The sequence below is a fragment of the Pangasianodon hypophthalmus genome, chromosome 16 (assembly GCF_027358585.1).
Source record: "Pangasianodon hypophthalmus isolate fPanHyp1 chromosome 16, fPanHyp1.pri, whole genome shotgun sequence".
Taxonomy (NCBI): domain Eukaryota; kingdom Metazoa; phylum Chordata; class Actinopteri; order Siluriformes; family Pangasiidae; genus Pangasianodon; species Pangasianodon hypophthalmus.
This window is the reverse complement of record NC_069725.1, coordinates 3,721,629-3,831,899: the sequence shown is the minus strand read 5'-3', so window position 1 is coordinate 3,831,899 and position 110,271 is coordinate 3,721,629. Positions and strand designations below refer to the sequence as shown.

Below are 110,271 nucleotides of genomic sequence, written 5' to 3'. Positions count from 1 at the left end.
ATGACAGTTTTCGTTTATGTTGCATGGTCACATATTTTATACGTATCCTATCTAGGACCACATGTGAAAGTGGCTCAGGTCCGATTTGAAAAGATCAGATTTTTGTGTCCACACAGTTTTGAAAAAATCAGATCGAATTTGTGTCAGTTCAACCTGGTAATGTGAATTCAGCCTTCGAATCATACTATACTGAGGATATTTTAAATAGCACTTATATACCAATGTATGGTCATTTTTGAAGACAATGTCATGATGACTACCGTTTTACACACTTACCCCTGCAATACAGAGGACAACAACAGGCAAAATGAAATATCTTTATGTTCATCTGTCATGGAAGCAGTAAAAAAATCATATGTAAATAAATCTGTAAAAAAAACTGTAAGTAAATGTATTCATTGACTTCTCTTCATTTTCATCTTGCTGAATTCCAGTGGCCACCATCTTAAGGGCTGGCCCACGTCTTTTATCAGCTTGAATTGTATACTCATTAGCTGCGTCCCAGTTTGCCCACTATCCCTCCTAAATAGTACCCGAGATTAGAATTATTGTGTCCCAAATTGTAGGATGTTGAAATGAGTATCCCAAAGGTACCCGGATGGTCTACTATTTCTGGTAGATTTTCGAGGAGTGGATCTGTGGACACTTTTTTAGCTAATGTTGCTCACAACTCCTTGCGCGAGGGAGGAGTTTTGTGACGGTTTGCGTTGCTGAATTCAATCTGCAAACATGGTGGACGAGTGTAACGTCGGTGATGTTTATAAATACAATAAAATACTCTGTGTTCTTAAACTCTAACATTTAATTGTCTGTGTTTAGAAAGAGTTTTAGGTAGCCAAATTCTCCATCTGTCCTTAGCAGCTAATGGAACTTCCTCACTTTATTTTGAAATCAATTTAGAATATAATGGAAATCATTCTGCCCATTTATTCACACAAAAAGAAAACAAAAAACAAAAAGCAGTGTGTTTTCTGCATTGTTCTCCCCTATCCCTTATTAGCATGACAGGATTTTTAAACTTACATTTATTTCTTTGGCGCACACTTTATGCAAAGTGACAAAGCAATGGTGGCTCTTTGTCTGTCCTTAGACTTGAACTTACAGTAACTAAGTGTTAAAAATGACCTCTAGAAAGATATCAAACCTGTGAGTGACATGAAAATCAAAGACACAGCACTTAAGTAGTCAGCTTTTGCATGGTTTCATTTCCTTGCTCATCTTGAATGCTGGTGTCATTCAGTAACTGTGATCCAGGCAGGTCTGGTGTCAGTGTAAGAGTGATCCTGTACAGCTTTGGAGAACCCCCTCTGGAAACTCCCTCTCTCTTTCTCTAAATGTGTGTTATATAAGACACATTACCAATAAGAACCGTCTTATCTTTCGTTGTAACATGAACATCCACTCTTTTTCCCCTCCATCAGAACTTCGCCTACTCTATCAGTCCATTCTTTCTGGCTGTCCATCCAAAACGCTCTGGCTTGCCCTCAGAGACATGCTGATACACTCTTGAGACACATCAACACATTGGGCCTGGAAAGCCAAGTATAATGGTGTATTCACTGCTGCACTGCTTGCCTTGCAATCTTTAGATTTTATAGGTGATTCCACCATTGGGGTGCCATTTAACCATTGTAACTCTAAAAAAAATGTAACTTTTCGAAAATCATTTTTCAACACTGAATCTAAGAAAACATGCATTTCACTATTAAAACTGTGCTAACCCATCTCAGACAACAATCTCATTTTTACAAGGTTTCATTGCTCACAGGCTGCAGTTTGCTCTTGAATGACTAGCAGAGTTGAAAGTAACAGGCTTGAGTTTTTTTTAGCTTAGAATTCATTTAGCAATCTTTTAGTAAAGTTGTACGTAAATGTTCGCGTAAGCCAAACTGTATGTTGATCACCTTTAAAGTGCAATGCACATTCCCGACACAGCTCATTTGCATTTACTGACACCTACAAAACTCCATAAAAAGTCAAGTGCACAGCCAGCTGGGAGCACCAAATGAATGATCAGGGTAAAGACAGAAAGATAGAAGTGGAAGATATTTTGACTTGAAATGAGTGCTCAGGGTAAAGACTGAAATGTAGAAATGGAAATTATTCCACTCATGTCCTTACAAATAAATATATTTAATAATATATCAAAGTCTGAATAATCTGACTCAGAACATGCGCTCTGCTATAGTATTTCTGGCTTCCAACTGTTAGAACTTGATTGAAATCAAGCATGTCCTGCTGTTACACCAGCTACAGCATGTGCACCGTGAAACCCCTATGCATTATTGATGCTGCTGAGAGCGATCCAGCCTCTCCAGCGCAATTCCTCCACCAAAAATAACACTCAAAGATTCACACAGATACGGAACTTTCCATCGAAGTGTCCTTGTTAAAGATAGGTTCATGCAACTTTAATAGTTCAACAAAAAACTTCCATGCCTCCTAAGCTGTATAGCATGCTAACAGGAATGAGAAGGTATGCTAAGCAAGACATTTTAAACGTTGTTCTTTCAGCTGGTCCCGTTAGGGGTGGCCTTAGTGGATCATTGGTCCGTGTGTTTTGATTTGGCACGGGTTTTATTCTGGATGTCTTTCCTGGCTCAACTCTCATTTTTTTTATCCGGGCTTGGGAGCGGCGCTGAGAGAACACTCCCAATGGCTGGGTTGGTTCCCTCCCTGGGAATCGAACCCTGGCTGTGGGATCGCGGGATCCTTAGCCACTAGACCACCAGAGACCCAAGCAAGACATTTTAAATATATACTGTATATTCGAAAGCAAAGTAACCGTTGTTGATGCAAAGTTGATTATTTTCCTATAACAGCACACCCAGAAGTTTTATTCCTTGTATATGACAAAAATTTGTCAACAATGGCATTTTTTTTATTATTTACTAGAGAACAGCATGTCATACTTTTTACCTGTTATGTCTAATGTTGTGGAATGTCTGTGAAACAAGTAAGCTCCTGTTATCACTTACTTTTTCTTTGTTGAATAGCAAAAACATTTAAAAAATTATTATTATTGGATTTAGTTCATGTGGAGTGTCTGCAATACAAGTCCATGTGAATGAGCTGTTACTATAGAATCGATAACACGTTAGAACAAGCACATTAATATAAACCTGTGATTTGTGTCATAACAGACACTACTGTCATATTAGTGTTTGATAACTGATATCTTATGTGCTGAATTATATCTCATTACAAAAAAAGTTTAAAGATTACTCCTGTTTGGGTAAAAATTACACAGTTTGAACTTTTCTAGAACAACATGAAAAATGATCTTATATTACAACATTATGGTTATAGTTTCTCTGACAAATATATATGAAGTTCAGGTCATACTGTGCTGAGAGGAAAATGGTGAAGAGACCATATACCATGAAGTGTTTAAATATAAAAATCTAAAAATGGGTCTTTTATGTTTTATTGCTATAAAAGCTGTTATACACTACCTCGAGAGTTTAAGCCCGAGTGACGAGAACAGAAAGAAAAAACCTCTCATATATTCTTAACCAGCAGCTCAGCTCGAAACCCATCACTCACAGCAACATTACGTTTTATTGTTATTATTTTTTAATATCAGTTATAGTGGATTCACATCGTGAAAATACGGATTCAAATTACAGATTAATTTCCTAAATGCTCCTGGTCACAATCTGTTCCGTGTCAGAAAATCTGGCTATTCAATTGTATTGCAGATAAAGCATAAGAATAATATATCAGTACTTAAAAGATGACATTAAACGAATGAATGATAAATAACAGGACAAAAAAATAAAATAAAATCTCCTCCTTCCTGTATATATTGCATGGAAATGTTCCTAGCCACTTTCAATGTTCTATTGTTAATGTTGTACTTTTAACTGTACACACATTACATTCAAATACATACATAAATACATAAGAATCACACTTGTATCAGAAATGTTCAGTGTGTGTGCTCTCCGAATTATGGAATCAACTCTTCTTCCCTGAACAGAATTGTTCAAATCTAAAAGTTAGTCTTAACCCGCTTTCTTAATAATTAACCCACAGGAGTTGAGTTCAACCCTGAATTATTCACCTGGGTGACCTGAAGGTAACATGGTGCTTCCTAAGCTGTATCCCCTTATCCCCGAAAGACACAGGATCTTTTCGATAAGGCCCATTTTTTACTGTCTCACGGTCACTTAAGGTAGTTTAGGACGAATCTGTCCTCAGTGGTGGATTGTGTAAGTTAAGATTGAGTTTCACCAGGCAGATTGAGTTCTTCTGTGACAGACGTCTCCTGTTATCAAATTGTCAAAGAGGTTCGATGTTATCACTGTTGGTCAGAACTGGAAAAATCGTTTGTTTGAATTTGTTCTGGACTTTAAATTTAGGGATTTATTTTATTATAAAAATGTTGGAAGCAAGGCTATTTGTGTCCTACTTACATGGCTTTGTACTTGTTCACAATTAGATTATAGAATAGTACTCTGAAAGGTTTAGCACCCAAACCTACATGCTACCTACTTAGCTAATCTTACAGATGAACACAATAATGTTTGATTGTTTTGGTATATCTGTATAACTTGACTGAAAATGGAAACTCTGATACTGAAAGCCTGAAACTAATGTTAGCTAGTTTACTAGCAGTTAGCTAGATTGTTATTTGAAATGGCTGATGAACACAGTGAAATTGCATCAAATGCTCAAAAACTGACGAGTATCAAATTAGAAATTGTGGTGAGAAAATCCTGATATTCTGAGCCGCGGAGCCTGCTAAAGCCAACATGGCTGTCTCCTGCTGCCAATGTTGCTGCGTGTTTTGACCAAATTTGAAGAATGTGTTGGTGATTATCACTTACGGGATAATCACATGTGACTATAGGTTTTTTCCACATCGGATTATGTAATATGTAAATTAAAAAAAATAAAAGTGAAGGTGCAGTTCATGAAGGATGCCCAGAAATTGCTAAGTAAACATCAGGTGAATAATATGTGATCACATATGAAAATTATATCCTTCATGCGAAAAAATGTCTAAAAATGACGTAAAATTTGAATGTAAAAATTATGTGAGGGATTTGACTTGTGATATTTTTATATTTGAAATGATATTTTAGATGTTTTGATGTAGAAAAGTAAAGCAAGTTCATATATTAATTTAGGGCATATTTTTATGATAAATATATTGTTGTGTAAAACACAACAACAACAACAACAACAACAACACAATTCAGCCTAATTTCTGGCACTGTATTCAGCTGAAATTCTGTAGCTTTCTGATGGCCGTCATTATTATAAATGATTATAAAAATAAATCAGTATTTAAAAGTATGCTCACTTAAATTATTTTAATATCACCATTGCTATAGGCCTATTAAACAAATCTTATGATACACCATAAGGAAAAATGTAAAATGGACATGTTCATGAGTACTTTTTAAAACATTTTTTGTTCCTGGTTTGAACACTGGGTGTCACTAAAGTTAAATCCGAATGTGAAATTCAGTGTTCAGTGTTAATGAGATCACTGAGGTGAATGAGGTTCATCCAACAGGCTGATATGAATGTTACAGAGCTGTTGAGTTGACATGGAAGTCACAAGCAAATAAAGAACTCAGCACAAAGACAAAAAAAGTGTTTGTAATATAATATAATAATATGTTAATATAATATAACCTCTTCTCATCTTCTTATGGGTTTGTGAAGCGTACCAAGGGAATGTGTGATTTTTTTTTGTTTGTTTGTTTGTTTTCTTTTTTCTTTCTTTCTTTTGTTTTTTCTTTTTTTTTTTTTTTTAATTTTGTTAAAGCAGTGGAAATCACAATCCACCATTATGAAAGTTATTTATATTATATATGAGTTCTTATATTATATATATATATATATATAAATTATTAGCCCATAGTCACTTGAATTGAATGAGTTTAACCCAAACATCGATCCAAACTACAAAAGAAGTAGCCTATAAATAACGTCAACTTGGACATAATGTGTTCTATCACAGGAAAGTCAGGAATAAAAAATAAAAAGCCGGAATATTAATAGCCAGAATATTAATATACACATTTGAGTAATGAGTGTAATATTCAAGTAGTCTGATTATGTTGACAAAATAATTGTGAATTGTGAATGTGTTTATGAAATTTCTTTTAGAAATAAAGGGGTCCCTGGCTGTGAAAAGAGAAACCCTACTTTAAAGGATGCACAATGTTCATTTTCAAATCTGGTTTATTCTAATTTTAAAAATATACAGTGAGAATATATGGTGCGAACCCGTACTTATAGCGAAATATACAGTGAGTATACGGTATGTCATTATTATCATTATTATTATTATTATTATTATTGTTGTTGTTGTTGTTGTCATCATCTTTTATTACCACTGGAAACATAAACTAGTAGGAAACTGATACTTATCTTGTTCCATAAATCATGCCTTTTATTATTAAACATTTCCAGGACATGAGAATGTGGCCCACAGAAACTATATCTGCACAGGGTCTAGACCAGAAACATGTGGACTTTTATCACACACAATATAGCACAGCATGAATATTTGTGAGTTTGGCCTGCCTCCATGTGGTCATTTTAACAGAGAAGGTTACAAATGTGTATTTCTTCTATTTACAAATACACACCATTATCAACGTACTCAAATGTTATAGGGCAGAGAAGTCAAACATACGGCCAACGGATTGATGAAGGTTCTAATCAGGCCAAATCAAATGAATTAAGAATCCTAAATTAAAATAATCTGAATTGAATTTGAATTGAAAAATTAGAAAGATAAGTTAAATTGTCATTGCACAGTCAAAAGAATTTAGTTAAGCAGCAATCCGGCCAACACGCAGTTACATGACATGATGCCACACATAATACAAAACAAGACACTATACTGTATAATACAGAAGAAGAAGAAAATGTGTACATGTGTGTAAACACAGCTTTAGTGCAACCCAATCAGTGTGATGAGGGAGTAGAGCAAAACAGAAAAGAGTGTTAGTTACTTTTATTCTACTATAGGAGAAAAAAGAGCAATAAACTCAGCTACTGCCCTAATGTGCTAATGATAATTAATAGCTAAAAAGCTGACATATGATCCCAATTAAGTCCATTTCAGTTCAGTTGAATGTGGAAAAGTCAATCTGTTCATATGTTTTCTGTTATTTTCGATCCATTTGTGTGTTTAGAGTGCATCTTTGATATAAATGCTGAAAAATTAACAAGAGTTGTTTTTATTGGTCTACTAAACAGATTTTTTTGTCCAGCCAACTTGAAATTGGACTAAAAGTAATGTGGCCAGTTACCTAAAATGAGTCTGACACCCATATTTGAGTGTTGAATATGCATTATGACTGGTAAAGAGGTTTTAAATGGTTGTAACATCCATAATTTCCTACTTTGCATTAAGACCCACTGCTGTCACTAGACTGTCCTGACCGGGAAATGTAATCCGTGTGTCAGTGAGCTCAGTGGTGAAGTGAGAGTGTGTATAGGAAATGCAAGCCCTGTTCCAGGTGTATTTCATTGCTGTATGTGCACACACAGCATAAACACCGTCGTCTCTCATTCACGCACACACAGCGGCCACTAGCTTGACTGTTCCAGAGGAGACTGTGCTAAAGTAATGTGATGCTGAAACAATAGACCTGGTTGTACGGCCTTTTGGTCTTTGTGTTGTCTACGGCAAGGGTAAGTCACAAACAGTCAAGTAGCTCCTGACATGCAGCATAAATGTTTAAAAGCACTGTTGTCTGCTCTTAAGACATCACACAATATGAAGATTAGGATAAAGTGGTGTGGTGATTTTTTAATGAGCGTGTTTTGGATGAATTTGCTCAAGTTTGGAATCAAACTTAAATACTAACCATACTAAATATAAAGAGTTATATGGAATCAGGGCCATTTCTGTTCATTCCTGGTGCTTCTGTATTGTGTAGTGATGATATTTGCTTTTAATATAAGGGTTTTTATATGGTTAATTTGGTGTGATGGTTAATTAGGAGATTGTTTTTGTGGCACGTTTGTTGCAAACTCGACAGATCGCCTCCTACAGGTTGTTTCGATCCACCTTTTCATTTGGATTTTTTTCATTTCAGATTAAAACGAAGCAGTTGCTAGCAAAAGGGCATCGATTGAGTTTATCATAGTTTGTGCACATGTTCTGAGGGAACAATCAATGATTCACCTCTGTACTTCTAGGTTGATAACGCACATCTGGTCAATGACAGGAGTAGCTTCTTTTGAATAACTGTACAGACTGAATGGCAATAATTTAAAATAAAAGCTTTAATTTACAATACATGGCCTGGACATGGCACAAATCGGCATTGTGGATGTGAAGGCCAGGATGATCTCACTGTTATCCATCCCAAACATACTTGCTGTCAGGGTAGCATTCTTGGTTTTGATCACAGATTTTCTATCATTAGTTGCTCAGTAGATGGGGCTGGCAGATTCCACTGTCTGGGCAGCTGTGAAAGACAATAACGCAACACATCCTAGTAAAGCTCCCATGGTGTTTGGAAGATGCTCCACAACATGACAACCACAAACATAGTTCGCAGAGAGATTCCGGCATTTTGGCAGAGTTTGGTCTTACATAGAGCCTAGTTTCAGTAAAAGATGTTTAACAAACACAGAAAATATATGATTGTGGGTTGATATAAGTGGAGAAGTTATTCTGGCTGTGCTTCAAATCATATCATTTAGGGTGGTGTCTTTCCCTTGATCTTGAGGATACAACCAGCACATTCTCTAACTGGGTTTATTGGAGAGGTTTTGCACTCTGGTAAGAGACAAGGGCAAACTACACATGCAGCCACCTCATTATCATAAGCCACACCCACTAGACCAGATATATAAAGATTTCACTGAATTTACTAAACTAATAATAGATAGGACCATCATATGGGCTTCATGGAACACTTAATGACTTACTGAAACATAATGAAATTGTCAAATCTGTTGTTTATGTTCTGATGCTGTTTACCTTGTAAAGATGAAACTAACCATGATGGAGTGTGCTAGATCTGCTGTGCTGGGATTTAAGCTCCTGCTGAGACCTTGCAGCACAGGTGGGAGGAAGCTCACTGTAGAGGTCACAAACAGGGTGTTAATCACTCCCTAGAACCTTGGGGAAGGTCTGAGACAAGAGCCAATCACTGTCCTTGCAGGGCATCACCTGATCCAGGTGAGTGAGCACACAGAAACCCTGGGCTTGAGTGGTGTGTCTTCATAAGAGAAGTCAGTCAGCTCTGTAAAGTAGTGCTGCTGATGGATATGACATCACTAGCTTGGAAATGCTCATGGCTGGCAACAGAGTTCAATGTGTGAGCTGGAGCTGATTTCCAGAACCCAATTCAGACTACTCTCCTCCCACTCTTTTAGTCTGCACTTCTTTCAATTGATTTGGATACCCCAAGCAGCTCTGTAAAGAGTTCTTTGTTCATAGTCAGTGATGTAACACAATGCCACTATATGTATCAGTATCTGTATCTGTTTAGTGCTTGAAATCTCTCTGTCTGTATCTGTATTGAGATTTGAAGTGGAAGTTAAATTCAGTAATGCCCCCAGAAACACTAAAACCACCCTGGGAAAAGAAAGCCATTTTCATCCACAAAATATAACCACAAATAGCAATTTGTAGTACATTTATTTAACTAATGAACTTTGTACTATTCCTCAGTTCGTGACTGGTCTCAACCTGATGCCCTGTGGAACTTTCCAGCAAGCTTTCTGTCTAAGTTGAAAGAGCTAGCTTACTAGCTAACAACATCTTTCCCAAATCAGGGAGCTATTGATAACAGCTGACAAAAACAGCCACCTAATAAAATTTTAATAGATTTACTTTAGTTTTGGGTTTTTTACCTTCCATAAAGATCAGAAAAGTTAGCTGGACACGCTATCAGAATGTACTACGAAGCTGAGACACTGTGCTGCTTGGTAAAATGGGGTCTTTTAAGCAGAATTTCATTATATTTTCATTAAGATTTTCTTTTTGATAATGATAGAGAATGTTTATTTAAGAACAATGAAAAACACACACAATGAATGTAAAAGTTAATATTTTAAATGAATTAAATGATTAATTTTTGGGCACCCCAGCAGAGATATGATCGCGTGATCGGCTTGGGCTATGTGGAGCAGCGGCTCTATAAGTAGAAGAATATTTTCTTTGTGAATTTCAGGCCAGTTTGTATAGAAATATGGTAGGAATATGATTTTATTTGTAGCTCAGTAGGATAGAGTTTAGGCCGGTTACTGGAGCAAATCACTAAAGAATCTGTTTAGGACAAATTATCTGTTCAAACCAAATGATGTATTCGTATACGGTCATACCCCTAACAAGAACTGAAAGGTTGCCCTGCCTGGACTTCAAAACCCAACAAATGCTGATTTTCCGAGCAAGGCATCATCCCAATCGATCTGTAGATATGCCTTTAATAGGATTTTACTTAGCATTTCTTCTGTGTCACCTGTCAGTTATGCTGCCATGATGGACATATGGAATGGGAGCGCCTCATAATCCCTTTACCTGCATTTACACTTTTCTACCACTAGGTCAGGTCAGGAGTAGTTCTAAATATACACACATCCTCATGCACAAGAATAACCTTATATTTTTGTACATTCTTGCTAGACTTCAAAACCAATCATTTTTCTAGAGAATGTAACCAGGATGTTCCCCAGCTAGGCTCACTGCATACATTTTTTGCTCTCCAGTCAGAGATAGGAGCAAATGACACATGCAGCCAGCTCATTACCATAAACCACACCCACTAGAGCAGACGTATAAAGATTTCATTGGATTTGCTAAACACATATCAAATATGTGACCATCATATGGGCTTCATAAAGCTCAGAATGTAATGAAATTGTCAAATCTGTTGTTTATGTTCTGATGCTGTTTACCTTGTAAAGATGAAACTAACCACGATTGAGTGTGCTAGATCTGCTGTGCTGGGATTTAAGCTCCTGCTGAGACCTTGCAGCACAGGTGGGAGGAAGCTCACTGTAGAGGTCACAAACTGGGTGTTAATCACTCCCTAGAACCTTGGGGAAGGTCTGAGACAAGAGCCAATCACTGTCCTTGCAGGGCATCACCTGATCCAGGTGAGTGAGCACACAGAAACACTGGGCTTGAGTGGTGTGTCTTCATAAGAGAAGTCAGTCAGCTCTGTAAAGTAGTGCTGCTGATGGATATGACATCACTAGCTTGGAAATGCTCATGGCTGGCGACAGAGTTCAATGTGTGAGCTGGAATTGATTTCCAGAACCCAATTCAGACTACTCTCCTCCCACTCTTTTAGTCTCCATCCTTTTGAAATAAACAGCACATTGATTTTTACTTCCCCAAGCACAACACTGAGATATACTAGAGATCATGATCACAGTGTTTATACCATAGGTTTTATTTAGTTTGTGATCCGCTTGATCCAGTGGTCACAAATCAAGTGCAAAGCTTTAAAAATGTCTCTGTAATGTCTCTTACACAGGCTGCTATAATCTCTGAAATATGATCATGTATGGAAATACAGAAAGTGTTTTTTTTCTCAAAATTTAATACTAATCCATGTATTTTAGAAATCTTTTATTTTTGCAAGTCTTTTTTTTTTTTACTGTACAATCAAAAATAAATTATTTCAAATATTTCCACACCTTTATTATTTATAATTATTCCATGTAAGAAGTATTAATAATTACAGTAATTACATTATTAAAGAAAACAGAATTAAAATGGAACCAGAGCCAAAAGATCATAATATGTAAATTGCATTCTATCAAGAAAACTATGTATATGGTTTCAGACTTAATGAAAAAAAAAATGAAGATGAGATGATGAGAACTGGGATGATGGAATTGGGGTGATGGGGTGATGGGTAAACTCTGTTATTTATAGATGGAAATTGAAGGTAATAAAGTTGAGCCCAGGTCTTTCAGGTTGCAATTCAGATTGCAAAAAAAGTAGAAATGTAGAGATTAGGCCAGTAAGGTTGCCATAAAGACATTTGGGAGCATTTAAAGTGGAAATTGGGAAAAGTGGGGATGGTGCAAAACCAGTGCAAAATGGAGATATTTTATGATGAAGACTGGGGTATTTTAGTGGTCATGGCAGTGGGGACACACTGAGTATGCGAAGAGATTCAGGACTGGAGGGGTCTGGGGTTGAGGAGGGCGACACTTCCAGAGTCCCCTCTTTGTAAGCAGGAGAGGCGGGGCTATCAGGAGACTCAGGGGGGTCAGAACGATCAGACCTGCTCTGAATGATCTCCTCAGGAGTTTTCAGAAATCTACCAAACAGAAAGAAAATGAAGAAAAAAGAAAGGTTGAATGACCATGAGATCAAAGAGATCTTGGCCATCAATGTCCAATTTATATACAAATAATATTAATATCTAATTTCTGAAATGAAAACCTTTACAATTTAAATTTATAAACACTTCATTAGCTGTTCATTTTTTACTATCAAAGAAATTCCTGCTCATATATATATAGTGAGGGTAAACAGTCTGAGAACACTTGCGAAAATGTTTTTTCTAAATTAATTTTCTAAAATTTTCTACAAAGTTTTTCATTACAAATTATAATACCAGCAACAACTTGAGTTAAAAGTAGAATCTTACAAATATTTACATGAATTTCAGAATTTAATGACATTGTGCACTTTATCCGGCATGGACTTCAAAGGTTTGTATAAAATCTAGTGATCCATGTTAGATCAGATTTGTCCGAATGTCACCAGAACACATTCTTCAACAGAAGACTCAAGGAAAATCTGAGACAAAATGTTTGACATCACAATTTTGCTTAAATTTAAACCTAAAAATAGTGCAGAATTTTGAATATTGAGTATTCAAGATAGTGAACATTGCCTTAAATGAAAAAAATAAATAAATCATGTGATCTCAGTGAAATAAGTGATCTCAGTCTTTTCAATTGTGAAGTATATACTGTGTATATATTAATTTTAGAAACTGACAGAAAGTTTTCACCCACCTGAAGAGGAGTTTCTGCCCTGACTCTTTTTTGATGATGTTGAGTTTATAATAATGGCGCAGTGCTCGAGACATTTTCTCATAGGTCATGTTGGCCCGGTTCTGAAATACACACAAAAAAAAGTTCTTACTTGAAGTTTGAATAAAATGTAGACCCTCTCTGTGACCACTGGACTGTGGACTGGTGTCTTACTGTATGTTGTAATGATGCTATTTCTCATGTTTAGTGCATATGTACAACAACTCTAAGCTGTGGAGCCAGGATCTGCGTTTCATGAGTTCTGCATGCCCTGGGTAAAGGAATGCTGCAGCCCAGAGACTATAGTGGGCGGGAACATAAGTGGGAAGTCTGTCAATCATTTAATTTCCTTTTTAAAATTTAATTGCGATCTCAATATTGTTAATTGATTTGCCATGCTCCAAAATAATAGATGTTTGGATATCGATAATGTACCATTTATAGCACTTTTTGAACTTTGCAACTAATGCATAATATAATAATCTGATTGGTTGATGTGGTTTGTGATTGGCAATTAATATATGTTATTTGATTGGCTAATGCGCACCCTTACCCAAACCATAACCCTATATGATTGGCTGATGCATTTAATGAATGATTGTGTTTTAAGTTGAAGATTCTCCACAAGGTGGAGCACTGGATGTCCAGGCACTGGATAATGTTGGAATCCAGGTTTTTTCCCATCATGCTTTGAGTGACAAGAATGTGTCTACCATCACTGAGGGTGCTAGTTAATATAGTGGTCTTCAGGCTTTCTGTAGCAAACAGTTGTGTTAAAATTATGTTCTTGTCACATATAGCAATTGAACTATATAGGTAAGTGTGGTGTTTTTCTTTCATGAAAAAGAAAAAATGTCTTCTGGTTGTATCAGAATACTGTAACTGTGTGCAGTATAAAAATATATACTTATTCTCTTGCATTATGTGCATCTTATTGTCATAGCTGTATTTACACCAGTAATACAAGCACATTATAGTAACTCAGTGACAGAAGTATTTACGAAAATTGCAGTTTTTAATACTGATTTGTTTAGATGTATGTTGTTTTGTAATATTAAAATAGGTCTGAATTATGATAATCATGATGTTGGATTGTATAGGTTCAGGGAGGGAAATATTTTGAGCTTTGGTATTAGGCTGGTTTTGTTTCTGGTGTGTTGCACCAGTGACATCTTTTGATCCAAGATATTTTTGAACGTTGTGGTGTTTACTTATGTGGGACTTGTATATTCTTGTTTCCCAACTTTTGGGCTGAGCTGCATTGAGGCATTGTTTTTGAACAGCTAGTTTTTGTGAATAATGTGTCATCACTTGCCTGAGAGCTTGTCCACCCTGCTTCTTTTGACTATTTCTTATGGAAGAGCCTAATAACAGGGGATCTGTATGTACTATTAAATAGTTTGGAATTGCTTCTCAAAGGTTCTTTAGTTATATAAACTTCCAAAATTAGTGGACTTACCAATCTTGGAAACTTGGGCCAGTGTGAAATCACTGTGAAACTGCTTCCTAAAGCGAATCTCTCTATCATATACCATGTGCTTCTCAATTGTAGTGAACAGGCTGCTTTGTATCTACACCTCAGGAAAAATCATTGATTCATTCATCATTGGAAAGTGCTTTATCCTGGTCAGTGAGCCTATTCTCAGAACAATGGGCATGAGATGGAAATACACCCTACCAGTCTGTTGCTGGTCACCACACACATTTCCACCTAGGGGCAATTTAGCATAGCCAATCCACCTACTGACATGATTTTGGGAGATGGGAGGAAACCAGAGAACCCAGAGGAAACTCATATGGACACGGGGCGACCATACAAAACTCTGCACATTCAGTAACCCAAGCTCAGGATTGTTACATTATTTATCATTTGAAAACGTATTTTTTTTTTTTTTTGCCCAAAACAAAAAGTGAAGCTCTAAAGTGTACTAGGTCACTTGTGCACTCACCTTATGGTTTCCCCAGAGGCGAGCGAGTCCATTCGGGTCCACCACTCTGAAGATCATAGAGTCCCGATCCTCCCACCTAATGTAGGCTTCGTATCTGGGGTCCAACAGTAGTTGGTACACGTAATTCCATAATAATCTGCAATCTGGAGTGGTGGACAATGGGGAGACATGACCCATGTATAATTTAAACTAATATTCAAACAATAGTACAATACTGTGCTTTGGCTGTAAGATAATAGCTCAGCAATTATGTTAAAGCAATATGGCACAAGGTGTGCATGTGTGTTACAGTTTACATTAAACATTTCCTCCGCACAGTGTAGTCTGTTGACAGCGAGCTTTGGTTGCTAAGCAGCATAATGTTTATATCAAGAGTTTTACAATGACTTTGAACACGACTCAGTCAATCAGATTTTAGATCCGAAATCTATTTCAGAATTTATGGTTAGGGTCATTTTCACTTGAACGTGAATAGGTTCATTTAATTTTTTTTTTTAATTAGGGGAATAGCATGCCATGCTATGTGACACAAATAAAAGAAAAGGGATTAACACTGTTTTATTTCTTTAATATCACCTCTGTTAGGTTGCACTAAAAACTGTCAGTTGTACTAGCCTTTGCTTTTCTCTTTTATGGCTTGATGTACTGTTTAGTATAAAATACTACCTTTACCTTAGTAAACATGGCTACTGGCTATGTAGTTTACCAAACATTAGCTAGGTTGTCAGCTTCATTAGAGGAATAACTTATGTAATTTTAGCTAATTTATTGGCCCTGGGTTTTAATCACACAATATACTAGTTTAGCTAGCATGAACTAGCTTATAACAAACATAGCTACTAATTCGCAGATAGCTACTACTAGAGAGGTTTGATAAGCTAAAAGGTAAGTGACTAGCTTAATTAAATGTTGTTGGGTATTATATTGTGTAATTATTATCAGTATTTTTTGCTAGGCAGTATGTCAAAACTAAGAAGTACAAAGAAAGGCTGGCGGATCCAATTTAAATTAGGCTTCCCTTAATGAAATCTTGACATGCACTATGAAACATCTGGCACATAGTTTTAACTCCTAGGCTTTAGATAACAGGGCTATTAAAGAGTGCTGGACGGAAGTGTTTTCATACAGCTACCTGCAATTTTTCCGTTGGCTTCAGTGGTTGATGTCTTGACCCTGGATTTGTCCGTTCTATAGGACAGATTGAGCGGTTCGTCTGTACTGCAGAAGACCTGAGGATGGGCAGCCATGACTGGAGACAGCTGTGATTTACTTTCTTCAGAAACACATGGCGTCTCTAAATGATTCAGAAAAAAAAAAAAACTTGTGATTTAATGCACTAGAGTACAAAACTTGTTCAGATTCGATGACATTTATTAGCTCTTTCAGTAAAGCACTGTGTATGTTCTTATTTTTGTAACTGCATCATTGCTTCTTCGTTAAAGTTTTCACTGGAGCTCCAGTGTTACTCGAGCAGTTTAAAATATTTTAGCTTCAAGCTAACATAACATTCATAGTGAAAAAAAAAAACAGTAATATCAGACATATTTATGATGTAGACGCTGAAATCTGTTTAATGTTTTGGGTTCTGACCTGTGTGTGTTTGTGGAAGGCTAGAGTGCTGAACTTCTGAGTTTTGTCTCATTTCTGGACCCGATGTTTTTAAGGTTCGAGAGTGTGGATTCACTGGACAAACAGGTACAGATCTGTTAGTGGAGCTGCAGAGACCTGCAATGCGGAAACACGAGAGAGAATTAGTAACTGTTAATAACCACAAAGGTCTAAAAGCCCACTGAGTCCACTGCTGAAAATAACTAACACAATTCCATCAATCTTCACTGAGTCCTAAACAGCGTGTTACTGACTGAAAGCAGTAGTTACAGTAATACAGTAATACTGTTAATCAGGTCAATATCAGGCATTAGCCATTAAAAGAGAACAATTAAGTTGTGTTACCGTGTGAATGAGATATAGCAGGATACAGCATCATATCACTTCAGATCACATCAAGCAAACCAAATATTCACAGCCAAAAAAATAGCCAAAAAAATTGGCATGTGTTATATATGTTTTACTGTTTACTTATTTACTTACTATTTGTTTGTTACTGAATATATTTTTAATGAAATAACAGTACATTTTCCTTGGTTGTTTTATCCAGATAGTATAACTCGAAATACCATTTATTTATTTATTCTTTGTTTATATGAATTCATTAAAAAAAGAAAGAATAATACTTTTCCTATGTTCTTTTGTCCAAGTAGTATAGTTAAAAAGTAGCTTATTTATATATTTTTTAATTTATTTGTTTGTTTGCTTCCTTACATTTTGTTTGTGTGTTTACACAAAATGAGTGATAAAATACCAAACAGTATTTTCATAGTTATTTTATTCAAATAGTAACTAAAAATGCACATTACATGATTAATTATTTGTCTGTTTACTTCCTTTTTTCTTTATTTTTTTTGAATCACATTTTTAAAATTGAAATAATAGAACTTTTTTCTCAAGTTATTTTATCCAATTACTATTTTTTTCTTTAGTTATATGAACTTACATCTATCTATCTATGAAATGACATGAGCTGAATTACTGTTAATTGCAGTTTGACATTATTCAGGAAATAAGATAAAAAGAAGATATCAAAAACATCTCAGTGTTTAGTATAAAGACCTTTTTATACTAAATTATGATTTTAATGAATTCTTGTCTGTCTAACTGACTGACTAACTGACTGTCAGTCTGTCTGTCTGTCTGTCTGTCAGTTTAAAACCCTCTGACTTTTGAACTTGACTGTGCCTGACACAATCTTTTATGAGTATTATTCAGTTAAACGTTTTAGTGTGTTGGCTCAGGTGCTGCTGCAGAGTCTCGTGTGATTTACTGCAGAGTGGAAAAAGCCATTCGGGTTTATTTTCAGCACAACACAACTCTGTTTTGTTGGAAGTAACCACACCTTCTGATACAGTGAAACTATCCGACTCTACCTGTATCTAAAAATGTCAAATAAAAGCAGCCATTTAATCAGATTACACTTCTTTTGTTTACTTGCACAGAAGGAAGAGGCAGAGAATTTTATTTCCTTTCTGTAGAACGAGTGCTGCAGGTCGGTGCAGGTTTTCATCTCCATTCTGGCATCGGTACAACCAGGAAATAAAAAAAAAAGCAACCCAAAACAAACAGTAGCAGTCTCAAACTGCGTGAGACTCTCAAAGAGTGAAGCTTTATGTAAGTAGAATATGAAAATGTGCCGCTGTCTGAATGAAAGAAACTGTTTGTGTGTAGATTTCAGTCATATAAAAGGTTATATGAGGTGAAATACACTGCTGAACATGCTGTTATTGGAAAATGATCAGCTTTGGGATGGAAACAGTAACACTGCCTGGGGTCAGGATGCATCACAACACGCCGTTGTTGATTACTTTGCTATAACAGCACACCATTTTGAATGTAAAAACTAATATTGTGAGAAAATAATGCATTTTAAATAAAGTTTAATATGCAAACGAGTTGCATTGCTGCATTCTCCATATATCTTTCCTATTTTTTTTGTTACTACATCACATTTAGATATCTTAGAAAAAAACCAGACTTGTTGCATATGTTGGAGAACCAGTACATAAAATGTTCATTGTTAAGTAAGGAATAACACACTCCAGACTGTGCTGTTATGCAAAAATAATGCACCCTGTGGGGTTGGGGGGAGGGTTGTGTGATGCAGCATGACACACAAGTGGAGTGCCGCTAAACATTAATATTAACCTGTCATTCATGTTACAGCCGGAACTACCTGTGCTGTTATACGAAAAATAATGCACACCTTCTGACCAATCATATTCAAGCATTCAACCGCTATGGTTTAATTTCCAATTACTGCACAGATGATTGAATGGAAAAAATAGTGATATTTTTTTTTTCCTTACAGATTGTTGTCCAATAATGTCTCTCCTTCCAACATGAAAAAAATAATCAGTCTAATTTTCAGTCTAATTCATGAAATACCCAGAATAAATCCCCGAGCCATCCCTTCACTGCAAAACATGACATCATAACCAATAAAAATATCTTGAATGTAGTCAAATTTATGTAGTATTTCCTGGTATAAGATTACAATAACCCAGATAGGAGTTTATTAAATTTATTTTTTAGATATTACTAGTAATTTCAAGCTTTAAATTTTGTTTTTCTCTTGAGAGATAATTCTGGTTTTTCAAAACTATATGCCAGTATAACAAAACTATTTCAGCTTTAAATCAGTAAAAATGTCTAGAAATAGGTTTAATAATCTTATATTTGGTTTAATGTAATCTTATAAATAGGGAATACTACATAAATGTGAGTATATTCCAGATAATTTTACATGCTAAGATGTAGGTTTTTTTCTCTCAGTGTGAGGATTACAGGCCTTTCTGTAATACCTAATGCTAACGTTAACATTGTTATCATGGACTTGTTTTTTATCTGATTTGGGAAACTGTGCAGATTCTTGATCTAGGCATGACTCACTGCTGTGGACTTCGTCATCTGATCTTTCTTCTCCAGACTTCTTGTTTCAAATCGATTACAGAAAAGCTTCATTTTGTGAATATTACTAGCACCGACCGACACTGAATCTGATTTCTTTGTGGTTTCTTTGTGACTCTGCTTGAGGAAACACCCGGGCTGGTGGTAAATATTGTTCTGTGTTGCACACACTGACTAGTGTTGTAGTCATGTACAGTGCCTGGGACAACCCTTCACCTGGTAATACACAGAAAAAAGGTACTATATGTAATTCTAAAAACTGTAGATTTTCCTGAACTGAAATGTTTTTCTTTTGCATGGATCTCAACAACAAGTTCTAGCATTTTAAAACTGGTTACCTCAAAAAAATGGGAGAAAAAAGGGAGAATAAAGATTCAATTCCAATTCCACTCAAAGACACCAAAAAACCAATTGTATAAAAGCAACTGCTATTTATTGATTTCATCTGCATTTAATTTAAAATGTAATAAATAAGATCTAAAAATAATAAATATGCCCATTAAAAGTTGCTCGTGTCACTCAGATTAGCAAAGCAAGCTAACTGTACTAGCTACGTACTTTGACCACTGATCTGTGCTACTTCCTTCCAATCTGTATTTTACTTCATAATGAGATGTTTATGATGGTATAAAATGAAACCACAGTTATTCATTTTTCTGCTATTTCTGAGCGTCAAACAGTAAATGGGAACTAAATGTAGGTAGGAACTACATTTGTGAGTGGGGAACTGAAGAAATATCCAACCACTCACACTACAGGATTGGTCTGAGCAATCATTCGAGCCAGTCATTTGGGTTTGTCACTTTACCAAGGCATATCTAATTTGCAAGGAAGTGAGAAAATCTCAATTGTTGCTTTCCACCGTCGCTGAAATTGAGGCTCTAAGAAAATGAACGCTCACCTGCCATTTTGTTACTTGATAGTGTAAACACAGGGTTATTCATAGCCGAGAGCCATCTTTGCTCTGTGACATGGTACATTATCATGCTGGAAATAACCATTAGAAGATGGGATGCACATGGTCAGCAACAATACTCAAATAGGCTGTGGCATTCAAGCGAAGATTGATTAGTATTTACGGGCTTAAAGTGTGCCAAGAAAACATTCCCCACACCATTACACCACCTCCACCAGCCTGGACTGTTGACTCAGGGCAGGTTGCCTCCATGGATTCATGCTGTTGGCGCCAAATTCTGACCCTACCATCTGTGTGCATCAGCAGAAATCAAGATTCATCAGACCAGGCTATGTTTTTCCAGTCTTCAACTGTCCAGTTTTGCTGATCCTGTGCCTGTATAATAGTTTCTAAAAGTACATGTCATAGTATATTGTTGGCACAAAAACCATGTTCTTTTTGGCTGTTTCCAAGAATTCAGCTGCAGCCCATCACATATATACAAACACACAGTGGGCCTCATTTATCAATCTTTTAGTAAAGTTGTGTGTAAATGCTTGCATAAGTCAAACCAAACAAATCATTTTCGCCAGATTTCTGAAAGTTTCGGAAACGCTAATTTTCTTTGTACTCGTGTGTGTATGTTGATCACTTAGAAAGTGCAAAGCGTGTTCCCAACACATCTCATTTGCGCTTAGTGATGCCCACAAAACTCCATAAAAGATAAAGTGCACAGGCAGCTGCGAGCATGAAATGAACGATCAGGGTAAAGGCTGAAAAGCAGAAGTGGAAGTTATTTTGACTCAGTTCTATGCCAATAACAATATTTAATAATACAAGCTATTCTGTAAGCTATTTGCAGACAGACTGGCCCGTCCTTCGTTTATACAGTGCCATTTCTTTTGTTACAACTGAAAGATTGGTTTTATTTGTCTTAATTTATAGGTTTGTTTTGGCTCGCAATTAATGCATTTAATATAAAACGACTGGTTTTCAGGTAATATTCGATGGTATTCTTAGTCCCTAACCTAGTAAACTAGCATGAAGTGTTTTTGCTAGAGACATTAAAGCTCTTCTATAAGTCTCTCTGGATAAGGACGTCTGCTAAACGCTGTAAATGTAATAAAAATAAGCAATTTAAATTAAAGTATATTGCATACTGCAGTAATTCATGCAATAATGTGATTTGAAGTTGATCAAATCAGTCGAACTTTATATTAGTTAGTCTTCTTGTGTGTAAATTTACACATGCTCAGGAGCACGAGTAGGATATGAATATTTATGGGATTTTAACGAATACCAAATTTTTTGTGTACACACTCGTACTAATTCGTATCCAGTTTCATAAATGTTATTGATCTATAAAGAGTTAGCATAAAAATATTACAGCTATTCAGAAAGGATTCAGGGCTACAGCCCACCAGGTCTGGTGGCCCCGCCCACTCTTTACTGGTTCACCGTAAACATTGTAAACCATCTCATCTCCACCATCTTGTGTCCTGCCATTTTGTTTGAACACACACCAACAAACACTTTGCTTTTTCCTATTCCTCTTTGCTACAGCCTACAAAAATGCCAAGATCACCCTACTGTTCTGGAAACAAAAACAGCCCAGGCTTTCAGAACAAACACTTGTCCAAGCATTGAGTGTGTATTCTCACCTGCAGTCCCGAGAGCGCTGGGTGTTGCTTGTGTGTGAGCGCGTCTCTGCTGCTTCACATGCTGTAGGAGTTCGTACAGGACGTCACCTGGAAGTCACAATTAAAATCAGAGCAATTTATTTTCCCTGAGCCATGTCTTTATAGCATAACATTAATATTCAAAAAAGCTAAACGTTGGCCAACGACTTCCTGACTTTTTTTTGTTGCAATCATGAACACGATGTGATCAACTTTTCCCCTACACTGGAATTTAGATACTAGTTTGTATCTGTATTAATGCACTTAACTAGCTATCTAACTCGCCATACTTCATTAGATTGTTTTAGCTTCTCAATCAGGTCTCCGGGCAACCAAAAACATGAGACTGGGCAACACTGGAGGTTTTACTTGCCTGTTTGGCTTCCTAATGAATTAATGGTTTGCCCACCTGAAATAGAATGTAAAATTAACTATATGCAACATACACTCACTGACCACTTTATTAGGAACACCTATACACCTGCTCATTGATGCAATTATTGCAGCTTGGTCCTTTTCCCAATCTTCAACTGTCCAGTTTGGGTGAGTCTGTGCCCGCTGTAGCCTCAGGCTCCTGTTCATGGCTGACAGGAGTGGAACCTGATGTGATCATCTGCTATTGTAACCCATCCACCTCAAGGTTCGACGACTTCTTCTGTATTATGAGATGCTTTTCTGATCACCATGGTGGTAAAGAGTGGTTGTTGGAGTTACTATATCCTTCCTGTCAGCTCAGAAAAGTCTGGCCATTCTCCTCTGACCTCAACTCAATTCTGCCTGCAGAACTGCCAATCACTGGATTTTTTTTTTTATATACCATTCAGTGTAAACTCTAGAGTGAAAAAATCCCCAGAGATCAGCAGTTTCTGAAATATTCAAACCAGCCCATCGGGCAACTAACAACCAGGCCACGGTCAAAATCACAGAGATCACATTTGTTCCACATTCTGGTGTTTGTTGTGACGTGAAGCTCCTGACCTGCTTCTGCATTTTATCTGTATGTTGCTGCAGCATTATAGGCTGATTGAAGTAAAGTACAGTAGCGTGCAGGTGTTCCTAATAAAATGGTCAATGAGAGTAGAACAAGCTGTCTTGTCTTCGACAGCAAATTAGCCAATAGCTACAGGTTTTCATAAGGTTAAAACCTTAATAAGAACGTTTTCCATTCTGGGTCGCCTTCAGATCTACAAGCACTGATTGTTTTCCCCTTTTGTTATTTCACCTGAACTGGGACAGCGTAGGCGGAAATCCTCCTTGGTGAGGAGACACAGCGCTTTGCCATTCATCTCGAACTTCTCGTGATCGGCGCGGCGCAGGGCGTATTCCCTCTGAGCCCACCGCAGCCACAAATTAACATCGTCCTTATCCCAAAGAGACGGATTAATACCTGATAAACAACACACATGTACACATCACAGCTTTTATACACGCTAAATTACATAAGGAGGCAATGTTTGTCTGTTTAAACTCCCACATTTTGAATAATAACACAAAAATAGCCTAAATCTTTTATACACACTAGGACATGATGAGGCATTAATTATTTGTTTAATGTCTGTTTTTCTCTTTTAACATTATTTTACATAACAACACAAATACATAGTCTGTATTTTTAAGTAATAAGGCGTAATTTAACTCTCTTAATGCACGCTATTAGTTTTTTACTTCTGTAATATGTTGTATACCACACTGATATCATAAATGTAAAATGTTTTATACATAGTAAACCCCACAATCTGACATTTCTGACATGCATCAGTCAAGTTTTAGTTATATATGATAATATATAACATGATAATGCATTTCTGATATTAATATTTTTTCAGCATTATTTAATGTTATTAGATTTTTTTTTTGTTCTGTAAACATTATTATTATTTAAATTAAAATTTCTTTTAGATATTAAATTAGTTTCTATAAAATAGATAATCCAGGACAATAATAACGTACAATAAAATACTGTCTGAAAGTAAAATAATTTATACGTACAAATACCATAAATACATATAAACACCTATTTTTAATTAGGCTACTAAAGAGTATTTTTTATTTCATTAACATTAACGTATGTTACTGTTATTAATTCTGTTCTGTAATTTTCTATAACTCTCGTACATACAGATGACTACACATGAAAAAAATACTGCTTTAAAATTTCATTTATAACTAATACATTTTATAATAATTTATTGAATTCATCCATTTTGTAATTCATCCAGTAAATATTTCTAAAAAAGTTTTACATGTACGCACGGGAATTATTTACCTGCAAACAAATACATAAAGCATGAGACATTTTAGCTTTTAAAACAGTCAGTACGTATTAAATTTAAATAATAATCAGGAATGATGTGTGAATTTAGGACTTACGTAATCTTCCAGGAAGTTTGCAGAGTTCGTCTGGTGTTTCAGGAAACATGGAGGTCGAGGGGTTTGTGGTGTGGAGTTCCGGTTCACCATCGCCTGTGTCCTAAATAAATAAACATCATAACATCATAAAACTTTTTATTTATTTATTTGAATTATACAAATTGTTATAAATATCATTATTATTTTTTTAATTGTTAATTTTTTATAACAATTATTGTAGTTCTCGGCTTAGATTATATATAATATATTTGTATTGTAAACATGGAGTTTGGGTTATTTTGAGTGTTTTTTATTTTTTAAGTAATTAAAAATTAAAAAAAAAATTTAAAAATATTTTTTAATAAGAATTATTTTTCAAACATGGCACTTTAAATGCCTGACTCAGATCAAAAAAAAAAAATCATATGTCTGTCTATCTATCTGTTTTTTTTTTTTTTTTAATGTCAGGCCTTTTTAACATATTTCTAACATTTTCTTGCTGTGTTTCAAAATGTCTATCATTAATAACCCTACATATGCTAAAAATAATAATAATAATAATAATAATAATAATAAAGTTGTTAAATAAATATATTAATAAGTAAATTTGTATTCCTTTATTTCCTAGTATTTAATTCTGCATCTATGCTTTTTTTTATTGTACTGTTTGTAGAAGTAGACTGATGTATGATGTAGTTTTCCAGAAAAGAGCCCAGGCTTCCTGTAAGCAGTCTGACTTACTGCCTGCTTTGTGAACTGAAAGAATGGCTCAGGGCAAAAGTGAAAGTAAACTGTGGAACTGAGTGCGTTGTGCACTGCAGTGAATTTGTGCTTTTCCATTCTGCATTGTTGTTGAAAGCAGTTATTCCTCCATAATTGCTGTTATTTAAGGATTTGAGCTCTTAAATAACATGTTGTAGTGATTGAAGCAGATATGAAGTTTGATGGCTTGGGTAGAGACTGATTAATGAGAACAGTGCATTAGGATCCTCAGGGTTGTAAAATGGAGGCTGGATTTCCTGTATGCTGTTATATAATGGTGTATAGCTGTGTGTGTGTGAGTACTCAAATAACTAACCCTTAGTGTGTATAAAGACATAAAAGGTGCGTGTGTGTGTGTGTGTGTGTGTGTGTGTGTGTGTGTGTCAGCTCTTACCGTGATGAGTGTAGGTGCTGTGGAGCTGTTGGTCATTTTGTTCTTCTCAAACTGCACATCACATTATTTTCAGAACTAGTTACAGAAGTGCTCAGCGATGGAGCTTTAAGAAGGATGATATCTCTGTGGAGGGAGATGAAGTGAAGTGTTTTCCCAGATGCAGTCGGTGCTGAAAGAGACTCAGGCTGCTGTTAGAGGAGAAACCTTCCGGGAAATGAAAGTGAAAGAGGATCTGCATGTGAAATTTGCAGAAACAACACGACCAAGAGGCTGAAAACTCCCAGAACCCCCAGAATCAGTGCTGCTCATCTTCCAGTGTGCTGGCAGACATGAAGAGAGCTGAATCAAGGGGCTTACAGAGGAACTGAGTCTTTAATTCATTCATTTATTAATTCATATTCATCTATGAAATGATACTACTACTACTACTACTACCAACACCACCAATAATAATAATAATAATAATAATAATAATAATAATAATTATTATTATTATTATTATTATTATTAATAATAATAATAATAATAACAACGACACACCTTTGGTGCTTGGCCCCCTAACAGTAGCACTGAAAGCTCGCTGCTGCCCTCTAGTGGTCCTTTATCCTTATTTCATTTGTTTAGATTTTATTTGTTTAGGAAGGAAACTTTGCTCGACTATATTCATAAACTTCTGACTTTAGGTTAATCTTAATCTGTTCATAAAATTAATTTTTTAAAAAAAAGTTGGAAATTTGAGTCTGACTATGACTTTAAACAGCTTTACATAAATAAATAGATAAATAAATAAATAAATAAACTTTTTATTTGAAGCAATCCCAGACACAAACACCTGTTACACACTCACTGAAGTCTAACTCACTATCTCACTCATCTCCTCGACATTTCCTTCTTTCCTCAGATCTTGGATAATTGTAGCCCGCCGAATGATTTCCTTTCATTGGCTGCTTAAATTAGGGTGTATTTCATGTAAATGAGATGTCTATGATGAAATAAGGGACTAGTGGGCGGAGCTTGTTTCCACACAGCCGAAGTGGACTCATGAACTGTGCTCAGATCAGCGCTCATTTTGATGTTACACAACTAGGAGTGGGCGATTTGACAAAAATATCATGATTCTCAAAGACATTTCTACAATACACGATACGTATTGATATACACTCACCATCCGCTTTCTTAGGAGCACCTGTACACCTGCACATTCACACAGTTATCTAATCAGCCAATCATGTTGCAGCAGTGAAATGCATAAAATCATGCAGATACAGGTCTCAGTTAATGTTCACATCAAACATCAGAATGGGGAAAAAGTGTGATCTTTGGCATGGTTGTTGGTACCAGATGTTCTGGTTTGAGTATTTCAGAAACTGCTGAGCTCCTGGGATTTTCACACACAGCAGTCTCTAGAGTTTACACAGAATGGTGTGAAAAATAAAAAACACTGAGTGAGCGACAGTTCTGTAGGAGGAAGCACCTTGTTGATAAGAGAGGTCAGAGGAAAATGGCCAGATTGGTTCCAGCTGCCAGGAAGGATATAGTGACTCAGATAATCACTCTTTACCACTGTGGTGAACAGAAAAGCATCTCAGAACACTCAACACATCAAACCGTGAGGTGGATGAGCGACAACAGCAGATGACCACATCCGGTTCCACTCCTGTCAGCCAAGAACAAGAATCTGAGGCTCTCGTGGGCACAGACTCACCCAAACTGGACAGTTAAAGATTAGAAAAAAAAATCACCTGGTCTTTTTTGAGTCTTCAACTGTCCAGTTTCTGAGTGTGTTCCTAATAAAGTGGATGGAGAGTGTATGTATGTATATATGGTTGCATTAAAAAAGTTTGCTATTTCATTTAATGTCTACAAAAATAATTTTATTTGTATTTTTCTATTCTAAAAAATAAAATTTTTATTTATAAAGCAAATTTAAAAATTAATGTAGTTTGTTAAATGGAAAAGACAAGAAAAAAAATTATCCACTAATTATTGAAGAAAAATCTGTAAAAATGTTAACGTTTTAATTGTAAAGACATTTTTAAACATTAAATCAGCTGCTTGCAGTCAGTTTGTAATTATTTTAAAAAAAAAATGTAATAAAACCATATGACGATATTCACAATATCTCAAAAAAGACTAATCATTTATCATGATATCAATATATCATTATTTCCCCCAGGCCTTTATACTACAGTTTCATAAATCAGACCCAGATCCATTCGTACCTCATTCTGTGCACTCACATCCCTTTTTTATGTTTGTATGAGTAATGTGTAGGGAGAATGTGAAAAAGAGAAATGTAAGAGAATTTGAAACATAAAAGAAAAGTAAAAGAATTACTCTGAGTTCGAGTATACATGTAATCTGTTATAAAATCAGAAACGGTCTGTTCTGTCTCTACATGCAGCACATACCTCGCTGTCAACTCCGGTAATATCTCACTGCTTGAGCTGATAAACATGCCTGCCAAAAGAACAACTGTAAATATACTGTACATCTGCTTATTCATGTAATTATCCAATCAGCCAATCATGTGGCAGCAGTCCAATGCACAAAATCATGCAAATACAGGTCAAGAGTTTTAGGTAATGTTTACGTCAAACATTAGAATGGGAGAAAATATGATCTCTGGGTTTTTGACCATGGCATGGTTGTTGGTGAAAGATGGGCTGGTTTGCGTAATTCAGAATCTTATGAGCTCCTGGGGTTTTCAAGCCCGACGGTCCATCCAAAAACATCCAGCGAGCAGCAGTTCTGTGGGTGGAAATGTCTTGTTAATGAAAGAGGTCAGAGACTAGAATGGCCAGACTGGTTTGACAGGAAGGCTATGATAAGTCAAATCACTCTTTACAACCGTGGTGAGCAGAAAAGCATCTCAGAATCCATAACACATCGAACTTTGAGATGGATGGGCTACAAGAGCAAAAAAAAAACACACTGGGTTCCACTCAAGAAATTTTCCTTCAAATATAGGAGGCAAACTGCAGAAAAAATTTGCCCAGCATGCCTATCATACAGATATATTACAGTTAGGCTAATGTAAAAATGCTAACATATATACTGCTTAAGTGTAATAAAAACAAATGTGTTTGATAAGTGTGTTTAAAATGCATGTCAATAAGCGCAAAGAAACCCTAAGCTAGCATACAGTTTCGTGATTAGGGCTGATGCGTATACCAAGTTGGTCGCAAACTGATCCTAAACTGAAGTATCCCAGAACAGATTTTACCCAAATCAGGATATGTATGAAACTAATAAACTTTATTAAATCATTTTTCATCATATGTATACAGAAATATGAAAATATGTACATCCAAAATAGCATGTCTGGATTGCAAACTAAACGGCTTCAAATGTCGATATAAAAATTATTTATTTTTCATATACATTTTATATAAAAAAAGAATAGAAACAAAACACACTCTGGGTAAAAAAATAAGGAAATGAGCATGCTAGTTCAGAGGTAGTTATATTTATATTTTATACATAATAGCTAGCTACTTTACAACTGTGAAAAGCAGAACCCCCGCGCTGTAGTACAGTCTAATCCACGGCTGTTTCTCGGATTACATTTACACGTGTTAAAAACAACAAAACCCACTGAACGCATGTCTAAGTCCAATGTGAGACTGTTGCACCTTAAACATTTCTATTCCAGTTTAATCTTTGAATTTTTAAAACAGTTTTTATCTTTTTTTTTTTTTTTTTTTTTTTTTGCGAGTTGTCCTCACTTATGTTAAGTGAAGACGTGCCATTGCTTAATGAACTACAATTTGTATTAACAGAGTATGTGGTGGATTTATCATTTTAAATAAGTGTTTTATTTAAAACACTCCTAATAACCAGGTATGCTAGAGTAACCATTTTCACATTGTAATATTAAAGGAACAGTTCAGGCAACAATGAAATGGACACAATGTCTGTTCTAACTCCGAGGAATTTTATCAGTGGGGTATGGAAGCTTGTTTTTGCCTCGTATTATAACGCAAATTTACCTCACAGTTGCAAGTTTTTATCTCGTGGTTGTGAATTATTAGATTATCTCCCACTTGCGGTTATAAGGCTATTACCTACCCCTAACTACCCTACACCAACACCGCAGACACAGTGTCCTATTCAGCCTAAGATAGTCTCCTGGACTGGGCAGTTCCTGCTGAAAAGAATACATCAGCTACATTATATTGCTTGTTTACACACTGCTGGATATTGTTGTGGTTTGGTTATTGGAAACGGCACAATTGCGTGATATTAACAAGTAACTGCGAGAATCAAAGTCACGATTGTGAAATATTAAATTGCAATTGTGGGAGGAAAAAAATCTCCTAGTTGCGTGAAAATAACTCACAATTATGGGAGATAAAAAGTTGCAATTGCATCGCAGTGTTGCAATGGCATGATGTTATGTCGCGATGGAGAGAAAAGAGTCACAATAGTGTGATATGTTGCAATTATGAGACGTTATGTTGCAATTGCGAGATAAAAAGTAGCAATTTAGTGATAATATGTGACAATGGTGTGATGTTCTGTTGCACTGCCAAGATATAAAATCATAATTGAGGGATATTGTGTGTCACAATAGCAAGATAAAAAGTCGCAATTGTGTGATGTTATGTCACAATTGTGAGATTAAAAAGTCGCAATTGCTTAAAATTCTGTCCCAATTCCATGATATTATGTCACAATGGCAAGATAAAAAGTTATCGTTATGTTGCAATTGCTAGATAAATCTGAGTAATATGCGGCATTATTATAAATCTGAGTAATATGTGGTGTAAACAAGCTTCGATAGTGCAGACATGCTTCGTTTTTTTCTCATTTGCACTGGAGCTAGGAGGATAATGTAGCTAAGAAATAATACAAACCCAACTGAAGCTTCCAGTTTAGCCAACATCAGACAGCAAATGCATCTCAGCTGATCGACGATATTTGGGGTAGCATTTGGATGACATTGTGTGCATTTCATTTTTCACCAAATTGTAAGGTAGGATTTGAAATATTACATCTGCGTATTGTATAAACCTATTGGGTCCTACAGTTTGAGTCCATATTTATTTACTCTGTTATCAAACAGTAATATAATTTTGTCCATGATAAATGTCTTTCTCCTAATTGGAAGGGTTCTGATATCTGAGCAATGTCCGTAAGGATTTATGAATGGCACACGGGATGTGACTGATAAACTCCAGAGATGAGAGAGCTTCCTCTCTGATTGTCCATCCTTTTGCTCCAAACGTTTTCCTCCTTTTTGTCATTTTCTTTATTCGTCATCTGCAGCTGGCATGGCACGAGTGGCACTGAGCCCTCGAGCGTCGCCTCTGCCTCGGAGCAAAAAGGCACGAGTGCCTGGGTGGAGTCGCACGAGCTCTTCTCCATCTCCACAGAGACGAAGGAGTCGAGAACGCGGTCCTGCACCAGGCGAGCTCGGTTCAGGAGGAGCTTTGCGTCCTCGCGGAAATGCGGGTTGAAGAGGATGTAAAGCAGCGGGTTGACGCATGCTGGCAGTGGGAGGAGCAGCAGCAGGACGGATTTGATCACATCCTCACTGACGGGGATGAGGGAGAGCAGGGAGGCGAACGTGAGGAACGCAACAGGGCAATAAAGCAGGCAGTTGGTGAAAATGAGCCAGGCGACGTGTTTGATCATGGCGCAGTCCCACACGCTGTCGAAGTTCCCCTTCATCAGATCCCAGTAGAGCTTAATATAGGTGCTTGTGATGAGCAGGAAACAGAGAGAGTTCATCATAATCAGAGCTACCATGAAGCCCAGTGTGGTGGGCGGGGCATCTGGGAGAGGGGAGGGGATACAAAGGGGTGTGGTTCCAAATTTCCCAACCCCCAGCAGCGGCAGGCTTGCAGAGACCAGCGAAAGGGTCACGCATACTGCAGCGGCGCATCGGACACTTCCATGAGACGGTGACTTCCCAAACGAGACGGAAACGCTGCACTGAACCGCCGCGAGCACCAGGAACAGGATGGACGATTCTGATGCTGCCACAGAGATGAACCCTGTTGCTCGGCAACCGGCGCCCGTTTCCCAGCGTGCACCGTATGAAGCGAACTCTCCAAAGGTCAGAGCGTCGATTAGCGCCAACACACACACACAGAGCCCAGTGAGCAGGTTAGCAGCGCCGATGGAGCCGATGATGAACTTAACAGGCGAGAGGTAGCTGGGCGAGGCGAAGACGGAGAGAACAAGGAGAACGTTCGCCAGCAGAGACACGAGAGAAACGATCCACATCCCCAATCGCACCAACCAGCTGTCGAACAGCGCGTCACATGGCTTAAACGGACCTGCAGGACAGCGAGATCAAACCAACAATTTTTTACTCTGTGTGTACAAGTATATCATCAAACAACACTGAAGAAGCACCACCTGCAGAAATGTCCTAATATCACAGAATAATGAATGAAGCGAAGGTTAAGAACACCACAACAAAACAAGAGCTAGGCTGTTATTCCACTAGGGGGCAAAATAGAGCAATAAACTCAGAGCCATAAGCTCAGCTACTGACAAAATGTGATAGTGAAAAGTAACGCAAGCAAAACAATACACATATAATCCCAGTTAAGTCTACTGAAGCTCCAGGATTGCATGATTTTTCATCATGTTTGATTCTGCATCACTTGTATTTCACTTTGGCCAATAAAAACTCACTTTCTTTAAATCTCTGTTGTTAATAATTAAGTGTCCGGTTACAGCAATAATTCTTTTATTAAACTTGTAATCACCTGGGACAGGGGTGCACTGGACGCTAGTTTGGAGTTTGGACTCTTCAATGGCTGCCTGGAATTCCTCCAGATCAGGATCATCTGCAAACAAAATCATCTTTAAATATTACACCTAATCATAACTTTCATCTAACACCACTGTCATAATCATAACTGATGCTCTTGATCTGCGTTAATATTTCAACACTGTCAGATCTCCTGAAGACAGATTGATGGTGCTGTAAATCTAACACACAATTCGAAAACTCGCTCGCTAATCACTCTTTGTTTTCCTTCTCTTTCACACGGATGAATAGAGCTTTTAGATCTTTTCTCGTCAATCTTTCAGTGCAATTATGGCACCGCTTTAAAGTCAGTAAGATGAGATCACTGACAGAGGAATGCAGAAAGAAGCACTTTGCTGTGGTTACTGTATGGCACCGACATGTTTTTACTGTTCTAATTAAAGACGAGTAGACACGCAGATAAAAATAGACAATGGAGCTGCACTTTTATTATAGGAGCAATCAGTGCAGAACTTTTTTGATTAAATCTGGATGTAACGTAAAACTCTATGAAGTTCTGGAAAATCCAGAGAAATCGTGTTATTCATTTTATCATTGTATCAAGATCTCAACTTGTGATCAGAGGCAGCTTGACCTCAACGTAGATGTATAAATTAAAATGTGGATTATTCCACAACTAAAGGATTAGTGAGCAAAAGCATTGGATTTTTTTTTTACAGGTAGAAAACACTCAGAAAAGTGTTGTTTTCCTCGTGTACCACAGCCACTTGTAAACGATTACTTTTTTTTAAATTAAAGAACGACACGTCATATTTTTATCCATTTATAGTTACATGTAATGTTGTAGAATGTTCATGAAACAAGTTCCTGTTATCACGTACATTATAGCAGCTATAAACATTCATTCCGTCACCAGCCTCTAATTTTCTCTCTCTCCTTAAATTAATAAGACAAAAAAACTCAGCTTGTCACGTTACAGAGAAACCGCGAAACATAAACTCGTCTCTGAAAACTTACCTACAGCTTTACGTTTAACTGTTACAAAGCGCTGACACTGGAGACTCCTTCCATCAATACTAAATAAACGTCTCCTTACAGAAAACTTCACCATATCAACGATTACATGTTGTTACTATAGAAATGATAATGTATTACAATGACGGCATTTATATAAACTGAGGTTTGTCTTGCAGCTGGAACTACTGTCAGAGCTGCTGTTAGAGAAAATTAATCAACACATTTTGACCAATCGGAACTGAGAATTCAACATCACCGTGGTATAGCTGGGACCCTGACAGTTCCTGCATTTAGTTAAATGCTGTCATGTCTTCAAGCCTGATTATTGTGTTAATTATCTCAAGAAAAAATACTTGCTATATGTTTACCATGAAAATACAAAGTCCTAAAGGATAAAAGGATAGAAAGAAAAATGCAAAGCCTCTCTGAAAAGCCTACTGTGGATTTTTATTAAAAAAAAAATCAATGCTACAGTTGTATTACTATACAATCTAAGCACACAGCGGAGGGTTATATGGTAATAAATCTGATGTTCTTACAGTCAGAGTGAATTGGGACGAGGCCGAGTGCTCTTTTCTGAAGCTCCTCCTCCTCTGTGCCTGCCGTTTCCTCCCACTGAGCAGCGGATCTGTATCCGCTGCATGCTCCAAACACGCAGCACTGATAGGCATAGGGCATCTCGATTACCCTGAAGGGGGAAAAATAAACATTCACATCACACATGGACAGATTTTAGGGAGAATTTCACATCAATTTTGTTACAAATGTAATTTTCATGATGATGCTAAACTGGTGGCTAAAGGCTTCCCTTACTTGTTAGCAACATTAGCCTTGTGTGTATCTATATATATATATATATATATATATATATATATATATATATATATATATATATATATATATATATTCAGTGCAAACACCAAATATCTGTTGGCTAATGTTTTACAATCACTGAATTGAACAAATCAGTATCACTAATAGTTAGCTTGATGTTGTAGTCTAATTGGGCACGTCATTGTGCTCTGGATATTCTGAGATAACGTTTGTTAGTTGTGTTTACTTAACATTCAGAGATCAGTATTTCCTACTCAGTGTATGACATCACACCAAGATGGCTGCCCATGCTGTAAAGCACCACCTCTCTTTTTTTGAGATTATAATAGTATTTGCTTCATAGTTGGGCAAATATATAACATTGACCATACAGGTAAATGTATTCTAAACTTTAAAGATTGCTCATACGGCTAACGTCAGCTGACTAGCTTGTTGCTGCTTTAATGGAGGAGTTAGTGTTTTTTAGCTGGCTATTTTGTAGCTAGAACACACCAAGTTTGAAAATGACACAGTTCTGATGAATTCCAAGTTCTCACTTCTGTGTTAAGTTGAATGCAGCAGTAATGATTATTCAGATATTTAGATGATTATGAGATGGTTGTGAATAATTTAAGGATTTTTTGAAATGTTGGTACAAGATGAAAGAATTATCGAGAAATGCTTTTACTCTATAAACTATCAATGTGTTAAATATAAATGTGTTAAAGCCATGCATCTTCAGATCTTGTTCCTACAGCAGATATACATTATATGCAACTACATTCACTGCATATGCTCACTACATAGGCTATAACATAATGCTATTGTAGTCACTATGTAGTGAACTAAATGTATCAGAGTGTGATTTATATTCAAAAGATGTAACAAACAAACAAATTAAAACAAACAAACAAACAAAAAAATACCTATGCCACAAATGCCATGTGGTTTTCTACATCAACTGACACAATTAGTCATATGTTAGTTGTTAGGGGTTAAGTGTCATAGCATGTTAGGTGACAAAAAAAGTAGACCTCAGGATTTTAAACATATCACTATTGTGAAATTTAAGTTTAAATTCATTCTGACAGCACTAATGTGCATCATCTCATCCGGGTTGATGAACATTTCTGAGGCAGGAACAGAGGACTATGGGATACCTGATGTTGGGCAACTCTTCCTCTCTGAAGGAGTGAGACAGGTGTGTGTTTCCTTTCAGTTTGAGGTGAGTAAGACTGCTCAGGCCAGACAGGGGGACTCGGGACAGCCGGTTATCACTCAGATCACTGCAGAGAGAGAGAGAGAGAGAGAGAGAGAGAGAGAGGGAGAATATAATAAACACTCACAATGCAGCTTATATTAGTGTGTATTTGTTACCTGAGAAGGTGCATGTAGTGCACTTTTAATAGATTTCGAGTAAACCAGTGGTCTTCTAGGTCCAATTATGTATGTTAATGGTACATTATATTCACATTTCCAGGTAAATGATACATACTGAGTGAGCCCATGATGATAACACATCAGTGACAAGGAAAAGTACAGTTTGGTGCCTTTATTTCACAGTTAACACTCCAAATTAAGCCGGTGTTTAAATAGGCTAGCAAGGTCATATGCCTGTAAGTCTGCCCCTTAAAATAGTCATGCTGTATGTCATTAAATTAACGTCCAACACACACACACACACACACACACACACATTCCACCACATGGTATTTATTACTATTTATTCTTTTTTCTCATGGACTCATTCTAATGACAGTCACTTATGATCAACACCTGCACTATAACCACTTTACTTACTTTTGTCGCTACTTAGCATCTTATTTTATTCTTACTTAATTATTTTAACTGGTATGGCTACTGTAATTTGTGGTCTCTGTGCATAGATGTGTCCTTGTAATTTCTGTTGTTTATTGTATTGCTGCAACAAAACAATTTCCCTCAGAGATCAATAAAGTACTCTCTCTCTCTCTCTCTCTCTCTCTCTCTCTCTCTCTCTCTATCTATCTATCTATCTAGATCCCAGATTCAACGTTGGTCACTTATCGATCAAAGGCTATTAAATTGAATCAAATTAAATCATACTGTATCAAATTGTTGCTTTACGAATCAAAATTGGATCGTATCATATCTCGTGGAAGCCCAAGTTCCTAGTTCATATGTATTATGCTATGTTGTGTGTGTGTGTGTGTGTGTGTGTGTGCACTCACAGTTTGAGCAGGGAGTGGAGAGATGTGAAGGCGTCAGGGTGGATCATCTCAATCTGATTCCAACTCAGATCACTGTGTATAACAACAAACTAATTATTAGTTTTCATCTTGTAAAAAAATATAATGTCTTCATTTTTACAATGCACTGCAGTAAGACAGTGTCCAAGCCACACACTTCTGCCCACAAAAAATATACTGCATGCACTTTGTTCTTTATTTTGTTCTTTATGCACCATGTTCTTTCTTTCCTTCCAGTCATAAAGATTTTAATGTATAAATGCTGCAGTGTGAACTACCTTAAATTGCACAATAACTCACGCAAGATAGCTTATGTAAATATGAGCAGGTTACATTCACTGTATAGATTTTCTTATCACCACTGTTTCTCTCTGATAGTTTTGCTGCATCATAATTTTATAACTTTTCTCACACACACACACACACACACACATTACACAATTTTTAAACATTGCTTTTATTTTCTTATTTTTCCTTTATTGCAGCATCCATGAGAACGAACAAACTAAGAATTTAACTGTACAAAGAGACTATAAGCTTTTCGAAAAATGTCCTTTAAATTGTTCTTCTATCAACATTAATGTTTCTTTAATTCCTCCATCAATTTCAGCTCATTCCAAGTTCACAAAAAGTGCAATTTGCATGTGGGAGCCACTAGGGGTCAGTGCTGCTCAACTCAATATATCATTACACCCATGGATATGAACACAATGTGTGGATATACAGTTTAAATATAATATGAAGCTGTATTGGAAATGACCCCTTGTGTTCTGTTCCTTCAGCAATGTTCTATCAGAAAATATAGCAATAACATTTTATAATTTATTTTAAATGTAAATTGTTTTGTACCTACTTTGTCTCCATCTCAGAGATCAATACGTTGCTGATCACACGTTAAATGATGTATTTCTTAGAAGCTTCACGAGTCCATTGTGATGAATTTTTATAGCCAGTTTTAAGGTAACTGACATTAAATAAGCTACACCTTATTTTAGTAGGTTAATTGCCTAAAAGGTTACGTAAACTAATATACAAGAGAAAAACAAATTCTTATTATTGACCTGAATAACATCTCTGTGATCTGATTTCTAACAGTTCCTCTTTTAGTAAAAGTATAAAATAGTGAGGAAACTCACAGTGATCGAAGGGATACAAGCTGTTGAAACGTGTTCAGCTCAATCCTCCTGATCCTATTGTGCTGCAGTCCACTACACACACACACACACACACACACACACAAAATAACATAAGCTCAGGAAATACACAGTGATACTCAAGTGTGGCTGAGATCTAAATGATAAAAAAAGATAGCTCACATCTCTTGCAGTGAAGTACAGCGGTAAAAACTTGGCAAATCCTCGACTGCATTATGAGACAACTCACTGTAAAACACACAAATAAATGTTATTATTTATTAAGGATTTAACAGCATCACTATAAAGACACGCCATTTTGACATTAAAAATTAAAAAAAAAAATTTTGATAATTAAAAATTACGTGTATATATATATATATATATGCACACATATAGGACTTGCATTAAGTCCTAAATGCAAGGGTACCAATAATTGTGACACTTGTGGTTTTGTTTAAAATCTAATTTTTCATGTGTTTTATTATTATTATTTTCTTTTTTTCAGTGTGAGACAATTATTTACAAAAACATTTTTGTCCATAACCTTTTTTACCAAACTTTACCAAGGGTGCCAATATTTCTGGACTGTGTCATCACACTCCTAGTTCTAATAGTTTCCTCTTAAATGCAGGAGACAGAAGAAACAGTGCTTTGATATATAATGCCTACAGAGAAATTACCCATCAGACCTTTGTGCTTTTTCAGAGTGAACTTGATCAGAAGGGGCAAAGGTGAGTGTGTGAGCAGTGCATTAGGGGTGTGTGTGTGTGTGTGTGTGTGTGTGTGTGTGTGTGTGTGTGTGTGTGTGTGTATGTGTGTACTCACAGCACTCTGAGATTGGGCAGCTGTTGGCAGAGATCAGGTGGCAGACTGGTGAGACCTGCTCGGGTCAGAGTGCTGAAACGCAGGGAACGAGTGAGAGAGAGGATGAGTGTGTGAGTGTGTATGAGAATAAACACTAAATCATTTTGAACTCAGACTATTCTTTGAGAATTGTAGACATCATAGTTCTTGTCTAGGTTTGTTCATACTTGATTGTTGGCCATGTTAGGGCTCCGTCCCAAATGTTCTAATTCATTTCTGTTTAGTAGCTGTGTGTCACATGGTGTGTGTTGAATAATTTTAGTACTTTAGTGTTTCCACACTGGGAATGTCAGCAAGATGTAATGCAATTTTTGCACTTTAACAACGGCTATAGTATTAGACACTGGCATGTCAAATTTTTTTCCGATGACCCAATTAGATATTTACAGGACTTTGAACTCAAACAAACACACAAGAACGAACGAGGAAGGAACGAGACTTCAGTCTCACTCTAAATAAATGATAACTTTCGTTACACACTTTGGTTGTTGGATTCTCTCTGCACATTGTGTTTTAGTGAAAGCCTATTTTCTGTAAAGCAAATCCAGCATTAAAATTTGCAAGAAGATGAAAGTGTGTGAAGGTTATTAAGTGGGTGGATCTGAGCAGGGGGATTTGAGCACTTATATTTGAGTAGATGGATTTGAGTGGGTGAATTTGAATGCTTTGATTTGAGCCCTTAAATTTAAACGGGTAGAAGCGAGTGGGTGAATTGAGTGAGTGGGTTTGAATGGATGAATTTGAGTGGGTGAATTTGAGCTGGTGGATTCGAGCAAACAGATTGGAGTGGATGGATTTGAGTGGATGAATTTGAGGGGTGGAAGTGAGTGAGTAGATTTCGGGTGAGTAGAAATGAGCAGGTGGATTTGACCAGGTGCGTTTCACTTTGTGGTAGCAAGTGGGTAGATCTGAGTATATGGATTTGAGTGGGTCAGTTTGAGTTGATGGATTTGAGGAGTGGATGCGAGCGGGTATATTTGAGAGGGTGGATTTGAGTTGGTGGAAGCAAGCAGGGTGGAATTGAGCAGGTGGAAGAGAATGAATGGATATGAGCAGGTGGATTTGAGTTGGTGGAAGTGAGTGAGTGGATTTGAGCAGGTGGAAGCAAGGGAGTAGATTTGAGTAGGTGGATTTGACTGGGCAGAAATATATATATTTAAATGGGTGGATTTGAGTTCATGGAAGCAAGGAGGTTGAATTGAACAGGTGGAATTGAGCAGGTGAATACAGGTGGGTGGATTTGAGCAGGTGGATTTGAGTGGGTGAATTTGAATGGGTATAAGTGAGCAGTTGAAAGCAAGTGGGTAAAGTTGAACAGGTGGATTTGACTGGACAGAAGTGAGTGGGTAGAATTAAGTGGGTGGATTTGATTTGGTGGAATTGAGCAGGGAAAAAAGAGCAAATGGATTTGAGTGGGTGGATTTGTATTGGTGGAAGTGGATTTGAAGAAGTCGATTTGAGAGTGTGGCTCTGACTGGGTGAATGAGAGTGGGTGTATGTGAGTGGGTGTATGTGAGTGGGTGTATGAGAGTGGGTGTATGTGAGTGGGTGTATGTGAGTGGTTGGGAGTGAGGATGGTACTCACAGCACTTGCAGGCTGGTGGTCCCTGTCAGGTCAGGGAATTCCCGTATCTCAGTGGCGCCATTCAGAGATCTGAAAGCAGATTTCAGAATTCATTAGTGAAAGCTTGTTATGCTAATGAGCATCAACAGAAGCATCACATGACCTACTGACATTCTCATTTCCATTCCAATATTCTAGGAACCACAGCCAGTGTTTATGATTACTGTGTTACGGTACATGTCTGATGACGTAGCTCCAATTTGATTTGTTTACTTAATTTTTTTATTATGCGCTTCTGCTATTTTATATGTCTGTTTATATACAATGGTTATACTTACAGAGTGTGTAACTGTGGCAAGAACTGGAAAGCAGATCTTCCAACAAACTGGATGGGATTCTCGTAAAAATGACTGAGGGGAGAGTTTAAGGGAGAGTATTTAGAGATATTGACCGGCTCTGTTGTGGATCTAGTCATTTTAATGATCAACTTATTAGAATTGCACCAGGTTGTTAACTCTACAGCTGGAAAGCCGTGGTGGTACGATGAGACTCACATGGTCTGCAGCAGTGGGTTCCCCACAAAAGCTCTCTCAGGAATCACCCTGATGTTATTGTTGTGGAAACCCCTGCAAAGCAAAAGAGAAACACACATGCACCTTTGTAATACACACACACACTGCTTGCTAGGGTGGTGACGATACAACAATATGACAGTATACTGTAACAAGGAAATGTGAAATAGAGTGTTAGTGTTATGCTGTAGTGGATATCTACATGGTTTAAACTGGCATACTAACATTTTATCACATCCTGCCAGCTTGGTGATGTCATAGATGTGACATCACACAGACAAGTTGAACATTTTGGGAATTTTTATCTGTCTGTACCTGTCTTTTTATCTGTATATCAGTGTTTTTGTGTGTATCACATGGCCGTATGATCTGCATTTCTGAGTGTGTGTGTCTGTGAGTGTGTATGTAAGCATGTGTGAGTGTGGTGTGGAAGCAGCTGTCACAGCGAAGCGACACTCGAGGCAGCCCCACTTCCACACACTCTCGTCTCGCACACTCGCCACATCTGCTCCCAGCTCACATGCATTTCTACCATCAATTTAAGTGAGTTTTTATTTTCTTTTCCTGAAAGGTAACACGCCAGATGGCCCTCATGAAAGGGGGTGCTGTGAACAGATGCGTGCTTGGTAATGTTACTCAGGGTTACTCAGGGTTACTTACAGCTCCTGGAGTTTGTTCAGTGTCCGGATGGCCACGGGAAATTCCTGAAGAGTGTTGAAGTTCAGCTCGCTGGAGAAAAATGAAGGGGGGGAAAAAGAGGCTCATCATAGTAGCAAGTGTTTAGACGTTAACTGCACCTGGCTGGAGATTTTTGGCAGTCCAGCACTGACACTGAGGTGTTTAACACTGCGGATACATTCACTCCAAACACCAAACACACTACCGTGACACTATGTCAGTGTCACATCTGTGCTACGGTCAGTAACTGTACATTTACAAAGACTGTGGGTTGATTAATGATTTGTATATTAAAATATTAAAACATACATACATATAAAAGAACTTACCAGAACCCAAATCCTATATTGCAAGGTTTATATTAATACACTTATTCTAATATGTTATTGTTTCTACAGCAATAATTCACAAGGATGTGTATGGTGGATGCCCCATATAAACACATTAAATAAAATATATACAAAAGTGTTGATATTGTGAAGTTTTGTGAGAGGAGACACTTATTTTGCATTTATGAAGGAGTCTCCAGTGTCAGCCCTTTGGAACATTCAGAGATAAAGCTGTAACTTTAAGTTTTCCGACATGGGAAAATCTTCAGCACAGCGGCTTTGTGGTTTCTCAGTAACATGGCAACGTGAATTTTTCATTTTATTATTAACTTCAAGAGAGGTTCATAATAATGCATGGTGCATGGTGAGGAAACAACTGTTTATAGCTGTGATAACAGGAGCTAAATTGTGTTATGGACATCTGACATCATTAAATGTAACTATACTACTATAACTATAAAATTACAATATCACTAATTAATAAATAAAAATAATAATTGTTGGCAAATTGCATTGATTCATTGATTATTTTCCTACAACCTGACATCCCCAAGTGTGTTATTCCGTACTTGTGTGCTGGGGAATTGGTCTATCCATTCTTCAAGACTTATCCATTTTATGACTTATTGAAATATTTATGGAAACTGCGTTAAGAATGTACTATATGAAGTTATTTTTAAAATGTTACAGTACATTTGGCAATGATGGTTATGATGTTGGACTTATGTCCTTATGTCCTGGCTATATCTGTACACTAGATACAGTTGTTTTAATTTTTATCAGGCAGTCTTGAACACCAGCAGCTTTATATCTATATGTGCCATGATGTTTTGATACTGTAACTTCATCTGTCGTCCTGCTGCTCTATAACATAAGCAAACAGCTGGAGATCGGATGGTGCGAGGGGAAATCCTCGCTGGGTTTATGTGGTGTTACAGCTGTTCCGCTCAACCTAACTCACCATGACATGATCTTCTTTCGCATACATTACTTTTGCTGCATGCCTTTCATTAACCCTCCTGGAGTGTGCACTACTAGTTTGGTTCTGTTGACCCAGGCATCATTTTTAGATTTTACAGCCACATAACATTCCCCAAATCTACACTATATGGTCAAATGCTTGTGGACACCTGACCATCACACCTACATGTGCTTGTTGAACATTGTTATAATTGTTATAATAAGCTCCACTCTTCTGGGAAGGCTTTCCACTAGAAATTTTTGGAGTGTGGCTGTGGGGATTTGTGATCATTCAGCCACAAGAGCATTAGTGAGGTCAGGCGCTGATGTTGGTGAGGAGGTCTGGGGTGCAGTCGGTGTTCCAGTTCATCCCAAAGGTGTTCAGTGGGGTTGAGGTCAGGGCTCTGTGCAGGACACTCGAGTTCTTCCACTCCAACCTTGGCAAATCATGTCTTCATGGAGCTGGCTTTGTGCACAGAGGCACTGTCATGCTGGAACAGGTTTGGGTCCCTTAATTCCAGTGAAGAGAAATTGTAAAGCTACAGCACACAAAGTCATCCTATACAATTGTGTACTTCCAACTATGTGGCAACAGTTTGGGGAAGAACCACATATGGGTGTGATGGTCAGGTTTCCACAAACATTTGGTCATATAATATAAGTTTGTACAGACTTTTCAGAAGTTATGCAGAAGTAGAAGTAGAACATGGAGTGGAGTTTGATGGAAAAAAAAGTGTGTCTCAGTTATGCACAATTCTGACCTCGCAGTTCAAGCTATGAGCAGTATTAAGTCTAGTTTCACTGTCTGATAGTTTGATGTAAAAGAAGATTGATTTCATATTGGAATTCATGTTTTGGGCTGTAAAGAAAAAAAAAACTATTGAATGACGTTTGAGGCCAATATTGAATAATATGACACTATTAATAAATGAATAATATCATCCCTTTAAAGTCCACAAGAATGTTTTTTTTAAAAATACATGGAGAACATGAAAGGACGGCACCTTCATCTGAGATATTGCTTATTGAACAATATCTTATGACTGATGGATAAAATTAAGAACAACTCTTAAATTGAGCTGAGTAGCAGATGAGTAGCAGATGAGTAGCGGTCAGTTTATCCTTCCTATCCACCCCGGTCTGCATTTTCTATCCCTTATATTCTTTCAGGTTTAAAGGCAAGTGCTTGTGTTTTAGGGCAGAGATCTAGTCACTATTGAAAACCCCCATCTCGGACACTTCTACTTAAGAAAAATCGGGCATGAACTACGTGAACTACTTACATCAACTTAAGCAGATGAGTAACCCGACTCTGAATACGCAGAACTTCCACCACATAAATACTGACATAACGTTTTGACCACTACTGTTACAGTAATGTTAATTTCTACTAGTACCCCTCTTAAATAAAAATGGTGGTAAATCATGGATAATTTATAATAAATTTATAAATTTATTATCATCAAAATTAATAATTTTGATCTTGAAAGTTAATATTTGCAGTTTTTGTAAGCTATATATAAGTTTACATAAGCACCTGTTAGACAAAAAAAAGAGAAAAAGATATCTCGTTATCATGATACTGCTTTAAGATAAACCCTGAAGGTAGGTTAGGTTATTATTGTGAGGCATTATGAAAATGTAATCTCAGCACATGCCCATTACTGCGAGACTCCTCTAAAGGGCAGGAAAAGGAGCTTTTCTTCCCAGCCTGCCTTTTGAAAGGAGTGGCAGAGGGATAATCAGTTAAATAAGAGTGTGTTTGGCAGCGTTCCTCCTGACTCACGAAGCTCCATCCCTGCACCAAGAGCACTCCGAGCTGAATAGGCCTCATCATCCCCGTAATTATCGCTCTCATCCCTCAGTGCTAAGTGTAAGCTTTCAAAGCAGAATAATCGTTTATGTATTTTAGCTCCTTTTTTAAAAAGGGGAAGCTGGAAAGCTGCCAGCGTGTTTGAAGTGCAGAGCAGAGGCAGCGCGGCCTTGGCCCCTGGCCACACACACTAAAACGCTCGCTCTATTTCAGCTTGTGTGTGTGTGCATGTGGAACAAATGTCCCCATTATGATGGACGTATGTGACAATTTTGACATTGTGGGGACAAATTCCATTTTTATTGTAAAACTGAGCATTTAAAACTTCATGGATTAGCCTGTTTTATATAAATTTGCAAAACTAATGTGAGTTTGTTTGTTAGTCTGTTTACTATAATGCTAGTTTGTTTGTTACCCTTTTTACTGTAACCTTGTTTCATGTGTTAGCCTGTTTACTTTAACGCTAGTTTGTTTGTTAGCCTGTTTACTACAACGCTAGTTTGTGTGTTAGCTTATTTAAGATATTAATAGTTTGTGTGTTAGTGTGTCCATTATATTGCTAGTTTGTGCGTTAACCTGGCCCTGTTTTATAAGAAATTATTTGCTGGTGTACTGGTGTTGTTGCAATTCAATTATTCCCATATAAATTGATTTTAAATAAAGATTAAAGAAATACTTAAAATCTATAAAAGTAAGGGATTAATGATATTAATTGTAATTTATGAGACGTTATTGTATCAATGTGTACTGTTTAAAAAGTGTAACCTGAATTTTGCCCTCAGAGTCACAGTTTTTATGGCAAATTGGACTTTTGGTACAAAGTTGCGGGTTCGTGCATGATTTTTATTTTTATTTGGGGGCTTGTTTAAAAATAGTCCAAACCCGGCAAGATCTTGTTTAAAATTGGAATCCGTAATAAGCTAGCAAAGGGAAAGGCATACTACAGATCAATGCAAAATGCGTGCGCACCTCAGTGACCTTGTTTCCCATGCAAAGAAATAAATAAGAAAAAATGCAGCTCTTTTTTTCAAATGGCGGAACATTCTGGGCTAGTTTCACGTGTTTGAGATGTAGCTGGAAATGTTGCAGAGACCTGGCTCCCCTGCTCAGAAGCAGAAACACAGCAGTTCTGTACATGGTGCTGCGATTGATTTCAAATGAAGTGATGTGTGTATGTGCGACTCTCAGGGCTCATTGTTTCTCGTAAATCATAAAACGCCATTTTTAGCACTTCAGCAGGCCGTTAAAATAGCAGGTGTGAAAGCTCTGCGTGTGCTGGAGACCACCATGACTTGAACATATGCTGAACACTTTAAAACCTAGTCATATGCTACATTAGAGAATTATACGTTGGCTCAGAATTCATGGCCCCTTTCAAAATTTCTCATGAAGTTTAATAGTGTTTCTCATGGGGCCTTTTTTTAATAAAAAAAAAAAAAATCATTTTATTCTAATCTCCAAGTCAGTGCACTGAGGAGAAGAACATGTGGATTTTTGGCGTCGCAATTTGGAAACTACATGTGCACTTCCTGAAGGAAACGCTGCTCTTTCAAGAAGATAGATCTTTGAAATAAGATACATTTTACAAATATTTCCAAAAGCTCTCAAAAGCTTAACAGTATTAAAGTGTTACTGATCACGATTGAAGTGATGGAGAGAGGAAAGAACAAAGGGACTGGGTGTGAGTTGAAGAGAAAATAATCGCCACGACTGAAGTTGAAAACTAACCTGACATGAACTGCAGCATTTTGGACAAAGCCTAAAAATACTTGAAATGAAACTGAATTCAGACAGGGTTGATGAAACAATGTTCTTGCCTGTATTGTAGTGTTACTTCAGCGATTGTGTCCTAATCAAGGAGTGACTCACTATCCTGGCAACCTTCCCTCCAGATCTGCTTACTGTGACCGATCAAAGCTTCTCATGTAGGGGTCATGGAGGAGAATGCAACTCAACCTTAACCTCCTTTAACTATTTTAATGATAGGTAAGAGCGTTTTTGGAAAAACATGCTCTGTGTACACCTCAGGAGCTGCAGGATTGTGTTATAAGAGCTCTATTGTTTGCGTTTAATACGAAACTGAAATGCCATGAGTAAATCAAGTCAGGTTATTTCTGTATTAATTTCCCATCGTCTCATTGAACCTGGCGCCACGCTGAGCCTTCAGTCACTGAAATTACAGGGCCTGATACTTAAAAAAACAGGAAATGGCTTTTTATGTTGCCTTTAATCATTCGAAAAAAGCGACGATTGCACTTACAGAGTCTCGAGACTGCGCAGGCCCTCGAAGCAGTTCTCTCCCAGAGTCTGGATTAGGTTGTTATGAAGATGCCTGAACACAAAAACAGTCATTAAAAGTGAAGAAAGCATCAAAAGCCCTCAGAGATTATAATCATTAGAGAGCAATCATGTCTTATATAAACAGAAACCGCAGCATAGGCTGAGATAAAGTCAGGTTCAAAAGTCTGAATCAACAACCAAGAACTTTTCATATGTCATTCTGTCATCATGCTCAGGTACATTTCTGTTCCTTGAGCTACAAACCATGTGAATGTACTACAACACTAAGTAATTCTTCTAGATACAGGTACAGTACCCGTGATGGCACCACTGCAGCAACAGGGGTTTGTATCTTAAAACTCCAGTTTAATACCTGTAGTTAACTGTAGAGGGTAGATTTAAAAGTTTAAAGGAATTGTTTGGCCAGAAATAAAATATTCATGTTTATTCATGATGGACATATTCCTTAAACACATAAATAACTAAAGATTTATTTTTATAGGCTGTTCTAGTTGTCGTTTGACCCAAAATCTCTCACTGTCTCAAGCTCCTGTGTGAGTGTGAAGCATGTTTTAGCCTTGAGACTCAGGATTGGCAAAAATGACCAATATATGAGGTGGAAGTGATTAAAAAAAAAAAGACTCAAGCCAAGCAATAAACAAGGGGGAAGAAACAAAAATGACCCAGGCCAAACAATAAACAAGGAAGAAGTGATGAGAATGACCCAGGCCAAATGGTATACAAGTTGCATGTAACAAAATTTACCACAAACTATTCATGATGCAAAAGTGACAAAAATGAACCCAGTCAAACAATAAATGAAGATGACGTAACAAAAATAACCCACGCCAAACAATAATAAGGTGGAAACGACAATAATGACCTAGGCTAAATGAAAAGTGAGGCAGAAGAGACAAAAAATTCCCCAGGTCAGGCACTAAACAAGGCGGAGGTGACAAAAATGGTCCAGGCCAGATGGTAAACAAGATGGAAGTAACAAAAATGAGACTGAACAATATGTGATGTAGAAGTAACAAAAACGAATCAGGACAAACAATAAATGAGGCTGATGTAACAAAAATGACCCAGGCCAAGTGATACATAAGGTGGAAGTGACAAAAATGACCTGGCCTAAATGATAAATGAGGTTGAAGAGACAAAAATTCCCCAGGCCAAGCAATAAACAAGGCGGAGGTGACAAGAATGACCCAGGCCAAATAGTAAACAAGATGGAGATAACAAAAATTATCCCAAACAATACATGATGTAGAAGTGACAAAATGAACCTAGCCAAACAATAAATGAGGGTGATGTAACAAAAATGACCCAGGCCAAACAATACATGAGGTGGAAATGACAAAATATGAGCCAGGCTAACTGATAAATGAGGCAGAAGAGAAAGAACTCCCCAGGCCAAGCAATAAACAATGAGGAGGTGATAAGAATGACCCAGGCCAGATGGTAATCAAGGGAACTAACAAATTTGACCCCCAACAATATGTGATGCAGAAGTAACAAAAGTGAACCAAGTCAAACAATAAATGGGGCTGATGTAACAAAAATGACTCGTGCCAAGTGATACATAAGGTGGAAGTGACAAAAATGACCTGGCCTAAATGATAAATGAGGTTGAAGAGACAAAAATTCCCCAGGCCAAGCAATAAACAAGGAGGAAGTGACAAGAAAAACTCCAGCCAAATGATAAAGAGTTGGAAGTAACAGAAATGACCCCAAACAATAAGTGATGCAGAAGTGACAAAAATGACCCAGGCCAAATGATAAATGAGGTGGAAGTGAAAAAATGAATCAGACCAAATGACAAGTGAGGGGGGTGTAACAAAAATGACCCAGGCTAAACAATACATAGAGATAGACGTGACCAAAATGACGTGGGAGTAACATAATGGCTCATAAAAATAGACATGATTACCAAATCCCATTTCCATTTATTTTTTAATGGTCGTTTTATTTTTAATTCATTTTTTCATTGAATAGAAACAGTTACAGATTTCGATCCAGACCTTTGGACTTAAAAATGTTTTCGTTCGGTTAATCAACAGGTTAAGGGTTCTTTTGTAATCCTCTTTTGTAAGCTTCTGGAGCGAGCTTGTGTTGTTCACATTCCATTCTGCATTTACGCATAAGATGAAAATAATGCATCAATAAGCCACACATGTAGGAAGTATAAAGGAAGTGTTTACATACAGCACAACGAGGTTGGACAGGTTCCTGAAGGCGTAGTCAGGGATGTGTGTGATGCGGTTGAGGGCCAGGGTCATGGCCTGGAGGGTTGAAAGGTCACTGAGCGCGCTCACTGGGATGTCGGTTAGCGCATTGTCATCCAACCACAGGTGGCGCAGAGACCGCATGCCTGAAAATGTCTGAGTGGGAACGTCTGTGATGAGGTTAGCGTCCAGACGTCTGAAACAGAAAGACATACAGTTTTAAACTGACCGATTAACACACACATTCACACACACACTCACTCAATAATAATAATAATAATAATAATAATATCTGACATCACGCTTTCTTGTTATTGCTCATGTTTGTGTTAACTTGCTATAACTTTGTGTGGACTTTGTGTTAACTACAAGTAAATCAGTTAAATATTTGTGTTTATAATAATTAATATTTGCAGATTATAAAGCAGAAGTGAGCATGTCTTTGGTGTGTGTTTGTTAGATCCAGGCTTCTGTTGACTCATTCTGGGGTTTAGTGCAGAGGAAACATTCACTTTGCGTTGTTTCTGCTTCATAAAAGCTCTTTGAAAGTGAACTGCGGCCTTGAGACTCGGCCTGTTTTCTAATCACAGGACACGCGAACAATTTACTATTGTTCACGTATAAAATTCCTTTGAAGCCGCCACTCCCTCCTGAGAGAAAACACACACACTACCACACACTCCGTCACGGCTAACTGACTTCTGTCAATCGCATAATCAACCCAATTAACCCCGACTGCTTTGTCTCTCTGCTTTCTTTTCTTGGGTTTCTCAGCGTCTGATTTAATGCAGATCTCCAGTTGATTTGTGTGTGGATTTTTTATTTTTTTTTTTTTGAAGCCTTGATTAGCTGCTCGAGCTTGGGCTTGTTTAATAGCCGTTATGACATGCTTTGGTTTTCTCCACCTTTGTCGAATTGTGAAAGTTATCCTTTAAGAGATAGAGAGTAATTAATGGACACACTCAAAGGATGCTGGGAAAAGTGTGTGATCAGCCGTAATGAGCTCGACTACATGAAGGAATTGTGAAAAAAAAAAAATCTCCGGTCATCACTCAACATTGTGTAAAGCACAGACCGATCACTATAGTTCAATCCCTCTTCATTACCATTTTCTTCTTTATCTTTTCCTATACACTCTATCATTCTTTTCACCTTTTCTGTTTTCTTTTCATCCTTTCTTCTCCGTCCTCAACTCTTCTCTCTTCTCTTTTACTTTCTTTACTTTCTCGTGTTTTTCTTTTCTCTTTGCCTCTCATGTGTTCTTTTTCTATTCTCTTTTCTCGTCTTGTTTGTTTTTTCTCCATTCTTATTCTACTTATTTTCTTCAACAGTCTTACAGTTCTATTTATTTGTTTTTTCTTCTTATATATTTCCTTTCTTCCTTCTTTCTCATGTTCCCTTTTTCTGTTCTTTTCAGTTTTTCTTTTCATTTATTCTTCAAACTTTTACTTTAATTTCCCATGTATTTCCACTCTTCTCTCTTTTTCTTTTCTTTTCACATCTCCTCCTCCTCTTCTTATTTTCCTCCTCTTTATTCCCCCTCTCCTCTCTCATCCCTCTCTTCTCCTCCCTCCTCCTCCTTGCCGCTCGTCTGTGGCCTGCCCGTGTCCTCGGTGGAGATGGATGTCCTCCCCGTGTCGACACGTTAAGCCTTTGATCTAATGAATTCTGCCCTCCGGATTCCGGGGGCAAGTTGTGATGTATGACAGCGAAGTCGGCCGCGAGCACTTCCTCCACATTCTTCCCCTCCACTGACCTTTCACACTCGTTCATTCCTCATCTCCTCCCCCCATCCCTCGCTCCTGCTCCAGCTTTATTACAGTCAAGGCTAAAAGCCTGAGTGCACACCCGAAAACTGCTTTAATTTCAACAGTCATCAAACACTATATAATATATAATAATATAATTTCATCATTCTTCACAAATAACAGTGCGGTTTGATGAGTTCTGATTGGCTGAGACCAGCATAGTGTGTTCTGATTGGCTGTGAGAAGTGAGGACTTTATTAACTGGAGTAATATTAGTAGTGTATTAGGTAAAGAATAAAACACTCCATGTTGTGCCATTATAGGAAAATAATCTACACTGGTTTGGTGTGATGAAGCTGAGTTACTGTTAACATCCCAAAGTTGATTATTTTCCTACAACAGCATGTGATGAAGAGTGTTATTCCTCATACCCCACAATTTATTTAGTAACGAACGATACATCATACTTTTTATCTGTTTATAGTTACATTTAATGTTGGGGAACCTCCACAAGACGAGTTGCTTCCTGTTGCAATTTTTAAGTTTTCTGACTTTCCCATGTCAGAAAACCTAAAGTTACAGCTTTACGTCTGACTATTACAAAGCGCTGACACTGGAGACTCCTTCCATAAATGTTAAGTAAATGTCTTCAAACAAAAAAAGTCACCACATCAATGATTAATCAATGATATATTTTTTTTATCTGTTTATCATTAGGCTTAGAATTGACACTGAATGAAAAGTCTCTGTTTTCATTGTTACTATAGAAACGGTAACAGTATTCGAACAAGTGCATTAATATAAACCTGTGATTTGCAGCTGTACAACTGTCAGAGCTGCTGTTATAGAAAATTAATCAGTACATTCTGACCAATCGGAATTGAGAATTCAACACTGGGTGTAACAGGTGTTAAATAATAAGTTATTCTGGGAAATAAGGATCTTCTGAAGAAGATGTTGCATTAGTTTTTCATATATGATCAATAAAAAACAAATCGAGAACCAAATTGTGGATTATAAAATGTCATATCTTGATATGGTATATTGTATATCGTTATATCATCCATAAAATGTCCAAGATACAGACATGTGCACAAGACAAGCACAGAATAAATACTAAAGCGAAATCTAATGATTTCATCGATGAAGTCTGCTTGTGCTCTAAGCAAATATTTGGGTAGCTCTGCATATTCAGTGTTTTTACAGTGCTGAGAATGTGCCGTAATCCTATAATGGAATAATGTAAAGCTTTTTGGCTCCACCTGTTAGCACTCGTCTGCACCAGGCGCCAGTGGACGTCAGCTCCTGAAGCCCGCGCCCGGTAATTAACCCCAACCACATCTTATCATTAACCTAATGCTGTGTTGGGTGAGTATCAGGTTCAGCTCTGTAGGATTCACCTCGCTGAGTCAGCGCTCCTCTGTGCTACAGACAGGTGTGTGACTCAGTCAGTAGCACTGTTTTCAGGGTGTACTTCCTGTTCTCAGAGGAGATCCCATGAAACACCGTGTAACAGTGCATCAGCAGCGTTCAGGTTCAGGACGTTAAGAGAAATCTCTCTTGAGAACAATGCAGAAGCAGCACTCACTCATTTAAAGCATTTATCTGAGAATAAGATCTGCTCGGAATGCAAATCACTTGTAACCAACTGAATTAAACATCACAGCGCTTTAGTGACCTGACAAACAGTAGTTCATATACAAGCTTACAGGGTTTGCTGAGGGGAAGAAAGAAAAAAAGAACAGACATGATCAAGAAAGAAAGAACAAATAAAAAGAGAATGAAAGAAAGAAATTAAGAAATTCATAATCCCAAGAAAGTATGAATGAAATGATGATGAAAGAAAAAAAGAAAGAAATGATGAAGAAAGAATGAAGTTTAATTGAAGATGCTGATTGGTCAGCTGCTTTTACAGTCATTACGACATCATCAGATGACAGCTGAAATTTCAATTTCCCATCATTCCATCAGTTTAAATAAAAAAAAATTCCACTTTAATCTGAAGCATAAGAAATATTACATGTATATTAACTTCTCACTGAAATGCTAAAAAAGCCTCTTGTGGGAATTGTGTGTGTGTGTGTGTGTGTGTGTGTGTGTGTGTGTGTGAGAGAGAGAGAGAGAGAGAGAACGTCTGGATCTAGGCACGCTGTCTGAATGGAAAAGTCCCTGTTGGTGGTGAAGGAATTAAAATGGAATTTCATGACTCTAATGCAAACATCCTCGTGCAGGTGGAAGGAAATCAGTGCACGGATATTATTCATCTAAAAACAAAGAGAGAGAGAAGTGAAAAAAGAAAAAAGCTGCAGTAAGTTAGCTATACTGAGTTAGCTGCAGTGAGTTAGCTGCAGTGAGTTGGCTATAGTGAGTTAGCTGCAGTAAGTTAGCTATACTGAGTTAGCTGCAGTGAGTTAGCTGCAGTGAGTTGGCTATAGTGAGTTAGCTGCAGTAAGTTAGCTATACTGAGTTAGCTGCAGTGAGTTAGCTGCAGTGAGTTGGCTATAGTGAGTTAGCTGCAGTAAGTTAGCTATACTGAGTTAGCTGCAGTGAGTTAGCTGCAGTGAGTTGGCTATAGTGAGTTAGCTGCAGTAAGTTAGCTATACTGAGTTAGCTGCAGTGAGTTAGCTGCAGTGAGTTGGCTATAGTGAGTTAGCTGCAGCAAGTTAGCTGCAGTGAGTTGGCTATAGTGAGTTAGCTGCAGCGAGTTAGCTATAGTGAGTTAGCTGCAGTTAGTTAGCGGGGTCAAAGGCGAGGCAGTGTTTCAGTTCCACTCGGATCATAGGGAACTCGTTAGGAAGGGCATGATTCCTATTAGGATGGGGCTTGTTGGAGTGCAGGAAAGAGAGAAGAAGGGGAAAATTACACTAATTTCCAGATCATTGAGTCTCTCGCTGCTCATTCTGCGTCTTCCTCATGGCTTCCAGATGAACATAGTGACTTTAAATCATGCTTCAACATCGTACGCTGGAGCAAAGACTCCCCAAAACAACAGCTGCCTCTTTGAAAGAGCCCTGAAACATGAAACTGGTCTCTGATAGGACATGTTTTAGTCGTGTTCATTCCCAGCCGTTAGCTGGCTCTCCTCATCACTTCCTCCCTGACCTTCAGTGCAGAACCCTGCAACTCTGTACTGCATCAGCTGACCTGAAGATCCACCTGGAACTAACGACTTAATGATCTGCTTCTGAAGCTAGACTGCGCAAGAAAGAAAGAAAGAAATGTGGAAAGCAAGACAAAAGAAAGACAGAAATGTGAAAATAAAGAAAGAATGAATGAAAGTAAAATGAGGAAAGAATTAAAGAACCAAATGTGGAAAGAAAGAAAGAAAAAACAAACAAAAAAAAAACAGCAAACATGAAAAAGAAATGTGGAAAGAAAGAATGAAAGAAAGAACAAATGAAGAAAGAAAGAGAGAAGGAAAGAACCATAACTAACTAGCTAACTACCGATAACTAGCTACTAAAACTAAGAGGTTGCTTCATGCTTCAGGGGTGGAGCTTGGGGGGTGGGGCTTTTGGGGTGGAGCTTCAGGTGCGAGCACACAGTACGCTCCCTGTGAAGCACTGACTCATGGTGCGCAGTAACAGTTTGTCGACACTTTCGCTGAATGGAATTATAGGATTGTCTCCATGGAGCAGGACAATGCTAACACTGCCCCAGCATGCTCCTGACTCGGAGCTCATCTGGCATCTGTTTCACAGACTTTACAGCTTCTAATGCTAAATAACGTTTAAAAGTCATCCAGCTACACAGCGACAGTAACAGCGCTGAGGGGAAAACACAGAAACACCGCCGTCGCAGCAAGCTGGCCTGCCTCTTTGCTAAAGCAGATCGCTAGCTAATACATCAAACAGCAACTCCTTTCTGCCGATTTCACGTAACAGAGGCGTGACGTGACGACATGTCGAGCTGCTTCCTGCTTTACGAGTGGATTATTGTGCTTTAGCCTGGAGTGTGGCTGCATGAGCACCTGTTTTACTGGGTGTAAACACATTCTCCCCACTGGGGCAAATAATAAACAACATTACCACCTTAATAGGCGTATAAAGAACAGAGACTCACTGCCTTTACTGCATTAGAGACGAGGCCAAGGATGACATCATCACCCAAGCCAAACACTACACCCTTATATGGTATTTCTTTTCGATTATTTTCTCTCTTTTGATAATGAACCTTTTCTTCGGCGGAATAAATGACGATTATGATGATGATGATGATGATGAGGAGGACTCACAGTGAAAGCAGGTTGGGGAGTTCCCATGGATCTTCACTCTCCAGTCTCTCCAGCTGGTTGTTCTGCAGCATCCTGAAAAAAGTTACAGTTTAAAAAGTCATTTCCGAATTGCCTGCGTGAAAGTAACACAAATGACACACTATATTGTTTCATGATAAATGTAAATATTTTTATTAAATTGCTGTCTAAATAATTAGCGACACTGCACACACATTGATATAATTTACATTATAATATTGTACCTATAATATAACTGTGCTCTTTGTATTTACATTATTTGATTTTCTTTTACATTTTATTATCTATTTATTGTTTGTTGTGTAACTCATTAATTTAATTTAACCTGATTTTTTCCTTTTTTTTTTGTTTTTTTCCAAAGAATATATCACTCTTCTTCTTCGTCTTCTTCCTTTCTTTCTTTCTGCCATTTTCTTATCTTTCTTTTCATTTCACTCATCCTTTCTTTCTTTCTTTCTTTCTTTCTGCCCCTTTGTTACTTACTTTATTACTTACTTATTTTCTTCTGAAGCACCCACCTATTCTTCTTTATCACCTCTTTATTTAATAAAAATCTTCCTTTCTAAAAAGGAAGAAGAGAAAACTGAAGGCAATGAATAGAAAGAAAGAAAGCAATGAAAGAAAGAAATGGAAAAAATGAAAGAAATGAAATATGAATGAAGTCTGTAGTGAAGAGCTTCAGGCTGCAATCATCACAGAGAAGAAGAAGAATCACAACTCATTCATTAGGACACTCATTTTATACACCTTTCAACAGAGCCAGGAGAAAAAGAAGGAAAGAGAGAAATTGTGAAGGACAAGAGAATTAAAGAGTGAATAGGAAGGAGGAGGAACCGCTTGGGTGGGCCACTGATGTCATGCTTGTAGAACCGGCTGAATAAAAGAGAGGAAAAGTGAGGGAGAAACTGCGAGAACAATGGAGCTCAAAGCAAATTATTCCAACATGAGGGAGAGAGAGAGAGAGCGAGGGAGAGAGGGAACTTAGAGGGAATCTTTAAATTTCACGGCAGACAGCTTTATCACATCCAATCGGCTGAAACCTCTGACATTCGAGAAAAGAGAGACGCCTGTTTCTTACGGAGAATAGACGAGTCTTTGTGAAGGAGACGTCTTTATCGAGGAGATGGCGGTGCCACAACAGCCATTGTGAAGCCAGACTTCAAAAAAACGACATAAAGAACAGGCCTCTGTTCTCCTGCACTCATTAGAATATAACAACGTTTTTATTCATCCGCCCTTTCCTCTGGACTCCCTGTTTCCCCCCCAGCCCATCCTGGCCCGTCCCTGTCCTTCTTCTCCCTTTCATACTCTCAATAAAAAGTTCCTTTTCGCACAAGATTTTCATCTGAGTTAATAAGCATGGCCTCGAGGAGAGCCACAAGTGTTTATTTTACATTTCTACAACAAGACTTCATCACTCTTCACTAATATAAATCTGAAACAGGCTCTGTGTTCCAATCACAGCGAGGCTCCCTAGGTAGGGCAGGCAGCGTGTTTGGGCAGCAGTTGTGTGCTTCTGGGGAGATGAGAATAGTTTACGCTGTCAAGTGTTGATGCAAGAGTCGAGGAGGATTGACGTCCTGTATATAAAAGTATCAATTTTGAATGTTGATGTGAAAGAAAGAACGAAGGATGGAGATAAAAGAGAGAGGGGGGGACAGGGGACTACACACTCATTAGAATCCTAAGACACACTCATTATGATCACACATTTTATTTATTTATTTTCCTTGCACATTCTTTGCTTTCTTTTTTTCCCTTCTTCCCTTTTGAATAAAATTGGAAATTTTGAAGAAAGAAAGAAAGAAACAAGGAAAGAAAGAAAGAAAGAAAGAAAGAAAGAAAGAAAGAAATGGATCAATGGAATGATATTGAGAGATATTTGAAAAAGTGAGAAAGAAAGAACAAAAGGAAGGATAGAAGGAAGGAAGGAAAGGAAAGAAAACAAAGGATGATGAACGGGGTCATGAAAGATACTAGAAATGGATGGATTGAGTAATACTGATTGGAAGGAAGGAAAGAAGGAAGGGAAAATAAAGAAAAAGAAAGAAAGTTGATGGATGGAGTGTCGAAAGGTCAGATGGATGGAGTGATTGAAAGGTATTTAAGAAAGAAACAAAGATAATTAAGTGTTGAAAGATACTAAACAGGGATGGATTTTGAAATGATATTGAAGGATATTTAAAACAGAAAGAAAAAAGATAGAAAGCATTCAGTATAGCTTTTGATGAAGATGAAGATGTCAGGTATTTATTTATTTGTTTATTTGATTGAAGTCGGTGAACAACAGTCAGCTGATTGATCATCATTGTGGAATTTGTATCGTTAGCCAGTAGTGAAGTTGTTCAGTAGCTACATAACTTGGCTAATCACTAGCGGGAAGTGTTTGTGTGTCTCTGCATTCTGTATTTCACACTCAGTTATATCAGTCGAGAGTAAGTCATCCAAGGTTCGTGCTCGCCTCGATGTGTATATTTATTGTTCTAGCGTGCTAACACAATCCAGCTCATGCCTAACATGTTTGACAGAATGGAGAACAAAATACACAGATCAGATAATAACACACATCAGAAACGCACAGACGTGGTTTTCTTTTATACTGTATTTTCGCTAGCTAGGGTTAGTGGGCTAGTTCACATTTATTGGCCTAAATTTGTGGAGATGTCTATGACACACATATACATGAGCTAGCATAGCAGCGTGCTGTGAGGTTACAGCCGAGAATCCGAGAGTTCTGCTTTTTCATCTAGCTACATTCAGCAACTTTCATATCGCTGATTAATGTAACACACATCAGCTATTCATTTAGCCATACACTAGTGTACACAATGTCTTGAAAGTTTGTGCTGTGCCTAGTCACAATTCCTAAGTCATGATTGGTCAGTCTCGGTTTTGGGGAGGAGTTTAGCGAAATGTTTAAGGGTTCAAAGTCAGCTTTAATGTCTGAGCTCCTAATTCTGGCCAAATTTAATGGCAGCAGTGTGAGTATCTTATTCTGTGTGTGTGTGTGTGTGTGTGTGTGTGTGTGTGTATACGTGTATACATACAGGATTTTGAGACCGGTGAGGCCACGGAGGGCGGAGCCACTGATGTGTCGTAGCTGATTTCCAGAGAGACGCCTGCAAAGGAAGAAGAGCAACAGTGAGACATGTATGTTTGTGTGTGTGTGTGTGTGTGTGTGAGAGAGAGAGAGAAAGAGATAGAGAGATTGATTTGAGGTCCAGCTGTGGAAAAGTTTGCTTTTAAGGATTTTGATATGCCAGTTTTAATTATTACTGCATTTGGGCCTTAGATGCTTAAAACTCAAGCTCTCTCACTCTGTCTCTCTCTCTCTTTCTTTCACACACACACACACACTTTCTTCATCCGTTTGTTTCTCTTCCTCTGCCCTTCTTCTTTTACATTCTTTCTCTCTGAATATACCAACGTCTCTCTCTACTTGTTTGTCACACTCTCTTTTTTTCTCTTATTCTTACTCTTACTCTCTCTGTGTCTTTGTGTCTGTTTCTCTCACTCTTTTTTTGCATCTCTTTCCACTGTTTCTTCTGTTTCTCTGTCTCTGTCTTTGCCTCTGTTAGAGTCTGCCTATTTTTCCAAATTTTTCATTCTTTCTTCTTCTCTTAGTCTGCCTTGTTTGTCTCTCTTTAGTCTTTCTCTTTGTCCTTTTCAGCCTCTAAATCATTTTTCTCATTCACTCACTTTTTGTCTTGCTCTCTGTCCCTGTCTCTGTTTTGTATCTATCTGTCTTTGTGTTTCTGTCTTTCTCTCACTGCCTCTATTTCTCCCTGTCTCTGTGTCTGTCTTCCTTCACTTCTTTCTTCTTAATTTTTAATGTCTCTCTTTTTCTTTAATGTGTCTCTCTGTCTTTCCTTCTCTCTGTCACTCTCCCTCACTGTCTAGCTCTTTCTCTGTCTTTCTGTTTGTCTTTCTCTGTCTTGCATGATGTGTGTGTGTGTGTGTGTGTGTTTCCCTTGAGGCGAATAACACAATATCCCCATAACGTTAGAGTTTTTTGTCACTGCACATTTGGACTCCATAAAGATCAAAATGAAGTAAACACACAAACGCTGGAGGTTTTTAGTAGCTGACACACTGGGCCATGCCAAACCACACTGAGTTTAGGAGTGAACAAAGCACCATCACACCATCACACACACCATCATCAGCCATAACAATTTCCAAACAATATTAGAGTAAAATGAGAGGTGTGAGATTCGACAGCTTGCTGCTCAGTCAGGCGTTTGAGTGATGAGTCGATCACTAGCCAGCATTAGTGGTGAATATTATAAACATTTATGACAATAACATAAAAATCCTTGCAGAAATCCTGTCATGTTAGCCTATCTTAGCCTGCTAACCTAGCTAGTGTTGCATTATTAACATATTTGAGTATGACTTAAATCCTGTCATGTTAGCCTATCTTAGCCTGCTAACCTAGCTAGTGTTAGGGTATTATTAACATATTTGAGTATGACTTAAATCCTGTCAGGATAGCTGATGTTAGCTAGCTGCCTAGCATTAGCATTGAGGATATCAACGTTCTGAAGGAGATTGAAAAAATCCTCTCAGAAATCCTGTCAGGTTAGCTCAACCTAGCTAGTGTTAGCAAAGAGTATTATTAACATATTTGAATAGGACTTAAATACTGTCAGGTTAGCACTTTGTCATGTAAATGGATAGCATTAACAGTGAAGATATGAACATTTTGAATATGACTGAATGAGTTCTCTCAAAAATCCTGTCAGGTTAGCTCATTCTAGCTAGCTGTCTATCATTAACAGTGAAGATATCAACATTCGGAAGAAGACTGAGAAAAGGTCCTCTCAGCAATCCTGTCAGGTTAGCTAGCTGGCTAGCATTAGCAGAGTAGATATGAACATTCTGAATATGACTAAAAAAATAAATCAGAAATCCTGTCTGGTTAGCTCATCTTAGCTTGCTAACTAGTGTTAGCAAAGAGTAATTAACATGTTTGAATACGACTTAAATCCTGTCAGCATAGCTTATCTTCTGAACATTTAGCAAATGACTGAAAAAAATCCCTTCAGAAATCCTGTCAGGTTAGCTTATGTTAGCTAGCTGGCTGTGAACTTCCATCTTTCTACTTAAAGATATTTAGATATTGACTTGCTAGCTAGCTAAATGCAACTGTAGGAGTGATGTCTGGTAATGTAATAAAATGCAATGTATCTTATAACCATTGTTGTTAAACTTTCTGTTCTAATACAACCCACTCATTTAAAGTTTAGAAAGCCACAACCGCTAACCTCAACACTCAACCCAACCCTAACTGTTTGTTTCACACACCAGTTGGAAGAGTTACAATTCTTTGGGATTGTTTAAAGTTTTTTTTTTTCTGTTTTGTTGTTGTTTTATTTTATGAGAGTGCAACACCAACATCTGTGTCACTCCAAACCATAAAACACCTCCATCATTCGAGATGTGAGTCGGATTCCAGCTTTTCCTGACCTTTACCACTAAGTCTGCATGATGACAAAACTTTTTTTTATGACGAAGCCAAATTTGAGCATTTATTTTATTTTGAAATATGTAATGGGAGCAAGTTTCAATCAGGAACTTCTTATTTTAGCAAGGATCTGAGAATTCTGAGAAATAGGGACGGATGGTTAGCATTAGCAAACCCCCCATGCTAGGCATCTGTATTCTCTTAGACGCCTCATTGGGGGCCAAAATACCATAAAACTTTAATCATGTCCCTCGTTTTTGGGGCGCTTAATTTGCGTTTGTTTGCGGAGAGGTAATTGCACTCCTAACTGAGGAGAAATATTGTGTGCACAGGGGGAAAAAGAAAAATAAGATCCTGTCAGGCGCTTCTCTTCGCTGTAGCCTCAGTTTCCCTCGATGCTTGGCCGCTGCTCAGTGGAATCTGTGTAGAGAGAGATGTGTTTTTTTTCCATGCCGGCCGTGATCCATGTGTATGGTGCTTGTCATCCGATCATAACACAGATCTTTATTTATTGTACTTTATTGGACAACTATTTGTTGACTAATTCTCCCTCGCAGCTAGGAACACATTTGTTTTGCATTTCATTTTTCCCCCCATCAACTCAAAACTTGACTGTCAGCCTCAGTGGGAAATGGACTGGTCTTCACCTTGTCTTTTAAAAGACATACAAATAAAAAAGTACGCCCTGCCTCACACACAACCACACACACAAAAGAATTAGTGTAATGTGACCCTTGCAGTGTGACTGATGTGTGCTGCTCTCTGTGCATGATAAATTACGCCAGCGAATTCAGTGACCTGTTATAAGACTCGTGCCTAATAAAATAACCGTCTTGTTGTATGAAACTATAAATATATAAACTAAAAAAATCTTTTGGAATAGAAAAGCCATCTTCTGGATTGTAAATGTTTTTAAAACTGTATTTAAAACAGCCCGTTCCTACATTAGCATGGAAGGTATCGCTAGTATTGTTGCGCAAATGTGCTTTCATCAAAACAGTGTGTACATAAGGTGTAGAGTCATGGACCCAGGCTTCGATGACACAAATTAGAAACAAACACTGACATACAATGTTGTTCCACATCAGGATTTCAGCTTTTTTTTCCTCAGAGGTGTTTAAAACTATCTGACTGAATAAAATACAGATTATCATCACATGATCTTTGGATAAAAGTGGCTGCTATCAGACTTATAGTCTTTTATCTGTCACTGTGTTGCTAACTAAGCTGTAGCTTTTGTATCTGGCTAATTGCTAAGCAGTTTTAGGCCTTTTCAAGGCATGATATAGGATATAGACTATACAAATCAGACTATTTTAAGCAGCATTTTATCTTAATAAAATGTTCTTTTTCCCAAAAAAAAAAAAAAAAAAAAAAGAAATTTCTGTCATAGGTGATGACAGACCTAGCTAGCTACACTCGACTGCATTTGAGGATCTGTGGTAGTTATATGCGATAATTATGTGCGTCTGTCAAATATGTAAATTGCACACATATTTTACATATTGCCATTAAAAAAAAACGTAGCATGCAATGTCACGAGTAACACATTAACCACATGATGGTTAGATGGTTAGGATGTTTTAATAAGCCACATTATAAGTGAATTATTAGGACTAGGCTAGGTTAGGTCTCCTGTAATGTTTAATCAGATAAATATGATTAAAGCAAACATCAAAGTTATACAAGTTCTCATATGGCTCTCATATTTCTTGGCTTTGTGGATGGCTAATTACAATAGGTCATAGTTAAATATTCTATTAGTAGAAAATAGTACGTTATGAAGTAAAATAGAAAGTAAGAAATAGGTAAAAGTGAACTTAGAAATATTGTGGCTTTTGATTTTATTGGGAATATTGGGAAGATAGATCTAACTAGAAAAAGGCAATCTGGATCACTCTAATCAGGAACTGGTAGCACACAACATATATGTGTTACAGTTGATACTAACATAATCTAATATTAAGTATAAGACAAATGTCAACTTAGAGTAACTTATAATCTTACAGTAAATGCCAAACAAGTTCACTTGCCTTTAAAAAGGCACACATTTAGAGTCATGTTACAGTCTGAGAGTAGATTATGAGCAAGTCCTTAAATAAAAAGAAAAATTTAATTTTTGGCAATAGTGGGTAAACTGTAACAAAATGTTTAAAAAAAATGTCCAGGTGTTCACTTGACTATACAAATGCTTGCTAGATTGTTTATGTCCTGCCCTCAAACACATCAATTTGGCCAAGTATCAATCTAAAGAAGCAGGTAGCCATCAAATCACTGTATGTCAGTAAATATGAAATAAGCCATTGAGTGTATCAACACGTGCATGTTTTGGACACCATCAGAAGCAACACTTCCTGATTTTGGCTTAAACGTGTACAACCTCATTGTCTAAGATGCCGTCCTCACTGACATAGCTGGCAGGTGGAGGTAAAGATAGTGCTGACAAATTCGAAAATCCATCATTAAAGTCTGCTAGTTAAGCAAATGTAAACTTCTAGCTGAGTTCCTTTATATTGATGGGTATTTGGTGTATCTTGAATGCCATTGGCTGTTGGAGAAGCCTGTCAAAAACATCCCACCCTGATTTCCTGTTTCTAAAGGAAATACGTCAGCATATGGAATTAAATCCTAAACATCAGCTGGTTTAATGGGCGCTTTAACACTTCCTGTCCAGCTTCAGGATGCTAATCTGAAGTTGAACCGTGAATACAAAGGAAGGAGGATTTTATTTTATTGCATTTCCATTTAAACAAAAGTCTTTTATAGGCCTTTTTACAGCATATATCACTACACAGGGTGCAAAAGCGATCTCTCGGCCTATATAGGGCACTAGGTAGTGAGCAGGGAGCCAGAATGTATTCAGAATGACTGAATCCCTGGTACTTTGCTTAAAAACCTTTGATCAAATGGTCTTAATTATCTGATGAGATCACACTGTTGGTATTTCAGCATGGAGTGGAAAAATTGAGAAGCTGTCCTCAGGCTTAAATGGTTTTAGACCCAGTGAGAAACTTCGGAATGGAAAAACTTCGCTTTTTCCTCTCTATGAAACTGAAAGTGCTCGCATATCTCCAGGAAGATGACTTTATCATCAGTGTGACCTTTGACCTCTGGGGAAGCGTGCTGCCTGCCGTGCATTTGGATTGTCTCGTAAAGCGTCAGCTCGGGTTCACTGTGTTTCCACAGATCTTCATATCCTAGCTTGGTAGCTCCCATGTGGCTAATAAAACATCACTCTCTCTCACACACACACACACACACACACACACATTGTGGCTGCCAACTGGTTAGTGCTAATCCTAGACATGTTATTACTGAGAAAATAACATAACAGAAAGCAATTATTCATTCATTCATCTTTAATATGCAGTTTATCCTGTTCAGGGTCGCGGTGGATCCACAGCCTATCCCAAGGACACTGGGTGTGAGGCGGGAGTATACCCTGGATGGGACACCAGTTCATCGCAGGGTACCACATATTCATTCACACCTACATTTTTGAGATGTGGGAGGAAACTGGAGAACGTGGATGAAACCCACATGGACACAGTGCGAACATGTGAAAATCCCCACAGACCATAACCTGAAGTCAGGATCAAACTGGAGACCTTGAAGCTGTGAGGTGAGAAAGCTCACTTAGATCTCAAATATTTATTCATCAATTTAAGCAAGTAATAAAAATAGACAAGCTGGAAAATTAAATACTAGTTGATGAAGATGATCACCGATTTGAGCACCTCCATGTGTGTGTTTCGGTCTCTGGTGAGAGAGTAACTACAATGCAGCACGGCCGAAAGGAAAGTCGTTTGGAAGACGTTTGGAAATTTTTTATATTTTTTCAGTTGCATTAAATCATTAATTAATTCATTTTTGTTTACAGATGACCTGATGACAGTTGTCGCTGACACTAATACTTAGGATATAGACACAATTAGTAGGAAAGATGAGTTTTATTCACTCGCTGCTTGATATGATTTATTCGTTCTCCGGTTTTATCAGGTTTTTATAGTCGGGTTGGATTTTGAAACTCTGTGCTGCGGGTCTGCTTGCTTTCCAAATGTTATGCCTTATTAAAGCTTTAGTGTGAAGCATTGCAGACACTGCACATGCTAAATCTTACATACTGTAGAAAAAAATGTTCAGATCTTTTCTCAGAGGATCCAGATGGACAGTGTCTTCACTGGAATGATAGTAAAATGTTTTTTTCCCACAGTGGTACCTTGTGTGCTCAGCTTCAGTTTCTCAAATAAAAAAACTCTGTTACAGAAATTACAGTTAGGTTTAAGTATGTGTAAATGTGATGCATAAAAGTGATGCCTTCCTGTTTCCTGTCATTAGAAGGATCTCAAGCATGGAGGAGGATTTTGGGGCTAAGTTTCCATTTGGATTGTTTATATTGATTAGCACTGAAGTGGAAAACCTTGGAATTCTATATATATATATATATATATATATATATATATATATATATATATATATATATACACAGTGTTATCCTGTACGTTACAGCTGTATTACTATAAAATCTGCACAGATGATAATGCTAGTTTCAATAAAATGCAGATTTAGAATGACAGTTTTATGGGTGAAGCTTCTGTACACAGGCAAAACGCCTAAAGCGCCAAGTGAAAGACCTGACAGTATCTAATTATAGTTAACGAACGAGAGGATGAATCGAGGCTGACGGAAGCGGAGACGTCATTAATCACAGGGACACGAGTTCAAAAGGAGAAAGGAAGAAGTGATATAGATGAGAGTGAGTCCTGTACACTCTCCCTGTAATCTTTAGTTGATGTGGGATTTGTGGCGCCATCTTCAGCCTTTTGTCCCAATTTTACTACTAATTATTTAGTTTATTAATATATTTGCCTTTTTATTTTATACCTCTGTGATTTGACTTTTTTTTGGAGCAAACGTGTTTGACCACCAACCAAAACATGCATACATTCAGGATTAAAACACTACTTTATGAAAGAAATGGTACTCGTATGTATTCACAACATTGCAGTAACAGAAAAAAAAAAAAAATTGTATCTTTTATGCTGCCCATGGTAGAGAGTAGCTAGTCCTGCAAGCCAGAACTCTAGCTTCACTAGAAGAGCTGGTACTTTTTGTCAAATAAATGCAGTCAACAACTGCCTATGTTTACAGAAAGGGGCCAGTTGACTGACAGATAACCAATAACATACTTTTTAAACCACAGCTTTTCAGCAAGCACACAAGATAATTGTTTATCCTATGGTATTCTGTGAACCTCTTCGAGTCCAGTGTCTGTATCTTGCTCTGAAATGCTCATTGTGTCAATGTATTAAAAGAAAAAGTTTGTATTCCCACTGAAAACCAGCACACTGAATGTCAATCTAAACCTGAAGATTCTGAAGCTTGTGGCCAGAAAAGTGTAAAAATATATCAGATGCTCTGTATCCTGTGGGTGTAACATCTGATGGTGTGACTAAAGCTGAGTTTCTCCTTCGACTGAGCAAGTGTCTTTTCTTTTTATATCCTCAAAACCCTCATAGCCTGATTGGATTTGGAGAAAGCTATGCTTAGTATTTGCTTCAACAAAACAATTCAAGATTTTATTAAATATGAACGGTCTAGGGGTTTGTAGAGTCACAAATTCAATCCCATCACCTCCAAACTGCTACTGCTGAGCCCTTGAGCATGGTTGACCATGTGCTCTATTCTGTATTTTAATACTTTAGTCCATACCTACTGCTGTGTTCTCTCCACAGTGTGAAAAACTGTGTGAAAATGGTTCAGATCAGCCCTGCGTTCACCTAAACACAGGCTGCACTTGGGCGTGAAGTTTGACATTTCGTGAGAACCAGTTGTGTGCATTTGTTAAATACGGTTTGAAATATTTTTGAAAGCTGTTTGTCTGAAAATAAACATTTCGAAATTTAACTGTAAAAATGTCGCATCCACTTGTTTTCAAAATGACCCTTAGCAGACTAGCATGTAGCACTGCATCTTGAAAAATTCTTCTGTACACCTTCACATCAAATAAATACTTGGAAGATTGACCAATTTTATTTATGGATAATCCTCTGCATGTATTACCAACTTAAACAGCATGTTCTGTTTTTAATTCTCTGTGTTGAGTATACAGGAAGGGTAGCCATGGGCAGATTGTGCTTACAAGCAGCAATGTTTGAATGAGTTTCCGAGTCGCATAGAGAAAAAAAAATGTTCACTGCCTACAAGCATGGCTGCAATAAATCAGCAACTGTAAACATCTAGATATTTCTAATATCATGATAAACATGACCAAATGTGATTGACATGAATAATTAGCATCAGCAAATGCAGAGTGTGAGGTTACTTGTCTTTTCTTAATGTCTGCCGATCTGTGTGTATGTTTTTTTACAAAAACTGAAGCTTTTGTAAAACAAAAAACCCTAAAAGGGTTTTCATTTGGTTACTGAGGTTAGGCTCAGGGTTACATTTAAGTGTAACATAGCATCAGTTATTGAATTAAATGATTTATGTCAATAGAAGGTCCTCACAAGAATAGTAAGACAAATGTATGTGTGTGTGTTTATGCACAGCATTTATCTGTGCACCACAGTACTGAACAAGACATGCTACAAATTATCATGCCGTGTGTGTGTGTGTGTGTGTGTGTGTGTAATTTGCTCCATATGAGGGGAGCTGCTGGGTTATGGTTTATTATGGCAGGACTCGGAGTGGGAAACTGGCCAAAACACTGCGGTAGGTTCTCACACACACACACACACACACACACACACACACAGATACAAATACACAGTCACCTGCCCTGACATGCGTCAATCAAAATCCTCACAGCACAGAGAGACGATGGTGACCTTTGACCTTTTAACAAAATAATCAAAGCCTATGTTAATTTGTGAGCTTAAGGTAAATGGCCATTTTCATTTTCCATTTAAAACCTCTTAAAATAATGTGAATATTCTAAAATAGGGATTATGAACAATAATGATAAAGTCTAGAAGTCCAGAAAGGCCATGTATTTTATAACTTATTTTATTTAAAACCTCATTGGCAGACTAAGCGAAATTGTACCATCTGAAGTTTGCTTCTTCTTCTGAAGTGCTATGAAGCTACTGAAGCTAACAAATAATGGAAGTCTATTCACACAATTCAGTCAGTTATGCTTAATCATAGTCAGGGTTATTTCATCCAATTATTTTTTTTTTTTTTTAAAAACATGCCCAAATCTTCATTGTTAACCTCATTTTTAAATAAATGAATCTGTAAAATAGCAAGAATAGCCTGTATTTACACATTTACGTTCAGAGTAGAGCTCTGAATAATATCATCCTTGGTACTTTCAGCTTTGGAGGTTTTTCCAAACTGGTAAAACAATTAGTGCATTTTAACATCTGTGTGTCTCACTGTTCACAATTATTGGGTAGTTATATAAGATTTGTTATGTCTATGATGTCCTGCTTTGTCTGTCTGTCCTACAAATGGTCTAAAGATGGTAAAATTCAATGTGCTCATCTATAGACCACATCATCCAGTTGATCCTGTTTACAAAACCAGAGGGAACGAAAATGAAAAATAACAAAAAGAAAAATCAGAAGTCTCGAGATATATTAGGACAGAAATAATAGAAATAATTGTCATAACAGTGATAACAGCAATGGGTGGCCTGTGTAGATGTCTGTAATAACGCATTCCTGGACACCGTGAAAATGATTTATCCACCACAGAATGTTTCTCGTTACTCCGATTTTTCACTGTGGCCCAAAACTGTAAACACAGTTTTTGTGTGAAAATACACAAATTACACGTGTAAACACACGCAGAGCAGATGTGAATTCCGAAACAGCGTCCGGAACGTGATTTGTGTGTTTTGCCGTGGCGTTGTGTTTAGCGGACGCGGAGAGAGAAGGCGCTGCGTATTTCTCGCCTGATTAAGAAACCCTGTCATTTACCTCCCATCGTCTCCCTGATGAGATGACACGCTCGCTCACAATCTTTCCATCCTCATCAGCTTCTACTAACATTGCTGCCCTTCTTCGGCTAGTTCATTTTCAAAGTTGTGAAACTTTGTAAACTTTGGATCTTTTTAGTTCTAAATAATATAAATGACTTCAGTTGATCGTCAAACCTCCCACAGCTCTGAGGGGTTTGTGTTTCAGCCGCTGTGGTCACGCGTCTCTGCTTTTCTGTCCGCAGGAGAATCAACATGGCATTAAAATCTTCTTTCTGTGGTGCTCATGTCCTCTTTAGCAGTCTTTCAAAATTACCAAAGTTTATTTGCAAAAGCACATTAAAATGAACATGAGTAGTATTTGTGTGTTAATTTTAGGCGCTAGAAATTGCAGATCTGTTCAGTGTGAGTGTTTGTGTGTTAGCATGTGTCTGTGTCCAGTATGACAAAGTGGAATATACATGGAAGGTAGTTTAAGGTAGTCGGAGTGGAGATTATGGGGTATTTGGAGGGTGGATGGGAATGTTTGGAGTGGACATTTGGGATATTCAAGGTTGAGATTAGCTCAGGAGGTAGTTTGGGTAGCACGTTCTTTGAGTGTAGTTTTGTGTCATTGGAGGATTGTGTGAAATAGTTGAGGGGATTTGGAGGAGAACCTTGTGGTTGTTAGTGGGTAGACAAAGCTTTGTGTAATTGGGATTGTTCGAAATGGTGGTTAGAGGTATTTGGAATGGCAGTTAAGGTATAGTCTGGGTAGTTAGGGGGTAGTAGTTTATAGTAGTTAAAGGATTAGACCAGGTAGATGGGAGGATAATTTTGTTTATAAAGTAGTTTCAGAGTAGGTGGGGTAGTTTTAGGCTGAAGAGTTAGAGGTGGATGGTAAAGGATAGTTAAAGTAGTTAGAGCAATTTGAGTTGTTGGAGGGGTTGTTAGAGGTAGTTGACTGGGTAAATAAATGGTGGAGGGGGTAGGTGGAGTAGTGGAGGTTAGTAGATGAGGGGTTGTTAGAGGTAGTGGGAGTGGAGTTTAAAGGGTAAAGGGTAGGTGTAGTGGTTGGGTATTTGGGAGGGTAGTCATAAATAGTTGTTGGTGGTGGTGGTGAGAGGGGTTGTTGGAAAGTCAAGGATTAGTTAAAGGTATTTACTATTGCTAAGAGGTAATTGTAAGTGTGGTTGGGTTAGTTCAGATTGGGGAGTTGTTAGATAGATGAGTAGTTGGAGGATGGAATGATAGTAGGATTAGAGGAGAAGTAAAGAAGTAGCTATATGGGGTTGTTGGGGTAGTTGTAGCAGTTGAATGAGTGGTTGGGTTGGACAGGTATTAGAAGAGTCAGTTGGAAGGAGGAGGGTAATGTTACTTTGGGGTTATGTGAAGGTGTACTGATAGCTGGAGGGGTCATTTGTGGGTAGTTTGACTATCCGGGTCTGTTTGGGAGAGAGCTTGGGGTAGTTTGGGGGTAGGGGGTTGGAATGTGGATGCTATTTGGGGTCTTAAAAAAGCAGCTGGTCTCTCTCCCTCATTCAGTCTGCTGCTTTTCATCTCCGCTGATGGAATGACAGAAGGAAAAAAAGACATATAGAAAGAGAGTGAGAGAGGAAGAGAGAGATAAAATCCTGATCCCTCTTTTTTTTTGCTTAGGCATCTGCAGCTGTGCGGATCAAGCAGCGCAGAAGATGAACGATCCTCTCGGATTTGAGCCATCTGATCATCACACGCATTTCAGAACATCATTCTTGTGTTTCTGTATTGCTCAGTGTTGGTGTTAATGCATTCAGACACACTCACAAGCATGCACAAATCACATGCGCACGCGCACACACACACACACTTAAATAAGAACTTTCTCCTGAAGTTGCACTCACATATACAGTACATTGACAGTGGGTAGGAGCAGATTGCACAAGCTATAAAGAATGGCTACTTTTTTTTTTTGACTTGCAAGCTGGCTGTTTAAGTGAAAAACAGAAGCTGCTTATGAAATAAACTTTTAGTTTCTGATAGAGATTAAAAACAAGCCACATGACACTTACAGATAATAGGCTAACCAGACTGATCAAACTGGGGTTCTGCAGAAAAATCTCTGTTGTATCAATTTATTAAATCTGCTATAAAAAGTGGTACATGATTAAAATAGTAGATGCTATAAAACTTTAGGTAGTTTAAGGTAAATGTAGTGGTAGTTAGGGGTAGTTGGAGGATGAGTGGAGGAAATATCTGGCAGGGACATTTGGGATATTTGAGCCTTTGATTAGCTAGAGAGGTAGTTTGGGTGGCTTCTTGCATGGTAGTTTAGGGTAGTTGGGAGTATTTTTAGGAGTAACTTGGGGTAAGTGATGGTAAAGGATAGTTGGAGTAGTTGTTGCACTAGTTGATGGGGTAAGTAAAAAGGTGTAGTGGAGGAGTAGTTGAAAAGTAGTAGAAGGGTTGTTGGAGGTAATTGAAGTAGTAATTAAAGGGTGAGGGGGTAGAAGTAATTGGGTATTTGGAAGGGTGGTATCAAATATGGGTAGGGGATAGTCAGGTAGGTTGGAATAGTGAGGGAGTAGTTGTGTTGAGGGGTAATTGAAGGGGTCAGTGAAGGTGTAGGGATAGTTTAGGGTAGGTGTTGCTTTGTAGTTGATGTTAGTTAAATGAGCAGAGTTAGAGTGGTATTTGGGAGGATGATTTAGGGTAGTTTGGGGGTATGTGGCAGTGGAGTAGTTGATGGTATTTGGCATTAGTTTGAGGTTTGTGTGAAGGTAGGTGGGGCAGTTTTAGGCTTGTTAAGTGGTTGGGTAAGCAATGGTAGAAGGTAATTAAAATAGTTAGAGCATGTTGAATAGTTGAAACATAAAGAAGGGGTTTTTGGAACCTGAAGGAGTAAATATAAAAAAGTAGAGAAGAATATTAAAATTAAATATCTGCCAACCAATCACAATTCTTGGTCAACCTGCACCCATACATCATGCTCTAATGTTATCAGAATCTCTTGTACATGCAGGCCAGTGATAGCTACAGAGAAAGCTAGCAAAATAGACAAGCTAGCAAATGGACAAGCAACATCGTAGACCGTCACATGAAACTAATGATAGTGGAAAACCTAGCAAAAAAAAAATCAAAAAATTTGAAGATGCATTCTAATGTGTTCATCTGCTAACTAAATATGCACAGTTGGTAATTTTTAGTTTTCCCAGTGGGGCACTTACTATCCACAAAGCAGGGCTTAGATTTAAAAAGTTTGAGAACCTCGGTGTCATGGTATACCCGCTGCAGTCACCTTTTAGACTTTGTGTGAAAGACTCAATTTAGATTTACAAAGATAAGAGCAGTCAGAAGGCAAAACAGGCAATGCTGAGACACAAAAGCAAGCTGATCCACATTAATGGAGGTATTTGGCAATGTTTCTGTTTAAACACACTGGAAGCTGCAGGATTTCGTCTGGACTCCATAGCTGTGTGAGGTAGAATGAGGTGGGGGGTCGCTCTGCTTCGGTGGCTCTGAAGTAGAACTTATTGATTCCTTCAGTACGCTACATTCTCCGGCTCTGTGTAAAGAACGCTCACTCGGCAAATGCTAAACAGATCTGGGATGCTCATTCAGGCCAAGTTTGTCCATGTCAGTATACAGAATTGCAGAGGCTTTGCCAACAGTCTCGATGCTAACCTTCTCCAGAAACTCTGGGGAGTCTCATACGTCTCGGTCGAGCTAATTGCACACTCATGAAGAAATGTGTGTGTCTGTGGGTGGCTTCAGAATTTATGCTAATGGGAATAATACCTGAAATGCATTGGGCTCTTTGGATTGGTGGATGAAATCACCCACATTTACCCAGCTTCCACAAATTATTATTTAAATTAGCTAGTGTTAAATTAATACTTGTACATAGTGGACTGTGTTCAGTACTTTGTGGTGTTAGCATGATAAGCAACAGAGCTCATTGTGTGTTTTTCTTTTTACCGTACAGCTTATTATCAGTTACAGGGAGTAGTAGGTGGAGCGGTGTTGCCAACTTCTTTACTTTTAAGTGTTTCTCCAGTGACACATCACTGATCACTATTGTTCCCAATGATCAGTTACTGATCACTATTATTTTCCAAATCACTGATCACCATTGGTCCCAGCGACCAATCAGGATTACCACTGTTCCTAACAACCAATCACTGATTACCCTTTTTCCCAATGACCAACCACTGATTACCATTGTTCCCAAAAACCAATCACAGATCACCATTATTCCCAGTGGGCCAATCACTGATCACCATTGTTCCCAATGACCAATCACTGATCACCATTGTTCCCAATGACTAATCACCAATTCCCAAGTACCTTCAGAAAATCTTCCTTCTTCATTTAGCGTATTTTGATATGCAAATGATTATGAGAATTCAATATGCAAGTTAGTCTGTCATGTGATGACTTGTTACACTGAGATGGAGGCATAAAGCAGAAACGATGCTTCAACAAACTCTCATCGGTAGCCATGTTGGTTCTGCATGTTATGTTTTTAACCCCTCCCCTTTCATTTTCTACTGCATGTTTAGATGTTTGTTTGTCAGATAGTCCATCATTCAGCTTTTTTTTACTGTACATTCTTTTGTGTTTCTCAGCATGAACACAATCATATATATTCACGTCAGCCATAATAGTACAGAAACAATTTGTGTAGTGGAGACATTTTTAAGACATTTAAACAATTAATACTCATGTAATATTAGGCATACACCACCAGTCCAATGTTTTTTGAACAGCCTGTATTTACATTTTAGGAAAATGAAATGGGTTCAAATTAAATCTGCTAGAATTAGAAAATCTAGAGAAAATAGGTATAAGTGAACTGAGAAATATTTGTGAATTAAATCCTTAAATACAAAGATTTAGGGATTTGATAGAATAAATTGAATTTTTCCATTATTTAATTGCCAGGAGTGGGTAAAGTATAATAAAATTTAAACAAACAAACAAACGTGACAAACCAAACAAACCTGAAAAAGACAGAGAAATTAAACTTAGAGCAACATGCCATTAGGTATTTTTTTCTTCAAGTAAAAATTATTAAATAGTGTATATAAAAAAAAAGTATAAATCCTAAATCTTGCAAATATTCTCTAATAACCTGTATAACGCTTTCCAACCTTTTTTACCCTCTGGAGAGCTTCTGGACCCCGCAGCCCACCCTGCCATACATTCCTCCCAACATATCTATTTTTATTTTGCCAGACTGCTTGGCAAATCTTTGCCCATTATTCTTGACATATCTGTTTTAACACAATGTCTTCTTCAAAACAGTTCTGGAGCCAGAGAGAGTCATGGCAAAACTGTTTCTGTTTACTTTATGTGATTTTTTTTTTTGTTTTGGATTGTTGTCTTGTTGCAGGATACACCCGCGTTTAATTTCGAACATCTTAAATTTCACTTATTGGTAGATAGACTGTAAAATAAAGATTTTTTTTTTTCTTTAAAAATGTTTGCACTTCAGTATCACACAACAAAAGGAATCATGGTAGTTGCAAAGGTTGAACCCTTAATTTCTACTATTATAGCCTAATTATCTGAGTGCTCACTTGTTTCTAATCTGTATAATTAAGGAATATATATAATAAGGGATGTGTAAAGAATACGGCATGCAACAAGGTTATAATGACTCTTAATCTATAATGTGAGGTTCTTCGTGGCTGGACATGCATGGTTTTGTTTGTAGAGCTCAGAGAGCAGATCTTCTGCCTTACTGAATCATATCCTGCTGGAACCAATCACACATAACTGATCCTGACTGACACAAGGCTGTAGCATTGAACTTTTCATGTTCATTTGTTTACACAAGCGCGTTAGGGTCACACACACTTACAGTTCAGTGAGGAAGGGCAGGTTGTGGAAAGCATTGGGTTGGATTTCACTGATGTTGTTCATGCTGAGATCTCTGCAGACACACACAAGGAGGAGGAGGAGTGTAAGAAAACATTTCATGGTAAACACAGTAAACACACACTGATTATAAATATTTAAAATAAATGAATCAATAAATGGAAGACTATTAAAGGAGATCACGAGTGTACGGATCAGAGGACTCTGGTTTGTGTTAAACCTGTTAGCGTGATTCAGAAACATAGCTCTAAAGTACAGGAGTGTCTCCTAATTTCAACATAATAATAATAATAATAATAATAATAATAATAATAATAATAGTAATAATAATAATATATAGCACTTTTCACTTTTAGTTCGCAATCCCAAAATTTTCAAAAGATTTTTAAAAGATTAAAAATTAGATAAAGAATATTACAATCCGCAATTGTATAAGGATTATAGAACAATAACCTGAAAATAAAACAGAAAAAAATTAAAAGCAAAACAAGGAAACAGAGCAAAGATATATGGTAAAAGATGTTAGTAGAAAAATGCAGAAATAACCTTATTTTTTTCTTTTTTATGTATTTTTTTTAATCTCTCATCCTTTCCTACCCTTTTGTAATTGTATTCTTTTTCTTTTCTCCATCTCTTAGGTGCTTTAAAGGTCCAAAGAAAGCTTAACTGTCCTATGATGAAGAGTCATAAAATAAATCCACAAATAAATAAATTAACAAAGTAATAAATTAATAAAGCGAAAAACAAAAAGCTCAATAATTTTGTCTGCTGAAGTACAGTTAACTATGAATAAACCAGTTTGAATAAGAACGGCTTTAATCTGGATATAATCTGAATCAGAAACTGAATAATGTCCAAAATAACATCTACGAATGTTTTAAAAGCCGCCGTTTCTCCCAGGATCTCCAGCTCTACATGTGGAGCCTCTGACACATATGATGAACTACTGCTGGACTAACACCATCTCTCTCTCTCTCTCTCTCTCTCTCTCCCTCTCTCTGTCTGTATGTGAGTGTGTGTTTCATTTCCACCATCTCCTGCACCTTCAATCCATTTCCATGATGTGACGAAGACTGCAGAGCATCTATTACTGTTTGTGGACTAATTACACAGTCTTGTTCTCGCATTTCATGCCAGAGAAGGTCATTGCCCAGAAGGATCCGGACCCTAATTAAAGCATCTGAAATCTGGAACTGTCTTTCCATTATTCGTGTCTCTCCCAATTTCCCATCTCATTAATTAACATGATGCAGATGCGGGCCTGGACTTCCTGACGGGGGAGAAACGATGAAGAACGTTGCTCCTTCGCTGATGAAAGGCGACGTATCGCGTTTCAGCCTTTTATCGCCTTGATTAACGGCCCGAGCCACTCACACTGCACCTGTAAGATATGACCTGGGCCATCTCAATGACAGGTTCTGGAATGAAAGAACAAATCGGTCTATCTGGCCAAAACCGGTCCGAACAACACATGTGGATGCGGATATCAAAGACGGATGGCGCGCACCAGCACTTTTTACCATCCATCAGAGAAAACAAGAAACATGGAGACAGAAAACTTTCCATTGTGAATCATTGTTCGGCAGCTGGTAATTTTTTCTTTCTTTTTTTTTTTTTTTTTTGTTAAGTGTGTGTGTGGACAAGGTCAGGTTTCTTGGGGTTGTTTTCCAGATGTTTTTCTACCTTCTGTCTAATCAAGCCAACCTCTTTCTGTCTTGAGGAACAGACAGTTTAGAATAGACACCTTACCCATCATGCTTTGTATTTGCCTTCGTGAATTGTAGTCGCCCGGAAGCGTGCTGCTTTAGTTTTGGACTGGAGCTACGTAGCTCATGTAGCTTCATAAGTAAGTGAAGCCACCAGTTTAGCATCAAATCAAACATGATTCGGCTTATTAGTTTCTATGTGCATTTTGTACAATGCTAAATGTACCAAACTGTAGTGTTCCTTGTCGCTGAGGTGGTACCTGGGAACCCTTCGATTAATTTTTTCTTAAATTAATAACACATGTACGCTTGATGGTTCCACCCCAGCAACAAGGAAAAGTACTGCTTTAAGCCTTTATTTCAGAAAGTGCATAATTTTCCTGTACTACATTAGCTTAGCTCCAGTGCAAAACTAAAGAGAAGCAAATTTCATAGTTCATCGTTTTGGCCGATCGACAACTTTTGTGTTGAGGGAGACATTGCATACATTTTATTTTTCTATAAACTGTTCTCGTTATTTTTTTTTTAATTTTCAAAATGCAAGTTACTCTGGACTTGATTGGATTACAAATTCTCACATCATATTTAGCAGCCAGGCAGAGCGTTGCGTCTGATTTTAATCTAAGCCTTCAGCGTGTGTCGGTTCCCCAGGAGACGTGTGTGAGCCTGCGAGCCATTGCGAATATAACCAAACTGCAACATTACTTCATTTATGTCCCAACGGGAACTCATAACCGAGACCACCAAGCAAGAGAGGATAAACGGAGAGGTCTGAAAATATTCATCGCCGAGACTTTGATACTCTTTTATTTATTTCTTTTGTCAGAGTGTCAGGCACGGCGAGGTGAAAAGCTAATTTGCACGGCAGGGCGTCTGGAAAACGTCTTATGGAAAACAGGAGCGCAGGAGCACATGCCGGGCTGAACACCGATGCTTTATACTGACACGGTGGCATGGAGTACACTCAACACAAACCTGTAAAACGGCGGGGAGGATTCTGACTCAAACAAATACAATATCACACACAAGAGCTGCTATTCATCAGCATGTACTGTTTCTGAAGTAAAACGTATAGAGGCTGCAGGTTTGATGGTATTTCCATCTGTATAGGGTTTATAGGAATCACATTGTATTTTGCGTACTTCTCATTGCAGGGGATCTAAAGTAATTGGACAAAAAAGTTACAATAACATAACTTATAAGTAATTTTCCAGATCAGCACTAACAAATTCTCATACATTCACATAAACACTCCAAATTTAACAAGGAAGATCTTCAGTAAGCATTTTATCCTGCAGGGGATCCAGAGTCTATCCCAGGAACTAAGAGCATGAGGTGGGAATACACCCTGCATGGGACACCTTTGGTTTTGGAAGGTCAGAAGCAACTGGAAACCCAGGTGGACCATGGGAGAACATATGAAACTCCTGACAGACAGTAACTTGACCTTAGGATTGAACTATGGACCTTGCTGCACCACCCCACCCATACAGCATACAGAGCATCTGATATCTTTTGTACACTTTTCTGGCCACGAGCTTCAGAATCTCAAGCTTCAGTATCTTGAAGGTCACAGAGACTTTGTTTACCGTGCACCGCTTTTCAGCTGGAATTGTCGGGATCAGCCTCCCACAGCATGACAGAGCCACCATTATGTTCTTTAATTTGTCATCTGTATATGAACACAGCTTTGAATGGTTAATGGTTAATAGTTCTAACTTTTTAAACGGGTTCTATATACAACTTTAATGGTTCCTTTAGCAGGATAATCTGAAGAATGCTTTTGGTTGCTATACATTTAACCATTTTTTCCAAAGGTGTACTTACAAACATGCAAATACTGACTCAAGGCCACGCCCACAATCCCATTCATGGAATTCAAGACAGGCTCAATAATTTTATTCCCAGTTTTAACCTAATATTTTCTCTTTTTAAAGATCTTTCCGTTTTGAAATCCTTTTTTAAACATTCACTTAATCTCAATGTTAACATTTCATGTTTAATCCAATCTGCTTCTGTTAAATTACGTCACTGCTCAGTTACGCAGATTTCAGTGCAGCAATTTTCCCCAGGTTGTGCTGTCTGCTTACTGTAAGCATGACATGAAACTGCAAGCTACACTCAACGTCAGGATTCTAGGGATTATAATATATAAGTAATGAAATAACTAAAGAAAATGGAAGGAAGGAAGAAACGAAACAGCCGATGTACAAATATTTTAGACAAATTACAGCACTATGATCCTTAGCAGATTTATGATTTTAATGACTGCACATTAATCAAAATGTCCATGGTGAAAAATAGACTCAAAAACCCCAACAGTGCTACAACATTTAAAACAAAACCGCCTTTTTCCATAGAAATAGTCATTCATATCCATCAGGATTCTATTGACAGCTTGTTTTATTTGAGTCTATTCCACTGGGTGGTAATTCATATTTCTTCTTTTCTCCATTGCATAACATCTGCTGCTGTTTTTATTGAAATAATTACGAACTAATGCAAACCACATTTGTTTTTGTGGCCAGAAATGGGAATTATTTGGATCAAGTTCGAAGAAATGCCCAATGCTCAGTCTCTGAATGACAAGGACCCACTAGTGTGATACCTAATAGGAGTAAAACTAGATCTGTCTTTCTCCCTCCATGTTTTGCTGTTTTCTGTATTCTGACTTGATCTAAATAGTCAGGTTATTCAAGGAAAAGCTCTTGAAAAATGAAATCTAGCCCCAGAGCAAAAGAAGCAAATGTCAGACACCAAATATATTTTGTCTGATCCACTATAGAGTATATGGAGTAAACGAAACATTGTGTGCATTTACACCACAGCGCTGTTAAATGCTCAAATCTGATTGCTCAGAAGTTGTACGTTACTCTTTCGCACAACTCAGAAAGTAGTTCCGGCTGTAACATGAACGATAGGTTAATACTCATTCTAATACATTATTGTTTTTGTGTAAGACTAATTACAAATGGATTTTAGCTTGTTTCTCGGGTATTCCACGATATTAAATCCAACTCTAAACCTTTGAAATGTGTGACGTGTTGCTCATTAATAAATTAAACATTGTAATCATTGGCAAATCGCTGTGGTATAAGCAGAATAACACACTCTAGTCCATGCTGTTGTATGAAAATAATGCACTTACTGCACCACTATGTTTTGACGCATTACACCACCCCAGTGTGCATTATTTTCATATATCTGTAGTGTGTTATTCCTTCCACAACAGCAGCTCTGAAAGTAGTTCCGGCTGCAAGGCAACTCACAGGCCTTCTTTAATAAATAAAAAAATTTTAAATGTTGGCATGAGAGGAATAAAGCACTTCAGGACATGCTGTTATTGGAAAATAATCAACTCTGGGGTGCTAACAGTAACTCCGCTTCACCACCACCCCCATCGTTCATCATTTTCCTTTAACAGCACACCCTCAAGTTTTATTCCTTATTATTTTTTTTGCCGAAATGTTTCTTTCTTAATCAATGTGTAGAGTTTCTCCACTTATTCAAGGTTCTTCTACAGATCTTCTGAATTCTGTGATGTCACACTCACGGCATGATATATGGTCACATGACCACTGTTGACGTCCACAGCTGTGATCTAGCATGTAAGGACACAACTCAAAAGTGGTGTATCAGCTCTCCCCCCTCTATTTAGGAATGGTTTGTTCCAAACAGCCTTCTTCTTCTTCTTCTCATACGTGACATCACACACAGAGGTTTAAATGTCATACTGTTCAATAGTAGTGATGAAGAACCTCGCAGACACAATTTCAGGATTATAAAACACACAAACGCACACATTCGCTTTGATTTATTCTCAGTAGATGCTCCAAAATGTCCTGGAGGACTAAACATCTTGAGACATAAAAACATTTTGGAGAGCTATAGAAAGCTATAGAGGTTGTATAAGACATGAGGACATGACCAGACTGCTCTGTCGATCGTGTCGAGACACACGAGTGAAAATAGCCGTCTTTGAAAAATGGTCTTTGAAGTGGCTGTGGAGATTTCGCTCCAAAGTGCACAGGTATGCTTTAATCCACCGTGCTCTCCCACTGACAGCCTCCATACTGCTGCAGGAGGGGTTTCGGAGAGTCTCCGTGTTCATGTCTGAACTCACACACACACACACACACACACCTCTCTGCACACACTCTTCTCTGTGCACACACACACTCCTTGGAAATAGAACTATTGCAGTCATAGTGCACACACACACACATTTTGGAAATAGAACTATTGCAGTCATGTCTGTATTGTAAACAATTGAGTCATTCTGACTACAGGATATGAGATATTCTCTGCAGCATTATACTCATTATTAGCTTCTCAGATCCTCTCAGTGAGCACTGGGTTACTAAAGCAACCATTATTGAGCCCAGGATAAATATTATGAATTTTAAAATCTGCATTTTAATTATGATTTTATTTTACATAAGAAATAAGAATATAAAAAAAAAATAAGGAAGTCATACAATGTTTTTTTTTATAATATGAAACAGTTTTCAGCTTACAGTTTTTTAAGAGAGATTTTGCATTTAAATTTTTAGTTATTTCAGTTTTATATGTAATAACTAGTTATAGGACAGAATGAAAGTTGTGTCTAGTTTTTATTTACTCATATTTTTTAAATGTGCTGAATTATTAAATAGTTTAGAAAATGAATAAACAAATAAATTAGTTGAGAATCCTAATGAGTGCAAATGTTGTGGGGGGTATTTATTTGTTTGTTCGTTTGTTTGTTTGTTTATTATGGCATAATTTGGCTTCACTTGTAATACTGCACTTCTTCTGACTGATCACTTTTTTCCTATGATAAAGCATTTCTATCCTGATGGGCGTGGTCGCTTCCAGGATGACTCCACCCCCATGCACAGGGCACGAGGGTTCACTGAATGGTTTGATTAGAATGAAAATTATGTAAATCATATGCTGTGGCTTTTACACTCACTAGATCAGACATCTAGTGGGGGGGTGGGGGGGTTTGTCCTATTTTCAAGTGGGATGGTCATATTCTCTCTGTCAGTCACAGTAACATGAGTCAATCAAACGTGTCTGTCAGCTGTTGGACACAATAGCCATTTTTATCCAAAACAAGCGTTCATTCTGGAAATCTAGACATCATGTAAACGTCTGGCGATGTTTTCTAAGCTTCTTTGTGCTCAGTGGCTTTCCTGTGAGTCACAACCGTCACACCATGAACAAGAATACAAGAAAATGTTTAATTTTCAAAAGGATTGAGGGTTGAGAAAAAAAATGGACTATTTATGAGGGATAAAGAAGAGGAAATTGCAGTATAGATTACAATCCTGTTTTGGAGGACGTTGATGAAGTCTCCATGGAGAGAAACCTCAAGTCCTTTTTAGGTGAATCAAAGTGTGAAGGACGCAGCTGGTCATCAATCCATCAGCTGGGAACTGCTGGACCCAAAACAAACAAGCCAATAGACTCTATATATTCCTTTCTCAGCTGCAAGGCCATGTCCCACTCGGCCCAAATTCATGAATTCCTGTCTCTGATAAGAGCATTCCAAGTGTTGGACGACGTTTGGTATGGAAACGCCTCGTCTTCCTCGGCCCGTTGATGACAGAGCTTCATTCATCATCGTTAGTGGAACAATCTGAACATTGTTGGCATGCATTCTGTTTTTTCGCCTTTCTTCTATGAACACACACATACATACAGACTCATACACACTTCCCTGCAGGTCAGGAGCCACAGCTCTGTGCTTCAGAAGAGACCACCCTGGAGAGAACGGCAGGATTGACTGAACAAAGCCCGAGATAAAGATGGCTAATTCATAGCTACACTTTAAAAGGCGCAGGGATGAGGGTTCTCATAACACACCACGCCTGAACATGCAACCTCACTACACACACTAGCGATGGGTGCTGTGTTTCCATCACTCGTGAACTTTACAGGGGTTTTTTTTCCAAATGACTTCTGATTCTTATTAATCTCACATTAATCTTATTAATCTCACATACTTCTGTTTCGCTAAGAAAGATCTCTATCATTCATTCTGTCATTCCATCTCTTCCCTCACTTCCTGACTTTTATCTTCCCATCCAAATGTATATAGCAGTGTGTCTATCACTGAGATGATGTCATCAAACAATGCCTGTTGATCACAGTCATGAGGAGACTGGAACACACACACACACTTGCTATCCTAAACATAGTTATCACTCTGTCATCAGCCTCTCTTTATCCACCCCAAAACTGTTATACCTCACATGGTATCTGTCTTCCAGACATACTGCATGTCTGTGAAGTAATGGTGCCGGACGACGTCTGTAGTAATTATAAAATAATTACTAAGTGATTCCTAAATGTGATAAGCCATCACTGTATAAATAACAGATGCGTACTACATACACTTCATTTAAATACAAACTGATTGTTTTGTCCTTTATTAGAAGAGCTTGATGTAGGGGGCGTGGCCATGCAGTAGTATCTCACATGCTGAATATGTAGGCAGCACCTATGGTAGGAACTCAATAACTAACTACATGTTTACACAGCATGGTAGAGTAACTGTTCAACCCAGGACCGCAAAGCCCTGCAGAGAGTGGAGCGCTTAGCTGAGCGCATCTCCGGGTCTGCTCCCGCCCCTATCTGCATGACATCTACACCAGAGGATGCAGTACAAGAGCTGCTAAAATCTTCAGAGACTCCACCCACCCTGAGAACTGTCTGTTCAGCTTGTTGCAATCAGGCAAGCGCTTCCGTTGTCTGATGGCTAAAACAGAGAGGCTCAGGAGGAGCTTCTTCCCTCAGGCCATGAGACTCCTCAACTCAGATACTCCACCACTCAGATACCTTAAGACTCCATGTACTACATGATACACAATATGGTCAGGTGTCCACATACCCCTGATCATCACACCCATATGTAGTTCTTCCCCAAACTGTTGCCACAAATTTGGAAGCACACAGTTGTATAGGATGTCTTTGTATGCTATAGCATGTTGTTGTTCCTCTTTCAGCTGCTCCCATTAGGGGTTGCCACAGCAGATCATTGGTCCACATATTTTTGATTTGGCAGTTTTTATGCCAGATGGCCTTCCTGACACAACCCTCCCCAATTTTATCCAGGCTTGGGACCAGGAATTGAACCCATGCCACAGCAGTGAGAGTGCTGTGGCCTAACCACTAGTTCTCCAGGGACCCTCTTGTATGCTATAACATAAGAGGCCCAAACCTGTTCCAGCATGACAATGCCCCTGTGCACAAAGCGAGCTCCATGAAGACATGGTTTGCCAAGGTTAGAGTGGAAGAACTCGAGTGTCCTTTACAGAGCCCTGCCCTCAACCCCACTGAACACCTTTGGGATGAACTGTAATGCAGACTGCTTGCCAGGTCTCACTAATGCTCTTGTGGCCGAATGGATAAATCCCCACAGCCACGCTCTAAAATCTAGTGAAAAGCCTTCCCAGAAGTGTGAAATTTATCATAACAGCAAAGGGGGGAATTAGATCTGGAATGAGATGTTCAATAAGCACATATGAGTGCGTATTGGTCAAGTGTTCACAAATTTTTGGCCATATAGTGTATCTATAGAATGCAGTATTTGTTAAACAGACCTTCTTTCCCAGTGACTATATGCCAAACTGTCCAAAGATATGTGCATATCAGAGTTGCTACAAGGAAATATTTTGTGATCTGGCAATATTGTTTAGAATGACTAGCTAACTGGCACCTGTTGTGTTCAATGATGATAAATTGCATAGAACTAGCATTAGATATAGTATCAGTGCTCTGGTTCCCTCCCACCTCCGAGAAACAGGCCAGTAGGTGGATTGGCTACACTAAATTGCCCCTAGGTGTGAATGTGTGTGTGTGTGTGTTAGTGTCACCTTTCGATTAATGTGCAGTTACTTTTGTTACATGCAATTACTTCTGGCTGAAACACAATTCCAGGAAAAAAAACACAAATTCTAAAGTATTGCAAAGAAAGAAACCTGACAAAGCACTGAAAGTCATGATTGTTTATTTAAGTATTGAGTATAGAAGCATTAAAGAAGCTTTTTTGCACCTTAAATGGTAAAAGGCCGTGCAGTGCATCCTCAATGAGAGGCTTTAGGATAAAATTGGTTGCTTATGTTACATACGTTCTGTCCTCACAAATGGAGCGGAGGTAGATGAGGTAGAAGCTCTAAGAGTCTGAAAGGGGATACGGATCAGATCGACCGTGACAAAAAGAGGACGAGTAGAAAAGTAGGTGAAAGGAAAAGAGTGATATTGTTTGCTCTTCCTGTGGTGGTGAAAAGGTGGTGTGGATTAGCATTGTGCTCACACAGACACAGGAAGGGCAAGGAGACAATACACACTTCCCCTCCTTCTGTTTTTAAAGCAGCGTCCCTCTTTTCTCCTTTTCTGACACACCGTCAACCTTCCTCAGGTTTGTCTGCTCTCTTTTGTTGCTGCTCTCTTTTCACCTGAGTTTATGACACATCGCACACATACACACGCCGGAAAGGGAGGGAACGAGGAAGGAGGGAGGAGAGGAGTGTTGTCTTTCTTTCATGTGTTCCATCTAAAGAGAGAGAGAGAGAGTCAGATGTCTGGGTGGTTAAATGGGATGTTTAGTCTGTGGATACGTCATGGGAGCTGCGTTTTACACTCCACTCTCCCCTCAGGGCGCTGGAAGGATGAACTGAAACACACACTCACACACACACATGGCTGGAATTACTTATTATTATTGCTCATCATCATTTTCAGTGAAGCCTGATCCCTCGGATGAGTAACTCGGAGCTCTGTTTCCGTGTCACTGCGGCTCCTAATGTTTTTGCTTCAAGCGACATGAAGAAATCAAGAGCTCTTTATTCGCTAAATGTACAGGAAACACGGGACTCAGGACAGGAACACGCAACATATTAACCATACACGCTTACGTCATACCACATACATTTAATAAGGATGTGCACTGTATCAGTCTCGCAGTGGCTCAGTACAGCCTGTAGTGTGTGTGTGTGTGTCCTTGACGAAACCTAACAGCAGCAAGTCTTTCAAGCATTTCTCTATCATTACAGAGAAATGAAGGTGAAGAAAATCTCCCTTTTATTTTAGTAATTAATAAAACACCTTTGGAGGAACTGAAATTTCATCGGTGAAGCTGTTCTCTCAACTCCGTTCGCCTCGCATGTACGCCTCACTGTAGTAAAAGACATCATTCGAGTCTGGCTGGTGTCTTCTTTTTCCTTCCTACAGGTTGTTTGAATTCACTGCATTGTACCAGAGTAAGGTGTTCTAGACTCTGACTCAGAAACGATCGGCTGGCATCTTCACAGTTTCTCTAGATCATTAAATTGCTGCCAATCAGACCACAGCTCCTATCTCCAATGCCATGTATTTGCTTATTTGGCTGATGGTTTTATCCAAAGCAACTGAGGTTTAAGTGTCTTGCTCAAGGACCCAACAGTTACAGCTTGGTGATGCTGGAATCTGAACTCATAACCTTCCGATCGGTTGTTTGCAGCCTTAACCACTGAGCCACCACCAATCAGACCACAGCTTCCACCCCTAGTGCCACTGTAACCAATCAGAATCAAACCAAACCAAGAGGCGAAACAGAAAAGTGTTCACCCTTTCATCAGGTGATTACAAGTTCAAATCCCAATGATGCCACAACCATCCGTGGCTGGGAGCCAAGTTAGCAAAATTTGCTGTGCTCTGCTGTGTCTCCCCTGTCAATCAAAGTGCTGCTAGCCAATCTATACATGAGCTTCTACGAGCTCATGTATGTGATTTCCTCAATGCATATTAAGCTTCCCTGTAATGCAGCATGTGCAACAGTTTGAAAAGACGTGATTGGCTGACTTCACGTGTCTTGGAGGAAGTATATGCTTGCCCCACCCTCCCTGGTTATTAGCTGTTGTGTGCTAGTGGAGAGCTGGTGGGTAGGTGGGACTTGGCTAGAATAGATGGGGGAAAACCTCAAAAAAATGTAAGCAGTTAAAGTTAAAATATTAATACTTTGGGGAAAATATAAATATTTACAACAAATACTTTACCTAAGTGACTAGTCATATCTACTCAGTCACTATACACCAGCAGTTATCACTAGCACTATCATGCAATACACCAATTCATGCTATATATTTTCTGTATGCCCTTGCAAACCGCACATCCTCACACACACATACAAGTCTGCTGGATTTCTAAATCCACCCCCACACACACACAGAACAGATACCTCACTGTTTCATCATCTCCATTTACATAAAGACAAAAGAAGATGCCGTTTTAAGCGGGATGTATGGGTGAAGGGTCATGACATATGACAAGACCCATAGGAAGTGGAATATGTGTATGATCTTAATTATTCATAGAGAGGAAGCTTATATTGCCACAAAAGCCACTGAGTATCATTGACCCGTTGTGTATGAACTCTGTCTGAATGCCCAGCATGTTTTATTTTTGCTAATGCCACTAACATGTAAGCTAACAGATATGAGACATTGTTAGATTTCCAACAGTGGAATTGTATGTGAAGTAATTCAGAAATGATTCTGATTAAAACTTGAATTCTATACATTGTTAAACTGTCTATGTCCATAAACAGAACACATGTATTTTGAGGTTTAAGGATGAGGATTAAGCCTTGCAGTTTGTACAATGCTAAACTGGATGCTAAAGGATTTTATTTCTTGATAGCTACATGAGCTTTGGATTTCCAGCATGGATCTCAACCACATGGACGTTCTAGCATTTTAATGTCTGGCAACCCTTAAAAGTGAATTAGGTGAAAATTGTTTAGAGTTTCAATTCAGACTTTGGTGCAAGAGCATCATGGGTGTTTTGACAGCTGGACTTTTGGAAACAGCCTGTTTCACTACGGCACATATCTATGCAACAACTTGATCAAAGCATGTGATACACTGTGTGAGGAAATCACACTTAGCTTGCAAGGTTTTTACACATCTTTAGACATATTGACTGTTTTTACCACCATGTTTGTGAAACTGGCTCCTCACACAGCATGATCTTTACAAGAACATTAAAAAAAAACATTTCCAACTAGTTCTGGTGAAATATATTTATGGTTTGGTATACAAAACCAAATTCTCTGTTTTTTTTGTTTTTTTTTTGATGTTTTACTGAAAACAGTAGTAGGGACATCCTATGAGTCTTACCAGGACACAACACTTTTATGAGATTCCACCAGTACAGCTCAGTCTCGTTGTATTCACCATTTTGGAATGTTTTTTTTTTTCCAGCTTCAAATACATGTTGTTATGCAATGTTCATGTACCTCAATATGGCAGAACCCTTTGAAATTCAGTTTGCAGTTGATGTTAAGTGTAATTGCTGTATTGTTTTGGTTATGAAGGGTCTTTTCTTAAGAATTTACCAACACTTCTGAGGAAAAAGTTGATATTCCTGACACCTTTGTCTAGTCTCGTCTGTCACTGTGCTTTTACTTTGTTTGTATAAAGACTGAATGATTACAAACGAGCTAGCAAAATCACTCTCAGTTATTAGCTAGTTGAAATGCTCGCCGTCTATATTTCCCAATTACCTAGCAACAGTGTCCTCGTGACTGACCACATGAACAGCACGAGTATTGTGTGGAGGCTGCGTCCGAATATCCGTTCTATCCTACTAGACAGTACGCAAAAAGCAGTATGCCAAAGGAGTAGTATGTCTGAATTCTCCGTATTCATAAAACAGTAGGCGAGAAATACTCAGGATGACGTACTGCTTCAGCCGAGATTCTGCAGTATGGAAGCAATGCACACTGCGCTATCCCATAAGGCTCTGCGCTATCAAATAACGAGACTGGCACACAGAAACAAAAATGGCGGAAGGCAGCGTGTCGGCTCTTTTTAAGTTGTAGGTCACATGACAATGCCAACATGGCGGATGTACTATGTCTGGATTGTATTTATACTACACACATATACTGATCAGTACATACTGTATCAACGGCCAAGCAGTAGGTAATGAAACGAATGCAGTACGTACTGTCACAGTATGTGATTTCGGACGCAGCCCTTGTCTTGTCGAAAACAGAAATTTACAAGTTCCATCCAGATGGACTATTAGTACACGCCTCTATGTGTTATTTGCTAACAGTCTCAGCCAATAAAAACACATTGCACTGGACAATTAGTGCAAAATGGTGGATTTTGATAACAGTTTATATAAAAACAGGACTTTGATTTTGGACACTCGGATCTTGTGTGCTGCTTCGTAGTAGTAGCTACACTACTACGAGATTTGGATCTCGGCTACGAGATGTGGATCTCGGCCGTATGCAAATCAGAAGCAGATCAGTTACACTTTAATTCATGAAGGGTTTAAGGTAGGATTTGGAGGAAATGTGGAATCCTGTTGTTGTTACACACAAAGAACTTCAGTCTTTAGAATATGAGACGCATTTCAAGTATCTGGCTGTAGCCGGTTTTAGTCTCATGTCGGGAAGATGATCCAATACTCCTGACAGGTGAGCTGTGTTACAGCCTGATTCTCCTCAGGCACTAATGATATTTACTCTGTGGCTCCTAATTTCTCTCTCTCTTCCCCCCACCTCTCTCTCTCTCTCTCTCTCACTCTCTCTTTCCCTCGCTCTCGGCTGGAACGGAAGCTCCTAGTCTCTTTGATGGAGACATCCAGAGGGTCTTATCCCCCCCTCCCTGTTTCCCCCCAACATACACCACACATTCCTCCACATCTGTTCTCTTGTCATCGAGTGTATCCGTGAGCTCTGTCTTTGCTCCTCATTGACTGCAATGTCCCATGCAAACATTTTCGGCATGTTTTTTTTTTTTTTCTCCACCTTGTAATCTGCTCCTACTTTTCCCTCCCCGTCTTTGACGCCACTTTGAAGCATTAAGTGTCATTAACGGCAGCTCCGTTTATCACCTGCCAAGTCCCGGCTGAATGCGAAATGAATGGACTTCATTCAGGTGGAATGTCTTTCCCTTCTCCTTCTTCCTCTTCTTCTTAATACTTTTTAAAATTAGGTTTCAGGTTTGAAATTTTCCCTCCAAAACATACCAGTGGAATTTGAATCCTGCCAGTTATTGATGTCGTAATGGGTGTTACAGCAGCAGACTTATCAGCAGCTTCATGTAAACTAACACTTAGTGGAACTTCACACTCATTAGAATCCTAACACACTTTCATTCATCCTTTATTCGCTATACTGTATAGTGCACTATTTGGGGTGCAGCCATTTTGTAATTTTGTCCAAATTTTCATGTTATATTCCCTGGATAGTGCAACTATATTATTACCCATAATGCACTGTAAATCTAGTAGTGCACCTAATGTAGACTACTTGCACACCAAATTCCACAAAAAAAAATAGTATTAGCAACTGAGCGATTTTTGCCTTCTTCTTTTCCTTCTTCTCCTAAAGATTTTCTACAAATTTCCGAAACACAGTGACTGAATTTTGAGGAATCTGAATTCCAAGTACCAGCTTATGATGTCATAGTGTGAATTACAGCATCTGACCAATCAGCAGCTTTGCTCATAATTACACCCAAAATAATTTATTTTCATTCTGCTACTTTTTCTTAATCATTCTTTTCTATTCTTCCTGTTTCTGTCCTTCATTCTCTCTCTTACTGTTTTCTCACATTCTTCTTTTTCTTTCTTTCTTTCTTTCTTGTTAAAAATGGACATGTAAAAATGTTCCGTAATTGTGGCCAAAGGGTTGATTATTTTATCTTATTATAAATATGTTTCAGAAATTGTAGAAATTCTCATTAGATTTATAGGTAATTCAGGTTGTAGGTTGTTTCATGAATGTGTTTTATTATAAATACTTTGTTTAATCTTTCCATTATTTAAAATGTAAACAGGTAGAATAATTGTGACTATTCGTGATTATCGTTTTAGGCGTTATCGTGCAGCCCTGCGATACACCGCCATACCGATTTCTCATCGCGACCCTACTCTCTTTTCCCGACCACATCATCTTGTCATCGAGTGGCGTCGTGCTCTTCCTGTTAATCCCTCGGCTCTAATGGGACTCACTTTGCCAAACACGATTGGTTTGAAGACAGTCCAGCGATTCCATAAAGCCCCCTTTGTGTTTCTGAAGAATAGGGTGTGACGATTCAGCCGAGTCCCATGCACAAGGAGGAATCTGTACAATGCGAACACACACTCAAGTCGGACCAGGAATTCAGTCGCAGACCGCTCACGTGTACACATGACTCAGACATCCAGAGAAACCTACTGACTAAACCCCATCAGTTTTTACCCCAAATCAGAATAATACTGTGAATGATTTTTCAGCTTTATGCAAACTGAATGTCTAAATCCACGGATTCCTCACCTCTTCACTAAGCACTTAAACAAGCACTAAATCTACACAGCTTATTTAATTGACTTAATTCCTTAATTGATTGATTAATAATAATAACAATAACAACAATAATAATAATAATAATGCTCATTGTCCAGTTTTGAGGCAGTGTGTAATGATTTCGACTAGCTAGATACACAACTCTAAAATGGCGCCTATAAGCTTCCATTTATTTATGAGACCTATGAGATCACACTTCCTTGAGGTGCACATCAACCCACAATACACACACACACACACACACACACACCTCGGCCACCTTTGTTCTTTTAACGGGAACAGGAATACTGCTGTGGCAATGAGGTCACCGTCCTCTTTGTCTCTCTCTCTCCACTGTCTGTAAGCTGTTGTTACAGGTGAAACCTTACTCTACTACTTTTGTCCTGGCCACGTTATTAACGCACCTTTGTTGACTTCTCCTTTCCACTTTGCCTTAGTTAAGTCCCTTTGAATATGTTACTTACTTTCTTCAGCTCAGGTGCTTTTTTAAATATAATTTAGTCTTCCTTTGGTATATTTAAATTCCTTTGGGCATCTTAAGGGCTGTTCAAATACTTTCTGAGCTCAAGTGAATCGGGATCGGGTTGATGTAAGACTTCGGGGGAAGACATTACCCAGAAGGCACTGCTGTGATCTAAGGTGGATTCCTTAGAAAGAAAAAAAAAATACAATATAAACTGCCAGTCAAAAGATTTGACTGTAAGACAAATATCTAATTGTATGTCTCTGTAAAGCAACAAATTGGTTAACGATTGGCTAAAATGATTCCTCCGTCTAATCCTATGCCATGTGTGGTCCAACGTTTCTTCACTTCCCCACTCACAACCTGCAAGTTTTTTTTTTTTAGTTCCTACCTGCAGTTTGTTCATATTTACCGTTCGACACAAAAATGGAAGTTAAAAAAACATGGATTCATCTTATCTTCTCATACAGTACTGTGCAAAAGTCTTTTTTTTTAGTACAAACTTTGTTATAGACTTTAATTTTATGACTTCTACATTACTGATTCAGTACAAAAACATTTTAGATTCCAAACATTAGTTTTCCAGCACAAAATGAAATACAGAAAAATGTTTGTATGTCAGTAAAGAAAGCAGCAGATTCCATAAGAGACACTTTTCAGACAAACATTTAGTTTCATTAATTTTGAAGGCATCTTTGCTCTACAACATTTCTTTGCATGTGTCTAAGACTTTTGCACAGTACTGTATATAACCACTCATAGAGACATATGAAGAATAATAAAGCTTGGAAGGAAGCAGCAGAGATGGAAGGAAGCCGAGCATGTAATGTGAATCAAAAAGCAACCAATTTTCACACTGATTAGTGCATTATTTTATTATGTTATGTCTTTAACTAGATAGCTTCAGAAGGTATATATAGTTTATGAAAATGCTGTATAGAAACAGCACACAGGCGACAACAGTAGCGGCCGTTACAAGGCCACAAATAAAAGCAGTGACTTTTTTCCTGTGAAGGTGTGAAGGTAGGGTTAGGTATCTGATGGACGACCTGGTGAATTTTCATTTCCATATTTAATTGCCAATAGTGGGAAAACTGTAATAAAACATTAAACACAAAAAAATAATATAATAAATATTTAAAAATATATATTCAATTCAGTTTTATTTGTGTAGCACTTTTAACAATGGACATTGTCACAAAGCAACTTTACAGAAATATTCAGGATATAAAAATTCAGGATATAAATTTTAAATTTATGAATTTATCGCTAATGAGCAAAGGAAAACTCCGTGAGACGATGTGAGGAAGAAACCTTGAGAGGAGCCAGACTCAAAAGAGAACCCATCTTCATCTGGGTGACACCGGATAGTGCAATTATAAATAAATCCCTTTTATAACTGTATTCTATATGATCAAAAAGTGCAATTACGTAACCACGAAAGTTCATAATAGTTTACACATGAAGTCTATTTAGTTGAAGTTACAAACTGTAAAAATATCCATATTTCGAACCTCAATTATCTGATTGTTTGTGTTCAGATTTTATGTGTTTTATTTCTATAGGTATTATTTTTCTGTCTATGTATATAACAAAGCAGCTAATTAGCATTCCTGCAGTTTAAAACTGATCTAATAGTGAGCCGATATGACTAAAGGAACCTGAGTGTATAAATCACGGAGAAATCTACTGCCGAGGTTAAGCATGTGGTGTATGTATAACACACTTCAGCCTCTTATGAGTTCTAATCAGTAATAAAATGCAGAGCAGAAGCAGCATTTCAGATTTGAAAACATTCGACTGGTGCCGATCCGGAGTTATTGTTTTCTGAAATATACTGGATTATTATGGAGGAATTATAATGTAGGAAAATGACAGTGTGACATCTGCTTATTGTCATGTTCAGCATGGGAAGCGTGAGGAGACCAAACCAGCGTCCAACGCAGATGGGAATCATTAATGATCTCTTTGATTACCAAAGCCCAAACACGCACTTCAGAGTCTCTACTAATATGAAATATAATTTGAGATTTCATCGTTAGAGACTTTTCCAGATCCCACACGCACACTCACACACACACACACACATACACACTCAAGCTGGAGGTCTGTGATGGACAGCTGGCAGTACGCTAATGCTGCTAATAATCGTGACTGCGTGATAATCAGTAATATGATGTGGAGTTAATGTCCTATTTTTTGTCATCAGCTTTAGAGTAGCCAAAAATATGAGTTAAGAGGGTTAAAGCGCCTGGGAAGTTAAATTTTAATTGCTTTCTGATCATGTTAATGTGTTTTTTTTTCACAATTTGTAGTGTAAAGTTGATAATGATATCAAAATAAGTTCTCACCTACCGCTATAAAGTGGGCGAGGCATATTTTGGGGTAAAGCTACCGTCACTAGTACTTTTATCAAAACTATGAGTTCCAAGCACGTAAAATGTAAACTGAAGAGTGAATGATAAGAGAGCTAAGGCTAATCGAGCAAGTGCATGCGAACCTACTCAGTGAAAGTATACTAACATAGCTGAAAAATACTGTGAAAATTTAAAAACCATTGAAAACGATTCCAGGTAGTAAAAGTTACACTAACAAGTCATTGTTAACCTAGCAAGCAAAAGTTGATATAACGGGTAAGAGCTAACCTAGCGAGCAAAAGCTGAATTAACAGCTTAAAAGCTATTTTGACCTAAAAGATAAAATCTAACCTAGCAAGGAAAAGCTGGTAGTGAACAATCCAGATTATTGTTGCTTGTGCTGTTTAGTTGTGTAGCAGGCTGGGAGTCTAAGACATGCAGCCTATCAATCAAGTGTGCTCATTAGAATATTAGGCCACACCCACTTTCTGGTTGAAACTGTACGCTTTATCAAATTCTTGTTCAGTAGGAAGACTTCATGATCCTTCCCTAGTGTCCAGAATAGTGTGGCTTGATAAGAAGAACACATTCATGGGGTCAGTTTCAGGTGTTAGTTATTAAGAGACCAGAACAATTAACTCTAATAATTAATTAAAGATCAAGCGTTCTTGGCAGTGCGCTCAGACGTATCATGAATGTAGCATGACTCAGGGCCAAGAGAGGGAGCGAGGGAGCGAAGGAACTGTCTGGAGCCAGAGGTTTGATAATATCGTTGGTCCTCTCCTCGCACTGCCATGTTTACCGCCCTCCCTGACCCGGGTTACTCCTGATAGCCATCGCTCTACTGACAGATCAGGGGAAAAAGCTTTACGTTTTATGCCGAGGAATGTAATGTGGAAGTCAGGGAGTGTAGCAGGAAGAGATTAACGTTCTTTCTCTTTGAGCTTCCCAAAGGAACACATGCACCTCACTCTTTCCACAGCACAGGTCCAGAAAGATGCATAATTACACCAATTTGAACAGCAGTACAAAATGTACAAAATAAAAAAACAATTATAATAGAACAAATAAGACATTTAGTAAATATTTTGCAAAATCTGGATCACTTGAATAACTTTTATCCTTCTAGGGTCCAGTAGAAGATATCATCAGTGTTGCCAAATTAGTGACTTTGTCTCTAGATATGGCAACGTCTTAGACCCTTTTAAGGACCTTTCTTTCAAAAAAAAAGAGACTAGCCACAAATCTAGTGACATTTTTAGCCGATGATAGCAACTTTCCTTTACTCGATACAGCTCTCCAGCTTCATCACAACTGCTGGTTATACGAGCTGAGAGTGTCACCACCGGTGTGTAAAGCCTGACTGACTGACCACTATTGTTCCCTACAACCAATTACTGATCACCACTGTATCCAACAACCAATTACTGATCACCACTGTATCCAACAACCAATTACTGATCACCACTGTATCCAACAACCAGTTACTGATCACCACTGTATCCAACAACCAATTACTGATCACCACTGTATCCAACAACCAATTACTGATCACCACTGTATGCAACAACCAATTACTGATCACCATTGTATCCAACAACCAATTACTGATCACCACTGTATCCAACAACCAATTACTGATCACCACTGTATCCAACAACCAATTACTGATCACCACTGTATGCAACAACCAATTACTGATCACCATTGTATCCAACAACCAATTACTGATCACCACTGTATCCAACAACCAATTACTGATCACCACTGTATCCAACAACCAGTTACTGATCACCATTGTATCCAACAACCAATTACTGATCACCACTGTATCCAACAACCAATTACTGATCACCATTGTATCCAACAACCAATTACTGATCACCACTGTATCCAACAACCAATTACTGATCACCATTGTATCCAACAACCAGTTACTGATCACCATTGTATCCAACAACCAGTTACTGATCACAATTGTTCTCAATCTCTGATCACCATGGTTCCCAACAGCCAATCAGTGATTATTACATTTTTATGCAAATTAGTACGTGATGTTATCTGGTGACTTCTAGCAGCTTTTTGAGCATGTATGAGCTACTTTCTCCTGAAATGAGTCGGCAACACTGGACATTACACCATTAAATCAGACAACACCATTACAAAAGGACTGTTTCTATCACCAAACAGTAAACTTCCAATATTACCTGAAAGCAGCAGTGCAGCTAAAGCAGTGTTCAGACTAGACCAGTTTAACTAGAGGTTCTGTAACATAATTATTAAGGATACACATAATTATAACTGGCCGATTCAAACATATCTGCATATCTGTATAATTTGCCCAAATTCCCACAGGTAGCCCAGATTGACACATCATAGCCAGAAGGAATGTCAGTGTTGCATGACAGGTGAGAGTCAACATGGTGCATGTGTCCAACTTTTAGGAAAAACGGTCCCCAAGATGTCTTTGAATGGTTAAAGGGTGCATCTTTCTAAATATATTATACTTCAAACCTTGTGAAAGAGAAGCCCTCTGTAGGATTCTACAAAGAAATGGGTTGGAGGTGGTGCTCAAACCCACAAGCTGCTAAATTGTATCAAAATCTATTTCTAAATATTATGAGGAGCAATCATTCCACCTAGTAACTGATAATTGATGTTTCCTCAGTTGCTACACTGTTTTTTTTTGGCCATGTCAAACATTTCCTTCATCAGGGTTGGTCTTCATCAACGTCGTCTGTGAACTTTATTCATATAGGATAAGAAATAACAAATTTCTTCATATTAAAACAAAATGATTGTACCTCAAAGGTATAAATGAAGTTCTTGAGCTCCAATTATGCACATTTTACAAGTTTTAAAGTATATCCTATATTGACTATAAACAGTGACCCCACCCTACTGACAAGCTGTACACCATGAAATATTCATTTAAAACAGGTTGAAACACGGTTAGCATAACATCTAATACAAGACAGAAGAGCATTTTCCTGGTAAAGTGGTGCTAACCTACAGATCCCTCAACTTCCCAAATGCCATGTTGCCCAACAAGACTCGACAAGGGCCTGAGTAGCACTGCTTTACAAGAGGCACTTTGAAGGTGTTTTATTTTCCTTCTCCTTCTAATTAGGCCTTCACCAAAAATAATGGAGCTTACAGGAGGGCTTTGTTGGGGATAAAGAGCCTATGTCAAATCGTGCTCCATTTTAGCAGAATATGCCTCGTATTCCGGGCTCTGAAAAGAAGTTGTTAGCCATTACTAGGTTTTTCATTAGTTTGATTTGAACAGGATCTTGCCTGTAATTATAGCAGCTGCCCAGGTCAAACTAATCCAGCTTAAACAGGGCTTTACATTGCAAATATATTTGCTCTGAAGACATCCTGTCACCTAGCCTGTCTTTGCTTGTAGAACCACCTGGCACCTGCAGATATATTTCTCCTACATCTTGTTTACACAGTGTGTGGGATTTAATGTATTGTATTGTATTGTATTATTGGACTTGCTGTTACATGTATGTATCTGCTATTGTATGCTGTCATGTGTTCTCGTTATCCCTGCTATGTCTCCCTATACATTCTGTAACAAGGTTGCCAAAACAAGTGGGTTTCCAGTAAGGGCAACATAGTCTGCCTGCAGCCTTCTGACCACAGAAGGTGTGTCTTTGGGTTTATATTTAGAAATGAGATTGACTCTGAGTGGGTGTGTTCTGAAAATGGGAATGTGGGTGTATCTTTGGGTTTATACAGAAATCTTTAGTAGGAGGAAAGTGGTCATTGGCATTTATAAACAGTATGATCATGTATTTCCAGCTATTCTGTCAGCCAGCTAGCTAACAAAGGCTAACCTGACAGGATTTCTGGGTGGGTTTGTAAAAGTTCATAACCTTTTCTGCTAATGCTAGCAGTCAGGTGCAATCATAACACTACCTTTGATGGCCCATGCGATGCCTGCTAAGAAATGCATTTGATTTCATCTATAGGCTTAACAGCATGTATTTAGCTTTTAATAAATGGCATTAGGAAGAAATTCCTATCTGGTTTGAGTCAGACGACCAAGTGAGAACAGGAGTGAAGAATGAAGGAGTGAAGAAGATTAGACTAAGGATGAAGGTGGAGGCTTACAGAGGCTCGGCAGTAGAGCAGCTCCTGTTTGTGGTCTCTCTCCCCATGGTCGGCAGTGTGTGGGTGGTCTCCACATACACACATTACAGGCACAGCCTGATTTCCCCCAAACTCTTAATTTGCTTGTCACGGTTTCCTCCACAGGCCAGACTGGTTAGCCATCACCACTGAACTGCCTCAATTACAATTAACAACAGCAGTTTGTGGTCACAGTGACAGAAAGAGAGAGAGAGACAGGGACTCCAAAGAGAGATGGATGGAGGAATGTATGTGACTATGACACATAATTACGCCTCAGCTTAGTCACAGCTTACAACATGATGTTTCAATACATCTCAGTCCACACAATAGTTTCAACTGTCCTCTTGTCTCTCTTTGTCCTCAGTCTATTCTGCTCTATTCTGCCATTTATTATCTCTTTCACATGCACTCTGATGCTCATGAGGAAAAAGGGCGTATGAAAAAAAAGACTTTCCGTACACACAGGACTTCCTCATGCTGTAAAACTGGTGTCCTCTTTGAATTATTATGATTATGTACAGTACTGTGCAAAAGCCTAAAGAAATTTGATATGTATCTAAAGAAATAATGGAATAAAAATGAAATCAAATCAGAATTTTGCTATAAATTCTTTTAGGTTAAGTCTTGTTTTTTTTATTTTGAAGTATGGTGATATGATTTTTGCTGAACTGCTCCTCAGAGCCATGCTTGCACCTGTGTCTTGTAGCATTTGATTTAGCTTCACTTTTGAGGCTAAATCAAAACCTAGACAATTTGAATCCTACAAATAAAAAAGTTATTAGAACTAGCTCCAAATGGTAAAAATGTCCAGCATTAATAAAGCAGTCGATTTGAGTTTAGTATACTAGCTAGTTTACTCTTAAACTGCACTTACAAAGCTGGAAAATTAATTCTTCTACTTAAACTAGTACATCATGGCTAAATTGTGAACTGCACCAAAATAAAGCATTTAATGGGCACTAATCTTCTGGTCCTGTCTTGGTCACGTTTATTTCTCAATCAGACGCAGACTATAAGTTGCTAGCATGACTGCAGCTTTAGTCAGGAACTCTGTAGACGTTGCCCTCCCCCATTTCACACAGTCATGATATTTTTTGTAATGGTGGTCCTGTGGCTTGATCTGGACCCAGAGTATCCTTTTCCCAAGTTAACAGCCTTGGCTTGGCTAAACCATTTTACTCATTTTCTGCTCAAGCAGTGATGTTTCCTTACACTAGCAATATTTTAAAAGTATTTGTTCATATTAGAAGTTAGCTTAGCAGTCTTTCTTCGATAGACAGCCAGGTGTTTCTTCCACCCCACACACACACACACACACACACACTCACACAGGTTTTATAGCCTCCATCTGGCCTTGTTCTCAAATGTGACACTGCACCTGTGCCCTTCCTCAGCTAGTGTTCAGTCTCACATGGACAGTGATGGATTTCAGACTATGCTGTGTAAATGCACACTGTAAGTTTCACCACACACACACACACACACACACACACACACACAAGCTCAGAGCTTCCTGACAGAGTCACACATGCTCAATGCTTCCTGACAGACACACTCACACAGACACACACACACATTGCACATCTGACATGTGTTTTCATTTTTGCGCCATATTGTAAATGTTTTACGTGCTTTGCTTCTGGAACTGCTGATAAATCACTGACTTTATATCTGACTCTGTTCAGCAGTGACAAATGCACACTTCATTCTCTGGTTGTTGTAAAGTGAATACACACACACACACACAAGCTATTTATAAAGACATCTTAACACATATTATAAAGTAAAGTGGCTTTACGCAAGAGAAGATAAAATATTATTTTTAATGTGTAAAATATTCTGTAAGCATTTATGAGCAGCTTATGATAGTATTCTCAAGTATTGGTTTATAAAGTCACCCTAAACATAACTTTTTATTTTAATTTGTTTCTAAGAACAGGTTTCTAAATTATTGGCACCCCTATAATTAATATTAGCTTTAGAAGCCTCCACCTGGAGAGAATACTGTAACAGCACTGAACCTCTTCCTGTAATGTCTAACAAAGTGGAGAAAAACTTGTCTAGAGGGATCTTGGAGATTCCTTCATGCAAAATATTTTAAACTCCTTTTCTATGTGTACATTTGTCCGCATTTTGAATGCGTGTTCGGGGTCATTATCTTGATGAAATATTATTCTCAAAGACAGACCTTAACCTCCTGGCAACAAGGTTTTAGGCTAAAAAAAATCCTAACAGAACTCATGATGCCATCAATCTTCTCAAAACCACCTGGACCACCATCTTCAAACCAGCTCTAAAGCATCAGTGAGGCACTGCCGTATTTCACGGTGGATTTGAGGGATTTTGCTTGTGTGCAGCACAACATGTCGATGATGTTCTTGGTCAGAAAGTTAAGATCATCTGTGCAATTCTGAAACAGTGATCTTTGGGGCTTTTCTTTACCTCAAACACACTCCTTCTCGATTTTGCAGTATAGTCATCTGATCACACACCAGACATTTTTTGTATGATGCCTCTGTTTGTGCTTAATGATATTTTTAAAAATGATTATTTATTTTATGTCCATAAACTGACTTGTGCAGGTCATGGAACGGTCATGGTAAAGGCTATGGTTAACACATAGGTTTTTCTAGTCAGATGTAATAAATGTGTAGTTTTAAAACACACCATTCACACAGTTCACACTGAGACTGGTGTGTATTTCTCTGCTCTTTATAGGGTTTAGTGTGTAGTTTATAGTGTCATTATAGCATAACTTGACCAACAATGACCAATCACTGATCACCATTGTTCACAACGACCAATCACTATTCACCATTGTTCACAACAACCAATTACTGATCACCATATTTTCCAAAGACCAACTACTTATCACCATTGTTCCCAATGACCAGCCACTAATCACCATTTTTCCCAGTGGCCAATCACTTATCACCATTGTTCCCAAAAACCAATCACTGGTCACCATTATTCTCAACGATCAATCACTGATCACCATTGTTCCCAACAATCAATCACTGATCACCGCTGTTACCAATGACCAATCACTGATCACCATTGTTCCCAAAAACCAATCACTGATCACCATTGTTCCCAAAAACCAATTACTGATCACCATTGTTCTCAACGGCCAATTTTCCAATGATCAATCACTGATCATCATCATTCCCAATGACCAATCACTGATCATCATTGTTCCCAATGACCAATCACTGATCACCATTGTTCCCAATGACCAATCACTGATTATCATTGTTCCCAATGACCAATCACTGATTATCATTGTTCCCAATGACCAATCACTGATCATCATTGTTCCCAATGACCAATCACTGACCATTGTGACCAGTGTGCATGCAATGAGTGGTCATAATAAAGTAGGTGGGGCCAGATGGTGCAATGAAGATACACAAAGTAAAACATTACACAGATGAGAAGCAAAGCAATGTGCCGACTGCTGAAGAATGGATAAACAAAGGGATTCTCGACTCATCTTTTTCTGGGTTCTATCTGCTATCTGCTCTGGGTTATGACAGAGGAGAAATGTGCATGTGCAGACTATTCTGCATAAAAAAAATAAATAAATAAAAATTGATCCATCATTGCCCTACTTCCACTCACAAAGCTGTTCTGTTTCTAACCCAGTATCAACGGCAGTGTTTTCTTCAAAGCACCTTCTACTGAAGTGTCTGATTTAAAGTGTTGCCTTCAGAGATGAGTGTTGTAATAAATCTTGGCATGTTCCCAAGGGCGAGGTGTATTTCTAGCTGATGGTTTCTCTAAAATCTACTATAAGGGGTAGCAGAAAGGTTAGAGAAACTATGAGATTTCTCTCTGAATGTTTTGCTTTGTAACTTCCTGTCAGAACTGAAGCAGGAATACAGTAATAATGACCTCCCAATTTTTCAGTTTTTTTTTTTTAATTTACTGAATATTAGTGATATTTAAGCATGTTTCTGGCGATCTATTCTTGAGATGCCGCAAGCGATCCACATACATAACTCTAGTGCATTTTCACCAAAGACTTTGATGTTTGCAAAGAGGTTAGCAAGTAAGAACATGCAGGATTTTTCCTCATTAAAAACATAAAGGAGCCTGCCTCCAGCCCAGGAAAGCAGTCTGTTCATGCCACCCATGGAATGCAATCAAATGCAACTCCCCCTGCTTCCTATACCCTTCCTCTGCTCGCTACATCCTTCCCTTGCTTACTATGCCCTTCCTCTGTTTGCTATGCCTTTCACATTAGCATTGCTCAGATCGAGTTGGTGTGGTGGAGTTCTCTCTCATCTGTGGGATATTAATACATACACCACTAAGCATTTTGGTGAAAATTTGAATAATTTAGTAACTTTAGCTAAGCTAGTCAGCCAGGTAAATTTAACCAGCTGTATTTAACTTAGCTAACATTAGAGTGAAGTGTTTCATGCTCCTTTGTTTGTCAAGCCTCAGTAAGTGAAGAGACAGGTTAGTAGTGATGTCATATGGTGAAATCTGCAATCAGCTGAACAAATGTAAATTGTTGACCATGTGTCAATCAGCAAATTCAGAACGTTTATCAGAACATTTCAGCCATCAGTTTTACATAAGAGCAGTCAATCCTGATTTGGAATTATGATTTCCCCAGAGTCTGAGAGCTCCATCAAATCCACTCCGTTTTATTTACCATATCTCTGATACCACATGAGGGATCAGTTTGCACTGTGTTACAGTTGTTTGGATGAGAGTTGACGGCTGAAGTTATTGGTTTATACGTGGATCGCAGCTCGAGCGTTAAATGCATTTGTGTGGACTGAAACTCGGTGCAGATGCTCCATATCTCATGGCTCGGCTGTTAAACAATGCCCTCGGATGTGTCTTCATTTATTGAAAGTGACCAGAGTCATGTGTTGATCTTAAAGATGTTTCTTTGGCTGCATTCATATGACACACAACATTCATTTTTTCCACAAAAATTGATCTACATTGGTTGCTAGTAGGCATTTCTGACTCAGGTTTGCTCTTCTCAGTGGTCTAGCTAGTGCAATGGCCACCACACAGTATATTATTGTAATAGACAGGTGCATGTAGAAGCATTCAGACTGTGATATAAGTTAACTAGCTTAAATTTACATCCATTGTAAGTCGGAATCGGAGCAAAGTTGATATTTCTGGTTCGTTTGCTACTTCTTTGGGTTGGTTACACAGCACACATGTAATTATACAATCCAAGGCAAAAAAAAAAAACAAAAAAACACTGGCTGACGGGCGTGTAGAGCTGAAAAGTTGTTTTTTTAATTTTACATCCTGATATATCCTGACATGCAGGTTTGCTCAGTTTCATCTATCAGTTTCTCCTGAATGTTGACTCTGAACGAATATCTGATAGGAAGCAGAAAAAGGCAGATAATGTTGCTTAACTGTTTTCCAGTGCTTGGACCCTGACCACTTCGTTGCTGATGTTTGCTCCGCCTCCTGTCACTCTAAATCACCAACATTGATTAAAAATATACAACTCCAACCATTTTGATAAATTCTGCCATGTATCAAATCCAACTAAGGGTGTGACAGTGTATCAATACATCATTAGACAGTATTTCAATGCAGAAAGACATGCAGATTTACTCATTAAATTATTACTCTTTGCCTAAATGGATTATTAATCCAGCCCCAGAATGTCTAGAAGAATTGTGACCACAGAAGCCCTTAAGCTGCAGATGCTTTTCCGCCGCCAAGCTTCAGCTCTGGATTTATTTAAAGATGGCCCAGAGATGATGCGCTAGTCTGCGGTAGGTCTCGATGTTTATTTGCCCTTCATGGACTCAGACTATTTTTGGGCTGACTTCACAGGGCAATAATTGCTCTCATTTCACTGGTCGGTAAGGGAACATGAGGAAATGAACAATTACTGCCGTGTTTGTTTGAGGGTGAAGTCGAATCGGCGTCTCTGCGGGTGAACATGTGCATTTTCCTCTGTACACACAGTGTGTGGTTATTAAATGACATCGAGAGCTGTAAGTATGCAGTAATGTGTGTTGTTATTTGTTCAGGAATTCATTTCCCAGCATTTAGGGTTTAACACATGCTCAGGTCTAAAAGTCCAAGTGCATTACTGGGAAATTTCATCAATTTCATCACTAATACACCCTCATGCTTTGTTAGTATTACTTCAAAATTTTAAGTGCTTTAATAAACCATAGGTTCCATAATATAAAACCCTGAGGGGAGTACTAGAGACAACAACAGCTAACATTATGTGTTAGAAACGTAATGTTCATGAAATAAGTTAGTTCCTGTTATCACTTAGACAATTCGTTAACACCTTATGACCAATCAGAACTGAGTATTCAACAGCGCTGTGGTATAAAGCTGTAAGTAAAAGGTATGTAATTGTAAGTATAAACTCTACCACTAATCTTTCAACCTTAACTCCAACTCTAAACCCTGATCTTAACCCCAAAACATTCCACTAATCGTTAGTCCCCAATACGCTAACCTCTGAAACAAATAAACCACAACTATTAATCCTTGACCTCAAACCTAAACACAAAACCGTGACCTCTAACCCTAAAGGATCAGGAAAGTCTTAAATGATCACTCAAATTCTATTCTGTTATTTTCACTTCCAGTAAACATATGAATGAATTTGCATAAATATTTATTTAACAAATTAACTGTACCGTACAACATATTTAAATCTGAAATGGACACTTGAGTGTCTCCTGAAGGAATAGCTATCCAACAAGGGAGTGTGTGTTGATTCAGAAGAAAAAGGAAATGACATTTCCGCTGTAAACCTGTGAACAGTACCGTCTTTCTCCCTCATGTACCCAGTGTGTGTGTGTGTGTGTGTGTGTGTGTGTGTGTGTAAAAAGCTATGTCCTGGCACAACATCTAAGTTCGAAGTGAAAAGGCTTTACCAGTAAGGTAGAATTTCACCAAAACATTTGGACAGTCTAAGAAAGGCCTCACACACACCCATACACACACACACACACACACACACATCAAAGTGGAGTCAATATTTACCCTCATTTACCGTCAGCAAGTCGGCAAATGTACAGTATTTCCATTTCAAACCGAACTCCGACTGTGACCACTTGGTGTGTAGGCTCTAATTACTATGCCAGGTACACTTTAGTGGTATAGTGATTAGAGTTTAGGGTTTTAGGGTCAAGGGTTTAGGGTTAAGGGTTACGGACAGTGGTGACTCATCCAGAAGGGCAGATTGATATATAGAAAATGTTGCTATTTGACAGATGTTAGCTGATGTTCCAATGATTTGCTTGCCTTAAATGGGGGCAGTGTGCCCACTGACCCATTTTGCTCCAAGAGTTATTATAGCACCTTGTGGTCAAAAATGGGAATGGCAACAAGTGCTAATAGAGGCCATTGGGGTCAAGTATGTATCTCTGCAGCCTGGAGCCAGCGCGGAGTGAGTGCTACTAGCTCCAAATGGGCTTCATATGGGATAGGATGGGGTAAGGGTTAGGGGTAAGGAATATAGCCCATAGAATCATCCACTACCGAGATGTGCATTCACATGTTAACATGCTAGCCCATTTGGAGTTAGCCCCACATCCCGCCTGTTTGGAGCTGCCTCTGGTCTGCAGAGATACTTGTCTCATTGGGGCAAGAATCATGCCGCTCCAATGCTCGGGGGAGGAGCAGCAGACAGGACGGTTAATGACAGGGTTGCCAGATTTACGCCAAATCGAGTTAGTTTACAAATACTCCACAGTCACCAAGATCTTGTTTTATAGCAAATAATCGGAATGAAATCTTGTTTAAATTTCTGCAAACGAAGGCAAAGTGTATGCAGACAGTGTGTCTACGATGAACAGAACCATTTCTATTGTAAGGTAAGTTGCATAGATTGGGAGAAAGAAGGGGGGTGGGGGGGGGGGGGGGGGGGGGGGGGGGGGGGGGGGGGGGGGGGTTTGCAGTCTATACATCAGAAATGCTTGTGACCTTGTTTCCTACATAGAGGTTGAGATAAAGCAGGAAACTGTGCTTAAATGTTTTGTGCCTGTTTCAGGTCTTTTATGTGGTTTTTGTGATGCCATGGTCTTGAATCTTTGCTGAAACCTGGCAACCCTGGTTAATAATATTAGCGCTTCAAACACAATTGGACCAAGGTACATATATAACCTGACTGTATATGTAGCGTAAGTCAAGTGTGAAAACTTCTCGACTTAATTTTGTTTGAAGCTTTGTCATTATTAACGTCATCCTGCCTCACCATAATCTATAGTCATGAGCCGCTGCTGGTTAAGGTTAGGTTTACGCTCGTCCACACTTACTACATGGGTAAAATTGAAAATACCTCTTATTCTGCCTTTCCATTTTGTTCCAAAAAACACTGATGTATGATTATCATGTGATCTCCACACTTCCAAGATAGCTATGTATTAGTTATTTAAATTTCACGTACGACTGGACCAAAAACAACATAGACAGCATTGATATCCAAGGACGTCTCTGGGTAGTTAGTGCTCACTGGGCAATTTGCAGCATAAATATAAATTTTAATGACAAATTAGGCCTCAGAAATTCATCATCTTGAGTAGGAAAAGTTGCATAAAGGTCCCATTCAGTGTGATTAACACAGCTCAGTATGTACTGCTGCTGGAGGCCCAGAATTTTTTCCTCTGTAGAGAGTTCAAAGGCACTTTTTCTCAGATCTCCTGCCGCCTCTCGGTGGCAAATCACAATGTTTACATTTGTCGACAGTAAAGACTGCTGTTTCCATCAATGAGATCCTGTAATCGCTCAGCAATATTGACACCAGTCTTTACCTTACAGTGATCAGCAGCCAAAGAAGAACAGTTATAACCTTGTGTAGCTGTGCAGAGAACGGCTCAGTGTTTTAAATACGAGCTTGCTAAATGACATCCTATCAATTCCTTTTAGCTTAGTGTTAAGCTAAAGGAGCTGAAGGAGTGACGTAAAAAATAGTTTCCCCTACAAGAGGACCCCATCCAAATTACAGTGTTAAGCTACAGATGAAAATGAAAAACCAACATAGAGAGTGTTAGTAAGATGTTGAGCCACCATGAGCCACCAGAACGTCTTCAGCGTGCCTTGGCATTGCCTCTACAAGTCTCTGGAACTGTACTGGGCTGATGAACACCATCTTCTACAAGATTTTTCCCTCAGCTGGTGTTGTGATGGTGGTAGAAAGCTCTGCCTCACTACCACATCACTCCAGAATCTCTCCAGCAGTTTTTAATAGTGTTGAGATGTGGTGAGTGTGAAGCTCATTTTCATCCTCATCCTCATCAAACCATTCCATTCATCCTCATGTCCTGTGAATGGGGGTGGAGTCATCCCATAAGAGACCACGCCCATCATGATAGAAGTGACTTCAGTGACTATACTGTGCCCTGTCACCATTACTGTGTAACGGTTTTTAAAAGTTTTCCCACTGAAAATCGGCACAGGGAGGTTTGAAAAAAACTTCTTGTGGGCGGAGAGTCTGAAGCTGAAGCTACTTTATAGGGATAAGGGGCAGGGCTGAGCAGCTGGGGGAGGGGCTAAATGCTACTTCAAAAGAATTTAAATCCAGGCAGCCTGCATTGAAGAATCCAGGATTGAGCTATTCAGAATCTTTGCATGGCAATACTGTGAATAACAGTTTCTATAAAGTTGTGATTATACTTGACTGAAGTATTTATATATGACTAAAGACCAAATACTGAATAAAAATTACAAACTGCACCTTTAAATAACACTTTAAACATTACAAACTGCACCTTTAAAAATAGGTTTAAACTTTACGAACTGCACCTTTAAATAACACTTTAAACATTACAAACTGCACCTTTAAAAATAGGTTTAAACTTTACGAACTGCACCTTTAAATAACTCTTAAAACATTGCAAACTGCACATTTAAACACATTTAAATATTACAAACTGCAGCTTTAAAAACACCTTTAAACATAACAATCTGCATCTTTAAAATACACTTCAGATATCACAAACTGCACCTTTAATAAGCGACTACATGTACCTGGAGTGACAGTTATTTCTGACACATTTTCTTTAAATGCAATTTTTTTCAGGATGTTCAGATAATATTTTCAAAATTTGTCTAACTAACCTTACAACACAGCAGTTCTTATGCTGTGTTCCAGATGAGACAGAATTTTTCTCTAGAGCACAAACTTGTGACTTTTCTTTGAGGAAAATGTATGATGCTATCGTGTGCATTAAATGTTGTGGTATATCATAAAATCGATTTACACATCTCTAGTGTTTAATCATTTGTTGATTATTAAATGATTTATGATAAATCAATTCTGCATCACAATATTGACAAGAACAAGACAGAACCCCACGTGCCGCTGATCACATGACTGGCTCGTGAACATGCCTTGCTATTTTTAAGCTAAATGATAGTAGGAAATGTTTACACTCTGATTGAAACCTCGGCTCTCCACTTGTTTATCGTTCACGTGAGCCGAAAGATTTTTTTATCATGGAACATTTCACTCCTCCTGCGTCATCGTTTCACTATCACTGGCCATCTGGTGTGGCTTAGCGCTTAACGTGGGCTAACGTCCAGCTGACATGGAGAAACTCAATACTCAATACTCTACACACACATTCCCTTCAGATAGCACCCTTACACACGAACACGCACGTACACACATGCATGTAGAATGAAATGCATAGGCATGGAGAATGTCCACTTGAGAAATAATCCTCGAGTTCGCGCTAACCAGCTTATCTCCAGTCTGCGCCAGCTGTTTTCTGTTCGATTATTTTTCCGTAAACTGATCTATTGAGTGCATGGATCATTAATATGACAAGAAATTCCCAACCATCACATCTGCATATGAAGCTTAATAACAACCTTTATAACAACCTTATTACACCACTTTAACACAATCAGGTCTGCTTGACATTACAGCAAAACAGCAACACACAGCACGTGGTCAAAGCACACAGAGAGATAGAGAGATAGATAGAGAGAGAGAGAGAGAGAGAGAGAGAAGTATTGAAAGATGGAGATTGAGAGAAAGAAACAGTGATAGAGTTTAATTGGCATTAATTGAAATAATGAGCCTGAGATGGTAAGAAAGAGTGAGACATTAAAGGATTGATGGACTGAGAGAGACAGATTAAAAGAAGTGCTGAAAGAGGCAGAGATAGAGAGATAGAGAGAAACAGAGAGATGTATTGCAAGAAGGATTGAGAGAAAGAGGGAGAAAGTTTGAGAGAGGGAGATACTGAGGAAGAAATTTAGAAAATTATCATCTGATTTATTAAAAGATGGAGACTGAGAAAGAGATTGAGAGATTGAAAGAAAGGTATTGAGAGAAAAAAGAGGGAGAGAGTGGAAAATGAAAGACTGAAAGATATTGAGAAAATGAGCAAAAGATGGATAGCGCTTGAGATAGTGATAGAGAGAATGAAAGAGGGAGAAAGAGAGTGAGCGAGATTGACAGAGTGGGAGAGAAATGGAGGATGGAGAGAAAGAGTAGGAGATGCAATGAGAGAGATTGGAGGAGGGATGCTGAGAGAGTTGGAGAGACTGAAAGAAATAGAAGAAAGATTAAAGGAGAGATTGGGAGAGATTAAGAAATAAATGAAAGGAGTGAGAGATGGAGAGAAAGACCAATAGATAGACTGAAAGAGAGAAAGACTGAAAGAGAGATATGTTGAAAGACTGGGAGATTGCCTAAGAGAGAGAGTCCAGAGGAGCAGGTGTGGAGTATGTAGGGATCAATTATGTGTGTAAAGTTTGTATGGAGGGATGTAGGGAATGTAAAGTGTGTGTGTGTGTGTGTGTGTGTACTCACAGGTAAGAGGTGAGGGGGTTTAGATCCTCAGGGACGGATGATAGTCCGAGTTCAGAGCAGTCAGTGATCAGCAGCGCTCCTTCCTGTTGACACGAGCACACGGAGGGACACACACCTGTGCCCACGGCTGCACCCACGCTGCCCACCACACACACCAACAGCAGCTCCCGCAACATGAGTATGTATGTGTGTGTGTGTGTGTGTGTGTGTGTGTGTGTGTTGATGAGTCTTTGAATCCGTAGCAGTGTGTGACTGTATAGGTGTCTGTGTTATTGAGGCTGTAGAACTGTAGCAGTGTCTATGTGTGTGTGTGTGTGTGTATGTGTGTGTATGTGTGCAAGTGTGTGTGTGCAGACGCAGTAACTCTGAATAACTCTGAGCCTCCCCTCCGAGTCTCTGTACTACATTTATTCTGTCACTCCAAATCCCGAGTGAACGAGTGAGAAGGGTGTGCAGGTCTCTCTCTCTCTCTCTCCCTCCCTCCCATCCCATTTAGAAGACATTCACCTATTGTAGTGGAAGTGTGTACGTCTCTTCTGATTGGCTGGAGCTTTGGGGATGGGTGGAGCCGCCCTTCACACACCCCCCTACTAGGGAGCGCAGGTCTCTCTCTCTCTCTCTCTCTCTCTCTCTCTCTCCCTCTTTCAGGCAGATGAAGAAGGGGGGAGAAATTGACTACCCTCACTACAACCCAAAACACCACACTGCAACATAGTGAAGCGCACTACAACTACACACTGTAACACACTGTCACTTATTGTTACAGCACTACTACCTATACAATGCTCTTAAACACACTATAACACACAACAACTCATTATAACACACTGTACAACACACTGTCACTTATTTTTACAGCACTATTACCAATACAACTGATTATAACACACTGTAACACACTGTCACTTATTATTAGAGCACTACTACCAACACCAATAAAAATCTCTTAAACACACTATAACACACTACAACTCATTATAACACACTGTACAACACACTCACTTATTATTACAGCACTACTACCAAAAGAACTCTCTTAAACACACTATAACACACTACAACTCATTAATACACACAGTACAACACACTGTCACTTATTATTACAGCACTACTACTAATACAACTCTCTTAAACACACTATAACACACTACAACTCATTATAACACACTGTTCAACACACTGTCACTTATTTATACAGCACTACTACCAATAAAAATCTCTTAAACACACTATAACACACTACAACGCATTATAACACACTGTACAACACACTGTCACTTATTATTACAGCACTACTACCAATACAACTCTCTTAAACACACTATAACACACTACAACTCATTAATACATATGTGCTGCATTTGAGGCAAAGTTGCTACTTGTAAATTCCCGCCTACAACCAGTAAAAACCACCAAAACATCCCCTCAACTTGAAATTTCAACTTGGGGTCGTCTTCTCAAATACCAGTTCCTTCCCCCGTTATGAGTGACGTCAAATCAACATG

General features: G+C 38.2%; 2 protein-coding genes across 2 annotated transcripts; both read right to left on the bottom strand.

The window, feature by feature from the left end:
- Positions 1-11,402: 11,402 nt before the first annotated feature.
- Positions 11,403-25,787, bottom strand: etv7 (ETS variant transcription factor 7). The gene is made up of 9 exons (XM_026945057.3): positions 25,540-25,787; positions 24,405-24,504; positions 23,257-23,421; positions 22,017-22,103; positions 16,530-16,664; positions 16,072-16,233; positions 14,940-15,082; positions 12,973-13,073; positions 11,403-12,266 (listed from the first exon to the last, which is right to left on the bottom strand). Exons 1-9 carry the CDS (start codon positions 25,573-25,575, stop codon positions 12,083-12,085), a joined length of 1,113 nt encoding a protein of 370 aa, XP_026800858.1. The 5' UTR covers positions 25,576-25,787; the 3' UTR covers positions 11,403-12,082.
- Positions 25,788-28,892: 3,105 nt separating this feature from the next.
- On the bottom strand, positions 28,893-109,095 carry LOC113545529 (leucine-rich repeat-containing G-protein coupled receptor 6). Its single transcript, XM_026944911.3, has 18 exons — positions 108,767-109,095; positions 73,964-74,035; positions 57,796-57,867; positions 54,731-54,802; positions 48,729-48,944; positions 46,504-46,575; positions 41,124-41,192; positions 40,446-40,517; positions 40,230-40,301; positions 39,913-39,981; positions 38,289-38,360; positions 37,644-37,709; positions 37,464-37,535; positions 36,310-36,381; positions 35,260-35,385; positions 33,826-33,974; positions 32,265-32,345; positions 28,893-31,826 (listed from the first exon to the last, which is right to left on the bottom strand). The coding sequence occupies exons 1-18, from the start codon at positions 108,940-108,942 to the stop codon at positions 30,685-30,687; spliced, it is 2,742 nt and encodes a 913-aa protein (XP_026800712.3). The 5' UTR covers positions 108,943-109,095; the 3' UTR covers positions 28,893-30,684.
- Between the last annotated feature and the right edge of the window lie 1,176 nt (positions 109,096-110,271).

Bases quoted from the DNA above. Each gene is read 5' to 3' on its own strand.
- etv7 (XM_026945057.3), bottom strand. From the start codon at position 25,575: ATGACCAACAGCTCCACAGCACCTACACTCATCACG. The intron at 16,234-16,529 runs GTCAGAACCCAA...TGAATCATTTAG, and splicing joins CCTTCCACAAACACACACAG to AGACGCCATGTGTTTCTGAA. The intron at 15,083-16,071 runs GTAGCTGTATGA...CCACCACTCCAG, and splicing joins AGCCAACGGAAAAATTGCAG to ATTGCAGATTATTATGGAAT.
- LOC113545529 (XM_026944911.3), bottom strand. From the start codon at position 108,942: ATGTTGCGGGAGCTGCTGTTGGTGTGTGTGGTGGGCAGCGTGGGTGCA. The intron at 33,975-35,259 runs GTATCCCATAGT...TTCCCCCTTCAG, and splicing joins GAAGAGTTGCCCAACATCAG to GGTAATCGAGATGCCCTATG. The intron at 31,827-32,264 runs GTGATTACAAGT...GCTGTCCTGCAG, and splicing joins CCAGTGCACCCCTGTCCCAG to GTCCGTTTAAGCCATGTGAC.